The sequence below is a fragment of the Anguilla anguilla genome, chromosome 11 (assembly GCF_013347855.1).
Source record: "Anguilla anguilla isolate fAngAng1 chromosome 11, fAngAng1.pri, whole genome shotgun sequence".
NCBI classification, from domain to species: Eukaryota; Metazoa; Chordata; class Actinopteri; order Anguilliformes; family Anguillidae; genus Anguilla; species Anguilla anguilla.
In genome coordinates this window covers 37699909-37821804 of record NC_049211.1, presented here as the reverse complement: position 1 = coordinate 37821804, position 121896 = coordinate 37699909, and the positions used below count along the sequence as shown (strand labels likewise).

At 45.9% G+C, this 121896-nt stretch overlaps 5 protein-coding genes across 9 annotated transcripts; 3 read left to right on the top strand and 2 right to left on the bottom strand.

Moving 5' to 3' along the window:
• Nucleotides 1-798: 798 nt before the first annotated feature.
• gpr173 (G protein-coupled receptor 173) lies at nt 799-20208 on the bottom strand. 2 transcript variants are annotated; one of them, XM_035380716.1, is made up of 3 exons: nt 19515-20208; nt 19068-19158; nt 799-4748 (listed from the first exon to the last, which is right to left on the bottom strand). In XM_035380716.1, exon 3 carries the CDS (start codon nt 4522-4524, stop codon nt 3361-3363), a length of 1164 nt encoding a protein of 387 aa, XP_035236607.1. In that variant the 5' UTR covers nt 4525-4748; nt 19068-19158; nt 19515-20208; the 3' UTR covers nt 799-3360. The 2 variants fall into 2 exon arrangements, with proteins under 2 accessions (XP_035236607.1, XP_035236608.1); XM_035380717.1 differs by having other exon boundaries at nt 19068-19132.
• A 3047-nt stretch (nt 20209-23255) lies between these two features.
• Nucleotides 23256-49551, top strand: foxp3b (forkhead box P3b). Of its 4 annotated transcripts, none has more exons than XM_035380915.1 (13): nt 23256-23274; nt 32835-32897; nt 40311-40480; nt 41496-41573; nt 42915-43165; nt 43245-43337; nt 43909-43996; nt 44813-44890; nt 45528-45660; nt 46188-46264; nt 46805-46906; nt 48168-48289; nt 49324-49551. In XM_035380915.1, exons 3-13 carry the CDS (start codon nt 40319-40321, stop codon nt 49403-49405), a joined length of 1266 nt encoding a protein of 421 aa, XP_035236806.1. In that variant the 5' UTR covers nt 23256-23274; nt 32835-32897; nt 40311-40318; the 3' UTR covers nt 49406-49551. The 4 variants fall into 4 exon arrangements, with proteins under 4 accessions (XP_035236806.1, XP_035236802.1, XP_035236807.1 ...); XM_035380911.1 differs by lacking the exon at nt 23256-23274 and adding an exon at nt 27340-27445; XM_035380916.1 differs by lacking the exon at nt 23256-23274 and adding an exon at nt 27355-27445 and having other exon boundaries at nt 43083-43165.
• Nucleotides 49552-52129: 2578 nt separating this feature from the next.
• On the top strand, nt 52130-61904 carry LOC118207281 (putative testis-specific Y-encoded-like protein 3). Its single transcript, XM_035380679.1, has 7 exons — nt 52130-53508; nt 55211-55288; nt 57006-57117; nt 57692-57834; nt 58580-58656; nt 59531-59646; nt 61320-61904. Exons 1-7 carry the CDS (start codon nt 52507-52509, stop codon nt 61517-61519), a joined length of 1728 nt encoding a protein of 575 aa, XP_035236570.1. The 5' UTR covers nt 52130-52506; the 3' UTR covers nt 61520-61904.
• A 12533-nt stretch (nt 61905-74437) lies between these two features.
• On the top strand, nt 74438-102213 carry sema3gb (sema domain, immunoglobulin domain (Ig), short basic domain, secreted, (semaphorin) 3Gb). Its single transcript, XM_035380902.1, has 18 exons — nt 74438-74865; nt 86098-86226; nt 92243-92403; nt 93739-93801; nt 95018-95137; nt 95232-95325; nt 95748-95867; nt 95970-96115; nt 96529-96646; nt 96941-97010; nt 97362-97506; nt 98349-98571; nt 98675-98763; nt 98879-98920; nt 99703-99860; nt 100603-100670; nt 101395-101522; nt 101782-102213. Exons 2-18 carry the CDS (start codon nt 86118-86120, stop codon nt 102142-102144), a joined length of 2217 nt encoding a protein of 738 aa, XP_035236793.1. The 5' UTR covers nt 74438-74865; nt 86098-86117; the 3' UTR covers nt 102145-102213.
• A 5351-nt stretch (nt 102214-107564) lies between these two features.
• wasb (WASP actin nucleation promoting factor b) lies at nt 107565-120438 on the bottom strand. The gene is made up of 11 exons (XM_035382743.1): nt 120145-120438; nt 116531-116671; nt 115965-116051; nt 114778-114874; nt 112999-113040; nt 112297-112498; nt 111965-112007; nt 111223-111376; nt 110619-110920; nt 109396-109504; nt 107565-108559 (listed from the first exon to the last, which is right to left on the bottom strand). The coding sequence occupies exons 1-11, from the start codon at nt 120247-120249 to the stop codon at nt 108507-108509; spliced, it is 1335 nt and encodes a 444-aa protein (XP_035238634.1). The 5' UTR covers nt 120250-120438; the 3' UTR covers nt 107565-108506.
• Nucleotides 120439-121896: the final 1458 nt, after the last annotated feature.

The following is a 121896-nucleotide window of genomic DNA, read 5'->3' as shown; positions in this document are numbered from 1 at the left end:
GGGTCTAGTCCAATCAGATGTAAGAGCTAACACCAGTCTCTGTGTCAGCTCTGACTCACACTCAATGAAATTAGCAGGAGCTACATTTTTCAAAATAAAAGCCTGTCCGGTTTATGGCCATTTACTCCTCAAAATTCCACTGGCTCACCCCCCCCTCCCTCCCCCCCCACATCCCAACCCACTTTTCAAGTCAATTAATAGTCACTCACACTCAGACTGACATACACAGACACCTCTCTCTCTTGCTCTTTCTCTCTCCTCTTGCACACACACACACACATGCGTGGTAAAAACGTGATGATCATTAGTCCACCCCTTTGAAGCTTGAATTCTGTTCCGTATGATACACATGAAATAATACAGAGGTCACAGTTCATTTACAAAAGATATTCTGCCTGAAGAGTTCAAACAGGCATTTTTGTTAATAAAAAACCAAACCCTGCCCCCCCCCCCCACCCCTCCCTCCGTCACGCTAGACCCACCCTCACACCAACCTCCCACCTCCCCAGCCTCTCTTATACAAGCCCCCCCCCCCAACTCTCTCATCTGTTCCTTACTGCCCCCTACCCCCCCTCCCCCCCCCATCACTTCACAAATCCAACTACACCCACCCCACCCCCCAACCGCCCACCCACAATAAGAGAGAGAGAAAAAAAGCATCTCGTAGAGCCGCAGATCCGGAGAGTTCCGCGGGTCACATCCCCCTGGACCACAGCTCCGTGCGGTCTTAAGCCTCTTTGTCGTGCAAACTTGTACGTTTCCCGCGTCGCGATTTTGGCAAAAATGTTTTACGGATTCCCGCCGTTTTTTTTTTCTTGACGCCGGCCGAGTTTCTCGGCGCTCGAAGGTCGAGAGAAGATTTCCGCCTCCCACGCCAGGAGAGCCGTGTCAGAGTTAGGCACCTCGCCGGTGCTCACTTGGCGCTCGACCGCGCCACGGAGACCCTCAGCTCAGCGGGCTCCTGTGTTGTGTGTACATACCCCTTCTTCCATAGGGGTGTAAGGCCATGACACAGAATCATCAACAATCCTCTCATATCTTGTGAAGATGTTATGAGTATTTTCTCTTTTTTTTTTGTTTTAGAAAAGTTCACGGGGCAAGGGGGGGGTTTAAACTGAAAGTCCCACGACAGATGTCCTGTTCCCCTCCCCTCTGCGACATTCACTTACATATTACAATCTCGGTGTCCCAGCATGCATCTGGCCAGCGTTTCATTCCAAGTCTCGTTACTCTCAAATCCCAACTAAGAAAACAATTTGATTGATCGACAGCTGATCAATTTGTGTGCAAAATAAGATCAAGCGAAACCGTCTCCCGTGTTCCCTTCTGTCTGTGGACAGAGATCAGCTGTTTAACTCATCTAAGACATGTAAACATTCTGGTTACTCTCTCGTGAGCTTTACATTGCGTTTCTCAGAATATCCATTTAAGTTCTAAAAAGACTTTAAAACCGAGGTCCCACATTTAAAACAGAATTAATCATCATCTGAAACATCCAGAAGCACAGAAAAACCATACAGCTGCTCCCCTAAAAAAAAGAACACCTGCAGAATTTTCCATCCTATCACTTTCTCCAGCACTGCACATAACTCCAGGAACACCTCCACTCGCTCCACACCTACACCGGCTCTGCACCTCCACCTGCTGTATCACCCACCCACTCTCTCTTACCCACCTCCACCTGCTCCACACCTCCACCGGCTCTACACCTCCACCTGCTCTGCACCTCCACCCACTCTCTCCTACGCACCTCCACCTGCTCCACACCTCCACCAGCTCTACACCTCCACCTGCTATATCACCCACCCACTCTCTCCTACGCACCTCCACCTGCTTCACACCTCCACCGGCTCTACACCTCCACCCACTCTCTCCTACCCACATCTACCTGCTCCACACCTCCACCAGCTCTACACCTCCACCTGCTATATCATCCACCCACTCTCTCCTACCCACATCCACCTGCTCCACACCTCCAGCAGCTCTACACCTCCACCTGCTCTGTCCTCCACCCACCGTATTCTACCCACCTCCACCTGCTCCACACCTCCACCGGCTCTACACCTCCACCCGCTCTCTCCTACCCACCTCCACCTGCTCCACACCTCCAGCAGCTCTACACCTCCACCTGCTCTGTCCTCCTCCCACTGTCTCCTACCCACCTCCACCTGCTCCACACTTCCACCGGCTGTACACCTCCACCTGCCACACACCTCCACCGGCTCTATACTGCCACCTGGTACCTCATGCACACCTCTACCTGTTCTTGTCCTCTCCTCAACACACTCTTTCCTCCACTTGCTTAATGCCCCCCCAGTAAAGGATTTATGTTAAGACTGCAGTATCTGCATAAGGACTTCTGCTGCTGGACTCCAGAAGTAGAACATGGCATTTTATGTTTGGCCCATTCTGTAAAGCAAATGCCTTATTTTTTCTTTTGACTTTATCTAATCATCTGTCTAATTAGAATAGAGACACTAAAAGATGAGTAATAGAACATCAAACAGAATAAAATTCTGGTTACTGCATCACAGACCCCCGCTTACATTAAACACGCTTGCCACTTACCATTTCCCATTTTAACACAACTACCATCTTCCTTTCCCTGTGATAACACCTTTTATCAGACAAAAACTGATTTCCTCCTCAGCAGCAGGTGGTAATGATGTCATTTTTCTACAACTCCAGTAGACAGCTCAACCAGTGCTAAAATAAAGGCCAGACTATAGTGTCAATAAAATAATGTTTAAATCTCAGACGTAACTCAGAAACTGGTGTGTAATTTGAACAACTTCATCTAATAATAATAATAATAATAATAATAATAATAACCTGTTCGAGCTGACACTCAGTTGTCATAGAGAAGGCGAAGCTCTGAGTAGGAGTGGAGTTTATTTTTGAACCTTTGTTTGATTTCACACTTGATTCAAAGGGAATTTCTCCATAAAACATTAAATGTATGTCATACGGTAAGTAATTTAGGGGATATCGCAGCATGTGGCTAGTCCTCCTGTTTGGGAGAATGGTATTTGGCACCCCTAAAAGGGACTAATCATATTAGCATCTCTGAATGATCACCTACACATTAAGCCCAATTCAAGTAAGAGTTTATCCAACACTGCGCTCTCTGAAAACATTCTGTGTTCCCTTTCGACAGCACACAGGCAGAGCCCTGGCCTTCTCCTTCGGCCGGGAGAAAATATGGGAACGAACGAGACGCCAGGTGGATACAGACATCCTACACCCCTACCCCACCCCTCACAACCCCCCGTTAAAGCATCTCACACTGGATCGCTGAAAGGCAACACAACTCTACACGCCCTGCCTTGCCCCGCCCCAGCCCCGCCCCCGCCCCGCCCCTCACATGACACAGTAAGGCTCTCGGGGCCGTTGAGGTTTAGTCCTGCAGCAGGGCGGGAGGCGGGCCATCAGGCCCTTCTTCAGGTCCTTGTTGAGGACGAAGCAGATGATGGGGTTGACCCCGGCCTGGGCGAAGCTCATCCACACGGTGGTGGAGAGGTAGCGGTGCGGGATGGTGCAGGCCTTGACGAACACCCGCCAGTAGCAGGCCACGATGTAGGGCGACCAGAGCAGCAGGAAGAAGAGCGTGATGACGTAGAACATCCGGCCCAGGCGCTTCTCCGCCTTCAGCTCCTCCATGCCCAGCAGCCGCCGGTTCTGGGTGTGTAAGTTCTGCCGGATCCCCAGCAGGGTGGGGGGCATGGGCCCCCGGCCGAAGCCTGCGATCCAGTTGGCCGCCGCCTGGCCCGTGGCGCCGGGCCCGTGGAAGGTCCAGTTCTGGCTGATGGCCGGGACCATCTGCACGGGCTTCATCTTGCGGTGCTTGTACTCGAAGAGCAGCAGCTTCATGTAGACCACGTGGGTGGCCAGGATGAGCACGGCCAGCATCAGCATGAAGCCCAGCGTGTCGTTGGCCTTGAAGTAGCGGTGCTCGAAGATGCACTGGTCCTCCTCCCGGATGAACTTGTAGGTGCCCACGTCGAAGACGGGCGGGAAGGCCATGGCGACGGACAGCGTCCACACCATGCAGACCACGGCCACGCAGGTCCAGAAGGTCATGCGCTTGGAGTAGAAGCGGTGGTGGGCGATGGCCATGTAGCGCGTGACGCTGATGCAGAAGAGCATGAAGGCGGCGTGGAAGCAGAAGAGCACGGCCATGAAGGCCACCACCTTGCAGCTGAGCACGCTGTAGGTCCAGGCCGAGCCGCTGCGGATGGACACCAGGACGAAGGGGAAGCAGACGGCCGAGCGGATGGTGTCGGCCAGGCACAGGTCCAGCAGGAAGTAGTACGGGGCCTTGTGTAGGGCGCGGTCCCGCAGCACCAGCAGGGAGACCAGCAGGTTGCCCACCAGGCTGATGCAGATGATCAGGCCCAGCAGGACCAGCTTAATGTAGGTGGACACTCCCCCTGTTGAGTCCCCGCCCACCACCATCCCTCCCGTGGCGACCACCGCCGCCAGCGGCCCGCCTGGCCCCTCGCTGCTCTCATTCCCATTGGCCATCCCTCCCGCTCCGTAGTCTCTCTCTCCCGTCTCCTGCTCGCCCCGCCTCCTCCTCCTCCTCTGGAGGCACGCTCCTCCGTCCTCGTGGCTGCTCCTCCCCCTAGACTCAGCAGGAACTGGGGGACCTCATTTTGCATCTCCCCATTTTTCACACACGCGCCCCTCTCTCCCGAACCCCGTCCGGTCCTCTTCACCACCTCCTCCTCCTCACTTTGCCTCAGGACCTGCCAACACAGAAACACACACTGTGACTACAGACAGCAGCAACAATCACTATGACTACAGACAGCTGGAACACACACCATGACTACAGTCAGCAGGAACACACACTGTGACTACAGACAGCAGAAACACACACCATGACTACTGACAGCAATAACACACACCAAGACTACAGACAGCAGAAACATACCATGACTACAGAGAGCAGCAACACACACTAGGCTACAGACAACAGGAATACACACTGTGACTACAGACAGCAGAAACACACACCATGACTGCAGTCAGCAGGAACACGCACTGTGACTACAGACAGCAGCAACACACACCTTGACTACAGACAGCAGAAATGCACACCATGACTACAGACAGCAGGAACACACACCATGATTACAGACAGCAGGAACACACATTGTGACTACAGACAGCAGCAACACACAACCTGACTACAGACAGCAGGAACACACACCCTGACTACAGACAGCAGCAACACACACCTTGACTACAGACAGCAGAAATGCACACCATGACTACTGACAGCAATAACACACACCAAGACTACAGAGAGCAGAAACATACCATGACTACAAACAGCAGGAACACACACCATGACTACAAACAGCAGCAACACACACTAGGCTACAGACAGCAGGAACACACACTGTGGCTACAGACAGCAGAAACACACACCATGACTGCAGTCAGCAGGAACACACACTGTGACAACAGACAGCAGAAACACACACCATGACTACTGACAGCAATAACACACACCAAGACTACAGACAGCAGAAACATACCATGACTACAGACAGCAGGAACACACACCATGACTACAGATAGCAGCAACACACACCAGGACTACAGACAGCAGGAACACACACCGTGACTACAGACAGCAGAAACACACACCGTGACTACAGACAGCAATAACACACACCAAGACTACAGACAGCAGAAACATACCATGACTACAGACAGCAGAAACACACACTATGACTACAGACAGCAGAAACATACCGTGACTACAGACAGCAGAAACACACACCAAGACTACAGACAGCAGAAACACACACCATGACTACAGACAGCAATAACACACACCAAGACTACAGACAGCAGAAACACACACCATGACTAGAGACAGCAATAACACACACCAAGACTACAGACAGCAGGAACACACACCGTGACTACAGACAGCAGAAACACACACCATGACTACAGACAGCAATAACACACACCAAGACTACAGACAGCAGAAACATACCATGACTACAGACAGCAGAAACACACACCATGACTACAGACAGCAGAAACATACCGTGACTACAGACAGCAGAAACACACACCAAGACTACAGACAGCAGAAACACACACCGTGACTACAGACAGCAGAAACACACACCGTGACTACAGACAGAAATAACACACACCAAGACTACAGACAGCAGAAACATACCATGACTACAGACAGCAATAACACACACCAAGACTACAGACAGCAGAAACACACACCATGACTACAGACAGCAGGAACACACACCCTGACTACAGACAGCAGGAACACACACCAGGACTACAGACAGCAGAGACACACACCATGACTACAGACAGCAATAACGCACACCAGGACTACAGACAGCAGAAACACACACCAGGACTACAGACAGCAGAAACACACACTCTGACTACAGACAGCAGGAACACACACCATGACTACAGACAGCAGAAACACACACCCTGACTACAGACAGCAGAAACACACACCCTGACTACAGACAGCAGAAACGCACACCCTGACTACAGACAGCAGGAACACACACCCTGACTACAGACAGCAGAAATGCACACCATGACTACAGACAGCAGGAACACACATCGTGACTACAGACAGCAGCAACACACACCCTGACTACAGACAGCAGGAACACACACCCTGACTACAGACAGCAGGAACATACACCAGTACTACAGACAGCAGAAACACACACCATGATTACACACAGCAGGAACACACACCGTGACTACAGACAGCAGGAACACACACCAGGACTACAGACAGGTGAAACAAACACCATGACTACCGACAGCAGAAACACATTGTGATTACAGACAGCGGAAATATTCTCTGTGACTACAGACATCAGAAAGCTACACTGTAGTTTTCTGACAATCTCACACTAACAGCAAACATCATACAGCGAGTAACAGGCAATGATTATGCATTTTTAATGCTTATTTTGTTTCTACATGTAAACATGAACAAGGGAAATTGGGCTTATAACTCCAATGTTCACAGATCTTAACCAAATGGCAGATTTCTTTATTTGCATAACATCAGTGATCAAAGCTGTGCTTGTTTCTAACATCAAATTTAATTAAATCCAGTACATATAGTGTGGAACACTGAAACTCTTTTTTTTTCAGGAATGAGAATTCTAGCACACATTCAACAATGCAATGCTGCATCTGAATTGTCTAAATCATTCCGACACACAATGGTATAGCTACAGTTACACAGAAACTGCGTGGAGCCTTTTTATTGAGACCGCCATTGTTCAGAATGAAACTTCACGCCGCTGAATTTCCGGCTCGTTCCGTACGTGTGGGCAAAAACACGCTGCAGCCGAATAAAATTTGGAAATGTAAACGAGCCATTTCGTTCACACTATTGTGTGATTGGGCAGCAGTCACAATGTTTGGCTGCTCTTTGTTCAACCTGTTTAGTGTTAAAGGTAATTCTTTCACATTTTTGATGTGCTCAATTTCGGCTTTCCGTTTTGAATTGTTTCCATGCATGATTTTGCTCCTGTCTGGAAAGTTGAGAGAATCTAGATCTAAATCTAAACCTTTCAGACACCCACCGGCCTTGCTTTTCATTTTTATTCTCAGGCTGTCATTGTATCCACACGGTCTGTTTGTCATCGGCAGAAAGAACTTTTGTCTTCGCTGCCTTGTTGAGATCACAGACACTTATGTCATGTGATCTTGTTCAATTAAACGTTTTGTGTGAGGCTGTGAGATGTTGGGCAGACTACGCAAGGGACAACACGTACTGCATTTGAAGCGAAAATGGCAGTTAGCTCATTCAAGACGCTGAAAAAAAGAAATAAATGATTGCATGACTTCAATGCGCTATGTGAATATTTCATGGTTTAACTCAGGACAAATTTATTCTTAGAAAGTGAATGGTATTTATTGCTATACTGAGAATTTAAACAGCATTTGAATAGGAACTATTCTGTCCTAAGGAGTTGCATCTCTACAGTATATCCAATTTTTACATCAAATATGCTTCCACACAGATTACATTAGCACTTTACTACTGGTGACAATACTTCACTAGTATATCCAGCTCTTGTCATGTTGTCAGATGGATAAATGTTATACAAATACTGCATCCCTACCAAGCTGTAATGTTTACTGCACTGCCTGTTTGTGTTCTACATTTTTTTTATTAATACATATATTGTGGGCTGTGGCAATGTTGCCAGGAATGGGGGAGATTCAATGCATATATTTGAACAACCATTATAATTCAGTGTTTCCCAAAATGGTTGGTGCACACATTTAAGATGTGTCGTGAGACCAGGAAACAAATTAAGGTACAGAGAATATTCGACACTACCCAGAATACACTGCAGATTCCGCCATGCCACCGGTAATGTAATTGATATATATTTATTTGTATCGCCCTCACAAATGCAGTTAATCACAGATCGGTAAATCATGCTCAGTGAAAAGCAGCCAGGCCCCAGAAGCCTGGCTGTGACACAGTGAAGCAAGCCTTTCCCCTGTTTGGTCCAATCAGATCAGCTGTTTTCTCCACACGCTACATGCCATGCCAGCTCCTCTCTGTCCCGGTAATTACCTCGCCTGTTGCTAGGCTACAACACCTTCCATCCCTTTTTTTAGTGTGTGAGTGTGGGTGCCTGTGTCGGTGTGTGTGCATATATGAGTGTGTGTGAGTGTGTGTTTGAGTGTGTGTGTGTGTGTGTGTGTATGTGCGTATGTGGATGCATGTGTGTGTGTGCACGCATATGCATGTAGGCGTGTGTGTCTGTGTGGACATGTGTGTACGTGTATGTGGGTGTATGTGCGTGTGTGTGTGCGCATATATGTGCATGTGTGTCTGTATGCGTGTGTGGGTGCCTGTGTCAGTGTGCGTGTTTGTATGTATGTGGGTGTGTGTGTGTGCACGTGTAGGCGTGTCTGTGTGGACATCTGTGTGTACGTGTGTGTGTGCATATATGTGTGCCTGTGTATGTGTGTCTGTGTACGTGTGTGTGAGTGTGCATGTGTGTATATGCGTGTGTGTGAGTGTGTGTGTGTATGCATGCTGGTGTGTGTGTGAGTGTGCATGTGTGAGCATGTGTGTTTGTGTGCACGTCTGTGAGTGTGTGTGCGTGTGTGAGAGAGGTTCAGTACCCTTTTGTAAGGGTATGGCAGCCCCATAGCAGGGCTGGCTGCCAGACTTGTTGTTGATATTAGATGTTAGCTGGAACGCTAATGTATGTCTGTCATTGATATTACAGCAGTCTGTTGCTAAGCTACAAAGATCTTCTGTCTGGGTGCTGGACGCTGAGCGTGCAGCTGTTTGCGAGTTAGCAAGCTAGAATGCAGAGGACACGTTTGTGATGTAATCACAAATAAAAGAGACTTGCACCTGCACATAAGAGTGTAGTGTGTGTGACACAGCCGTTTTAGGCTGTGTGTGTCCACAAATCAGAGACTTCTGGAACACTGTGATTTGTGCTGTGATTGGCCAGCTGTGTTCTGATGCGCTGTGATTGGCCAGCTGTGTTCTGATGCACAGGCTAGCTGCGCTACAGTGACTGGACAGTTCCACTGAATACTCCTCTCTCTGGGGCCTGGGATGCGAAGTGGGAAAGAACAGTGAGGGACTGCGCAGTCCGCACAGCTGTGACAGAGAACAGCGAGGGACTGCACAGTCCGTGCAGCTGTGACAGAGAACAGCGAGGGACTGCGCAGTCCGCACAGCTGTGACAGAGAACAGCAAGGGACTGCGCAGTCCGCACAGCTGTGACAGAGAACAGCGAGGGACTGCGCAGTCCGCACAGCTGTGACAGAGAACAGCGAGGGACTGCGCAGTCCGCACAGCTGTGACAGAGAACAGCGAGGGACTGCGCAGTCCGCACAGCTGTGACAGAGAACAGCAAGGGACTGCGCAGTCCGCACAGCTGTGACAGAGAACAGCGAGGGACTGTGCAGTCCTCACAGCTGTGACAGAGAACAGCAAGGGACTGCGCAGACGGGGGGAAAGATGCACACATCTGCAGATGAAACAGAGGTGCCCCAATGGGTAATTACAACAGAAAATACACCTGGATCCAACTGTTAAATGTACAGTAAGTCTCCACTGTATATTAAACCAGTGAGGACCAAAAGTCTGAGGACACTCAACAAAAACTGATTGTTTTCATTATTTATCAAGAACTAATACAGTATCATACTCTGTGTATACTTCTTGAAGAATATATTTTTTTAATAATATCAGTTTAAAAAGCATGTAGGTATCTATAACATAAGAGCACTAGCTCTAGCAACATTAACTGCTAGAACGGCAGATTCATTAAATTAATACATGGTTTTAGTTGTTAAGAGCCCAGACATCTACCTGTTGAGCTTTAGGAACACACCTCCGTTAGCATTTCAATGGAACAAAGGGTGAGACAGGGAATGCAGAATCGCTTACCTTACGGTGAACAAACCAGATGTTCACACAGCTTCCCATTTCATACGAGCGTTTCAGAAACGCGTCGTGTAATGGAGTATCGTAATTGCATTCTTCCTTGATAAATAATGAAAACCACCAGAACTTGGTGGTGTGCTCAGACTTTTGGTTCCCACTGTAATAATGGTAAATGGACTGCATTTATATAGCGCTTTTATCCAAAGCGCTTTACAATTGATGCCTCTCATTCGCCAGAGCAGTTAGGGGTTAGGGGTTAGGTGTCTTGCTCAAGGACACTTCGACATGCCCAGGGCGGGGTTTGAACCGGCAACCGTCCGACTGCCAGACAATCGGTCTTACCTCCTGAGATATGTCGCCCCTTTAATGATAATGATAAGTCATCATGGTAGTAAGGGCAAAAATATGATACGACATGTAATCCACGTCTCAATGCTCTGAGCCAAACTCTGACATTAAACATGAAACTAGCGGATGTTACAAGTTTTCAAATCAATGGGCCGTACACCTTGCCAAGCTCCAGGGAATCAACAGGAGGTCACGTAATGATGTGTTTGATTCATGCTCTGTTGACCTGTTCTAACACGCTCCTGTTGCACAATGAGTGTGGGCGTGGGTCACATTAGAAACACAGCCCTTCACTGTGATTGGGCATGGTGTGTGTAGCGTGCACCGGTGAACCAAGGAGAACGATTTCCCTTTAATAATCGATGACTCATCATAATTTCCCCTTAATAATCAACGAATCGTCATATTTTCCCATTAATAAGTGATGACTTGTCAAATTTTCACATTAATAAGCAATGGCCCCTTTTCCCTCTGTCCCTGCTTTCCTGTGATTCATCACACGTACAGGAGCGTGGCTGGAGGTGTGAATGACCGGGTCAGGTGATAACCTCCTTCATAATGCATTCACAGAGAGTACGGAGGAAGTGACCCAGCCTCCCCCACACGGGCCGGGAGAAACTCCCATAATTCCACTGCGCGCCCATGAGTCAATGTCACGAGTTTCTGCACCCCACAGGCCCCCCCACAGGCCCCCCCGAGTGTGACTACAGTTGCCAGGCAACACAGAACGTTCTGTTATGATCGCCACGTTCTGTGTTATGACTTGCTGATGACAATTCCGAAAATGAACGAGATGATTCTGACTCCTGATCAAAGAAGCGCCGCCGTGAATTCTGGGTGTTTCAGCGACGGCAATAATTCCGTTCACATGGGCCCTGAGCTTCACAGCGACGTTCAGACATTTCTCCCATTTTAGTCTTTATACCAATTCCCTGTGCGTACCGTGGTCCTGGTCGCTGCGCTATCCTCTGTCGGTCTGGGGAGAGTGTAGACTACCACATGCCAGCCTCCGACATGTATGGAGTCGCCAGCCGCTTCTTTTCACCCGACAGCGAGGAGTTTCACTGGGAGAGCGTAACGCACGCGGAGGTTCACGCTATCTCCCCCAGATCCCCTCCCTGCTGAACGGGCGCCCCCAACCAGTAGGAGTCGCTAATGCAATGATCGGGCTTCCCACCCGCGAACACTGCCAATTGTGTGTTTGTAGAAACGTACCGGAAGTACCGGGGATTGAACCCGGGTCTCTGCGGTGGTAGGCGAGTGCTTATAGCTTATATACCTCTACACTATCCAGACAGCCCCTATGTTCAGACATTTCTAACTAAGCCTGTATTGCCACTTCCCTCCTGGGAAAACACAAATCTTAACACTTCATAATCCTTACACCTGAGAACCAATAATTGCTAAAGCATCTTAATCCAGCCGCACAAGAGGCCCAAATGAATTAATTACACAGCTGGGCCAGTTTTCATGGAGAAGAGGCCTTGCAGTTACTTTGAACTGTTCAACAAATAGTCACTGCATTAAGGGTAAGGCTTTGCGATCGGTTTCTCATAAATTTACCCCGGAGGACAGACGTAAGGACGGACTTCTTACTTCTTTCAGTTCTTGCACTCACATTTCTGCCATCTTGTTTTTTGGCCTGTCGGGGCTCCTATTCCTAACAGGTAAACGCGCGAACATTCAAGAGAAATGGATCGTGCAGGTTTCTGGGCTTTGTCACACAGATAGCAACATTTTATAGCAGCATTTATATAGGAAAAATAGAATAGAAATGTATATAGGCATAAAAGAATAAAAATGTGCCTCACAGCATGAGGGGCTTACCGAAATTGTAAATATTGCTGCTCTGTTTAATGGCATTCTGGGTCACAACTTTGGGCCGCATTTATCAAGCGTTTGCATATTCACACTTGATCGCACATTGCGCACATTTTCCTCACAAGGTCCTGGATGTATCATTATGACTGCGAACTTACTAAAGAGTGAATACCATTACAGCAACTCCTGCCCTCTGCGCTCCCTCTGGCTAGCGCACCCCAGTGGTCGGAAAGCAGCATTGCAGGACCGTTGGTATTTTGACTACCTGACCCCGAAATTTTAGCAATGGAGCTGGTGAGGTCGAAATGAGAATAATCGGGGTTTCTGCCGCCTAATACTGGCACATTTGAGCTACTGTGGAAAAGCCTTAAACACAGCAGACAAAGCCATTGAAGCATGTTCACATTAGTAGTACTCACTATACAATCCTGAGTTCACAGTCTAAGCGTGACATTAAAAAAAAATTATATCATTCATAACACCCATGTTTCCAAGCCCACACATGATGTGCTAAATATTTCACACCGTGACACATATAATAGACTCCTCTCTGCTAAAAAGAAATGACCTCACTTTACCGTAGACGTATAACCCTCTGTATGGGGTGATCCCCACGAAACCTCCCCAGATCGTCACCCCTTCCCGCATACCAGCACGGAGCATTCTGGAACCCCCCGATCTTATCTGGGCATTTATTTCATTAACGCTTTGAAGAGTAGATGTTTTTTTGGAATGTTTCATTCAAAATTTTAAGTCAGTGTTCTAGAACTCAATTGCTTTCAATTACCAGTAGTGACTGTCGCATCAGCATTAGAATGTTCAGTTAAGAACATTCTAATCACACGTTTGTGATGTCACGCCGTAAGGGGTCAGTGTGTGCCAGTGATTTTTGCATACAACTCCAGGGTGGAACAGCCTGGTCTGGGGGCTGAGGATCATGCCCTGGTGAAAATAAAAGTGCTTTTGTTGCCAAGCAGTTTCTTTTTTGGCACGACCTAGCATCCCACTGCATCACACGATCAAGCAAAATATGTTTTTCAGCAGGAGCTTATTTTTGCACCAAATAATTGTTTAACAACTTCTGCAACTTTTAAAATGCAATTTTGTACTTGCACAGTAAAGGTGTACCTGTAGTGTGTGTAATTTCTAAGCAGGTGTTCTTTGCTCTAAATCATTGTTTTTAGGATGTACGGTTATGGATTATGGTCTGTGACACAGCACAGCCTGTAACACAGCTAAACTAAACCTTGTGTTTTATGCTAATTGATTTAAGAGGGGCTTATGGAAATAGATTGTTGTTATCGTGGTTCAACAGTGGTTTAGAGGAGTTTAGTTTGATTTCAGAGGACTGTAAACACTGTTAGATTATCCTCTCTATGACCTGATTTCCCCTGAAAAGTCGGGTTAGAGAGCAGTGTGCAGGTGCGTAAATGGAGCATCTACAGGTGAGGAGAGGTTGCCATGGCAGCCGGTCATGAGGACAGAACCCTGCACAATCAGGAGGGCAGTCCACCTGTATCCACCTGCTGGTCACGTACATGGGCAGGCCATCAGTAAACATGAGCAACACTGCAAGCCTTGGTGGCAGGCATTTTGAGATGACCGAAACTGTGGTCCTCCGGCCAGGAGGTGTCGCTCAAGCACATCTGACCTGCAACTCAACAACAGAATCTGAGCAAGGGATGTGAGGCAATACGCACTTCCAGGGATAAACGGCAGCCCTGATTTACTGCAAGGTGCACAGCTGAAACTGCTTGAGCAAAAGGACAGATTTAATTAAAGCTAGATTCAAATAGTCTAAAATGTTCTCGTCCATAGTACCAGAAACAGAAACCGTGAGGTTGCTACAGTGAATCAAAAAAAATGAATAACTAGGAGAAAAGTACAACATAACAAGATTTAATTAAAGCTAGATTCAAATAGTCTAAAATGTTCTCATCCATAGTACCAGAAACAGAAACCGTGAGGTTGCTACAGTGAATTTAAAAAAAAAGAATAACTAGGAGAAAAGTACAACATAACATGGGTGACCTGGAGCTGTCAATTCTTCCTGTACGATATCTGAAATATCCATCTGTTCCTCACTGTGACTCCAAGCTCAAAGGGGGCCCCCCCCATTAAAACCAGGTTTGCATTTTAAAGGCAAAACAGGCTTTTCCTAAATCATGTTCTGGTCCTCAGTGCACAACTGAAATCTTTCTTTAAAATAGCAGAATGGGAACACTGTTCATTCATTCATTCATTCATTCATTCATTCAGGGGCAGTGAGGTTAGCTCTGTTGCCTCACGGCAAGAAGGTGGTTCTGAGCTCGAGTCCTAGCCCACCCGGATCCTCTCTGTGTGGGGTTTACATGTTCTCCCTGTGTTCATGTGGGTTTCCTCCAGGTGCTCTGATTTCCACCCACTGACAAAACATGTAGCCCAGGGACTAAAGATGAAAATTAGCCTCCCTGGCTAACTCTGGCACAATGACAGAAATCTTATTAATGTGCACTGCCCCGTCAGATAAAGTATTGAATTAAGCTCACTGAGAGAGTGATGCATGTCCAGAGATTTGGTGTGTGGCTGTCCCTGCCCTCACTTTCAACTGCCCCCATCCGACACTCTCCTATGTTAGACCCCAAACCTCACTCTCCCATGGCCGCCACAGTCCAGATCCCCCCAACCTTCTACACCTTCTCTTCCTACTGTCGCCCAGGCTGCACTACTACACCAGTCTGCAAACCACACGTGCCATTTTTAAACAGCACGCTCTTAAAGGTGACTAAACACTAAATCACCTTTTTGGAGTTCTAAAGCCAAGTACCTCATCTGCATTTGGTAAATCACTTAAGTCCAGTAGTAAAAAAAAAAAACAATTAAAATCTAATTAAGCCTTGCTATTGCATTTTGTGCAAAAGAAGAGCTATTCAAACTGCACTAATTAGCTAAGCTCATTTCAAACCGCCTGTGGTTGAGCTGACAACCTGGACAGTGACCGTTTTCTCTTTTGATTAGCTTAGCTAATCATTGTTTTCAGTCTTTCTTCGTTGCGTTCTAGTCTCTTTTTTCTATATCATTATCTCTATATTATGTATTTTAGTACTTTGCTAGTCATAGTTAACATAGTTAACGTAGAAGCAATATTTAATAGTTTGTATGTTAAGATTTAGGTATTAAATGTTAGGCTAGCTTTTTCAATTATAATGTTGGCGTTTTCTAGTTTCTACTCAATTTGCTTCAAAACTACAGCTATGCTATTGCATAAATCACTGTGAAACTGTCTTCAGTCTATGTGGTGAGACAGGAGCCAAAACAACCTAACAATTGGTGTTAATATGTGCAATATTTATTCAAACTGCTTAGCTAGCTCAGTACTAATGTAACTAAGATATTCAATGTAAAACAAGGGTTATTTACCATACATTTCAGCTTATGCAATCACAAGCTGATATTGCATCAATGGTAGCCAATTTTCTAGAATCACCACTGCAGAACAATGACAGATTTGGGATTTTTTTCCCCTCTTGCTGACTCCACCCATGTGTCTATGACGCCTAATCGAACCGAATCTCCCCTCCCCTTAACTGTAACCCATCCCTCCTCTCTGTGCTCTCACTCTTGAGCCCAGTTCACATCGTTTAAAACTGTGAGGTGGATGGAGACAGGGCACTAGCTGGTGTTGCTGTATACTATAAGAGTGCAGGTGAAGTAAGGCTGAATCCTTCACATGCCCCGCCCATTTGACTCCACCTACATACATACAGTAATAGCCCCACCCCCTACCGCCTTCATCCCCCTCAGGGCCAATTGGCAGACAGGTTAATGATTGCTTCGCAAATAGCTGCCACAACTCAGCCAATCACGGGGTAACAGGGGTGGTCCTAGCAGGTGGAGAGGGGGCGGAGCCCTGCAGCACACCAGGTGCACCATGGCGTCTCTCAGACGTCCGGACCAGCTCCTCCGATCACGTTTCAAGAAATTTCCAGGCTAATGACAAGGTGGATGTCATTTATGGTGGAGTTGCACCCTCTGATTATCAGTCATACTAGAGTTTTTGTGGCTCTATTCCAAAGGAAATTGGTGTTGTTAATATAACACAAATTTATAAGGAAAACATCCATGCGCTGGGATAGAGTTGTTTGACGAAAGAGAACCAAACTCTGCTCATTGCAGCTGTTACTGCCACATCTGAATTGTGTAGTCTTGTATGCAAGTCTAAATTTGCTTTTGCATTTTTAATGTTTTACATAAAATGTAAGTAGCAATTAAAAAGACGCATGAATATTTATAATCGCTCACAATGGAACTACCTTCAGATACTAGCATCAGCTACTAGCATTGGCAGGCTGACACAAACAAAGCATCCACAGAACATGATTTACCAGATTCCACAGGTTTGCATCTACTTGCATGCTAGGAACTGTAATTTAATGGTTTATATATTCATGTTGGGTATTGGGGAACTATAGTTTAATGGTTTATGTTTGCATGTTGGATTCCGTACTTCAACAAGTAGTAGTGAACTGTAGTAGTACAGTTCCCAACTGTAGTTGTGTAGTTGATACATATGTATGGGAATGAGGGAAAGGAGAGTGGATATGTGTGTATGTTTATGTGTCCGTATGTACGTGTATACATACACTACATGGCCAAAAGTATGTGGACACCTGACATCCAACATCTCATCTAAAATTATGGGCACTAGAATATGGATATCCATCCTTTGATGCTATAACAACCTCCACTCTTTTGGGAAGGCTTTGTTCTAGATGTTGGAGCATTGCTGCCGGGATGTGCTTCCATTCAGCCAGAAGAGCATTAGTGAGGTTGGGCACTGATTGGGTGATTATGTCTGGCAAGTTGGCTTTCCATTTGAACCCATAGGTGTTGAATGGGGTTGAGGTCAGGGCTCTGTGCAGGCCAGTCAAGTTCTTTCACACCATTCTTGACAAAACCATTTCTATAGGGACCTCGCTGAGTGCCAGGGGGCATTGTCATGCTGAAACAGGAAAGGGATTTTCCCAAACTGTTGGGGATGCACAGAATTGTCTAGAATGTGATTGAATGCTGTAGCATTAAGATTTGCCTTCACTGGTACTAAGGGGCCCTAGCCCAAACCATGAAAAACAGCCCCAGACCAAGCGGTGTCCAGATACTTTTGGTCACATGTATACATGCTGACACATAAACATACACAGATATCTACATATCCATATGTGTGTGTGTGTGTGTGTGTGTGTTTGGGGGGGGGGGGGGTGTATGTAGGCTACTGTATGTGTGGGAGTGGATATATGTAGATACCTGTGTACGTATGTGTGAGGGCTATATGTGAGTGCCTGTATAGGTATGTTTGTACGTGTACCTGTATGTGTGTGGGTTGGTGCCTATATGATTACGTGAATGGAGCTGTGTTGGTACGTGAGTACTATAATTTGACTACCAGATGCATTCATAACACCCACACACTGCATGACATTTACTGCAGCCTTGACTGAAATTTACCACAGCCTGACGGCACATTCTGACAAGTAGGCCGGAAAGCGTGTCTTCTGAACTGGATCGCTTTAAAACACGAGCGTGTGCGCGGGGCGGAGGGGGACGACTGGAGGTGGAGGGCTGGCCCATTGTTAAGAACTGGGTAGCAACAGCAGGCGAGGCCCGCTGCCGTGGATTCCGTGGGAGGGGGCGGCGAGCAATTCACCAACCAAAAGATTCTGAATAATTCCTGCTCACTCTCTCGCACTGAATCGTTCGAATAATTACAACTAACAAGATTAAATGAATTTGTCTTTGAATGTCTTAATTTACGTCCGCTTTCGAGAGTGAGCGAAAGAAGATAAAAAATTATTGGCTTGTAAAGTCTCGGATTTCGCCTTCACAAATAAATGGTCTCGCGAGTGGACTGTGCGGCGACCTGTGGGCGCATTACTGTGAATGCCTTCATATACAAAACACACGAAACTCACCCTCTCCGCTAAACCACTGCTCTGACCCCCGAATCCTCTACCATCGTGTGCATTATACGCAAGGTCCACAATCACTAACAGGTACAGCGATGTAAAAAAAAAAAATACGAACCTTCTCAAAATGGAACAACGCAAATCTACATGGAGCTGCACAATGCCGCTTGCATTTAGGTCTCCTGCCCCCGACTGTACATTTCCAAATATTGTCAATAACGAATTTTCAAAGAGATGTGTGTGTATGTGTACGTAAAATTGTGAAGTTGGCCACATACAGGCCTACATATATAGTTCAGCTTTGGTATGCGGTTGCCGTTACAGGAATACTCTAAATATATATACATATATATATATATCCTTTTTCCACATTAAACCCCAGAGTGTAATCGTCTCTACAGTTGTAAGATAAAAACAAGGACATAACTCGGTTTCAGATGAATAGATCCATGCAAATTAAGAATCAGAATGAAAAATGTTAAATAACACAATACCTGCGGGTTTTTGCACTTGTCGTCGAGACAAAGGCTGCGATTCCGGATCCAGGCCGGTTCAGAGCCTTGTTGCAGTTAATAAAAAAAATATCTCAAGATCAAAAAAAAAAAAAGAATAACTCTTCTTAATGAATCATCGGTATCAGCACAACATATTGGAATTTACAAGTATAACATAGGACGTATCCTGACGCTGAATAATAGCAATAAAAAACAAAATAAATTAATTAATTTAAAAAATAACAAGGGAAAAAGCAAGGCTGTAGAATGAACCAAATCCAGAGGGGGAAATGTTTATTATCTGTCGCCTGTTTTCTTAAACCGTATCGGCTGTAAACCTCTTCGTCGAATTACTTATTAAATAAACACAGGTTTTAAAAAACAAAAAATACCGTTTCCTTTTTTTTCGTGTGCATGTCATGTCTTCGGATTTTCCATAAAGCTCACCGAGGTTCAGCGTTTGATTCCCATCCGACAGTGGTGGAATTAAATAAATAAATAAAACGCGACTAATTTAAGATCACTTATAAATTCTTTTTTTTCCCAAAATAAGAAAGAATGTTATCTATATACGTATATTATTGGGCTTCTCCTTCAGCCTGAATGTTAACAACATAGGTACATTCAAACCCATCCGTATCTGTAAAATACAGGTAAAATCATAACAGAAAGCGCATTAGCACCAGGATCGCCAGAGCCTGTTGTTCTTGGTAGATTTTCGCTTAAATCTTCTAAGCATTTTCCATTCTTCCACACCATTCGTCTTGAAAAATAAGTCGTTGTCTTTTAGAATATCAGGCTAGTCTACATCTTGGAGCGAATCCGGCTGTATTTGCAATCCTAATGCATACAGTGCAGTCATCCTGTGTAAGGATATGTACACAGCCTGTGGGCGCCCTATATATTTAAATTGCCTCCGCCTGATTGTGTCTCAGAAAAAGGACTGGAATCTGGTCCATCCGTTGCGGCATGTGGCAAAGCGCTCCGATTCCTGCGCGATTGTTTTGAATAAATAATGAAAAACGAAAAATAAGTGGCCAAAACGTAATGGCTGTTTGCGATGGTGTATTGGAAACAGCGGCTCTCGTCTCTGCGTTGAACATCGGTTGTCCTCGGCGTAGTTCGGAAACGGAAAGGCACGACTCGGGATTTTTCGTGAGGGGATAATATAAGTATGTGCGTGTCGAGTCCTGGGTAGGAAAAAAAAAACGCCGACTTTGGTTTCATTAAAATCAACCCACAACAAAACACATCAGGCTACCTTGCATTTCTGTGAGGCTTTAAAGGACCTATGTGTACTGCTACACTTCCCTGAAGTCTAAAGTTCGATTACTTGTGATAGGATAATGAACACACGAATAAATGAAATAAAAACACTCAGCCTTTGCAGCATGATTTGATAAGAACGGAATGAAGTACTGGAAACGGTTTACACATTGGGGAGATGATGCTTAAAAGCTGTTTTTTAAGTAGTCCTACGAGGGAATATACGGGCTCTTCAATCCCGAACATGATAAATTAAAGCAGAGTAGCAGGCTTAAAATGAGTCGCAAGAAACTATACGTTCATTAGCATATTAAATCGGCGAGTACTGCTGGATTCAAGACACTTATTCTAATACTGTGTGGCACTTTTCCAGGGTGGGATAAATAGCAAAACATTCTTTTCGTATAGGATTTTGAATAAACCCGACTAAACCGCGGGCAGCGTTTCCTAGTGGTCGATTGCCACACTGCACCTTAAAACGAGAAGGTAGACTACTGGCCTCCGCCGCTGTTGACAGGCTTTCATAGATGCCTGTCTCAACTTTAGCCAACGGAGTGAGAAGCGTAATTAGCCCGGTGCTGAAATACGGCTTATCTGCTTGCATCCCTCATAAGAAGCACGTTAAAGCCATAAAGTGCCAGTTCAAGGAATCACTTGGCTGTAGCTTTCGCCCCCCGACGAGGTAGGCTGCAAACAGGCACATTTCTCTGCGATAATATTGTCTTGAGGGAATGCCGTCGCCCACATTTAATTATGTTGTTTTGCATGTGATTTTAACCATGAATATTGTATGCAGTGGTTTAGGAGTTATGGTATATTTAACAAAAGTCAGTACTATTATTATTATTATCATCATTGTTGTTGTTGTTGTTAATATTATTGCTATTATTACTATTATTATTATTGTTGTTATTATTATAACCTGCTTCTGGTTTCTCACTACTGCTTAGCACATGTGTGCCAAATAATTAGACCTTGGCACCTCTACGTGATGTTTTCTGCTGTAAGTAAGCTGTAATTTGCCTCTCCCGCCAGGCGCGGTCCGGGAGCGTTTAGTCTCTCTCTGCATTCCCGGGAAAAAGACGTTTTGTCTCGGCTTGATGTGACACTTCGCCGGGTGGCCTCATGCCTGCGGTAACAGCTGCCCGAACCGCTGGAGGCCGTTGAACAGATGGCTGCACCTGAATATCCGCGCACGTGGTCGGGGGGCGAAACGGTCATGCTACAGCTCTGCACAGGAACGCGCAAAAGCGCGAGCATGTCAGCACAGTCAAGAGAAAAAACATCAAATGTAGTTTCTGTGATAAATAATAATTGTAATCATACCATAAATGTCATTGTGCCCTGCCAGCTTTTGAATTTGACTACTGTTGTTCATTTAAACAGAACAACTGCAGAACTCTTGACGGGGCACTTTGGGTTAGGACCTCAACCCATTTCTAAAAAGCAAATTATTTGGGCCTTTTTTTTCATTTTTCTGCTGTTTATATGGAAATATGATAGTCTGTTATGCAATCATTATGTCACTATGTCAGCTGACAGGTGTCATAGGTTGGCATGATTTGGATTTTGTCTGTAAATAACAAAGCTGTTGTAAAAAAAAGAAAGAAAAGCAAAAAGTATTCTATTAAGGTAAAACATTTTGCCATGATAATACTGACATAATATAATAAGGAATGACTGATTGAATTTGCAAAATATAAATCTGATATCCTTTTGTGAATATTTAATAATATCAGGTACTTATTTTTAGGACTTTGAATTAAACATGTACTCAGTAGGACACCAATCAACTTAGCAGGAAATGAAAGATGATCTCAGAACTTCATGCTCAGAAAGTTGAGAAATTTGTAGGTATGAAGCACTACCACAGGATGGGGCTATTGTCTCATTAAATTTACTGTAGCAGCTGATTATTAGAAGTTGCTGGTTTGCTCCAATGGCAACGTTTCCTAATGAATCTTGTCCATGAATGTGATATCTTGTGACCTGGCCAGTCCACAGATTTAGTTTTAAGGATGTTGCCTCTTCACGCAGGAAGGGGTTAAGTCAGGCTAGCGTGTACGGTGTCGGCGATGTAGTGTTTTTAGCCAGGGTAGCTAGGATGAGGCTAGCTGTATCTGTCTACAGTCAGAGTTTTCTCATTGCCCCGCCTTTAACATGCAACATCCTCCTCAAGTTGTTATCTCGTCATTAAAAACATACACACTGGACAGTGTCAGTGTTGGACCAGAAAAATGTGTCTCTTTTAAATGAAGCTAAATTTGAGATATTATGTAAATAGAAAGGAGACTGGACATGTGTTTGGTGGTTGGGGGGTTGGGTGGTGGTGGGGGTGGGGGGGCGAGTGGAGGTGGTGCCCATACTCTGTAGCCACTATGGGAGCGTTCTGTCGTGTCCCTTCAGGCCCATGGGCCTCGACCGCTTCACCTGCGCCTCGGGCTGAGGATGACTGCCGACCATCCCGGGTCTGGCGCATTCCCTTCTTCACTATAAGGGCCAAGTCTGCTGTGCTTTCTGGAGAGGAAGTAGTTGAATGGTCCTCCTCCAGCCTTCCTTCCTTCTTTCACCAAACTTCCGTTGTGTTTCTGCTTCAGTTTTTTTTTTCACAGAGCCCTCTCTTGGGGTGATGTCTGGAGAATGGCTGTAGCCGTGGGCCTGACGCGAAGCTGCCGGTCTCCAGGACTGCTGTGCTCTACTGGCCTTCTGTGTGGCCTGGTGGGCCAGTCCAACCTGCTCTTTTGAGCCAAAATGGCTGCTCCTCCATTTCTGCTGCTGCCAGGGCTTCCTGCTCTCTCTCAAAGTCTGGAAAACTTCAGGACCTTGGACAGCTGTAACCTCTCTTACAGGCAGGCACAGCTAAAGATGATTTGGTAAAATTTGGTAATATAATGTCAATATTTATTTGCCTTTGGGAGCGACTGAGCGACTAAGGCGCTAGGTGAGCTTTCTTTCTCTCCCTCTGTCCTCTGTTGGGTGCTTCATTTTGTTTGAAAATTTTCAGATAATTTCTTAGTGTGCACCTCATATCTAATCACCACTTGACATGGCGACCACCTCTGGTATTTTGCACTGTTGGAATGTTATATTTAATAGCGCTCGGTTTGCTTTACATTCCATTCACCATCTCTTTCCCAATGCTAATAACTAGCAGCCTTCCCTCACTCTGTATCAAGAAGCGCTGGTGCAGTTTGCCCAGAGAGAGAGAGGTAGTGAGAGAAGGGAAGAGAGAGAGAGGGAGGTAGTGAGAGAAGGGAGGAGAGAGAGAGTGATAGTAAAAGAAGGGAATAGAGAGGTAGTAGTGAGAGAAGGAAAGAGAGAGAGAGAGAGCAGAAGTGAGAGAAGGGAAGAGAGAGAGGCAGAGAGATAATGAGAGGTGAGAGATTTTCGAGCTGTATATACACTCCTGGGCAAAAAAAATGGGCCAAGCACAAAATGGCAAAATATTAAGCTTTTAATGGTCTTAACAACAAATCATTGGTCAGAAAATTAGCAAGAATTAAACAAATGCATTCCTGGGACCTCCTGTGCCACCATTTGCTTGTTTACTTTTGCTGCAGTGAACTGTTTGGGGAAAAGCTAGAAACAGGGAAATTCACTTATATAGTATTCTTGTATGCAAAGGTAAAATCATGATAATGATTAAAATGTTTGATGTAAAATTCAAATTAACACATGTCTGGGTGTAAAAAAGTTTCCAAAAATATCTTTTGGGATGTTTTTTTTTCTTAAAAGATTAGTCATTATTTGGTTATCTGCCACACCTGATGCAGCCCATCAAGGGCCTGATAACAAGCTCATAAATGGAACCAGGATTGATAGAGCATGGACAGATCTACAGTATGCAGCGTTGTGAGTCCCGCGGTAAAGGAAAAGCAAGAAAATCTGCTCCAAAAAAAGCAAAATATCATGCAGGGGTTGCTGTCAGAAACCGCATAGTTGGTCTTTGTCAGGCCAACTGTAGCTATTCTGAAATTTACAAGACCCTAAAGGCAGAGGAAATCCCTATTTCTCTATCAGCTATTAAGAGAATAGGTCAACGCTTTGAAACAACAGGTTATGTTGCCAGAAAGAAAGGACCTGGAAGGCCCAAAGCCTCATCATGCAGGGACGACCACCTGCTGATATTTACAGTTCTCAAAGACTGGAAAAAAAGCCTACAAAAACAGTCAGCAGAATTTAAGACCTCAGAAAACACGACTCTTTCGAGAAGAGCAATAACCAGAAGGTTATCTAATGCAGGTTTTGTGTCTACAAGATGTGTTAAAAAGCCATTGCTGTCTCAGAAAAACATCCTGTAAGACCACAGTCTTGTGTTACTGCAGTAGTGTCTTGTAAGACAAATTATCTGTAAGACTGCAGTGGAGTCCTGCAAGATCACAGTCTTGTGTGACTACAGTAGTCTCTTGTAAGACAAATTACCTATAAGACTGCAGTAGAGTCTTGTAAGACTGCAGTCTTGTGTGACTACAGTAGTGTCTTGTAAGACAAATTACCTATAAGACTGCAGTAGAGTCCTGTAAGACTACAGTCTTGTGTGACTACAGTACTGTCTTGTAAAACAAATGAGCTGTATGACTGCAGTAGAGTCCTGTAAAACTAGTCTTTTGTGACTACAGTAGTGTCTTGTAAAACAAATGAGCTGTAAGACCGCAGTAGAGTCCTGTTAGACAACAATCTTGTGTGACTACAGTAGTGTCTTGTAGGAGAAATGAGCTGTTAGACTGCAGTAGAGTCCTGTAAGACTACAGTCTTGTGTGACTACAGTAGCATTTTGTAAGACAAATGAGCTGTAAGACTGCAGTAGAGTCCTGTAAGGCCACTCAGAGAGCTACAGTGTGTGGTGCTAGTCATGCAGTAATGTTTCTGTCCTGCAGCATGCAATTGTATTTATGCGGCCAGACAGCACAGATGCATATTTTGAGTGTGAAGATGTACTTGGTATGAGAGGCTTACTTTGTTATGTTTCTTTTAGCGGTGCCTGTTAAATGTGTTACAACAGCAGTATGAGCTCAATGGCAGGAGGGTGGAGCCCAATGAAGTATTCTGTGAGATACCGACCTGTAGACACGCCAACATACTAATATGAATCATTTACCGGTGGCGAACAAGCACACAGCAGAATCTCCACCGAGCAGATATTTAATTTTTTCCTTCAGGTATCTTTTAAAAATTTCAAATGTCTCCTGCCTTTCAACTGGTGACTTCAACCACTGAAGGATTGTTGGCTGTTTTTGCATTCCAAATGCAAACTAAACTCTAGACAATAAAGGGTAAATAAAAGCGTAGAGTGAACTTACTGACGCAAATAAAAAAGGAAAGCACAGTCACTCAGGTGTGACAGAAATCGAAACACTTCCTGGGGCCGTGTGTCCTTTGACAATAGCGAAAAATAAACTGCCTTTGCTGAGAATAACAGCGTCGCGTCCTGCTTTCAATTATTTTTTTTCTGGTGAATACAGAACATAAACAACGTATCTCTCGGAAGCAAACAGATGTCAGAACGCAGACGGGGCGGACTTTCCCTGCGCGTAACGTCTTTGTCTTGTCGTATTAGAACTTCCTGTGAAGACCCGGGGGATTACTGGCCTTCACCACACGATCATTAACAGTACTGTTATGCAAGAAACACGGTTCACCCGCATAATGTACCTGCACAGGTTTCACTTATGTGGCATGTGATTTCGTCGCGACACACAGCATTCATTGCTCTTTGGAGCAGACCACCTGTGGCAGTTATCGCCGTCTCCAGCAGCAAGGCGAGGGCCTAAGCCCAGCAGGTGCTTCAGCACGGCTGGCTGATCGGTGGCTGTTCTCGGACCAGCTGCGGATCCACAGTGTTTGACGGGTTGTTGGGACGTGCGTTTTACGACCCAAGGCCTTCCCAGAATGGCTCAGTCTGAGACGCTGCAGCCCGCTCGACTCAAAGGGAACCGCTGAATCAGAGAATTAAAAAAAAAAATACATTCGCATATGCACTGTTAGTGATCACACGGTCGTCAGCAGATTTGGCACGCGAACGTGACAAACGTTAAGTTTGTCTTTTCACCATCAAATGTACCGACACTCAAAGACTGGCACATTGTGGGCAAAAACATGATTTACTTCACCGCCCTGCCGTCAGCCCATCTGCCCCCTCACCCGCCCCTGCGTGCCCACGCCCACACCCTGTATTGGAGTGCTGATTTCATTTTGTAGAATTTCTGAATTACTGATTTTTATGGATTTGTACTTTGTCATTTCTAGGTTTTTTTTTTGTAATTGTATGTTGAATGTGATGAATGTTGCTGTAGGTATAAACAGTTTTTCAGCACGTAACAGTATTTAAGTGTGGTTTTAATGACAAACTGAGACTCTGTTTATGGACTACCGCTCTACTACTTTACTTTTCTTTGGGAAAAAAAAGGAACTATTTGAGGGCAGGAGTGAGCCGGTGTGAGAATTCTGGGAGAGCACAGGAGTGAAAGGTGTGGGGATTCTTGGAGAGGACAGGAGTGAGCAGGTGTGGGGTTTCTGGGAGAGGACAGGAGTGAGCAGGTGTGGGGTTTCTGGGAGAGGACAGGAGTGAGCAGGTGTGGGGATTCTGGGAGAGAACAGGAATGAGCAGGTGTGGGGATTCTTGGAGAGGACAGGAGTGAGCAGGTGTGGGGTTTCTGGGAGAGGACAGGAGTGAGAGGAGTGGGGATTCTGGGTAATGGAGTATTGATGTCCTTATAACCTGACTTCAACTGTGAAGGAGACAAAAATCAGCCCAAATTGTCAGGAGAAGGGAAACGCTGAAATGTTAACTGAAATCGTTACCTTCAGTCATCGCTTGTAAGAGTCATCTGTAGCTCTAATCTATAATCATTGCCCGTAGCTGAAACTGTTGCTACGGTTGTGTCATATTCATATGATAATTCAGCCCGCCTACTCACTATTCACCACATAGATTCTGGCATAATTTGTGCGGAACTTTTATTTGCCATGGGTGCGATTTCCGCTTTGGTGTCAAAACGTACCTTTTTTTTTCAGTAGAGGCTACACGCACTTTCGTGCTATAAATACCAAGGTAATACTATGATCATACGCATTCCGTGTGTCCTGCATCACCCATTCGCCGAGGGCAATAGGTGAGTCTTAAATTAGCTCATCGATAACAATTCCGCATAAGGTGACTTCATGGTTTATCTTTCATTATAATCTGTTCACTCCTATATTCACATTGAATTTGTCGATTTATATTTCAGCTATGCTTGTGTGTGTTATTCTATCAAAACACAGCTGGTGGACATGGCAAAAATGTAAAAAAAAAAAAAAAAGTGTAACAGTTAAATATCAAATCACTATTTTTTACAAAAAAACAACAACATCCAGTTTGTGGTTTAATTCATTGGTGATTGGCACATTGGAACAGAACCTAGAGACCCGTTAAGCTCTCCCGGGACCACTGGCTCTCTTTCTTCTTCACTAATTAGAGCCAGCACTCCACACGAATGCGGAATGCTGGTGATGATGTCACAGTTGGCTCGCGGTTGCTTCTATGACTTCATCCCTCGGGCTAGTAGGAGCCTTCTCTGACAGCATCTTCCCCAAGCCGGATCCAGTAAGCTGGTGGACGCCGATAAATAGAATGTGATAAGGCCATCAGCAGTGCTGTGCATGCACTAAATGCACTTTTTAAATCGTTTTACTTTATACTGTAGGTGTAGAAAAATGAGTTAAGTGTTAAAAAAACACTTGGAAGTAGCAGATGACCGAAGTCTATCAGGATCTTTGGCAATGTGCTGCAGCAGTAAGAAAGGGCAACAGGATGCTGGGATATACAGCAAAACCTACTGAGTAAAAATCAAAGGTTATATTGTGTTATAAGATGCCTTTGTCAGAGCACATCTAGGGCTCTATCTTACACCAGGCGCAAAGTGGCGCCAAGTGCAACGTGCAAGTGTCTTTGCTAGTTTCAGACTGACGCAGTTGTCATTTTCCCATCCAACGCCCACGTTGTTTAAATAGCAAATGTACATGTACCCTTCTGAGTGCCCATGGGTGTGTTGGTCTTAAAACGAGGTGTGGTCAGGCGCATTGTTGGTGCATTGCTATCTTGAGGCAGCGGAAAGCGATCGCGTGATTTACCAAAACCTGGTCTTAAGTCAATGGCGCAGTATTTTACTGTTATTTTAAGGGCGCATTATTAAGATAGTAATATGCGCCTACATAGGCAGGTGCACAACGTGCAATATTTTAAAAAAAATTTTAAACGTCATCATGGTTAGTCATAATATTTATCAGAATTATCCGCCAAATCCGCCATTATAATAGCAATCCTCCAAGGTGCAAGCGCACCTGGGTTTTAAAGGGAATGGGAGATGACACTCTGATTGGTTTATTTCATGTTATGTCCAAAACACACCAATGAATATTTAAGAGACTAAGTACAGCACCTTTGAACCATGCGCCTTACTTTGCGCTCAGATTATCCGCCGTTAAACTAGCAAAAGTGGATTTGGACACACCCTAAATGCACTTGCGCCATGCGCTTTAGACCGTGCGCTTAGATCATTAAAATATAGCCCCTAGAGTGTTGTGTGGCACCACACAGTAAGAAATGTGTAGATACTCCTGTAAAAGCACAAAGAAGGGCAACTAAATTGGTTCCAGGTATGAAATATAGAAGTTTCATGGAAAGACCTAAGACTTAATTATTCCTGCTCAGCAAAAGCACGCTCAGAGTTTGAATGACTTTAATTTAAGAATTAAGAATGATTTCTGAGGTTCTCCTGGCTGAACAAGGGAACATAGGTGGAAATTCTTTGCATATGTTTTTGCATATATATTAGAAAGCATTTCCTTCATGGAGTTGTGCATTTGTGGAGTAGCTTAACAGGCCCGAGGCGTTTGGTGAGCTCAAGTCCAGGCTTGAAGCAGAGTTACTTTTTAGACTGCTGCTAAATGATGTGCCCAGGCGGATACTTTGTTGCCCGTGGAGTGTAAAACAGTCACCAGCCCGTACGCTAGTTTATTGCTGGAGCACAAGGCTTTCAGCTGCAGTGCCCCCTGTGTTCTCGTACCTGTGACAACTCCTGTGGCTCGACTGGCAAGAAAAGAAAAAAAAAGACAAAAACTATGGGGAAGGAAAGAGAAAGGCAGTTTCTGAAACGTTATTTTCTACATGAAAGATCCGATTGTTCTGCGGATTGTTCTGCGGGCAACGCTTTTGCTCAAATAACACACTGCAGAAGTGGGCTTCTGTAGTCGGAGCGCTGGGATTGTGCTCCAGATAAACATGGATGTCAAGATTTTGTCAAACTTTCGGACACGTTATTACTTTATTTCCTGTCTATAATGGTATTCAGGAAAAACGATGGTATTAATAATTGATATGCCTGCAAAACTCTAGTACCATTTGTATCTAGTACCAATATGTGTTCATATTTGCTGTGTTGTTCACAGTACATGCAGTCCACAGCAGGTTTTGTAAATATGTTTTCAGCTTGTGTAAAGGCATTTTGCATTGCAGAGAGGGCTTTATCTGTGCTGAAAACTGTGTATGGCTATGCACACATTGTAATTTAATTCACAAACTGCCTAGATACAATAGACTTTATTCACCATTTACATGGAATGATTCTTAGGTTAGTGTGGTGTACCTTGCAGGCAACTAATTGATTGATAGATAGATTGATTGATTGTTTGGAATGTTGTTCTGATGAGGCCTGTTGTGCTATACTGACCAAAGGGGTCAGCCATCTCTTTGCAGCTTGGTTTAGGCAGGATGGTAGGGAAGTGGTTGCTTACTTTTGTCCTAAATTACCCAAACTGTTTTCAGCTGGACATGTCCTGGTAATATGTAGAGTATATGCAGCATCTGCACCTCGAGATTGTGTAGGAATAAATCGTTTTTGACAGGGATTTTTAACCCTTCAGTTGCCCGAAGGATCAGCTGGCTTTGTAATGGCTTCCATCATGCATGTATTTTACTGATGGTGTGAGAAGTAAACAACATGAGAGACTTCCAGGCCCAGCTGACAGGTACATGAATGAGTTTATTTACGCTGATTAATGACACTGCTAGATTGACTGTGAGGGAAGTGAGCTGTCGGTTGAATTTCTGAACGAAAAGTTATTTTTAAGAACCTGTTTTAGGTGGATAGTTTGTGCATGACATAAACAGGAATAAAATGGAATATTTATCAGAGTTGGCACGCATAATGTAAATTATGATGTGCAAAACTCAAATAACACTGACGTAATGTTTGTGCACTCTCAAAACGAAAAGAAACACATTATAATTGTTGTGATTAGGATGACGATAACGATTCTTGTTAGTTTTGTCTTTGCTGTTCGTTGCTGTTGATCCGGCCTGCACAGCAGCTGGTTTCTTACTGCGGTTATCTTGCTGCATGCTGGATAGTGCAGGTATTTTACATGCAACTGAGCAGCAGGCTTTCAGATTTCAGGCCAAAGTGCAGCTTAGAATCAAATCTTCATTTTGGTGAGATAAGTTTCGATAAAAGAGCAACAATTACCACTGCAACTAATGTGATTTGGGAACAGAGCTATCTAGCTAAAATATTTTTAAAAAAACGCAGATTACCACAAGGGACAAGAGCACGAAACGGGGAGCACAGGACAGAAGAATCTGCCGTTTTTATGAAACTCCATAAATAACGAGGCCGAAACCGAGCATAGCACCCCGTCCGACCGCAGCGGCCTGGATTTATTCTCCACAACCGACGGCACCGTGTCTGAAACAGAAATGTTTCTGAGACGTCCAGAAGTGATAATACTGGGGACATTTCCCTAAATCAAAACTGGGGATAGTCCCTCGATTTTTAATGTTTGACATCCCAGGTCTGAAAAACATCAGGACTGCATGTGCACATCTATTGATTGAGCAGCGATATGGTTTTTGTTTTGTTGAACATGACTGTTTTTTAAAAAATAGATCTTTATAGAAGTGTGGATTCATGGATGGATGTATGATTCTACGGACCCCAGATGTTGTAGTCTTTATTTGAAACCTGGTTAAATTAATTTTACCATTGATAACTTTATACATATTGAGAGATAATATGTACAGTGCTGGCTGATTTTAAAAAGGAGGGATAATTTCAGTGCGTGTGTAAAAACTGAACTGGTGCTCCTGTGCAACTGTCAATGATTATGGCAAAACAATTTGAGGTACCCTATCAATTTGTTACATTTTTTATTTATTTATTTTTTGTTTACTTTTTATATTTATTAGGATCCCCATTAGCTGTCACCTTGGCAACTGCTAGTCCTGAGGTCTTCACACATGAAAACCATTCACCCCCAAATAAAAGCAAAATAGACATAAAAACATAAACACTAAACGGATTAGACCCTAAAAGCGTAAGCATTACTCTATTTGAGTTGATTAACAATGAACATATTTCTGTGTGATAATAATTGTCAGTTTGATTTCAATCTTTTAACTCGAAGTTTGTGGTGCTCTAAAGATACTTAAATCAAGGAAGATTCCTGGAACCGATGATCCTTGTCTTGAAGTTTGCCATATACAATTTCTGAACCCGTGAGTTATATTTCAAATACAAAACTTTCAACAATCTCCAATCTTCAAGCTCTCTGTCCTTGCCACAATTGTAGAGTTTTGAGTGATTCAGAGGGAACCTGAGGCTGAAATGAATAGTTCCAGGGAAATCAATAAACTGGGAGGACGGAGTGCAGCCTGAGGAAAAAGAGGTACCAGGTGTCCTCAGGCAGTAGTTCAAAGTCATCATTCAGCATGAAGAGACTGAATATTCCTGCTGGTCCAAAGGGGGGAAAACTAAATGTTTGGAAACCATCAACATATCGCAATAGTGCCCAACGGGGAGGAACCCGGTTGAAACGTTTAAACCTGTCTGCTCATTTTTGCTACCCTGTTTTTCATGAATTTATGATGATGAACTTCATATGAAGAGCTGATTCCTTTTTGGCTTAAGACATAGAAAGGATAGCTTATTTTTTTTACTAGGACTTCCTCTGTGGAACGCCAGGCAACCTGAGAAGATGACTCAAGTCATCGTCTCCGAGACCTCAGCTGAAAGAAAGAAAGAAAACAAAAAAGAAAAAAAAAGAGAAAAATAAAATGAAGTCTGCTGAACCTGACAATTCAGCTTACTGTAGAGCTGCAAAATCAATTTGCAAAAAAAAAGCATTCGCTATTAGTTTTTGCATTGCATTTTAAGTCAAATATTAAAAGAATAATGAATCTTAAGTTTCATTTACATAATGAAACCATTTAAATATACAGTATATCATTAATATGTCCAAAAATAAAAGGGTGAAAGAAATAATATTAATAATTTATTATTATTATTATTATTATTATTATTATTATTATTGATGGGCCCGATGGAGAGGGTGAAGTGGGAATGTGGTGGGTGGCTTGATTCATCAGTGGGGCGCCCCACTCCCCACCCTCCATTTTATGGCTTTTTATCTGCGACTGAAGACTGAAGTCATTTCTTTTTGTTGTTTTATTGTGTTTTGTCTCAGCGCCGAACTTCCTCATCCCCATTTGATGTCAGAAGTGGAGGCGTGAAGTGAAGACAGACAGAGGTAAAGATGACATACTTTTTCCCTGCCGAGCCCTGCGTGTGCGTCTGTCTCTCCCTCTCTCTCTGAACGTGTCTCCGCGCTGCTGTTTGTATGGTTATCGCGAGCTGATGGCGAATGCCTGGTCGTGGTTCACGGTGTCCTGAAGGAGATGCAGGTTTGCTGTGGGAATTTTTTTTTTTTTAAACTTGACTTGTAGACTGTGATGCATTTCAGTAACATCCAGAGTACAAACCACCCTGTATTAAAAAAAAACAAAGACTGAGACTGAGACGGCGCCTGTGATTTCTGACAGATCTTTGAACAGCATTGTGTGTGCCTTGGCTTTGCCTTTGTGTTTCTATGATTTGTTGTCCCAATTCCCGGTTACTGTAGATTGAACCTGACTTGTTCTCGGCTACATTAGACACTGACAAAATCTCAAAAGCAGTGAAAATGCATTATTTATTTATTTTTTAAGTTTTTTTTTTTTTTAATACTTTTTTTGGACATATAAGATGACCCTTAAATTCATTTCGTCTGCCAGGTTTCAGTAAGACACTGAAATTCACCACATTAAATACATTTACATTTATATTATACATTTATAAATGAAAATGTGGTGCAGCAGAGGGACAGCTAGTGTTACTATATCTTCTGCTGAAACACTTTATTAAAAGATGAGGCAGTTTCACAGCAAGCAAGTTTTATTCTTGTGAAAAAAATAAAAGAAAAGCTTTCTAAAAGCTATCCTCCAAAGGTCATAAATATCTAAATAGAATGACAATTTTGATACATTCTGACTGCATAACCTGGTCTTTACTGATTCACTCTTTGAGTTTATTTAGTCTATATCTGTATTAATCGCTTACTAAATCAATCGTTTACAGAAACAATAATCAAGTTAAACAAAAATATGGAATAAGCACAGGATTTCTTCTATGAAAAGTTTCAGTGTACTGTAAATGTGAAACCATATTTTTCAATGAACCATATAGTAAGTAAATACAGAATTTATTCATAATTCATGTAGAATTTCAGGATTTGCCTCACCACATAAAATGTTGGCTATTACAAACAGTATTACTGATTTAACAGGGTTCTGTGAATTCAGAAATTGTTGGAATTTACATAAGAGCTGTAAAGTCAGGAATGACTGCAGAAACCTTATGTGGTGAAGTAAATGCCTTCAAATCAAACCTGTGCTCAAGCCATTAAGTCAGACAGCTAATGAGAATTTAATGAGAATTTAGTAGGAAATATTAATTCACATCTCCACAGAGTATAACGTCAACTCAAAAAGAGAGTTTGTGAGTCTAATAGGCACTAAATGTACCCAGTGTTAAAAGTACTCTATGAGAGTTAATTTTGCACTGAACATTTTACTGTGTGTGGATTCCACCCTTTACACAGACATAACTGACACATGGATCCACAGTGTGTGTGTGTGTGTGTGTGTGTGTGTGTGTGTGTGTGTGTGTGTGCATGTGTGTGTGTGTGTGTGTGTGTGTGTGTGTGTGTGTGTGTGTTTGTGTGTGCATGTGTGTGTGTGTGTGTGTGCATGTGTGTGTTTGTGTGTCTTTGTGTGTGCGTGTGTGTGTGTGTATGTGTGCACATGTGTGTGTGCATGTGTGTGTATGTGTGCACGTGTGTGTGTGTGTGTGTGTCTTTGTGTGTGCATGTGTGTGTGTGTGTGTGTGTGTGTGTTTGTGTGTGCATGTGTGTGTGTGTGTGTGTGTGTTTGTGTGTGCATGTGTGTGTGTGCGTGTGTGTGTGTCTCTTTGTGTGTGCATGTGTGTGTGTGTGTGTGTGTGTGTGCGTCTTTGTGTGTGCATGTGTGTGTGTGTGTCTGTGTGTGTGTGTGTCTTTGTGTGTGCATGTGTGTGTGTATGTGTGCATGTGTGACTCAGGCCACTATGGGCAGAAACATGGCAGAAATCTTTTCCTCCGTCGTTTCCATCGACAAAACGCCACGACTCACGCGACTGACCTAGATCGCGCAATCGGTTTTTCGCGCTCTCACCCTTGTGAAAGTTACAAGGGTTCGCGGAATTAACCGGTGAGGTTGTTTACTGTTAAAGTGTTGAATTTTCCTATTTAAGCTGTAAACTGTGTCTGCCACTCTCCCTCCCTTGGTTTGAACGTTTTTGTGCTGAGTCTTATTATGAGCGCGTTAGCCAGCCTCAGGGCTACAATGCCCTGCCTGTCCTGAGTATTTGGAGCAAATAGTATCTGTGTGGGTTCATGCAGACAGGACAGGAGTGAAAACCATGAGAAGTGATATTAGCAGATTTGCTGATGGAGTGGATATGGAGATTTTTCAGTCAGTGAAAAGCAGTGACAGTGGGCCATAACTACATAGGTGGCCATTTCCACTTACATGGAAAGTGTGGGCAGGGGCAATGCGGTAACAGGGTAAAACTGACAAGTTACGAAAGCCGCCTTTTCATGTGCGATCAGTGAACTGCAGATTTGCTAAGATTGCCATATTATATATGAGACAATGAAGGATAAGGTTTTCAAATTTGAGACTATTTTAAAATTCTTCTTATGTTTACTTGACTGTTACTTATTATGCTTTTTTCCTTGTTATTCAGTACATATCAAAACAATGTATTTTAAACAGGACTAATTTAATAAATGCATGCATCCCTTCAAAAATGTCATTTGGTGTAACCATAAATGTTTTTGAAATATCTGTTTTCTAGTTTCTACTTTCATTACAAATAAAGACAATTGGTGGCTATTTAGACTAGTTGAACTATATGCCACCACTTTAGAACTTTTAAAGTACAGAATGAAGGATAATATAGGATGAAAACAAATTGAAATGTAGAAAAATAATATATAATTGTTACATCATTCATCCATGATTGGTATCGTACGTCATGGTATCATACACCATGGAATGTAAGCACGTTTAATAATACAGCACTGAAAAAGCAGCAATAATTATCACACTAGAAAGTATGATTGCACTTCTACTGATATGGAGAATAGTAAGTGAAGGTACTGTAGATTGGGAGTGATGGTGCATAAACAGGTTTTTTATGAAGCTTAACAGTTTTTTTTTAATGCAGTGTTTTGTCAACAAGCTGAGCTGTTAGTGTAGTGCAATGTTTTCATTTTTAATTTTCCCAGATGAGATGTATTCTATTCTCAGGAATGGCAACAGTTAGGCAACAGAAGTTAGGCTTCATTGAAAATATTGGTTTATTATTACATTACATTACATTACATTACAGGCATTTAGCAGACGCTCTTATCCAGAGCGACTTACACAACTTTTACATAGCATTTTACATTGTATCCATTTATACAGCTGGATATATACTGAAGCAATTTCGGTTAAGTACCTTGCTCAAGGGTACAACGGCAGTGTCCTACCCGGGAATCGAACCTGCGACCTTTCGGTTACAAGCCCAGTTCCTTACCCACTGTGCTACACTCTGTCCGTTATTCATTTGCAAGTTTTCAAATTTTAAAAAAAATTGTCAAATTAGTGTGTAACTAAACTATTTTCTGTTTTCAGCTAAGGCCTTAAGTGTTGACATGTTTTCATAAATTCTGGTGTCACATTTAGTTGATGTTTTCTAGTGACAATTCTGCACAGTAGAATAGATGTCTAGTTTGACTCAAATGAAAGAGCTTGTATTTGTTTGCACGTACTGAAGTTGTCGGTTGAGTGAACATTGAAAAACAAAACATGTTTTCACAACACAAAATCCTCCATCAAGATCTTTCAGGACTGATATTGCAGACGGGTGGTGGGGTGGGGGGGGGGGGGGGGGGGGGGGGGGACTCATGAGTAATATTAAGTATTACCCAGACAAACTGAAATTACTTTCACAGTAAGGAAACCATAGGTGTCACCATGCTGCATTGAATTAATCCTGTATGTGAGATACATACAGCTTATTATGACTATTATATTATTATGAGTTTATTTTTTATTGTCATTGTTGTTATTATTATTATTATTATTATTATTATTATTATTATTATTATTATAAATTGGAACAAACTGTTACTAATTTTGTTTTCATTATTTTATGCTACTGCATGATTATTATAACAAAGTTTCAGACCTCTGTGACCTTAAAGTAATATGAATGAATATACTTGGATAATTGGTTGATAGATTAATAAGAATAAATAATATATCAATAATATGACAAGGACTTTCATAGATAGACTGTGTGCCTCATTCCACATTAAGTGACAATGCTTGTACAATTGCCTCAACTCTCTTTCCAAGGGAATGCGATTGCAACGAAACTACAAAGCGAGACAAAGATTCATAAAAATGTCTTTTTCATGAATAGGTTTATTAAGCGGGAAACATAGTAAAGATAAGCGGTTGTGATGGGCCTGTTCTCCGAGTGGCAGGGGGGAGGGGTGGAGGTGGAGGTGGAGAGGGTGCGTGCTATGCGTTAAATGTCAGTGATGTTAAGTGACATAATTTCCAGGTAAAAACGTGAAATACTGATGAAACGCGTAGCTTCTCTCTGCTCTGGTTCCAACTGCAGTGAGGGAAAATATTCCTATTAATAATTACATTTACGTTTAAGTTCAGGCATTAGGTGCTTCAGTTATGAGTACACAGTATCCTGATACAGATGCACAAAGTCATCTTCAAACATTAGTGGTTAATGAGAACAATCTTGTTTTGACACAGTGTCTGTTTTACTGTGTGTGTGTGTGTGTGTGTGTAGTGATAATATTATTCATCATAGAGTGGTGTCCTGGAGTTTCTACATAATGATATTCTACATAATGCTCAACTCAATTCCAATTAAATTCAGTTCAAATTCTGTATTGGTGAATATAAATATGTTTATATTTAATTTAGAAAAAATATTTTATGTAGCATTAAATTTCTTTGCATCTCATAATGTATTAATATATTATGAAGAATAATATGGCATGATGCTGTACTTCTAATTGTTAGTTTACAATCACTTCAGTATTCATTCCTGCTATTGAAATCCTAACATCTTTACCTTTCTGAGCACTTCAAAATCTACTTCCAGGTAACCATCAGCTAAATTACTTTTTTTTTGTAGTATTTATTAGTTTTTTAATTCTTTATTTATGTTAAATCCCATTATTTATCTTCAGTTGCTGTCATCTAAAAAAATTAGTTAATTATGAGTTACAATTAGAGTTTAAGATTAAAAATGCAATACATTTTATTCATACATGCACAGTAGGCACAGTACACTATGAAATCTCTTCCCTGTTTTGGAACACATCAGAATGACTCGTTGGGCAGCAGTGTAGTACTGCATAATGGGTAACAGGTCTCGTAACCTAAAGGTCACGGGTTTGATTCCCGGGTTGGACACCGCCGTTGTACCCTTGAGCAAGGTACTTGACCTGCATTGCTTCAGTATATATTGTTTATTGTTTATTTTGGATCCCCATTAGCTGTCGCTGGAAAGACTGCTACTCTTCCTGGGGTCCACATAAAACAAGTATATATCCAGCTGTATAAATGGATGCAGTGTAAATGCTATGTAAAACGTTGTGTAAGTCACTCTGGATAAGAGCGTCTGCTAAATGCCTGTAATGTAATGTAATGTAATGTAATGCCTTGTAAATGTAATGTAATGCCTTGTAATGTAATGTAATGCCTTGTAAATGTAGCGGAGTATATTCACGGCTTTGTGTGCTTGAGCGAAGCACAGAGGCTTTGTCTCAGCGGTGGCTCTCTCTCTGTGGAAGTGAGGAGGTTGTTTTCTCAGGAAGTCAGCTGACTGAAAACCACAGAGCGCTGTTGTACTTTCTTCTTCTTAATTCCTGTTTCCTGGGTGCTCTGTGTGTGTGTGTGTGTGTGTGGGTGTGTGTGCACGTGTGCACGTGTGTGTGTGTTTGAGTATGTGCGTATTTTCAAAAACAAAATGTTCTCATGTGAAACTTTTGTCCTATTAATGTAAAGTTACTTGCATAGCATGTGATCCTACTAAACATTCAGTTTCATAATAATAATGATAATGCTTCCTCTTCTTAACAATAATAATAATAATAATAATAATAATAATAATAATAATAATAATAATTGGGACAAATTAAGTTACCATTGCTGCATTTAAGTTTTCTCAGCAGGGTGAAATTCAAAGCAGCTTCTCGTAGGAAGGATTGCACCGAAAGTCATAAGGCAGTTTAGTTTTAAAGCACTGTGTGTATAAGGTAGGGAGATTACAGGATTTAGACGCGTGTAAGAAACTCTGTGCATAAGAAAGAGAAATAATTAATCAAATTATCTATATTACTCCCTCACACACAAATATGCACACACAGAACGGACATGAAAATGCACACATATTCACACAAGCACACTTCAACACACACACACACATGCACACATAGACATACACACATACATACACATTAACACACACATACATACAGACCCATGCACATATACCTTTTTATAAATGCAGTCCCATTGTGGGTAGACTGCACTGCGTGAAAACTGATTCAGTATCTGGTAGCGCTGGAAAGATCAGGCGATTGCAGGCTCTGCAGCTACAGTATGTTTGTAGTGAAGTGTGCGGGTTCGTAACAGCAGATAGAGGCTGAGTTCACACAGCACCCCCCCCCCCCCCCCCCCCCCTTGTGAGATTGCCAGCTTTCTCCACATCTGTAACCCACCACAGCTCTGAGAACACAAACACACAAAATACGCAGAAAAAATGCTTCATTGTTTAAACCAAAAAATTTTTACTTTGAATTTTTATACCTGTATTTTTTTTCAGGTATTCTCAGTTGAGAACTTTGAGGTATATGTGAATGAACCCAAAAACATTTCACTTGAGAAACCTAAAAAACTTTTTTTTTTTTAAATAAGTAAAAAAATAGGTGTAACAAACTGAAGTAAAACTTCATGTTTATCCAGTGAAGCATTTTGTTCAGCTCGTGCTTCAGTGAACCCCTTTCCTGCTTCAGCAGCATGCTCTCTGTGCTGGTGTATATCCCTCCCTCTGTAATCTAATGTCCCGCTCCAGCTTCACAGAAACCCAGAACTTGCGACCTCACAGGCCTTGACCTTTGACCTTTGACCTTTGACTAAGATTGTCATCACTGCCTGACCAGGGCGGCATCCTAAATGACTCACTTGTTCACTCATTCACTATTCCCTATATGGTGGAAAATATGTAGCACACTACATAGGGAGTGAGCGGCAGAACGAACGCATGCTTTGGGACACTGTTGTCATCACCCTGCGGTGGTGCTAGTATCTTTTGAATATCTGTCGCACAATAACGGAAATTGCGTTTGTTATTGATGTGGCAAGAAAGCGACGTTGCATGTGTTTTGTCCAAACCGGGTGTGTCACATGCAGAGAGCCTGTGCTATTATGCCATGTGCCTAATGCATTCGTTGCAGTGACGCAGAGCAGCTATGCTAACAAGGTGCTTTTTCGATTTCCAGAAGCGGGAATGCCAGGAAATGAGCAGGCGGCCACGGGCAGCGGAGAAGGCGGGATAGGGCGGCAGCAGGAGAGGCGGCAGCAGCCGAGAGAGCAGAGAGCAGAGGGAGGCGGGACTCCAAGCGATGGCCACGCCTCCCCGCCAACCCCCATCCGCTGCACCAGCCCTCAGGTACGGCAGAAGGCTAAGGGGACAACTGGGATGGTAAATGGTAAATGGACTGCATTTATATAGCGCTTTTATCCAAAGCGCTTTACAATTGATGCCTCTCATTCGCCAGAGCAGTTAGGGGTTAGGTGTCTTGCTCAAGGACACTTCGACACACCCAGGGCGGGGTTTGAACCGGCAATCCTCCGACTGCCAGACAATCGGTCTTACCTCCTGAGCTATGTCGCCCCGGATGGACTGAGATGAATAGTGCTGAAGTCAAAGGCATCCGCAGTGTGACATCATGCACAGTATGACATCATGCACAAATCTAAATAAGCTTCTGGATGAACTCCCGTGTATATTACGTTCACATGTGCTTATTCAGCTTGTTCAGAGCAACATATTACACACAAGAAGATATGTAAAAGTGGTTTATAACTAAATAAAAATTTAAAAACAGTTCTGTGAAAAACTTATAAATCATATTCAGTGAGAGAGCCCTGTTTTGGTGACAACAGTAACCCCAATTTGATACTTTTGTGGACTCCAATAATGCCATTTGATGGAACCCCATCCTTGCATTAGAAGAGTGCCTTAACAGGGAGAGCCACCCAAGAGACCCAAGGAAGCTTGTTTATTGGTGCCTCCTCACCTTGTTCCCAATGGCCTTGGTGAGCAGGTATTACTAGCAAAGAAAATGGCAGATCTGATTGGCCACGTGGAAACCGAACCCCACACAACACCCACATGTCGCGGAGTTAGACAATTCTACCTTGTGTGGGAAAATAGGGCCAGGTGTGTTCCTTTAACATCCTCTTCATATTTTGTGGTATGTTCCCTTTAAGCCTTTTTTGTTGAGTGAAAAAAACAATAATCCAACAACAGTAAGAACAGAATTTGGAAATGAATGAAAATAAGTGTGAGTGGGAGCCTCCTTATTACTTCAACTGCTTCGATATTTAGTAAATAAATAACTAGTGAAGTAGCTGTTTAATAATAGAGTGTGGAATTTAATTACAGTATAGTTTCTCCACAGGTTACATTTCCATTCAGCCTGGGAGCTCTTAGCCCCCTTGCCAGGACATCCCAGCTTCAAGCTCTACTCCTGCAGCAGGTGAGAGTGAAACTGTACTCTCCCAAAGTGCACACTCTCCAAGGTGTTCACTCCCAAAGTGCACACTCCCAAAGTGTACACTCTCCAAAGCACGCTCTCCCAAAATGTACACTCTCCTAAAGTGCGCTCTCCCAATTTGTGTACTCTCCCAAAGTGTACACTATCCAAAGTGTACACTCTCCAAAGTGCACACTCTCTAAAGTGCACACTCCCAAAGTGTACACTATCCAAAGTGTACTCTCCCAAAGTGTACACTCTCCAAAGTGCTCACTCCCAAAGTGCACACTCTCCCAAAGTGTACACTCTCCAAAGTGCGCTCTCCCAAAGTGTACACTCTCCACAGTGCAGTCTCCCAAAGTGCACAATCCCAAAGTGTACACTCTCCAAAGCGCTCACTCCCAAAGTGTACACTCTGCAAAGTGCACACTCTCAAAGTGTGCACTCTGCAAAGTGCACTCTCCAAAGTGTACACTCTGCAAAGTGGACACTCCCAAAGTGCACACTCCCAAATTATACACTCTGCAAAGTTACTGCCTTCATTGTTCAGAGAGCAGGCTATGGGGTGATATTCAGTGTGGAGGTGATGAGTGATGTTCAGTGTGCAGGTGATGAGTGGTGTTGTTCAGTGTTCAGGTGATCAGTGGTGTTCAGTGTGCAGGTGATGAGTGATGTTGTGTGCAGATGATGAGTGATGTTCAGTGTGCAGGTGATGAGTGGTGTTCAGTGTGCAGGTGATGAGTGATGTTCAGTGTGCAGGTGATGAGTGGTGTTCAGTGTGCAGGTGATGAGTGATGTTCAGTGTGCAGGTGATGAGTGGTGTTCAGTGTGCAGATGATGAGTGATGTTCAGTGTGCAGGTGATGAGTGTTGTTCAGTGTGCAGATTATGAGTGATGTTCAGTGTGCAGGTGATGAGTGGTGTTCAGTGTGCAGATGATGAGTGATGTTCAGTGTGCAGGTGATGAGTGGTGTTGTTCAGTGTGCAGGTGATGAGTGATGTTGTTCAGTGTGGAGGTGATGAGTGGTGTTGTTCAGTGTGGACGTGATGAGTGGTGTTGTTATTCAGTGTGCAGATGATGAGTGATGTTGTTCAGTGTGCAGGTGATGAGTGACGTTGTTCAGTGTGGAGGTGATGAGAGATGTTGTTATTTAGTGTGCAGGTGATGAGTGATGTTGTTCAGTGTGGAGGTGATGAGTGATGTTCTGTGTGCAGGTGATGAGTGATGTTGTTCAGTGTGGAGGTGATGAGTGGTGTTCACTGTGCAGGTGATGAGTGATGTTCAGTGTGGAGGTGATGAGTGATGTTGTTATTCAGTGTGCAGATGATAAGTGATGTTGTTCAGTGTGCAGGTGATGAGTTTAGCAACCAGCTCCTGCAGCTGATGACCGTACGGCTTGAGGAAAGCCAGCATAGACCCACTGTTCTGCGCAGAGGGATTCCACATGCCAGCCAGCCCAGTGACTCCAGCTCCATATGCAATCCCAATGACAGCCTGATAGCTTCTGTTCAGCAGGCGGAACAACACTCCCGGGCCAGGAGCCACTCCCCCAAGCCCAAAACTCCTCCCTCTGGCCCTGTGGAGCCCAGGAAGAGGTGAGCCTCCTATCTCCAGTGTTGGGTGAGGGCTGAAAGATCCACTCCCACGCCACTGAGGAAACGTCTTATCTTACAGCGTCATCGCTCAGTTCAGAGCTTTGTTTGTGAACGGAGTCTGCCGGTGGCCGGGGTGCGAAGAGGTGTTTGAAGAATATCCCCATTTTCTGAGGTAAGTGCGAGAGCGAGAGAGAGAGAGAGAGAGAGAGAGTCACTACCTTAAACAGGCAAGAGTATGTCTGAAAGTCAGGATCTGGGGCCTGTATCATGAAGCATGATTACCGAGTTAGCTGGATAACCGCACTGAGGCCTGGGGCCTGTATCACAAACAGGATTACTGAGTTAGCTGGATAACTGCACTGAATAAAACCATAAAGCAGGATTACCGAGTTAGCTGGATAACCGCACTGAGGCCTGGGGCCTGTATCACAAACAGGATTACTGAGTTAGCTGGATAACTGCACTGAATAAAACCATAAAGCAGGATTACTGAGTTAACTGGATAACTGCACTGAGTAAAAACCTGAATCTTCCAAAATCTGGAACATGGACTGAAGTAAAAAGAGCTGTTCTCGGTTGTACTCATTGCAGTTACCCAGCTAACTCAGTAATCCTGCTTCATGATACAGCGCCCTGGCCTTGTTGAGTAGTTCTGCAAAGGCGATATGTGAACCTGGAAAGCTCTGCTCTCCCTCCGGTCAGACCCCAGCTTCCAGCAGTTTCCCTTTGCTGTGCGTCCACAGGCACCTGCACAGCGAGCACAGCCCAGGGGAACGCAGCCTAGCACAGTGCCGTGTGCAGCAGGACATGGTGCGGCACATGGAGAACCAGGTGCGTCGTTTTTAAGTGTCAAGACGCGTTAAGCAACGAGAGATGAGGCAGCGCCACCACGTGTTCTGTTTCAAAATGCACCGTCTTTACACTAAATAAGGCTTACCTCATGAGGCTGGATCAAGGTGTTTGACATGGATCCAGCTTCTGGTACAGGTCTGGGATCTGTATCAGAAAGCAGGATTACTGAGTTAGCCAGATAACTGCTACGAGGCCTGGGGCCTGGGGCCTGGGGCCTGGGACCTGTGTCACAAAGCAGGATTACTGAGTTAGCCAGATAACTGTCAGGAGTAAAGCCCAAAACCCTCCCAAATTTGTTACATGGACTGATGTGAAAAGAGCAGTTTCCGGTTTTGCTCAGTGCAGTTATCCAGCTAACTCAGTAATCCTGCTGCACGGTGCAGGACCCTGGTGAGCAAATGTTAAAGGTGCCGGACGTCATAAAGATCTTAGTAAAGAGGGATGATAGTGAAAAGGACGATGGAATGTGCAACCTGCAACCCTTAAAAGACTTAAGGAGAGGATGCCAAGGTGTGCAAAAGAAATGATGAGAAAAGACAGGAGGGAAGAAGGCCCTCTCAGTTAGTGGCCAAGTTTTTCAGGAAGTGAAAAAAACAGTTTTGCTTTAGTTGCCAGGTATTTAAAAATCATCTGTAATAAATTTTTTAATATACCTGTGCTGATGTTGACATTTTAGCTGCATAAAAAATTAGACTTATGCTCATATTAAATCTGATCAACAACAATAATAACAATAACAACAATAACAGCAACAACAATAATGTCTTAACTGTTCTGTGTGGCTTGATTTTCTAGCTCACTTTGGAGAAACAGAAACTTCTGGCCATGCAGCTTCACCTGTCTGCACCTGCAATACCCATCTTGTCTTCACCTGTGAGTGTATACATCACACACCCCATCCTGTCTTCACCTGTGTGTATATACATCACACACACCCCATCCTGTCTTCACCTGTGAGTATATACATCACACACACCCCATCCTGTCTTCACCTGTGTGTATATACATCACCCACACTCCATTCTGCATCTACCTGTGAGTGTATACATCACACACACCCCATCCTGTCTTCACCTGTGTGTATATACATCACACACACCCCATCCTGTCTTCACCTGTGTGTATATACATCACACACACCCCATTCTGTCTTCACCTGTGAATGTATACATCACATGCACCCCATCCCGTCTTCACCTGTGTGTGTATACATCACACACACCCCATCCTGTCTTTGCCTGTGAGTGCATACATCACATGCACCCCATCCCATTTTCACCTGTGTGTATACATCACACACCCCCCATCCTACCATCTACCTGAAAGTACCTCTCAAAGAAATTGTCCCCACAGAAGTAACTGAAACTAGTCACTTTCTCTCTCTCTCTCTCTCACTCACACACTCTCTCTTTGTCTTTCTCTCTCTCTCCCTACTTTCTCTCTCACTCTTTCTTTCTCTCTCTCTCTGCCCCTCTCTCTCTCTCTCTTTCACTCTCTCCCACACACACAGGAAGAGGATCCAGAAGGGCCACACAGCTTGTTGATGGACTCGCCCCAATCTCAGGTGGCAGATGGCGCCCCCTACTGTTCCAGTAATGAAGCAGCAGAAGTGGTGAAACACGGCTATGGCCACCTCATGCCAGGTAACTACCATCCCTTCTGTCCCATGAGCCTTTGCAACAGGAAGGTAACATTCATACCTCAGTCACAGCTCTGTCAATGCCAGCCTTCTTTCTGTAGTAGAGCTCACAGAAAACATATGATGGGTCTGGATCAGTGGAGGGTGATTTTATCCCAAGAGCCTAGACTAGAATGCAGTTATCTTTATTTCGGCTAGCTAACTGTATCACTCGTGTTCCTGTGCACATAACTGGGGCCACCGCAGAATGCCAGCTGCGGAGTATTTGTAAAACAATTCTGTGTGATTACAGGAAAATTTAGCGACTAAATTAGTGCTGTATTTCATTTTTTGTAGTCAAGAGTGTCTAAGTGACCTTTTGTTTTTCAGATTTTTCTCATTTGTTTTGGCAATATGTCCCTTACTTATTATGCCAGTACAGGGCTTGAATTTGAATTGATTTGAATTGTGAATTCTGTGTTTTAGAGATCAATGTGGCTTTATTAAACGTAGTCTGAATCTCAGTGCAGTGTTTCTCTGTGTGTTCCGCAGAAATCATTCCCAGCATTGAATGCTATAAATACAACAACATCAGACCACCGTTTACCTACGCCTCTCTAATCCGATGGGTAAGACATGGTTTGTGAGTCCCAGGCACTGCACACACACACACACACACACACACACACATATATATATATATACCTTTCTGTGTGGAGTGTGCATGTTCTTCCCGTGTCCGCGTGGGCTTCCTCCATGTACTCAGATTTCGCCATAATCTCTGTCCCAAACATTATGGAGCTCATTGCATATAAAACTAATGCAATATTACTCTCCCTATCTCCTGCCCTCCCTCTCTCTCTCTCTCTCTCTTTCTCACTGTGTGTGTGCGTGTTTGCACGTGTGTGTGTGCGTGTGTGTATATGTGTGTGTGCATGTGTATATGTGTGTGTGCGTGTGTGTGCATGTGTGTGTGTGTGCGTGTGTGTGTGTGTGTGTGTGTGTGTGCGTGTGCGTGTGTCCATGTGTGTGTGTGTGTGTGTGTGTGTGCGTGTGTATGTGTGTGTGCATGTGTGTGTGTGTGTGCATGTGTGTGTGCGTGTGTGTGTATATGTGTGTGTGTTTTACTCTCCCTATCTCCTGCCCTCTCTCTCCCCCTTCATCTGCAGGCCATTCTGGAGTCTCCTGAGAAGCAGATGAGCCTGAATCAGATCTATCACTGGTTCACCAGGATGTTCTTCTACTTCCGCCACAACACCTCCACCTGGAAGGTAAAAACTTGTGGGCGAGATGAAGACCAGAGAAACTGAAATCCTCACTGCAGTCGATTTCGATAACGCAGCCGATTCCAGACGCCACAAACCATACTCAGCACTGTCAGTATTCCCTCTGGCCTACAGGAACAGCCTGGGCATCATGAATATGCTGATGCCCCCTAACCTACCTTATACCTGCACTGTCGTCACCTGCTAATCTACACAGAGTGTGACAGAACTTACCTGCTAGGCCACACAGAGTGTGACAGAATTTACCTGCTAATCTACACAGAGGGTGACAGAACTTACCTGCTAAACCACACAGAGTGTGACAGAACTTACCTGCTAATCTACACAGAGGGTGACAGAATTTACCTGCTAAACTACACAGAGCATGACAGAACTTACCTGCTAAGCCACACAGAGTGTGACAGAACTTACCTGCTAATCTACACAGAGTGTGACAGAACTTACCTGCTAAGCCACACAGAGCATGACAGAACTTACCTGCTAAGCCACACAGAGTGTGACAGAACTTACCTGCTAATCTACACAGAGTGTGACAGAACTTACCTGCTAATCTACACAGAGGGTGACAGAATTTACCTGCTAAGCTACACAGAGCATGACAGAACTTACCTGCTAAGCCACACAGAGTGTGACAGAACTTACCTGCTAATCTACACAGAGGGTGACAGAATTTACCTGCTAAGCCACACAGAGCATGACTTAACTTACCTGCTAATCTACACAGAGCATGACAGAACTTACCTGCTAAGCCACACAGAGCATGACTTAACTTACCTGCTAAGCTACACAGAGCATGACAGAACTTACCTGCTAAGCTGCACAGAATGTGACAGAACTTACCTGCTGAGCCATTTGGAGTGTGACAGGACTTACCTGCTAAGCCACAGAGAGAGAGAGTTTGCATGTTCTCCCCGTGTTCGCGTGGGTTTACTCCAGGTACTCCGGTTTCCTCCCACACTCAAAGACATGCATGTTAGGTGCGCTCCTGCAGGTGCCCTTGACCACGGCACTTGCCTCAGAACTGGAGTTGGCCCCCGGGCACAGCACAAGAGCGACAGCTGCCCACTGCTCCTAAGTAACTAGGATGGGTCAAATGCAGAGGACAAACTACCCCACGGGTTCAATAAAGTATATCTAACTATTACAGAATATGACAGAACTTACCTGCTGAGCCATTTGGAGTGTGACAGGACTTACCTGCTAAGGCACACAGAGTGTGACTTACCTTTATCCCCCGCTCCCGCAGAATGCTGTCCGTCACAATCTCAGCCTCCATAGGTGTTTTGTGCGTGTGGAGAAGGGAAAGGGGGCTGTGTGGACCGTGGATGAAGCAGAGTTCCAGAAACGCAAAGGACAGAAGTTTACCCGGTGAGTTTTCTGCTCTCCCTGAGGCAGTATTATTGCTTCACCACCAGGGGGTGTTGCTGAGCACTTGACGTACAGCGATGTCAGGGATTTATGTGGTTTCTTTCTATGGGCTTTGGCCACACTTTTTTTGGCTTGACTTATTTCAAACCTATTTCAAACTTATATTTGAATTTTCAAATGGATGTCATCACCTAAATTAAATTGGCCTGTGCCCTTAAAGACTTAAAGCTATTTGGGTGGAGAACTGACTGTGTAAATAAAAAAACATTTGGCACTGTCATAACACCCAAAGAGACAGAGAGTAGAGTTTCTTTTCAGCAATGTTGTGCACAATTTTGTAAGTCTGTAGAGTGGGTGATAGGTGGATGTGTGTACATCAAGACTTCTATGGGATGGAATCTTTGTTTCTGTGCATGCCACAACATGATGGACAGTACATATTTTATGGATTATTATTTAAAAAAAACACCCTTTGGCTGTAAAATGATTAGAAATAATTAGCTGTAAATCAAACAAATTTGTCATTTATTTTACCATGCATGTGTTCTGTGTGTGTGTGTGTGTGTGCGCGCGCGCGCATGCATGTGTGCTGCGTGTGTGTGTGTGTATGCAAATGCATGTGTTGTGTGTGTGTGTGTGTGTGTGTGTGCACATACATGTGTACTGCATGTGTGTGTCTGTGTGTCTGTGTGTGCACATGCATGTGTGCTGTGTGTTGTGTGTGTATGCACATGCATGTGTTGTGTGTGTGTGTGCACATACATGTGTACTACGTGTGTGTGTGTGTGTGTGTGTGTGTGTGTGTGCATGTGTACTGTGTGTGTCTGTATGTGTGTGTCTGTGTGTGCACATGCATGTGTGCTGCGTGTGTTCTGTGTGTTGTGTGCTGTGTGTGTGTGTGTGTGTGTGTGTGTGTGTGTATGCATGTGTGCTGTGTGCTGTGTGTTGTGTGTTGTGTGCGTGTGTGTGTGTGTTGTGTGTTGTGTTGTGTGTGTGTTGTGTGTTGTGTGTTGTGTGTGTGTATCTGTCTGCAGGGACCATGGCGTGGGATACCTCACTCCCTACACCTTCTGCCCCCCTCAGTCCTGGACCGGCGGCCTGCCAGAGGCCCACTGAGCGGATTGCCTCACACCCTTGCGCTCCCACCACTGTGCCCATCTCACATCGTGGGACACCGTCATGCGCCGAGTCCTTTAACACTTTCCATCGTCACGTCCTTGTCATACCTTCTTATCAAATAAAAGAAAGGCGTGAAGCTCTGACTCTTTTCTGATTTAAATTATTATACACTGCAGGTGTATGATTATACACACATACACACATGTTCCAGCGCACTGCAGTGTGTTATTATACACACATGCATGTTCAAGTGCACCGCAGTGTGTTGTTATACACACACATATGTTCCAGCACACTGAAGTGTGTTATTGTACACACACAGGCATGTTCCAGTGCACTGCAGTGTGTTATTACACACACACACGCATGTTCCAGTGCACCACAGTGTGTTATTACACACACACGCATGTTCCAGCACACTGCAGGTGTGTTATTATACACACACATTCCAGCACACTGAAGTGTGTTATTATACACACACACACATGTTCCAGCACACTGCAGTGTATTATTATACATACACACACGTTCCAGCACACTGAAGTGTGTTATTATACACACATACACACATGTTCCAGCGCACTGCAGTGTGTTATTATACACACATGCATGTTCAAGTGCACCGCAGTGTGTTGTTATACACACACATATGTTCCAGCACACTGAAGTGTGTTATTGTACACACACAGGCATGTTCCAGTGCACTGCAGTGTGTTATTACACACACACACGCATGTTCCAGTGCACCACAGTGTGTTATTACACACACACGCATGTTCCAGCACACTGCAGGTGTGTTATTATACACACATTCCAGCACACTGAAGTGTGTTATTATACACACACACACATGTTCCAGCACACTGCAGTGTGTTATTATACATACACACACGTTCCAGCACACTGAAGTGTGTTATTATACACACACACGCATTTTCCAGCACACTGAAGTGTGTTATTATACACACACACGCATGTTCCAATGCACTGCAGTGTGTTATTATACACACGCGTGTTCTAGTGCACTGCATGTGTATTCATAAAACACTGCATACTAATAAGTGTGCACAGAGAGTGATATTAAATGTTATGTGTAAAAGAGGTAACTTTTTGAAAAGTGAAGCGGAATCACACGTTATCCTTTAAGGAATGAATTGGGATCTTGTGATATTGAGTTATTTTCATGTTTCAATTGTGTGGAGTGCATTGCAGTGTTGGCTGTTTTGCTATAATACATTTTAAAAGCAGAATTTCTCCCGTTGAGGGCAATGCTATTGACGGCTGTGATTAGATTTGTATAGCACAAAATGTGCATGCACTGAAAATGGCTTTAAGTGGTGCATTATGATTATGAATAAACAGTAAGATTGTTTACCTGTGCGTCGTGCAGCAAGCGCTTAAGTGACGTATGGTGGCTTTATTGTGCCAAACGCTGGTCGCACATCATCTGAGGTAGAGAGGGAGGGATTTTTAAATGGATGATGTTATGTGGCGAGACTGGGAAGGCTTGGAATCGGACTCTCTACTCTTGCAGAAATAGAGTGTCACAGCATATTTAATTACCATACTGAGTCAGGACCTCGGTTTTAACCTAACCCAAAAGATCCATCCTGAACTACAATAAAGAGAGCCAAATTAGGGTCGTATTAAACTGTCCATAAATTTCACACGATGTGCATTTTTCCTTCAGAAGTCACACAATCACCTTCTGGTTCCATTTCACTCTCATGGGTGAGTTTCAAACTCTGTCAGCACAGAAATCACCCAATGAAAACGAATGCTTGCAGAGGGAGACATATGAAAATAAAAATGCACTTCTTCAGACAACTGATCCATCGTGCCTGGTTTTGCAAATCTGCACGCAATTATACAAATTAAAAGAGGAACCCCAATATTAAGGTTGGGCTTTATGAAAATTCAAATTTACATTAGCTAGCTTGAGGTGTGTGTGTGTGTGTGTGTGTGTGTGCATGCGCGCGCTTGTATGAACTGTAGTTCCAATGAAACTGTACAGGAGACAATAGCTCAAATAAAAAACTAATTGTCCAGGAGAAAATGTTACACCCCGTGGGCGTCTCAAATAAATTTTTACATTAAACATATACATAAACAGTTATAAAATGACATTCATTAACTAATATGTTGTAAATATTGTTAATAGAGATGTTAAACAGCAACATCAGAACAGAAGTACAAAGAAGAAGAAACAAACAACATAAAAACCTTAAATAGCCTAGGTCTACAACCAGGAAAATAAAAGGAAAACGAATTATTTTAATGTACGTGCAGAATGAGGGATAGTTTTGTTGCCTTTCTGTTTGGATTTAGGCTACACCCTTCAAGGAACTTGAATATATTTTTTTTAATTACGCCATATATTTTCCAGGGACGCGTTACTATGGCCATACAGCCCACTGGTAACATAAAATATTAAAAATATAACACTAACGCAGCCGTATTCTGAAATTGCCACACAACCGTTTTGCGAACTTCACAAAAACAAGTGCGTCATTGCACGTTTAATGACAAATTCCGGTCCTCCCCACCGATTGGCAAGTCTCCACGTCCATCAGTATATGTTCCAGTCTGATTGAGCACACCTACTTTCATCTACCAACCAGATAATAGTCACATGAGGTAAACAAGGCCATTTTCGTTGTTGTCCTAACTGTAATTGGAGGAGAGGTTTCGGCGCGGCGTCGGGCAGCCAATGACGTGAACCATTTTGTCTATCAAGTAAAAACGACGCAGAGGGAACTAAAGATAGGAGGGGGAATGTAAAGGTACGGGAACAGGGATGAATCGAAACAAGATTGTAAGAAACTTTATTTCCTCCACCGTTTGCTTTCGTTGCTGTAGCGACACCTGGCTCAAAGAGCAATAAAAAGTAACGTTTTCCACAATGCCGTGGAAAGACTAGCTGCCTAAGAGTTATTCCTCAAAGGCCGCCTAAATTCTAGCTTGGATGTGCAGAGTGGCGAGAAAAGTGACGAACGGAGAAAGCTAGAATTAAAACATATTTTAGCGAGGTTGTCTGGCTGTAAATAAACCGCTAATTCAGTTGTTTAAACCAATTTATTAAACATTTTAATATAATTATGAGCGAGCTCTCGGACTCCACGCAGCAGTCTGTAGCGGGAAAGAGAAGCGCATCCCCTGATCCAGGTCGCGCGTCCCCGCCGTCCAAGGCTGCGAGAGCGGCCGGGGGTTCCGGGGCCCTAGTGCCTGGCCGTCATGATGTGAAGAACAGTGACACTGCAGGGAGAACAGAGACGAAGGAATCAGGGAAAAGCCCAACACACGGCGAGAATGGAAGTGCGCCCATTACAACAAGGAACACTACAGCACTCCCGGAAAGCGGGGACGCGTATCCAAGCACGAGTAGCAGTAGTGGCGTCGGGCCCTGCACTAGTAGCAGCAGCAGCGGGGACGCGCACCCGCAAACGTTAAGTGAAGCAGGAAACGGGAGTGCAGGAGTCAGGGCGCCCTGCCACTCTCCTCCGCCGGAGCAATCTGATTGGGCAGCGATTGCAGCCGCTGAGGCGCTTGCTAGTCTGACTCGAGTAGGTGAAGATGAGCGTACGGAACAGGCCCATACCTCCAGACAAGCCGGGTTTAGAAAGAAAAACCTTAGAAAGAGCAGTAAAAGAGGCTCTCCTGTGGCCAGGGAGCAGAGCCCAACTGCTGGGAAGAGCCTGCTTGCACAGGCAGCAGCTGCAGACAGTTCTACCTCCTCCCCTGAGGGTGGCGCTGTGGACAGTGCTGACAGGCAGAGACTTGGGCTGCTGCTGGGCAGAGAGGAGGAGGAGGAGGAGGGAGATGGATTCTTGTCTGGCTTCTCCTCCTCCCAGTCCTCATCATTTCCATCAGAGGAGGAAGCGGAGGACGCGGAGTGCGCCATCGTGTCGGTGAAAATGGCGGCAGAGACTCGGCAGTCGGTGGCTTCGCTGGCTCAGGTGCAGGTGCGGCTGGAGGCGCTGGAGAGGAAATCTGCCCGCCTACACCAGCGCCTGGAACTCAAGTTGTCACAGCAACGGCGCCCCCATCTGGAGCAGCGCAGCGCGATCATCCGTACCATCCCTGGGTTCTGGGTCACCGCTGTATCCACCCTGTCGGACCCGGCCCGGTTCTGCCCAGGCCTCAGATCAGTTGGTGACTGGCGTCAGGCCCAGCCTGGCTTTTTTCAAAGTTAAAGTATGCTTTAATCTTTAACTGTGAGTAACCAAATTAAACAAGTGTTATGTTTTATTATGATACACAGAGAAGGCAGTGGTGCTTCTTGTGAGGCCAGCGGGTCATCTAAGAGTGCTAGAGCAGCCAGGGGGTTGGCTAAGAGTGCTAGAGCGGTTAGGGGGTTGGCTACGTGTGCTAGAGCGGTTAGGGGGTTGGCTACGTGTGCTAGAGCGGTTGACAGGTTGGCTAAGAGTGCTAGAGCAGCCAGGGGGTTGGCTAAGAGTGCTAGAGCGGCCAGTGAGTCAGCTAAGAGTGCTGGAGCAACCAGGGGGTCGGCTAAGAGTGCTAGAGCAGTCAGGGGGTCGGCTAAGAGTGCTAGAGCAGCCAGAGGGTTGGCTAAGAGTGCTAGAGCAACCAGGGGGTCGGCTAAGAGTGCTAGAGCAGTCAGGGGGTCGGCTAAGAGTGCTAGAGCAGCCAGAGGGTTGGCTAAGAGTGCTAGAGCAACCAGGGGGTCGGCTAAGAGTGCTAGAGCAGCCAGAGGGTCGGCTAAGAGTGCTAGAGCAGTCAGGGGGTCGGCTAAGAGTGCTAGAGTGGCCAGAGGGTTGGCTAAGAGTGCTAGAGCAACCAGGGGGTCGGCTAAGAGTGCTAGAGCAGTCAGGGGGTCGGCTAAGAGTGCTAGAGCAGCCAGAGGGTCAGCTAAGAGTGCTAGAGCGGCCAGAGGGTTGGCTAAGAGTGCTAGAGCAGCCAGAGGGCCAGCTAAGAGTGCTAGAGCGGTCAGGGGATTGGCTAAGAGTGCTAGAGCGGTCAGGGAGTCGGCTAAGAGTGCTAGAGCAGCCAGGGGGTTGGCTAAGAGTGCTAGAGCCACCAGGGGGTCAGATAAGAGTGCTAGAGTGGTCAGGGGATTGGCTAAGAGTGCTAGAGCGGTCAGGGAGTTGGCTAAGAGTGCTAGAGCAGCCAGAGGGTCGGCTAAGAGTGCTAGAGCGGTCAGGGGATTGGCTAAGAGTGCTAGAGCGGTCAGGGAGTCGGCTAAGAGTGCTAGAGCAGCCAGGGGGTTGGCTAAGAGTGCTAGAGCCACCAGGGGGTCAGATAAGAGTGCTAGAGTGGTCAGGGGATTGGCTAAGAGTGCTAGAGCGGTCAGGGAGTTGGCTAAGAGTGCTAGAGCAGCCAGAGGGTCGGCTAAGAGTGCTAGAGCAGCCAGAGGGTCGGCTAAGAGTGCTAGAGCGATCAGGGGGTTGGCTAAGAGTGCTAGAGTGGTCAGGGGGTTGGCTAAGAGTGCTAGAGCGATCAGGGGATTGGCTAAGAGTGCTAGAGCGGTCAGGGGATCAGGGGCCCTCGTGCTTGGTGGTCACTGAAGAACAGTGGCACTGCATGGAGAAAAGAGCTGAAAGAATCAGGAAAAAGTGGTTTTTATCAACTTGATTCAAAGCCTGAGGTTTGTTAGCTGCCCATAATCATTGCAAGCTGACCTCAGCTCACTGCTAACTCACAGTGCAGTGGGACTCATGGCTGTGGCAGGTTTATTCTCATCGTCTCTGTCTGTCTGGGGAGAGCTGGGGGGATCAGTCCCAGAGAGAATCTGTGTTTGTGTATGTGTGTTTGTGTCTGTTTCCTTAACTTAAAGCTACTCAGCTGTTGAATCATCCCCTGCTTTCTGCACACATCGATGAGAGCGATGAAGAGGCTCTCAGCTCCATGAGCCATCTAGAGGTGAGAGTGCGGTACTACAGCTACGCATGGCCGTTCCTGCTTTTGATTAGTTTAGCCTTTTCTTTTTATACTGCCAATATAATACTGAGACCCAAAGTTGCTGATGGGCAAGGGTTGTATATAAAGGGGATTGCACAAATCAAAAATTTTAAATACTGAACGTACCCATTTGCTTGTTCATCTTTTGTGAATATTGTAATTGGCTTAAGACGCTCCAAAACTGTTGTTAACTTTTTGAATGTAGCTAACTAGCTAATATTCTAGCTAAGTGATGTTTGCTGGGCCTACAATTAGATTAGTGGAATATTAACCACCCTGTAAACACATTGTCCAAACCGTAGTGGTTCTAAAAAGTGGTAATTCCTGATATTTACAAGGTTCTGGCTATCAGCTGAAGAGCCCTACCTGAGATATAGTAAGCTGCTCAGCTAGTACGTCTACCCCATTGTCCGACACATCAGTTGTCTTGTCCAGCGTTTCCATTTTACAGATTACAGCTAAGTTAAGATAAGATAACATAATATTTTATTATCCATTAACACAGTCATTGTGACTGGTGAAGCAGTTGGGGAAATGGCAGGTTCGTTTATACATTTATTCTGCTCATCAGGCAGGTGGATGGGGGACAAGGGGGGGGGTGGTGGTACACAGAGCTAAAGTATAGCTGTTAGAAACAGTTGAGGGCTCTTATTAAGGGTGGCAGTATTGCGGGGGGTGGGGGGTGGAGGGTAGTGGAGCGCTGAATATTTAGGCAATAATACACGAGGGGGAGTACTGCATATCAGCATGGCGGTGATTATCTTCCATGATTATCTGTGATTGGCCCCGAGGTTTCATGCCTACGACCGAATCACAGCCGCACTGATATACAGCAGAACCGCATGACCTCGAGTGCGGTGTCGCTTTTATACTACAGTTCTGTAAACAAGGCTATTTCTCAAGTAATGGTGATTTGTGGCAATTTTAGACAATGGATTATTATTTTATTGTTTATTCGGCTCTGCCAACAGAAATAGTTCCTTTACAATTCTATTAGCCACTCTAACAACTGTTATTGTTGCCGGGCAATGGTATAAATAAATGCAAAGACTGACTAGCTTAGCTGGCTAACAAACTAAGTCACAAATCTTTCGGCAGTGTTAACACAACTGCGAGAGTCACTGTTGGTTGTCGTGTACATTGAGGAACTACACTTCCCTTGATTGTACAGTTTTTAAAGTAGGAGTCCAGGGCAGGAGTGGTATAAAGTGCAGATTAGCTTGTTGGGTTTGACTGGCGGTGTGCTAGACTCTCTGCAGATTGTTAAGATGCTGCTGTGTCTCTTCCTGGATTCCAGTTATGGCTCAGATAGAACAGGCATCGGAACTGCTGGTACCATAATCACTGTCCAAATATTCTTCTGTTGTCATCGGGTAGAAGAGATCAAATGCGATGCTATCAAGTGTATCCACTTTGTTGAAGGTGAAGTGAAGCTAGATAACGAAGTAGCCTTTTTGCCGATTCGGGTGACGTATCAGTCCCACGTAAACAATGCGGATTGATCCTGGCCGGTGATGAGGTTCGAGAGCTCTCATACTGCATGTCAGCCCTCGGGGAATCCGTCTCGGCCTATCACAACGTCCGGTCGGAACTAACCGTCGCATAACAACGCATACACAATTTCTGTCAAATAGGCCGTTGCTGTTTTCAAGGCTTGTGTTCAATGACGCCTCTTCAGGTGGAGTCCCTGAAGAACACGAGGATGGGCTACAGGATCTCCTTCCATTTCAACTGTAACTCGTACTTCCAGAACACCACCATCTTCAAGGAGTTCCACCTCGGTCTCGGGGGTGAGCACGGACTGCGGGGGGGAGGACTTGTACCTCGGTTGACATTAGGCTGAGCAGTGGGGGGGTGTAGTCTGAAAACGTTTTTCTGACCACACTGCAATGTTGCTGTAATTCTCAAGCTGTGTATCATCAATATTTCTTTACTGAGGTGTTTTCACATAATAGAACATATTTATTATTATGTTTTGCGGCCTTGGCAACTCAGTGTGTTTTGTGAGTAAAGTACACTTGAATTGCACTGATTATTTGGTAAAATGCTAGCTTGCTTTCTCTGTCCTGCCTCTCGCTCTCTCTCTCTCCCATTTCCTCTCTTTCATCCCATCTCTTTCCTCTGTCTTCCTCCACCCTTTGCATTAGCAACAGAGCAGTTTCACCTCAGACGCTCTGCTGTAAAGTACGTACTTTCAGTGTCAGAAGTTCAGTAGGGTGGAGGGTATAGCTTTATCTTCAGTGACACAGCGGCAGCACATGTGCATTTTGCGCGGGTAACGCGGGAGTAAACTGAATGCTTTGAGCTTCGGTTAGTCAGCAGTCCGGCGTGTTCCTGAACGTGTTTCTCTGTCCTCCCTGGCAGGGTCCATGGCTTCCTTCTCCAGCCCCATCCTGTGGCATCGGGGGCAGGACCTCACCTCCCAGGGGGCTTCTGGGAAGGAGAGTGGCAGCTTCTTCTGCTGGTTCAGTGACCACAGCGAGCCAGGGCACGACCAGATAGCCCAGGTACTGCTGCAGCAGTCTGCCTCTCTGTTAGCGTCTGTCTTTCAGTTCATTCATGGCAAATTCAGGCTTCCTGTTGAGCTACTTTTCAAACCTAAGTAGGTATCGGATGTGCTGTTCACCAGTGTTTTACTGCCAGGGCCCAGATCTGACAATATTGCTCCAGCATATCCAGGGTTTGTTCAGTGGCTAACAGTAGAACTCAACCAAGTGTGTTGAACGGTTATTTGATTTCTTTGACATGCAGAGGTGAGCCCTGTTCTACCATGTCTATTACCAAACCATTTATGTTGAACTTAATATCCATTCTAAATCCTTTCCCCTGATACAACCGTACACTGAAACGTTTAAACGTATGTTATGCCATGCATTTTGCATTTACAATTTTATGTTTACACATTTTCCCACCTATATCAACTTCAAGAATTTAGTAAAACAACACACCACGTTAAACTGAACCCAAATCTTAATTTTGCGTGGGTCAACCTATTTGCTGAGTTAAAAAAGCAATTTTACTGTTGCAGTTAATTTCTGTTGAAGTGTAGATAGCTTTTTCACTCGTTCCCTCTCACAGCTTTTCTTTCTCTCTCCCTCCCTCCTTCTCTCTCTCTGTCTCCCTCTCTCCCTCTCTTTTTCTCTCCCTCCCTCCCTCTATTTCTCCCTTGCTCTCTCTCTCTCTCTCTCTCCCTCTCTCTCCATCCCTCTCTCCCTCTGTCTCTCTCCCTCCCTCCATCTCTCCTGGCTGTAGATTCTAAAGGAGGACTTGTACAGAAATCCTCTGAGGTATTACCTCACACCACTGTGGGAGCCACGCGAGAACGGCAGGTCTGTGTCCACCACCGAACCGCACAGTTTCCCTGCGTAGAGACTGCAGCACAGCTCACCGTTTCCCTGTGTAGAGACTGCAGCACAGCTCAGTGTTTCCCTGCGTAGAGACTGCAGCACAGCTCACCGTTTCCCTGCGTGGACACTGCAGCGCAGCTCACTGTTTCCCTGCGTAGAGACCGCAGTTTCCCTGCGTAGAGACTGCAGCACAGCTCAGTGTTTCCCTGCGTAGAGACCGCAGCACAGCTCAGCATTTCCCTGCGTAGAGACCGCAGCACAGCTCAGCGTTTCCCTGCGTAGAGACCGCAGCACAGCTCAGTGTTTCCCTGTGCAGAGACTGCAGCACAGCTCAGTGTTTCCCTGCGTAGAGACCGCAGCACAGCTCACTGTTTCCCTGCGTAGAGACCGCAGCACAGCTCACAGTTTCCCTGCGTAGAGACCGCAGCACAGCTCACCGTTTCCCTGCGTAGAGACTGCAGCACAGCTCAGTGTTTCCCTGCGTAGAAACTGCAGCACAGCTCAGTGTTTCCCTGCGTAGAGACCGCAGCACAGCTCAGTGTTTCCCTGCGTAGAGACCGCAGCACAGCTCACTGTTTCCCTGCGTAGAGACCGCAGCACAGCTCACAGTTTCCCTGCGTAGAGACCGCAGCACAGCTCACCGTTTCCCTGCGTAGAGACCGCAGCACAGCTCAGTGTTTCCCTGCGTAGAGACCACAGCACAGCTCAGTGTTTCCCTGCGTAGAGACTGCAGCACAGCTCAGTGTTTCCCTGCGTAGAGACCGCAGCACAGCTCAGTGTTTCCCTGTGTAGAGACTGCAGCATATGTTGATGGTGTGTATGCAGATGTGTGTGTGTGACACGTTGCTTGTCTCAGTGGACACAGGGGAATGGATCACAGCTCGGGAAACGAGTGTGTGGTGATCTCGGACTCTGAGGAAGATGAGGATGAGGGCGGGGCCCGCAGGGACGAGGAAGAAGACGCAGACACAGGTGAGGTTACGCAAGTGAAGATACACCTGTACTGATACAGAGAGTTATGAAAAAAAACATTACTTAAGTAATTACTGTAGCAGTCTATTCAAAACACAGCTTTCTTGTAATGGTTTTCTGTGCAGTTACATATGCCCTGTCTTCTAGGAGCCATTTAGCCCGCTAACTGCTCGACATTTGAACAGTCACTATCACCCTCAGCATTATTTATTAAGCTCCTTCTTAAGCTTACGCTTCCACTGTTTCATAAAGAAACAGCCTCTCTTATTGAATATAAAACACTGGCTAAAACCTCTGTAAAGTAAATGAATTAAGGCGACTCCATTCGTATAAAACAGATTAGGCCTATAGGCCTAAACATTAAGCAAAAAGAAAAACGTGCTTGAGGCTCTGTGGAAGGAAAGATCTCTCTCCTTTCAGGCAATTCCAGACAGGGGTGACTTAATTTCCTGTCGTACTGCCTGTGTGCTCTTCTTGTGTATATCTTCCTGCTTTTTTTCCCTTGAGGATTCTGCCGACCGCAATATCTAAACAACTCCACTTGGAAGTGTTTTGGGTTGTCGTAGGACAAAAAGCTTACTGTCCGTTCGCTGAATCGGTCTTTGTCTTTTTACATCAACGTTAGCTGTCAGTACCACCACAGAATAAAAGATTAATGAACTGCATTCAGTTTCTAACCTACTAGCTGGCATTCGGGACTCTTCCCTTAGCGCCAACCAGTCGGCTAAGTTCAAAACGTAGGCTCCAAGTCCTGTGAAGAAAGAGAGGCGTATGCATAAGAGAGAGAGAGAGAGAGAGCTCTTTTTAGATGATGCGTAAATAGAAGCTGACATTACCGTTGTTCGTCATTCTGTAATTGGGAATACGCAGGTGACCGGTTTTTACAAACATTTACAAAAAAGTGATTCATTTTAAATGAAACTTAAAAAATGGCGTAAACATTTTTTTTTTTTAAATACCCATCGTCGCTGTGATGGAAATTTAACCACCTGGAAATTTCTTAGCGGTCATACGGTCATCGTGTCATCCCTGCCTCTTATATGTGCTTTCGCGGGCAGCACGCGAAATAATACACATTGCTTAAGTTGCAATGAATGCACAACTTTAAGATGTCGTATGCAGAATGAATCATAATCATTGCTGTCTTTTTCCTCAGTCTGTCACATATTCCATTATTTCCCGACTGTGCTGGGAACAGGGCTGGGGTCAGTTCTGTTTCAGTGGATTGAACTGGCAAAATGGCCGTAGTCTTGCATGGGGATTTTTCATGTAGCAAATTGAATAGTAGTTCTCCTGGAGTGCCCTCAGTATTTAACTTGCTGACATCACATTGAGGGCCACTCACAAAGAACTCTGGGATACCCCCTTCAGCATGAAGCCTACATTGTTGCTGGCTCCGTCATTTCTGTCGTCTATCACAGAAATATTTCAAAATATTTTAAAATTGTGTTTGTATTTTAAAGTATTTTTAAAAGGCTCTAGATAGTATTTGAAAAAGTATTTGGTTTCCCCGGAAAGTATTTTTTTTAAAGGTCAGTAAAGCGTAGAAATCCAAAACCAATACGTATTTGATCCAGGTCTGCTTGTGAGTAACATGCGTGTGCAACAGTTTGCTCGTTCGCGTCGGATTGGAGAAATGCAGATCTCCATGGTGACATCTCCACGTTCTTCAGGGTCAGGTGACAGCGAGGACGGCGAGCAGCACGACGATGACTCCTCTGACAGAGAGGAGGAGGAGGAGGAAGAGGAGGAAGAGCTGGACGTGGAGGAGCTGGACGAAGAGCAAGAGTCCAGCAGCCCCGAGGTCAAAGGGCAAGAGGAGGAGGAGGAGGAGGAGGAGGAGGGCGGGGCCGGGGGCGGAGCCCGGCACTGAACATCTGAATATGTTAATGAGGATCGCCAATAAGCCATTTTAAGCACTCGTGCTCTCAGAGCCCTCCTCCTTCCCCCTGCTCCCCCCCCCCCCCCCGAGAGATGGGTCTTCCTCCGCCCCTCCGACTGTAAAACCATTCCAGCAGTACCCAGAATGCTGTGCATTAAACAGCGCTGTAACGACAAGCCATTCAGCCCTTCCCCGCGAAACACGCCTGTTCATAAAGAACAGTAGCGCTGACGATATCCTAAAGCAGCCCTCTGCTCTCCTCTGTAAGGTCCCGTGTTTGCCCTGGTCACGTGGGGACTCTGCTACTCTGCTGGCCAATTAGGTGCTTTTCATGTTTTAGGGTAGGGGTCCCCAGTCTTATCCAGAAAGGCCCAGTGTGGGTGCACACACTTGATTCTACTAATCATTCACTAGAGTCATTGCTAAGCACCTTGATTAGTAGAATCAGGATCAGGTGTGTGCACCCACACTGGCCCTTTCTGGCTAAGGTGAGGAACCCCAGCTCTAAAACATGAAAAGCGCCTAATTAAGAAAAATGAACAGCTTGTTAAAATTCTGGGATTGCGGTTGAGGTTGAAATGAAAACCAGCACACAGTGGTCCCCCAGGACCGAGTTTGAGAACCTCTGGTCTAAAGCGTGCATACTGGCTGACAGCACTGGCATTCAGTTATATGTAAATATATTTTTGAATATATTTGAAGGGTTGTTTTTAGGAAAGGCATTTTTGGTGACAGTCGATAGTGGTAATGCACATATGTGCCCAACCACTCGTTATATTCACTTGCATACGCACACACACACACACACACACACACACCTCACACTGCAAAAAACCAACTGTCTGTCTTAACAAGCGTGTCTCGTAATCAGACTTAAAATGTTTCTCTCAAGTAGAAAATAACAGCCCGCTTTAAGTTACTGTTTGCTGTAAGTTAATGTTCTTACCCCTTTGGCAAATCTTGAAATGAGTCAAACTGTGTCACCTGATTGGCAATGTTTTTTGTCTAATTTAGCCAAAGAAGTAATAGAATTAAGATTTTAAGTCTAAATTCTAAGGTCTCAAATACTTAATTAGATTGAATTTTGGTTTTTGCTGTGTGCTCTCACCCGTGTATGTCTACACCACTCACACTCGTGAAGGTAGGATGGTGCTTTCAGGTTTCAATTTCTGGCTATCGGTCTTATTCAGGCATGTTTGTTCTGGTATCCTATTGGTTGCGGGCTTGTCTGAGGTCACATGATCAGTGCGTTGAGGTCAGGTCCGTGCAGGTCAGCAGTGAAGGCGGGAGGCTCTTATCTTGGTTCAGTGTTAAGAGGACACTGCTGTCTGTACAACTGTACCATGTCTGTGATCCACATAAACAAGGCAAATAGAAGCTGAGAGCAGTGCTTTAAACCTCCATCTGTAAATACTTCCTTTATTACGGCTCCTATATTCAGGGTTATTTGTAAAACTCGTGTAGTCCTTATTTAATCCAACCTACTCACTTCGGACCAGCCCAGTTCAGGAGTAATTAAAATGGCCGACCCCAGTCGTGGTCGAGTAGTGAAAGTATTCAGTGCGTTGGACAGTACATCTATCGCTTGTTTACTGGAGCCCGTTTAGTACAGAAGTCTGGAAGACGTTGTGGTTCAGTCCTGACGTGAACTTGTGGCTTAGTCCAGACGTGTTGCCGTTTTTTTAAGTTTTAGTTTCAGTCTTTCGTTTTGGAGAGGTAAAGAAAAGGAATTTTTTTTTTTTATTGCTTATGTAACAGGTTGTACGTTTGCCGATATTAGTGAAAGTGGAGTTATGGTGATGTTTAAGGTGATTAAGGTTATTTATTGTGGGAAACGGGCCTCGGTGTTTGTGGTTACTGCCCCTCTAACATCCTGCTGTTTCAATGACATCACACTTTTTTAGATTGTAAATATTGATTTTCATGGTTTTCTCACTTGGAAAACAGTTGGGCTTTGTAATCTTTGCATTTACAATAATAATAATAATAATAATAATAATACCATTCCTTTCCATAGTTTGGAGTTTGAAATTGGTAAAAGCAAAAAAGGTATTTTGTGTGCTGAATTTACTTTGAATGGACAGTTTTATAACATAGATAGTTTTTAGTAACAGATGGAAATAATGTACAACAGCTACTGTTCTGTATTTTTTTCTAATAAAGACAGATTTGGAACCTAGTTGCTTGTGAATGGAATTTATTCTCATCAGAAGCCTGTGCCTTGTACAGTCAGAAACCTTCTAACCAGTCAGAAATCTGCATTGCATTTGGTGTGTGTGTGTGTGTGTGTGTGTTTGTGTGCGCGCGCCCATGTGTGTGTGTGGTGTGTTTGTGTGCACGTGTGTGTGTGTGTGTGTACTTGTGGTGTGTTTGCGCATGTGTGTGTTTGTGCACGTTTGTGTGTGTGTGTGTGTGTGTGTGCACGTGTGTGTGTACGTGTGTGAAGAGATGTCCCATGATGCTTTTCTTCATGCACGGCCCGTGTAGGTGGGTTCAGAAGAGGGAGGGTCGCGAGGCCTGAAATGTGCGGTGGCAGTGGCGCCTGCGTGCGCGTCCTCCCCCGCACTCGCGCGCGGCATCAGAGGGTACCGCACCGCGAGCCCGCGGGACCGCCTGTGCGTCTCAGAACCTCAGCTCGGTTCCGTCCGTCACACGCTGGGCCGAGAGCTCGCTCCAGGGTCACGGGGAAACTCACTTTCACGTTTTATCAAAGAAGGTCGTTCCACGCACCGCCTTCGCCGTGCTCCTGATGCCGAGACAATGTGATGAGTGCCAGCCCTTCAAACGGCTGGGTTCCAGGGGAGGGATTAGGGACCGGTTTAGTACCCAATGGAAGACTAGCGCTGGCGAGATCCAGGTTGTGGAGGTCAACAGCCAGGAGGTTGGTGCACTGTGAAAATGTTCAGTGTTAAATCAAGTGTTAAATCTTACGCTGTTAATATGAGTTCATAATGGCCGGAAGGGACTCCTGTAGACTCTGTTAGGCTTGTCACTGAACGTTTTACTGTGGGTGGACGTGTTAAGTGCATGCACGCTGGAAATAAAGGGAGGGAGAGTTTGTATCTTTGGGAAGTCGCCCTAGTTTTCCTGCTCGACTAAAGAAAAAACTCAGCTGGCGGCGTCTGCTACTGCCACATGCTGAGCATGTACGTGTAGTGGCGGTAGGTGTCCAGAGGAGGCAGTGTGTTTGAATTTATCTGCCTGCACAAAGGTGTGTGTGGCTGGGGTTCCTGTTACCACCAGCAGGTGGCATAATTGCTTAAAGAAGTTTTTTTTTTCTGAGAAAGGTCCACTATGCATCAGATGAAAATTTGACATTACACTGTTACATACTCACAGTCAAAAATATTACAATAAAATACTTTGTATCAAAATGTTAAAACGTCAAAGACAAATTTGGAAAGTCTAAAGAATTTGTAACTACTGTATATGATTCAAATATAATTCAATATAAATATAATGTAATTCTAGAGACCAGCCTGAATTCTGTTCAAGAGTTAATGTTCTCTAGCAAGTATGCAGTAAACTGTGTGGTTAAACAGAAAGAAACCTTTAATGACATAAAGTCTTTAAGAGTTGGAAAAGAGCTTAAGGTGGCTTTGTGAATGGAAAATGAGAAACAATTCAGCTGGATAACTAAGTCACCTTAAGCCTCCTTAGGCCCTTTTCCCATTATGGCTAATAAGAAACAGCCAAAACACATTTGGGGGTATTTGCCCTCTAAAAATATACTTAATGTTTGGGATATAGTTACAGCAAGAGAAGATATAATTGTGTGGAGGATTTCAGATGGTTATAATTATAGGCTTTTTAGATTCCCCCCCCCCCCCCCCCCCCCATGCCCCTCCCACTCCTGCTCAGAGTTCTCCCCCCAGGCTACTCCCACTCCCTGCTCAGAGTCCGCCCCCCCCCTCCCCCAGACTCCTCCCACTCCTGCTCAGAGTCCCCCCCCCCCCAGGCTCCTCCCACTCCCTGCTCGGAGTCCCCCCCCCCCCCCCCCCAGGCTCCTCCCTCTGCCTGATCAACCCCCCACAGTTTGTGTTTTGTTTGCCGTAGCGGGTGAGATGGCTCCATTCCGCGCTGGCCTGCCCTGGGCAGCGGTATATTCTCCTGGTCATTGTGCGCGCTCCAGTCTGGACGTAATTCTCCCACGTCACTCCTCTGCTGCGATCACTTCACTGGCTACCGGTCGCTGCCAGGATCCGATTCAAAGCCCTGACCCTTGCCTACACTGCCGCCAACAGGACAGCCCCCATCTACTTGCAGGACATGACTCAATTCTATGTGCCTGCTCGACCACTCCGCTCTGCAGCAGCAGGGCGTCTTGTAACCCCTCCCACCCGCCCAAAGGGATCACAGAGCTTCTCCACCCTAGCTCCCCAGTGGTGGAACGAACTCCCCGTCCCTCTCCGAACCTCCCCCTCACTATCCATCTTCCGCCGTGGCCTGAAGACTCATCTCTTCAGACTATACCTAGAATAACCACCACCATGCTGTGTATATATATTAAAAAAAAAAAAAAAAAAAAAAAAAAAAAAAAAAAATACCCTTTTTTCCTTGTCACTTGTTACATGTTGCCCCATCCCTGCACTTCTTGGTAAATTGTATTTGTCCTAATACTCTAGCTTAATCTTCTGCCTAGTTTGGCTTTGCAGATGTTAGACCAGGATAGTGTTCATTGTTCTCAGCTAGAAATAGCTGTACAAAATAAGTAATTGTACCTTACTGAACCCGTGTTCAGCAGTTGTCTACGATCATGAAAATGCACCTCTTGTACGTCGCTTTGGATAAAAGCGTCTGCCAAATGAATGTAATGTAATGTAATGGACGTTTTTACGGTCACTGTGAACTTTCCTCCCGCCACTTTCCCACACGTTTCGGCCATTTTGTTTCTGCCTCTTTGAAAGCGGTGGAGCTCCTTTCCACCTTCATCTGATAACCGACCCCGACTGCGCTGCTGACTAAAAATCAGCAGGGACACAGAGACGCCCCCTCCTAGCCACACAGACCCACACATGCACACACACATGCACACACACACACACACACACACTCACACTCACATTGCACACACACCACCCACACACGCACACACACACACACACATTGCACACACACCACCCACACATGCACACACACACACGCACACCTCACACACACATCACACACACCACACAAACACGCGCACACATGCACACGCACACACACACACCTCACACACACAGACACACTGCACAGTGCAGTATGTGCTGATATACTGTGCGGCAGAATGAGACATTCGCAGGCAGGCAGGTAGGTGGATAATCTGTATGTTTAGCTGTGATGTATCATTAGCTGAGGGTGAATGGAAGGTTGACGGGGAGAGGCTAAGTGATGGCTTTCAGTGTGGGCGCTGTGGAGGTCTGGCAGCACGGTGTTTCTGTGCAGAAGCCCGGTTTGGGGATAATGTCTGTCTGCAGAAGCAGATTTCCTGCAGACGTTCAGGACGCAGATGCTGTTTGAACTGTGAAATAAAGGCCGTCCTGTCAATGGGAACCATAGCTTAGCTCTAGGTAACACCGCCCTGGAGCACACTCTGAATTATACTTACCTTGGTCTGACAATCACTGCATCAGGAAGTTTCTGCATGGCCGTAAGTGCATTAAAAGAACAAGACCAGGTTAAAACCTAGTATATGGCTGGACCTAACACACGTGATCCGGCCGACCAATGGTGTAACTTCATAACTCAGCCAACCTATGGTGTAACTTCATCACTCAGTCATTCAGTCAGTCACAGACATTCGCGTTTGTAGGGCTGGCCCCGCTGGTGCGGTCCAGCCAAAAAGTTCAAAGAGCAATATATGCAATAAAGAGACAACTAAATATCCCAATTAGAATCTGGTCCAAATTGTTTGACAGTGTAATTCAACCTATTGCGCTTTATGGAAGTGAGGTCTGGGGTCCACTCAGTCAGCAAGACTACATTGCATGGGACAAGAATCCAACTGAAACCCTACATACTGAATTCTGCAGAAATATCTTACAAATACAAAGGAAAACACCAAATAATGAATGTAGGGCAGAATTAGGCCGGTTCTCATTGGTAATAAATATACAAAAAAAAGTTAGAAGTCATTTAGATAGATAAACTGAAGCTGTGCTAACATGCTAACGTGATCTCGCAGGGAGAAAGCACGGATTCATTTTATGAAATGGATTCCGCAAGGACTAATCACAGAGCGCACCTTTATCTGCAATTCTTCAATTGATTAGAATGTCCTTAACTGAACATTCTAATGCTGATGTAACAATTACAACTGGTAATTGAAAGCAATGACGTTCTGGAACACTGACTCACAATTTTGAAAAAAAACATTCTAATTAAAACATTAAAAACAATAGCTAAAGTGTGTTGAGCGTACTGGTGCAAAATGGCTGCCGTGCATCACCCAGGTGTGTCCTATGCGTTGGTGGTGCGTGAGGTGAGTTCCCACCCATCACTGTAAAGCAGTTTGAGCATTCAGAAAAGTGCTATATAAATGCAATCATTCATTCGTTCATTCCATAAACCTACTCTTCAAAGGGTTAAAGTCACTCTAATTGGTGTAACCTTTCCCAGTGCTTGGCTTAATTCTTCGGCCATACGTTTAGGCGGAGGCAATGCTGTTTGGCTCCAAGTTGCCACACATATACATCATTAAAATTAAATGTATTCCTTCATTACAGTTGATCCTGAGCAGTGTCTGAGCGATTGCACACATTAACTCAGTGGTCACTATATCTTACACTCGCGCCAATATTGCTGAGGACGGAGTGTAGCACAGTGGGTAAGGAACTGGGCTTGTAACCAAAAGGTCGCAGATTCGATTCCCGGGTAGGACACTTCCGTTGTACCCTTGAGCAAGGTACTTAACCGAAATTGCTTCAGTATATATCCAGCTGTATTAATGGATACAATGTAAAATGCTATGTAAAAGTTGTGTAAGTCGCTCTGGATAAGAGCGTCTGCTAAATGCCTGTAATGTAATGTAATAATGAAAAACAGAGTTGTCATGTCCGTGAATGCTGCTGAAATGCTGATGCGTGTCTTTGTGATGTCTGGGCTGTGTGACCGTCGCACTGTTCTTTTGGTTTGTCGCGTTCAGCATTGAAGCGGCTCCATGTGGCACATGAATTCAGACCGCTTACCCATAAACACCCCCCTGTCCTGGGATCACTGGCTCCGGCGTCTAGCTGAGGACTGAGATTAAGGTGTTGCTCGCTTCCTGTAGACATGGTTTGGGGACTGTTACATATGCAGGGGCTGATTAAGCCGTGCCCTCCTGGACGCACACTGCATTCAGAAACTGCTGGGCCATGTGTGAAACAGTGCACTTGCCTACTATTGAGTAAATAAGTTACGTATATTGTGTATATATATATAGTATACTTATTTCCGGGGTTTTGCTGAGTGCATTAGGGAGCACACTTTTCAGGAAGTAAACCACACAAGAAGAGGCGGAGCCACCTTTGGGTCCCACAAATCAGAGAGGAAGAGGCGGGGCCGTCTTTGGGTCCCACAAATCAGAGAGGAAAAGGGGTGGGACGTCTTACGACACTTTCACGGCACCATCGGAAAATAGTATGGAGGATGGTTTCCGCATCCTGGCTATCGTGTGTTCAGTAGACAGTAGGCCTACGTAGTTTGAGGACATGGTAGTTAGGAGGCTGTTTCGGACAGGGTCCTGTTTTCATGTGAAAACTGCTGGGCACGATTTTGGTTGCCTTGCACATTGGCTTCTTTAAATCAGGCCTGAAGGCACACCTGTTCCTGTTTGCCTGTTCCTCTAACTTTGGAACGCTATCTGACTTCCTCCATGTTTTTCTTGTTCTTGTTTCACATTTTTTTTATAAACGGGATGTTTGTGTGAAGGCCCTCCATTGCAGCTTGTCGTTTTGTATATAGTGTATTGTAATTGAATCGCATACTGAACTACAACATCCAGGTGTTCCTATATTGTACCGTCTCTGTTAACTAGCACACACATCACACATACACACACATAATACACACACTGCAGACCACACAACATACACAACTAGTTGCCACACATGTAATATATGTGATACACACACACATGCACATGCAAACACGCACACACACAAGCATACTTACATGCAAGCACACACACATACACACGCAAACCACTCACATGCACACAAACATACGCACAGGCACACACACATGTTAATGGTCTCTGTAATTCCCTTCCGTTTAATCCATCAGAGTTCAGAGTGAGTTCAGGCATGATTGCTGGTGTAAAATGCAAATTTACATTGACAGGTCTGTGTTATTCGACCCTCAGTAACACCAAGTAATGGTGTTACTCTTGTGTCTCTCCAGTGGGGTAGAGGGGTACTGATTGCACACATTCAAAAATACTCCATGTTAGTGGTTTCCTTCCCACCACCAATCCAGATTAGAAATCCCAGACCAGGTTAGCATCTCTATGGTGTTCACTGAGGTTACCATCTCTATGGTGTTCACGGAGGTTAGCATCTCTATGGTGTGCACTGAGGTTACCGTCTCTATGGTGTTCACTGCGGTTAGTGTCTTTATGGTGTTCAATGAGGTTACCGTCACTATGGTGTTCACTGAGGTTGGCATCTCTATGGTGTTCACTGAGGTTAGCATCTCTATGGTGTTCACAGAGGTTGGCATCTCTATGGTATTCACAGAGGTTAGCATCTCTATGGTGTTCACTGAGGTTAGCGTCTCTATGGTGTTCAATGAGGTTACCGTCACTATGGTGTTCACTGAGGTTGGCATCTCTATGGTGTTCACAGAGGTTGGCATCTTTATGGTATTCACAGAGGTTAGCGTCTCTATGATGCTCACTGAGGTTAGCATCTCTATGGTGTTCACTGAGGTTAGCATCTCTATGGTGTTCACAGAGGTTGGCATCTTTATGGTATTCACAGAGGTTAGCGTCTCTATGATGCTCACTGAGGTTAGCATCTCTATGGTGTTCAATGAGGTTACCGTCACTATGGTGTTCACTGAGGTTGGCATCTCTATGGTGTTCACTGAGGTTAGCATCTCTATGGTGTTCACAGAGGTTGGCATCTTTATGGTATTCACAGAGGTTGGCGTCTCTATGATGCTCACTGAGGTTGGCATCTCTATGGTGTTCACTGAGGTTAGCATCTCTATGGTGTTCACAGAGGTTGGCATCTCTATGGTATTCACAGAGGTTAGCATCTCTATGGTGTTCACTGAGGTTAGCGTCTCTATGGTGTTCAATGAGGTTACCGTCACTATGGTGTTCACTGAGGTTGGCATCTCTATGGTGTTCACTGAGGTTAGCATCTCTATGGTGTTCACAGAGGTTGGCATCTTTATGGTATTCACAGAGGTTGGCGTCTCTATGATGCTCACTGAGGTTAGCATCTCTATGGTGTTCACTGAGGTTAGGCTCTTGCCTAACTCTCTCTTTTTGTGACTTGTTTCCCTATTCCACTGTTGCCCCCCCCACCCCCCCACCCACCCCCACCCCACCCCTGGGACCACAGCTTCCAGATGGAGGCATGTTGGTGTGGTGGACAACACTGTCTCCTCATGGCAAGAAGGCCCCAGGTCTAAATTCTCTCTGTGTGGAGAACCCAGAGTTTCCCCCGCGCCCAACCATTTCCTCCCGTCTACTCCTGTCTCCTCCCACAACCCAAAGACAAGCAGGTTAGGCTTCTTGGGGGGCTTTCACCGGGCGTTGCTGTAAAAAATGCATGCATGCTCAGTCAACCTACCCTGTATAAAATAAAGGTCAATAAATAAATGGTTCATACGACCTTTCCTGACATGATCCGATGGATTAAAAATTGGCTGGACCGCGTCTTGTCCCTCAGAACGCCCACCCTGAGCCTGCAGAGGAGGACTGACTCCTCCTCTGTCGTCCGGTTCCTCCTCAGGCGTCCTCCTGCACTCCATCACGGGGCGCTTCCTCACCACAGTCGCTTTGCATGTGTGGGTTTAAGCCATGGCATTCTGGGATAAATTGTGATAAATTCTTCATAAAATGCATTACATGAATAAAATTTCATTTGATATTCAAATTTCTTTTTAGGGCTTTTTCATTTTTATGGGAGAGGACTGTGTAGAGAGAAAGACCTTAAAAAAGAAAACATTTTAAATAATTTAAACTGATGTCTGTTCTGTGCGTCATCCTTCTCATGAGCTCCACTGGTGCATCATGGTCCACGTGGAGGCTGTGACATCGGCAGTCTGCGTGTCGAGTTGAGCGCTTTGGAAATCTGTTCCCTGTGTTTCCTGGAACAGGACATTCCAGTCCATCTCCGGAATGTTCCCTGCTAGCCCCATGCTGATCCAACTCCCCTGTCCCATGGAGGGATAGTAGAACCCCAGCAGCACCCCAAATACTCCCCACAACTCCCCAACAGCACCTCAAATACTCCCCAACAGCACCCAAAATACTCCCTAACAGCACCCCAAAACTCCCCAACAGCACCCCAAGTACTCCCCAGAACTCCCCAACAGCACCCCAAATACTCCCCACAACTCCCCAACTTGTGTGGCAGGTGTGTTGCGCTCAGGTGTGCGCATGTGTGATCATGTGCATTCGTGTACAGAGCAGGTCAGTGTTTCAGTAGAGTGGTGTGGGGTACAGAGTGGGTTAGTGTTTCAGTGGAGTGGTGTGGGGTACAGAGCAGGTCAGTGTTTCAGTAGAGTGGTGTGGGGTACAGAGCAGGTCAGTGTTTCAGTAGAGTGGTGTGGGGTACAGAGTGGGGCAGTGTTGTAGTAGAGTGGTGTGGGGTACAGAGTGGGGCAGTGTTGTAGTAGAGCGCTGTGGGGTACAGAGCGGGTCAGTGTTGCAGTGGAGCGGTGTGGGGTACAGAGCGGGTCAGTGTTGCAATAGAACAGTGTGGGGTACAGAGCGGGTCAGTGTTGCAATAGAACAGTGTGGGCGTACAGAGCGGGTCAGTGTTGCAGTAGAGCGGTGTGGGCGTACAGAGCGGGTCAGTGTTGCAATAGAACAGTGTGGGCGTACAGAGCGGGTCAGTGTTGCAGTAGAGCGGTGTGGGGTACAGAGCGGGTCAGTGTTGCAGTAGAGCGGTGTGGGGTACAGAGCGGGTCAGTGTTGTAGTAGAGTGGTGTTGGGGTACAGAATGGGTCAGTATTGCAGTAGAGTGGTGTGGGGTACAGAATGGGTCAGTGTTTTAGTGGAGTGGTGTGGGGTACAGAGCGGGTCAGTGTTTCAGTAGAGTGGTGTGGGGTACAGAGCGGGTCAGTGTTGCAATAGAACAGTGTGGGGTACAGAGTGGGGCAGTGTTTCAGTAGAGCGGTGTTGGGTACAGATCATGTCAGTGTTTCAGTAGAGCGGTGTGGGGTACTGAGTGGGTTAGTGTTTCAGTGGAGTGGTGTGGGGTACAGAGCGGGTCAGTGTTGCAATAGAACAGTGTGGGGTACACAACAGGCCAGCGTGGTGTCTATAGAGCTGTTTGGGGCCCAGCGGGAGCTCGATAGGGCCTTTATGAGTGACCTCTTCCCCACAAAGGCCAGGCCGAGGGTGGGGGTGCTCTGGGGAGACACATGGGGGGATGGCGGGGTGTGAAAGCTCACCCTAATCCCCCCGGTTACCCTGTTTCCCTTTTTGTTAGCTGGAGCACCAAGCTGCCAGGAATCCCAGGAATTCTAACCCCCCCCCAGTCCTGCTCAGGACAATGACATCAACATCTCTTACAGCGGCCATTACTCATACAGACTGGGGGGGCTGTCTATTTGTGTTTCTGCTGTTTCTGTCTAATTCAGCCAGATGCCTATTCCGTTCATTTGCATAAACACACCTCCTGTCTGCCCTCTACCCTCTGACGGGCACAGTGACGGACGGCTTGTCTCAGCGGATGACCGGGTCCTTCTCTCCACCTAGGGACCGTGTGCAGACAGAGCCGTGTGGGCGTGGCCTGCGGTGGGGCATCTGGCTTTTATCATGGCAGCGCTGGCTCCAGTATAAACCCCCTTAAGCTACTGTTTTATTTTAATATGGATCTCAAATCGACAGATAAGCGGAAAGCACATTGCGGATTGGATGTGGTGGGGTTCGGGTTGTGGGCCTGGGGGTGGGGGAGGGGGTGGTTACCAGGAAAACTAATGGATGGGGAAGCAATGAGCTCGGGGAAAAGGGAGAGAAGGGGAGAGAGGTGGAGGTACATGGGGCCCTGCAGTTTGACTTTATTTTCCAGGAATATGTCGATAGTAATGATATCAGGACATATAAGGGGTCCAGCATCATCAGCATATGTACCTGTTAAAGGGATTGTGTGTTCATCTTCTGCCAGCTTCTCAGCCTGCTGGTTACAATTTCACATGACAAAGAAAGGAAAGTGCCCTGAAATTTAAGATTTTACCATTTTTGTACGAAATAAATAAAATAATCATTTCATTTTGCATTTAAGTGTGCGATCAGCTTTCTGTCGAAAACCAGTAATTTAATGCCTGCACATGAGAGGCAGAAGTCTGCAGCTGTGATTCTCCCTGCCTGCCTAGACCTTCCACGTGTTTCCATATAACAGCATATTTTATTTTTCTGATGCTACTTGTGCGGAGCGCGAATTCAACACAAGCAATGCATTTTTTAATTGCACAAGCAGGTAATTATTTATAAGTGTCAAAGTACAGTGTGTCCAAAACGGTAATTAATTATATGAAATACCATTTCTTTAAACATGACTTGTTGACCACTTTCACGCGTGTCCTGACACCGGCATGGAATGGGTTAACGCGGCTAGATCAGACGGAAAGAAGAGAGAGAGAGAGAGAGAGAGAGAGAGAGAGAGAGAGAGAGAGAGAGAGAGAGAGAGAGAGAGAGAGAGAGAGAGAGAGAGAGAGAGAGAGAGAGAGAGAGAGAGAGAGAGAGAGAGAGAGAGAGAGAGAGAGAGAGAGAGACGCAACACCTGCCAGCACTTGACTGGAGGCTTAGTGCAGCGGACAGGCTTTGTATACTGGGATATGTTTCTTTTTCTCTTTCAAGAGTTTTGAGAAAGCGGGAGGCCGGAGACACGATTAATCAAACGCATCAAAGACTTTCTGACACATCACAATAGGCTTGGCTAAGATTGCGCACTTCGTTCCTTTCTACTAACTTTTTACAACTTCAGAAGCGAGGCGGACTTTCACAAGTGGATTGTTTGAGGGTGATTTAACTCGCGGAAGGGTTTCGGGTGGCTTTGTGTCGGACGGTGCGCTGAAACAGGGTTTGGTCGCCAGGCGCAATGTAGCGACCATTGGGGGAGACAGCATCTACCTGCACCTTGGCAAAGCGAGCCCATTGTAATCTGCAGTACTGCGAAAGAAAATATTACCAGGTATGTTCCGCGTTTTATTCTATTTCTTCATCTAATACACTGCAAAGCTTGAGCTTGAGAATCGGAATATTAAAACGTGCTGAAGCTGTTGAAGCAAACGAAGAAAACTTGATGAAATTACGGTCTGCTGAGTCTCAAATCTGGTGCATAAACCTGAGTGATAGTTGTGCTTGTTAAAATCACGTAAAATGTCGCACTTGTGCAGTGAACAATAGTCAGTATAGCAGCCTCAACCGTTTGACAGCAAAACCCTCTTGTACCACGGGGCTGTGGTACTTCGGTCACCGGTTGGAGCTCGTCACCGAACGGGAAATATTTTAGCGCATATGTAATGGTAATTGCTAAAATGAGAGAATTCGCACATTTGTTTCCATTTGAACGAAAGTGGAAAATCGAATTGCCTTTTTAATTTTTTTTTTTTTTTTTACGTTGTTTGCCATTCGCAAAGTTCTTTGCATTTGTTTGGCAACTTTACTCGCGCAAACAAGATGCGCTGAATTTATTTGCTCAACGAACCTGCAACTTTCTTACAGGGTAGATGGGATTCTGTGGCGCATTATGTATTCTGGTTTTAGTGAACTTATTCATAATTCATCTAGGCGGGTCCTGGCTGAAGTGCCTGGTCTATACATAATGTATTTGAAGTTAAAAGCAGAACCGTTTTGGTGACCTATTATAAATGCCAGAAATGTTCATCACCCATCTGTTAAGGTCCAGGCTAATATAATTTAGTTTGCCTTGGTCCTTGGTTATTTAAGCCTAATCTGTTTTTAAATTAACTTAAAATGGTGTGGACCATGTATAAACACTCATAAAAGGTTGCATAAAGTGTAATCTACCACATTTGGAAATACATTGAACTTTATGTATGCCGTATATAAGAAAGTGAGGTGTGCAATGTGCAAAAACAGCAGGCTGCATGAAGATGCTGGGGCGGACATGAAAAAGCTTTCAGCCATTTTACAAGTTCAGTGGTCCCAGTTCGGTCCACTCCTGTTGGTTTGGACAGACTGGCTAATGGCGTTTCTTCCCTGGCCGAACGTGGTAGGCGTCCATGGCAGTGATGGAAAATTGTGGTTTTTGTTGACACGCTCTGTCAAGGATGAAATGGTCGGACGGTACAGTCATACTTCAGGAAGTGCTGTGCTGTGTGTGTGTGCGTGTGTGTGCGTGCGCGTGTGTGTGTGTGTGTGTTACGCATCTGTCCAGGACCGCCCTCATACTTACATGTGTATGTGTGTGTGTATCAGTGGGTATGCATGTATCTGTGCATGTATGCAGGCTTGTGTGAGTGTGTGTGTCTGGATGTGTGTGTACGTGTGTTTGTCTGTGTGTATGCGTGTGTGTGGGTGTGTGTGTGGGTGTGTTTGTGTTTGTGTCTAGGCCTGGCCTTTGTGTGCTTCTGTGTCTCTTTTCACGGTCCTGTTCTGTACCTTATTCAGTCTTTTATGTGAAACCGGCCTCCAGCAAAGCGAGCAGAAATATTTGGGCTTCTTGGTTTTGCTCCGTGTCACATTCCTGTGTGATGTCCCTTTTCATGTTTCGAACACAAAAAGCCTCTGAAGCTCTGCGGTCGGTTAGGCACAAAGAGAGAGATGAGAGACACCCCTACCCCTTACCAGCCCCCCCCCCTTAACTTCCAGAATCTTCAGAGTGTGCTCCTTGCACCAAATTGTCCTTAAGGATTTGGTGCATTCTGGTAGTTGCTAGGCAACTCCTCACCACAAAATACAGCCAGCCTACTGAGACTGTTGCTGTGACAACCTCAATGAGGTGTCAGAGGTCAAATGGGGGTCAAGCAAGGCTCCTGGGGTCAGGAGGGGGGGGGAACTGGTGAGGGTGGAGTGATCTCTGCAATATCTTTTGCTTTTTTTTCTCACCATACTTGCCTGCAGTTAGAAAGCAGTGACAGTGACAATGTCGCTATATTTTAAATTACATTGAAAATATAACGGAAGAGGAAGGAACACTTTCCCATCAGGCAGTGTCTCCTCCCCACGTCAGGAAGAGGAACACAGATGTTCTGAAGCTGACAGACCAGGAAAGCCAACTTAGCCGAGCCAGTTGGCCTTTGTCCAGCTCGGAAGAAGCATTTATTTATTTATTTATTTTTTTAATTACCATCGTTCTCTCCATTATTCAAACTTTTCTCCCGGTTTGGAGCGCCGGATTGTACGCCAAAGCCGACGCCAGGACTGCCACGTCCTCCCTGAGGGCTCCCTGTGCACGCGCTCAGTAGCGTGTCCAGTCAAACGTCGCTCGGTCCCGCCCACCCGCGACATTATGCCCAATCACGTGCTTAGTGCAGAATGACATCGCATGAGTGACGCGCTCATTGTTCTTCATGGTTGGTATCACCTGGGTAATGACACAACTTGATGCGTGACTTTAAAAGAGAGCGTTGTACTGGTGAGGCGTGTGGCGCGGTCCTTGGGTTGGCGGTATGTGACCCCCCTAGCGCCCCCCCCCCCCCCCCCCCCCCCCCCCCCCCCACCATGCCCCTTTCTCAGCTGCGGACTCTTCTCTATCTGTTGCCCTCTCAGATTTTTCCCTGTCTGAATAAAGCAGACAATATGAAAGGAGAGTGGGGTCTGTCCTGCTCTCTTTTTAGGAAATGTCTCTCTTTTTTTGGGATTATACTAATAATAAATAATAAAACATTATTTATATGAATAGTCTGTAAATGCTGCTTGTTGAATATAGATGGAATTATGAATGCTTTATGACTGCTGTGTTTTGTGGGGTCAGGGCACTTGTGCGTGTCACTGGGGCTTCAAACGCGACAGCACTTGACGTGACTGAGGTATGTTAAACCCTCTGATCCTCTTCCTACAGCAATGGACACAATGCAGCGGGCAAAAGGGTAGCTAATCCAGCCAGCTGCCCCTGCCAGGGGCATTAATCCTCCATTCTGCACATTCCTGGGCTGCGGCCAGTGGGTGAGCCGGTGCCTGGCAGTGCGCAGGGTCATTACTGTAAGCGCAACATCACAACATGGCAGCCAAAACAGGCCCTTCTCCTAGCAACAGCAGATCAGAGCAGATCTGCTCTGTGTGAGTGTAGATCTGCTCTGTGTGAGCGTAGATCTGCTCTGTGTGAGTGTAGATCTGCTATGTGTGATTGTAGATCTACTCTGAGAATAGATCTGTTCTTTGTGAGTGTAGATCTGCTGTTTGAGTGTATATCTGCTCTGTGCGAGTGTAGATCTGCTCTGTGTGTGCGTAGATCTGCTCTGTGTGAGTGTTGATCTGCTCTGTGTGAGTGTTGATCTACTCTGAGAATATATCTGCTATATGTGAGTGTAGATCTGTTCTTTGTGAGTGTAGATCTGCTCTGTGTGAGTGTAGATGTGTGAGCGTAGATCTGCTCTGTGTGAGTGTAGATCTGCTCTGTGTGAGCGTAGATGTGTGAGTGTAGATCTGTTCTGTGTGAGGATAGATTTGCTCTATGTGAGCGTAGATCTGCTCTGTGTGAGCGTAGATCTGCTCTGTTTGAGCGTTGATCTGCTCTGTGTGAATGTAGATTTGCTCTGTGTGAGCATATATCTGCTCCGCCTGAGTGTAGATCTGCTATGTGTGAGTGTAGATTTGCTCTGTGTGAGTGTAGATGTGTGAGCGTAGATCTGCTCTATGTGAGCGTAGATCTGCTCTGTGTGAGCATAGATGTTCTCTCTGTGAATGTGCTGTGGCATCCCGTGGTGTACAGCTCTTCAGAAGAGGGATGGCAGAGGGACTCCACCCAGGTGTAGATCAGGTCTAATCCCACGTCTGGCAGTCGCAGGCAGGTGAGCAAAGCAACCGCAGGTTAATGTTTGTGCGGAAACTGTGGCTTTAATGAATGAAACCGCCCTAAGCTCCCGGGGTTAATGTTCTGGGCTCTATTTTAATATTTTAAACACAGAGGAGAATACTGTCTGACTGCGGCTTAGCACGGCTTTGTAATTACGACATAGCTGCAGAGGGAGAGGTCCAGGTAGCTTCAGTGTAGCCGTCTGCCTAAAGTCTGACTAATAACGTGTTTGAGTTCATGAATCTTTAATCACGCTTAGGGCAGCCGGTTCGGCATTAAACAGGTTAGTCGTGTCTCTTGAAATTGCAGGTCTTTGTATTTATCCGTCTTTATTTGGTGCACTTGTTGATTACTCAGAGGTGCGTGTTTTCATTATTTTTAACCGAAATCTCAGTGGCTCTAAAATGCTAGTATGAATTGGCATGTCAGCTAGTCGCTTCTCCAGAGCACAGTTGAGTGCGCTTGCCTCCCTCTGAAATCTGTCCAAAGCACACATTTTAGTGCTCTGCTTTCAGAAATCTGTCCAGTGAGGTGCCCAGTGTTTTCTAACAAAGTTTGGCTCACTGTTATAGTGATATTACCGTTTAAGAATTGTATTCTCTACCTGTGCTTAGAGCAAACGTTTAGAACATAATGTTTCCTTTAAACAGCCTGAAGGCAAATATGTTGAGAATTAACTGATATTTCAAACCAGATGTGGTACTTTGCGATAAAATCACTCCCTGTTTAAAGAGAGAAGTGAATAGGCCAGCTCTCATTTTACCTTCAGAGCCGTGTAACTGATCGACTGTCCTGGCACCAATAGTACCTGACCGACTGACCTGGGATTTCTGGTGCTGTGCCAGCCACTGACCTTGGATTTGTAGTCCTGTGTGAGCCACTGACCTGGGATTTGTAGTCCTGTGCCAGCCACTGACCTGGGATTTGTAGTCCAGTGCCAGCCACTGACCTGAGATTTGTAGTCCAGTGCCAGCCACTGACCTGGGATTTGTAGTGATGTGCCAGTGACCGACCTGGTGTCAGTAGGAGGGACGTGGGATGTGTTTACCTGATGAGTCATACCAGCTCTGTGCACGACTCAGCTGCCTTATACGTGACAAATAATAAAGAGCTTCATACGTCCCACCAGGCACTTGCCCGGGGTTTCTTATTCTTTATCAGAGCTTCCTTCCTCTGGCACTGTCTCGTACAGGCCACACAAGTTCAGTCACGTGGCGCCACGTGAAACGTGAACAGGAACATTCTCCAAAGCATGAAGATTAGATATGAAGGGTCGGGAACCCTCCAGAGAGAATGGTGAAGGTCCAGCATCCGCGGGGTTTCTGAGGAACACCGTTTCAGTTCCAGCTGGCTCTGAGCACAGTTTTGGATCTCGACCTCTCCAGAGGAAACGCGCCTGCCCTTCTGTCAGTTCTTTTGGAGTCAAAATAAAAATAACCACCTGGTTCTGGAAAGGTGGATTAAAGCAAATCCGAGATATTCACTCAGAATACACGGGAGCCTTCCGATAGAAGCTTCCAGAACAAAGAACACTTAATGTAATATAAGCAGCATAGAAGCGGTGATGTTTGTTATGTGTGATGTGATGCGCACTAAAAGTGGCATTAGCGTGAACAGTAGAAACAATATGCCGCCGGTATTAAAAGCCATATAAACATAGATGCAGAAGAATCTGTGCAGCTGCATGTGGCCCAGTGTGATGCTGCCCAGCAGCTGTGTGGTATAAATAGGAGGGCTGGTAGTTCAACAGGAATCCGGTGTTTATTGTGTGAATGAGAAGCTACACTGTGCTACAGCTACACTGAGACAGGTGGTGGAATGTGTGTGGGGGGGGAGTATTTAGACATCCCCCCCCCCCCTACAGACATACGCACACACACATACATACACCGCACGCACACACACACTCTCACACACACACACAGACACAGACACACCACACGCACACACACACACACACGTACTCACACACACTCACACACACACACTCTTACACACACTCGCACACACACACACACACACAGACACACCACACACATACATACACCGCACGCACACACACTCACACACGCACTCACTCACATACACACTCTTACACATACACACACACACATGAGCAAACACGCACACCGTGACAGAGCTCACTAAAGCGTGTGAGTCTTTCCCCAGTCCCCGTCAGGCTCACCTGTCCTCTCTCTGAGGTGTGTGTCCTCACCGTCGTCCTGGTGATTTCAGCGTCCGGGTCAAATCTTGAGCGGAGGTTTTCTGAAGCTGAACCGTCGCGTGTGGTGATGACAGGGTGTGAGGGTGTGTGTGCGGGTGGTGGGGGGGAGGGGGGGGGGGGCTAAGGAGGGGCACGAGGGACGGACTGCTTCAAAGCGGAGCAGATAAGAACGCAGGAGCTTAGCGCCGTTTGAAGGGAGGTGCTGAATCCGGTCTTTAGCAGAGCTGAGGTTTACTGGGCCATTCCAGAGATCACCACGCACGGCAAAGGTGAAATGCTGATCCCAGATCAGCCTATGCTGGCCAGGATTACAGACCGGACCCAGATCAGGCTGTCAGAGGACTTGAACTAAAGATCTCAGTCAGTTCATAACTATCTGACCAATGATAATGTTCTCTCATTACCATAATGTCATACAGACACTGTTCTCTCATTATCATAATGTCATATAGGCACTGTTCTCTCATTATAATAATGTCATACAGACACTGTTCTCTCATTACCATAATGTCATATAGGCACTGTTCTCTCATTATCATAATGTCATACAGACACTGTTCTCTCATTACCATAATGTCATATAGGCACTGTTCTCTCATTACCATAATGTCATACAGTGTTCTCTCATTATCATAATGTCATATATTCAAATTCACTGCTCTTTCTTTATCATAATGTAACACAGACACTGTTCTCTCATTATCATAAATGTAACACAGACACTGTTCTATCGTTATCATAAATGTAACACAGACACTGTTCTATCATTATCGTAAATGTAACACAGACAATGTCAATGCAATAATAATGCCACATCTTGTTCTCATTATCATAATTCCACACCTTGTTCTCATTATCATAATTCCACACCTTGTTCTCATTACCATAATGTCATACAGTGTTCTCTCATTATCATAATGTCATATATTCAAATTCACTGCTCTTTCTTTATCATAATGTAACACAGACACTGTTCTCTCATTATCATAAATGTAACACAGACACTGTTCTATCGTTATCATAAATGTAACACAGACACTGTTCTATCATTATCGTAAATGTAACACAGACAATGTCAATGCAATAATAATGCCACATCTTGTTCTCATTATCATAATTCCACACCTTGTTCTCATTATCATAATTCCACACCTTGTTCTCATTACCATAATGTCATACAGTGTTCTCTCATTATCATAATGTCATATATTCAAATTCACTGCTCTTTCTTTATCATAATGTAACACAGACACTGTTCTCTCATTATCATAAATGTAACACAGACACTGTTCTATCGTTATCATAAATGTAACACAGACACTGTTCTATCATTATCGTAAATGTAACACAGACAATGTCAATGCAATAATAATGCCACATCTTGTTCTCATTATCATAATTCCACACCTTGTTCTCATTATCATAATTCCACACCTTGTTCTCATTATCATAATGGCATAGTGTTCTCTCATTACCGTAATGTCATACAGATGCTGCTCCGTCATTATCACGTCACACAGACACTAACACTAACATACACCAGTGCTGTACACTTACTGTATCATATCATCACATCAGTGTCGTATGAGCATACCACATTGACACTTAACCTATTAGCCAATGATGTCAGACCATACTTTGCACTTCAATTACTGTAATCAGTATGTATTAACTAAAATAATCAGTATGCAATAGTTAATAATCAATGTGATTTAGTTACAGCAGTCAATGTGCATTAATTACTATTCAGTAATGTGAGTAATTAGTTCATAACAGTAATTAGGGAGCAGTAAAGTAATGTCAGATTACAGCCGTCAGTATTCAGTAATGATAGTAATTAGTGAGAGTAACTAGTGCTCACTAATCACCATAATTAGTGTGCAGTAATGACGGCAATCAGTTTTATTTATTCAGTGTGATTAGTGCACATTAATTTAAATGTCTGTGCCATAATGAGATTACTTGAAAGTAATGTGTGGTAATTACTGTAATTATTGAACAGTAATGAGAGTAATCTGTCTGCATCAGTCAGGCTAATCGGTGAGCAATAATGCGAGTAATCAGGGGTTCGAGTCGGAGCCCGCCGGTCCTCTACGGAGATGCACCACTCTTAAATACTGTGGTTTTGGAGAAACTCCAGAACCGATCCAAAGAGGGACGGAAAGGGAGGAAAGAATACGGGGACATGCCATTTATGGTCCTCAGATCGCTGCTGATATTTCTGTTCCTGCCGAGTGTCAGAAATGCGCATAACTGCCGTGTGATGTCAGGGTATTACGCACGTGCGTCTGGCTGTGCTTTATCAGTGAGGAACATGAGACTGTTTTTACAAATGCGGATTGCTAAATAAGGATGTTTTCTGCTGTTAGTGATGTGGTATATTGTGTGTGTGTGTGAGCATGCGTGTGTGTGTGTGCGTGTGTGTTTGTGTGTGTGTGTGTGAGCATGCGTGTGTGTGTGTGTGCGTGTGTGTGTGTGAGCATGTGTGTGTGTGTGTGTGTGTGTGTGTGTGCGTGTGTGTGCATGCATGCATGCATGTCTGTGTGTGCGTGTGTGTGTGCGTGTGCGTGTGCGTGTGTGTGTGTGTGTGTGTGTGTGTGTGTATGTGTGTGCATGTTTGTGTGTGTGTATGTCTGTGCATGTTTGTGTGCGTGTGCATCTTTGTGTGTGTGTGTGTTTGTGTGTGCGTGTGCATTTGTATATTTAACTGTTGTGCCCCAACTGTACTTCAGTGCTCAAAAATAAACTGATAGCAGCAACAGGTCTAATGAAAGAACATTTGTCTATGTGTATAAACATAGACTCTCAGATAGCCTTTGAGGGGGGATTTAGAGGAGGGTTTCAGGGAAGCTTTCAGAAAGTCTTTTGGGGAAAGTTTCACAGTGATAGCAGGGGCGTGGGACGGTGCCCCTGTTCTACATTTAGCGCGGACAGCAATGGGAACATTTCAGGTTTGTTGCGAAGCCAGCCGCAGTTGATTAACTGTGAGCAAACGTTCCCTCCGGAGCCTGAACAGAAATCCCTGCCTGGTCGGAACTGGCATGTCTGACAGAACCGGTCCGTTTATCCGACTGACCTTCCTCTTCTCAGAATCTTTTACCTTTCCGTTCTGTACCCTCCTGTTCGTGAGACCCCCACGCTCCTCACACACTGTCCCGTACACTACAGACCCACACTGTCTTATTCTGGACTATTATTCCATCTTGTTTTCCAATTGACAATTATTTATTACGTGTCACCACAACAAAATAACAAACCCTTTCTTTCAAGCACTATGATTGGCCCAATGCATCATGTTAAAGCATTATGATTGGCCTGATGCATTGTGACATTAAAGTGTTGTGAAACCACAGATTTGTTACAGCCGATGCATTGACACAGTTTACGTGCGCGCACGCACGCGTGTGTGTGTGTGTGTGTGTATGTGTGAGCATGCGTGTGTGTGTTACAGTTGCAAGTGTCACAAAGGGCATTCCAATGCCAGTACAGTCAACATGTGCTTGTCACATGCAACTCTTCCCTCCAATAGCCTGTCTCCTTTTCAGGAGGATTGATCCAGTTTATTAATGGGGGTGATTTCTGTGGAGTTCACACCTGTGATGTCATCGTGCTAATTTTAGACCCTGGGAATTTTAATGGGGGTTAACCGCTTTGTTTTGGTCGTCCCGGTTACCGTGTTGGTTTTGGCCCCCTGTCACCGGTGGTTTCTTCCAGTCTCCCGATTATCCTCTTCCTCACAGCGAAGCAGCAGTTCCATCCCTCCTTCTGTCATTTCCCCAGGGTGGGCTACTTCAAAAACGTAACTCAGCGGTGATGTTTGAGTCGGAAAGAGACCAAGAAAAAGCAGGCACTAGTCATGTGTGACTGCAGTAATGGTGTCAGCAAGATCTTTCCAGTGTAAAATATCAGAAGTTTTTGGGCAAATTATGTGACGGACGTCAACTTTTTTTTCTCTGTGTGCCACACTCAAACTTTGCTTTTTATGTCAAAACATGGAGATGGAAACGTGACTTTCTGTTTTCAGCCACAAATTAATAGAAAAGAGAAAATGCATGAAGGATCCAATCAGCTCTGGTTATTTCTACGGTTACTGTGTTTGTGGACGTTCTGGTTCTCCGTATATTAGCGCTGATTTTGATTGGCTCTTGGGGGCCCGAGGGGCAGGCCAAGCTCTCATTCTTGTACACCAGTAATGTCTCAGGCTGCCTCAGGGCTCAGTCTCCAGCAGGTCTTAGTATTACTGTAGCTGCCTGATTTAACCCTGTAAATCACTGCTTAAAGAGCCGTTAGAAACGTGTATGCGCTGCCATGTTCACCAGTACATATGAACGGCCTGACACTGTCATCATTACCTGTGATCTTTGAGTTTCTGCACACACTGCAGCACAGACACCATATCACCACAGACACCCTTACTATATCAGCACATTATCACAGACACTATCACCACAGACACCCTTACTATATCAGCACATTATCACAGACACTATCACCACAGACACCCTTACTATATCAGCACATTATCACAGACACTATCACCACAGACACCCTTACTATATCAGCACATTATCACAGACACTATCACCACAGACACCCTTACTATATCAGCACATTATCACAGACACCCTTACTACATCAACACATTATCACAGACACCCTTACTACATCAACACATTACCACAGACAGTTAAAGTGCATTTAAAAATACTGGCAACAAGCACTCGGGTTCTACAAAGAAAATCATGTTTTTAAACTCAAAGGTTATGATCAAAGTCTAAACGCATCATCCTTGTATTACATTGGTGCAGTCTTGTTCCAAATGTTCTCTGACCGTGAATGTCATGGAAGCATTCCACAAATTCCAATGGTTTTATGTTTTATTTTCTAAAAACAGATTTCAAATGGAATCAAAGGGTTTAAGGTCTAGGTCATGACTTAGACCTTGGTCCCTGGTAAGACCACTGGGGGGGGGGGGTCAGCACTGCCTAATAACTTCTTAAAAGCATTATTTAAAATATAAATATCTTTATACAACCATCTTTAGAAATGAACATTTTTAAACCGCCATCTTTAGAAATGAGCCTTTTTAAACAGCTGTCTTTATAAAGAGCAAAGCACAGTTCCTCTCCTGAGCCATCTCAGCAGAGCTCAGAACTACTGGGGCTGGTCCTCCATCTTCCTGTTTTAACCCTTCTCTCCCTCCTCTCTTCTCTCTGCAGGTGACCGTGGCAACATCACCATGGTGACGGCGCCGCCCCTCCTCTTCCTCCTCCTCTTCCTGAGTTTGCACGTCTCTGGTCTCCGGGGCAACCCCCGCCCTGCTCCCAGAGTACACCTCTCTTTCAAAGGTAAGCCCTCTGAAAAATCGGCTTTAGCACGTTAGCGCGTTTTGTCGATAAACTGAGAAGCGGGCTTCTGTGAAAGCGCGAACGAATGAGCTGAAAAAATAACAGCCAGTCCGTGGGGATTATTCTCTGTAAAAAGCTTAATGGAGACTATTTTTATACTTTATTACATTATTCAGATCTCTCCTTTATCACAATAAGGGGAGAAACCACGGACGGAGGCGCTTGTGCTACTAGAATGCAGTCATCAGAAGTGCTCTGTTTTGACTCTTTCATTTGAATAAAGATCCACTCGTTTCAGAGAGCACTTAGAGGGAAGCCTTCATAATAGTTTTTTCCGTCATACCTGTATATAGCAGTCTGCTGCAGCGTATTTACCCGGTATGGCGCGGGCCTAGTTCTGTTTCTAGGAATGAGCAATCCCCCCCCGTAGCCCCCCGTCCCCCGTCCCCCCGCGGCGAGCACCTGTCTGTGGGACGGGTGAGGGGCGCGCGGTGGGTCACGCGGGGCGGGGTGGTGTGGGGCGCCGGCCCATGGGCCCGTTTCTGCGTAGGTGAGGGAGAACTGGCCTGCGGTTCTGGGAAGCGGGGTCGGCCGCCATGGCGGGGCTGGCGGAGCGGGGGGGGGCGGGAGGGTATAAATAGGTCCGACGCTGGATTTACCTCAGAGAGAGAGAGAGAGAGAGAGAGAGAGAGAGAGAGAGAGAGAGAGAGAGAGAGAGAGAGAGAGAGAGAGAGAGAGAGAGAGAGAGAGAGAGAGAGAGAGAGAGAGAGAGAGAGAGACAGAGAGAGAGAGAGAGAGAGAGAGGGAGAGAGAGAGAGAGAGGGAGAGGGAGAGAGAGAGAGAGGGGGAGAGAGAGAGAGAGAGAGAGAGAGAGAGAGAGAGAGAGAGAGAGGGAAGCCCCTAAGGTGACCCGCCGCTCCCTGCCAACAACCTGCTACCACAAAGCAGCTCACACATGCCTGAAACAAGAGAGGGGTCCCCCCCCCCCCCCCCCCCCACCCCCGTCTCTCTCTTTCTTTTCTTTCCATACCGCCTCTCGCTCTCCCACTGTCTCTCTCTCTCTCTCTTCCTCCTGAGGGACAGTACACTCATAACAGACGTGTTAATATCCAACACTGTTTGTTTTATCACTTCTGCGTTGCTTTAAACACATTTTGTGTCAAGGTTTTTTTTTTTAGTGTTAAAATTTTATATTTTTTGTATAGTTTATTTATTTATATTTAACAGTGTAGAGGCAGAGTAACAGTGGAGAGGCAGAGTAACAGTGAAGAGGCAGAGTAACATCAGAGAGGTAGAGTAACAGTGAAGAGGTAGAGTAACAGCGAAGAGGCAGAGTAACAGTGAAGAGGGAGAGTAACAGTGAAGAGGCAGAGTAACAGTGAAGAGGCAGAGTAACAGTGAAGAGGCAGAGTAACAGTGAAGAGGGAGAGTAACAGTGAAGAGGCAGAGTAACATCAGAGAGGTAGAGTAACAGTGAAGAGGTAGAGCAACAGTGGAGAGGTAGAGCAACAGTGTAGAGGCAGAGTAACAGTGAAGAGGGAGAGTAACAGTGAAGAGGCAGAGTAACAGTGAAGAGGTAGAGTAACAGTGAAGAGGTAGAGCAACAGTGGAGAGGTAGAGCAACAGTGGAGAGGCAGAGTAACAGTGAAGAGGCAGAGTAACAACAAAGAGGGAGAGTAACAGTGAAAAGGCAGAGTAACAGCGGAGAGGGAGAGTAACAGCAGAGAGGCAGAGTAACAGCAGAGAGGCAGAGTAACAGTGAAGAGGCTGTGTAACAGAGAGTGTGTGTAAAAGCAGGAAAGCTGTGCTGTGCTATAACGCTTGCTAACTGTGTGAGAGGCATTTCTCCATTTCCTGGTGTGAATGTGACAAAGGTCTCTGGGGAAATTCCTGTTTAATAAAAGGACGTTCCGTGGAGAGGTTTTTCCCTCCCTTCCTCCCCCCTCTCCTTTTTCCCCTCTCTCTCTCTCTCTCTCTCTCTATCTCTATCTCCCTCTGTCTGTCTCTTGCAATGCTACAGTCAACTGCATAATGCAACACTGTCAGGTAACCCGTGTAGGCAACCCATTCAGTGGAAGCAAGCGAAGTAGAAGTGTCAGGTAATAAAGCATATCGCTTTACTGACAGTTTGATGCTCGGCCGTGTTGCTGATTGGTTGAGGGTCTCAATGTCTTTTCTCCAATCACAATCTGTGAAATTCGGTGGTCCCACCCCATGGCCCTCACATGTACTGTGTCATCCTGTGGCCATAGTGTTCTGTTCCTCCTGTTCTGACCTCTCTTCTTGTGTTTAGATCTCTTCTTGTGTTTAGGGGGCTACAGGGGGGATTAGTTTAGGTTATTTGACGGGGGCAGTGCACATTAATAAGATTTCTGTCAATGTGCCACAGTTAGCCAGGGAGGCTCATTTTCACCTGTAGTCCCTGGACTGCATGTTTTTTCTTGTGGGAGGAAACACAGGAACATGGACTCGAACCCAGAGCCTCCTTCCTGCGAGGCAGCTGTGCCACCCACTGCGTCACCGTGCCCCCAAAATAAATGGGGGGGGAGCAAGGAGGGGGCTGATTTTCCATAAAGATTCCACATGGAATTAATTTATATGCCGCTGGCAGTCAGTACCAGTACTAATGCAAACCTTATTTATGCCATTATAGCGTGATATTTATGATTTCATATAGATTAATGATCGTATTTTCCATGCAAGCACTCACAGCATTGCCTCACAGTCTGCTGTGCGTTTGTGGTGATTTGATTGGTTCATCGATTTAACGCTGAGGAAAAGGGTTTGTCTTCGTTTCCCAGGTAACCCTGTGACCCTGAGGTTTGACCACAGCCCCACTGGCTTCCATGATGAGCGTTAGCAAGGCCCTACATTTGACAGGACACTAGCAGCTTACAGTGGAACAGCAGTGGAAAATATATATATCTACCATATATATCTAGACATATATTTCTGCCATATGTTTCTGGCTTTAATTTGATCTGAAATCATTCCTGGTCTTTCCAGAGGCTGCTGCTGTCATAGCGGTCTGTGTGGTCTGTGGGCCACACAATTCAGGTTTAAATGCCTTTGTTTTGTTTGTTTTTGAAGACATTTTAATACTGCAGTATTCAGAAGGCCCAAGTAGCTTCTTCAGTGTGATTGTTCTTAATTGTGCCAGGTCCCCAGTCCACGATAGCCGACAATTAAAATCCCCCTCCCCCGGTCCGCGATCGGTTGCCCCTGGTTAAGTCTCATTTAGGGCTACCAAAATCCTAGAGACCGCCCTGAGTCCAGCAGATCAGCAGCAGTTCTAGGACCCCCCCCCCCCCCCCCCCCATTACCACTCCTTGGCATGCAGTCGCTGGTGTTGGAATGCTGGTAGAACGAATTTGTAGAATCTATAGGGTGCCTTTCAGGATGAGTGTAGGGTTCTTGTACAATTAGAGTGAAACTTTCACTCCCTCCCTGATTTCCTCCATTCAGGTATGGTATGTGAGGTCTGTGGACATGGCCTGTGCCGTTGTCTTGTCTTCTTGCTTCGCTGTATCTAGGCTTCTTAGCATCTGCCGTTCCAGCAGCTGACTGGCAACATACACTTCGCTGGAATTTGATCAGAAAGCACAGGCTCTGTAGCCATGCCCACCCGTCACCCGCACAGAAAAGAACGCCACGCCCAGAAACGTACAGAACACATTTTAGAATTACAAATACAGTTGAAAGGTGTACGAGTTTAGTTAAAGAGTGTAAAGGCTTTTGCCAGTGCATCATAGATACGCCTTAGCATAGCTATTTTATGCATAGTATGCCTGCGTAGTATGCCTTTAAAGGTCCGGTCTGCAACTTTCCAAATCAGATATTGCTGCATGACCATGATAAACCTGTAGCTGAGGATGAACATGATTTGGTGAGAGAAATTCAGCGTCACCGATTGTGTTTAGGTCCTCTAAATTACTCTGTTGGGGCTGAATCCGTTTATAAATAAAATTACATCACATTTAGGGGTGTGTCTGAAGTCTCACAGGCCACCCTATGTTTGTATAAAACAATATGGCCGCCGTGAATCCATCAGTTTGCTGGACTATATCTCTTCCTTCAGCTGCCTTTGAAAAATGGCAGTAAAATCTGGATGGATTCGCAAACATGTACAAGCCTTAGCTTGGTTTATAGGTGGCTTTGACCACATGATGGCGCTGTGGTGGCGCACCGCGGCACGGTTGTTTCATCTTTAACATTTTGGACATTACAGAATACCCGAGAACCACGCCCGCACGCACATAGTCTCTCTCTCTCTCTCTCTCTCTCTCTCTCTCTCTCTGTCTCTCTCCCTCTCTCTCTCTCTCTCCCTCTCTCTCTCCCTCTCTCTCTCTCTCTCTCTCTCTCTCGCCCTCTCCCTCTCTCTCTCTCCCTCCCTCCCTCTCTCTCTCTCTCTCCCTCTCTCTCTCTCTCTTTCTCTCTCTCCCCCCCCCCCTCTCTCTCTCTCTCTCTCTCTCTCCCTCTCTCTCTCTCTCTGTCTCTCTCCCTCCCTCTCCCTCTCTCCCTCTCTCTCTCTCTCTCTCTCTCCCTCTCTCTCTCTCTCTCTCGCGCGCGCGGGATAATGAAAAGGCCCATGGTAACCGTGCCGGTCGTAATGAGGATAACGAGGCTAGCTGTGATTGCTGCCCTGGCTGGCGTTGCGAGCGGCGCGTGCGTCCCCCGTGACCTCTCCCTTCTCCTCTGCGCCGGGGTAATTTATGCCCCGCATTTCCCCCCCCGGCTGGCAGCGATGCCTCGGAGATCAGGGCCCCGGCGGTATGGGGTTAGCGGGAGCCATTTTTAGCCGCGCCACGCCGCGCACCCGCCGCCTCCCCGGCTCCCTGTTAGTGTCTGTCAGGAGACCCGCCAGCCGCGTCCGCACGTCCTCGCTCCCCGCGCGATTTACGACTGGAGTCGGCCGCCGGCTCCCCCCCCCCCCTTCCTCTCCGTCTCGTTAGCTCTCCGTTTGTCTCGCCTGATTTCGGCTTTCGGTTCGGCTTTGCCCGCCGTTTGGTGTGACAAAACAGCATTTGGGTTTCCGAAACAACGCCCATAGCACTTTAGCCCATAGTAAACGGTGCTAAAATTTGATTGTAATGTAAAAGAGTAGAACATACGTGCGTACCTATATACAGTACTGGACATACATTCATAGGCTGGTGTACATACAAGATATACAGTTAAAATAACATGAATAACTGATTATTAGTATGTATAGATTGTATGTATAACGTGGGTACAAGATAAATGTATCCTGTGGGGTTACGTATAATTTCAGGGAACCTGCGTTTCTTGTCCAGACGGTAGTCCGGCTGGTGGTTTGGTTCTCGTCCAAGTCTGGTGTGTGATACTGTTGATTGTATCCAGATGTAATGAGATGTGAAACGTGGGTTCCTGACCTTGCGCGGGTATTCAGTTGGCCAGACTCTCGGATTAGGAGCGTGCGGAGAGGCAGGCGAATAGGGTGCTGTCAGTTACCCTCTGTGCACTCCCTGTCACCCAGAAAACATCTGCACCTGCTGCACAGTGGGTGGTGGGTGGGGGGGGTGTTGGGGGGGGGGGGGGGGCGGGGGTGGCAGTGCCCCCGAATGTCTCTGACAGCTGGATCACATTGGGATGGATTCAGTGTCCCATACGTTACCCGTTATACAGCTAGAATTATACCCCATTATAGCCCTTTCCCACCTTAGAGCTGGACCAGGCTGGCTCATTATAGCCCTTTCCCACTGTAGAGCTGAACCAGGCTGGCTCATTATAGCCCTTTCCCACTGTAGAGCTGAACCAGGCTGGCTCATTATACCCTTTCCCACTGTAGAGCTGAACCAGGCTGGCTCATTATAGCCCTTTCCCACTGTAGAGCTGAACCAGGCTGGCTCATTATACCCTTTCCCACTGTAGAGCTGGACCAGGCTGGCTCATTATACCCTTTCCCACTGTAGAGCTGAACCAGGCTGGCTCATTATACCCTTTCCCACTGTAGAGCTGAACCAGGCTGGCTCATTATATCCCTTTCCCCCTGCAGAGCTGTTGGACACCAGGACAATCCGACCCTTCAGTTTTTCCTTCAACACCAGTGATTATCGGATCCTGCTGATGGACCAGGACCAGGGCCGGCTGTACCTGGGCAGCCGGGAATACTTGGTTGCCCTTGACATGCAGAACATCAACAAGGAGCCCCTGATCGTAAGAGCCGTGTGCCACGCCCCACTGCTACATGCCCCGCCCCACTGCTAAATGCCCCGCCCCACTGATACATGCCCCGCCCCACTGCTAAATGCCCCGCCCCACTGATACATGCCCCGCCCCACTGCTAAATGCCCTGCCCCACTGATACATGCCCCGCCCCACTGCTAAATGCCCTGCCCCACTGATACATGCCCCGCCCCACTGCTACATGCCCCGTCCCACTGCTACATGCCCTGCCCCACTGCTACATGCCCCGCCCCACTGCTACATGCCCCGCCCCACTGCTACATGCCCCACCCCACTGCTACATGCCCCACCCCACTGCTATATGCCCCGTCCCACTGCTACATGCCCCGCCCCACTGCTACATGCCCCGCCCCGCTGCTACATGCCCCGCCCCAATGCTACATGCCCCGCCCCACTACTACATACAAACACTCCACTGCTACATGCCCCGCCCCACTACTACATACAAACACTCCACTGCTACATACCCTGCCCCACTGATACATACAAACACTCCACTGCTACATGCCCCACCCCACTGCTACATACAAACACTCCACTGCTACATACCCCGCCCCACTGCTACATACAAACACTCCACTGCTACATGCCCTGCCCCACTGATACATACAAACACTCCACTGCTACATGCCCCACCCCACTACTACATACAAACACTCCACTGCTACATACCCTGCCCCACTGATACATGCAAACACTCCACTGCTACATGCCCTGCCCCACTGATACATACAAACACTCCACTGCTACATGCCCCGCCCCACTACTACATACAAACACTCCACTGCTACATACCCTGCCCCACTGATACATGCCACACCCCACTGCTACATACAAGCACTCTACTGATACTCACTATCTCACTATGCTGCAGCATGGACTCCACTGGAGTGCTTCTGTCTGCACAAACTACAAATGAAATGCAGTCGCTGCAGAGGCAGAAGATAGCTGGTCATGCCAAATGTTGAGACGGCGAACACATTCAGAATAAAATTAATCCGAAAATTCAAAAAAATCTTCTCTAGCCCATGGGGCTTTCCTAACATCAGGAAATGCTGTTGTATCAGCCCCCTCCCAAACTGCGGAAGGTGAAAGAAGGTGCGTGCGTGCGTGAGTGTGTGTGTGTGTTTGTGTGTGTGTGTGTGCGTACGCGCATGCATGTGTGTGTGTTTGTGTGTGTGAATGACATGAATATGATATACAAATATTTTGTTGGGAAAAACATGTCTCACCGTCTCTTTCTCTGCCTCCTTCCTCTCTTTTCCTCTCTCCCCTCCCTCTTTTCTCCCTCTCTCTCACTCCCAGATCCATTGGCCAATCAGCTCCCAGAGGAAAGCCGAATGTAGACTGACGGGTAAAGGAGGGCAGGTGGGAGGTCTCTTCTTCCTCTCGCGGTGATGACACCTTCCTGTTTAGAGTCAAGGCCCATTGTTCGACTCTGCCCTGAGGCTTCATGCAAGTTGCGATCCCGTGATCCGGCACAGTGTAGCTGGATTTAGACCACCTGATCCTGTAATCTGCTGGCTGTTAAGTACAGCGGACCCTGAGACGGTCTATGCCTTAATGTGTGCGGTGACCATGTAGGTCAGTTCAGACAGTGAATTGGAATTTAACAGGCAGTTAAACAGATCTAGACAACGTGCTGGGGGTTAAAATAAAGCAAAAAGAGAATTCAGGCAAATAGATAAAGAAATAGACAAAGTTGACAGCAGTCATTTGGTGCATTTACACGCACGCTAATACTCTGATCCTACCCCAGTTATGACAGTGATCCAATTATTGAAATGATCATGTAAACGCCTTGATCCTGGTTGTCTTTATCGATGTTATTTTTGCCAAATCTTTTGAATTTTGGCGTATGTCGATGTCACGCTGGTTTTTTTTTGGCTTTTTGAAGCGGAAGTCAGAGGTCCTGGATGAAAACAAGCTTGGGTGCCACTGAGTTGAGCTTAGGCCGATTATGTGAAGAACCATGCAAACACGGCTATGGGTGTAATGGCATTATGCGTTAATCTAAATACTGGCAGAAACTGTTCGCTCCCAATCATCAGGGTATTGGGGCAGCAGTGTAGCACAGTGGGTCAGGAACTGGGCTTGTAACCGAAAGGTCATGGGTTCGGTTCCTGGGTAGGACACTGCCGTTATACCCTTGAGCACGGTACTTAACCTGCATTGCTTTAGTATATATCCAGCTGTATAAATGGATGCAATGTAAATGCTACGTAAAAAAAAAAAAAGGTTGTGTAAGTCGCACTGGATAAAAGCACCTGCTAAATGCCTGTAATGTAATGTGCATGAGTGACCTGCCCCTTCCTGTGAGTGACTGAGAGAGCGATCCACAGTGACCTGCCCCTTCCTGTGAGTGACTGAGAGAGCGATCCATAGTGACGTGCCCCTTCCTGTGCGTGACTGAGAGAGTGATCCGCAGTGACCTTCCTCTTCCTGTGTGTGACTGAGAGAGTGATCTGCAGTGACCTTCCTCTTCCTGTGAGTGGCTGAGTGAGTGATCTGCAGTGACGTGCCCCTTCCTGTGTGTGACTGAGAGAGTGATCTGCAGTGACGTGCCCCTTCCTGTGTGTGCCAGGGCGAGTGCGCCAACTTTGTGCGTCTGATCGAGCCCTGGAACCGGACTCACCTGTACACCTGCGGCACGGGGGCCTACAAGCCCATCTGCACCTTTATCAACCGCGGCTGGAGAGCGGAGGTGCGTGCCCCTCCCCTCCCCCCCCCCCCCCAAACAGCGTTCAGACCCTCTGCCTTACAGCAGTGACCCCATCTCACCCTCTCTGCCCCTTTAGGAGTATCTGTTCCGCCTGGTCCCGGGGTATGTGGACTCAGGGAAGGGGAAGTGTTCTTATGACCCTCACCAGGAGACTGCGGCCGCCCTCATCAGTAAGATGGCAACCACTTCCTCATTACCCCATTCACTTCCTGTTAAACAGCCACTTACTCCCGACCACATCCACTTCCTCATTACCACACTCACTTCCTGTTAAACAGCCACTTACTCCTGGCCACATCCACTTCCTCATTACCACAGTCACTTCCTGTTAAACAGCCACTTACTCCTGACCACATCCACTTCCTCATTACCACATTCACTTCCTGTTAAACAGCCACTTCCTCCTGACCACATCCACTTCCTCATTATCACATCTACTTCCTCCTGATCACAACTACTTCTTCACTTCACAATCCACTTCCTCAAAAAAATACAGTTTCTCATAAAAATGTCAAAATGCTCATGGCATACATTATTATTTAATTCCCATATTTCTATCTACAATTCCCACTTCCTGCTCCCTCTCCCCAAGATGGAAATCTGTACGCAGGGGTCCATGTGGACTTCATGGGCACAGACTCGGCCATCTTTCGAACCCTTGGTGACAAACCAGCCGTCAGAACTGAGCAGTATGATTCCAGGTGGCTCAATGGTGAGTTTAACACTGCCGCTGTATCTCAAAAGCACTACATTTATAATGCATGGCTCAGCTCAACCTTCGGCTCAACCTTTTCCCGCCGTCTCCCTCTGGCAGAGCCGGTGTTCGTTAAAATCCAGCGTATTCCCGACAGCACGGAGAGGAACGATGACAAGCTGTACTTCTTCTTCCGGGAGAAGAGCCTAGACGCTGGGGGAGGGGCCAGCCCCACGGTGCTGGCCAGGGTGGGGCGAGTCTGCCTGGTGAGGCACACCCGTCCCTTCAGTCAGCTCCACCCGCCGATTCGTATCACACTATTTGTTGACCCATGGGACAATAAGGATCTATCTACCCCACCCCTTATACTTAGACCCACCCCTTACAAAGCTCCACCCCCCACACACAGGTCCAGGGTCCCTCCTGCTTGGGGCGCCACCCTTTCGGGTTTCTCTCCAGCTCGTTCATTAATTCACTCATTACATTAATCTGTTCATCACTTTCAGAGGTCTAGTTCCAGATTCTGAACATAGTCTGGAGTGAAGCAACAGTAATATGCACCAGGAACTACGCTGTAATACGACTCTATTCAAGCTAACAATATGACTCTCCAGCAGTGCCTATGTACCTTCAGCTCTGGAATGATGAAAGAATAATTAACCCTTTCCTGTCTCCTCAGAATGACGACGGAGGTCAGCGGTCGCTGGTGAATAAATGGACGACCTTCCTGAAGGCCCATTTGGTGTGCTCTGTGATTGGTGGGGATGACGGTGTGGAGACCTACTTCCATGAGCTGAGTGAGTCAGCTGATTAATCCCTTGGCTTTCTGAATGGCCAGTAACATTTCTGGAGGGAATAAAAAATGTGAAAGAAAGCATCTTTGTCAACATGGAGAATCCCTGAAATCGTCTAGTCATATAATCATTCTGGTGATCGGCTTATCCAGCCAGTCACTGATTGGCTTTCTCAATTGGTGTCTAAATAGCTCATTCAGCTAGCCACTGTTTGGCCCACTAAACAGGTCACTGATTGGCTCGCTCAGCCGACTGGTTAGTGCTCTATTGTCACGCTTTCTTCCGTTCTGTTTCCAGGAGACGTTTTTATTCAGTCAACTCAGGATGAGCGTAATCCAGTCGTCTATGCAGTCTTCTCCTCCGCTGGGTAATTTCTCTCTCCCTCTCCAGACTGTATGATTCTCTTCGTTCATAGACCTCTGTCTGTCTGGAATGTACCATCTCCCTTGTTTATGGGTGTGTTGTTCGTAGACCTCTGCCTGTCTGGACTGTACCATCTTGCTTGTTTATGGGTGTGTTGTTCATAGACCTCTGCCTGTCTGGAATGTACCATCTCCCTTGTTTATGGGCTTGTTGTTCATAGACCTCTGCCTGTCTGGACTGTACCATCTCCCTTGTTTCTGGGTGTGTTGTTCATAGACCTCTGCCTGTCTGGACTGTACTATCTCCCTTGTTTATGAGTGTGTCCCTCTGCACTTCCTCTCTCTCTCCCCCCCAGGTCAGTGTTTAAAGGCTCGGCTGTGTGTGTGTACTCCATGGCCGACATCCGCAATGTCTTCAACGGCCCCTTCTCTCACAAACAAGGCCATAGCTACCAGTGGACCCCGTACACTGGCAAGATCCCCTACCCTCGTCCAGGCACAGTGCGTCTCTCTCTGTCTGTGAATGGGTTTGCGTGACTGTAGATGGGTCTAGGGGATTGTCAGCAGGTGTAATATGTAATGGGTGGCAGTGTAAGTTTAGGGAACTGGCCCTGTTCCTCAAAGGTTTTGAGTTCCCAGCTTGCGGTGCTGGCTTGAGCAAGGTATTTAACCTGAATTGTATGTAAAAATGTCATTTCTGGTAGTCGCTTCAAATAATTTAATGAAATGGAATATGTAGAATGTGTGTGTGTGTTTATTTATGTTGTTGGGTGTGGCTGGCTATAAGAGAGAAAGATGCTTGTTAGTGACGATGGATCTGGACTAATATGTGGGTATTAGGTGTAGATGGGTGTAGGTGAGTATATGTGGGTGTGGATGGCTGTCTGACAGTAGGTGGGTATAGAACGGTGCAGAGTAGTGTTTATGGGTGTCAGTGGGTATAGACAGCTATAAGTAGATATAGATTGGTGTAGTGCGTGGGTGGGTGTGTGGGTGTAGTTGAGTAGTATGTGTGGGTGTACGGGTTTAGATGGGTATGTGTAGGTGTAAATGGGTGTAGTATATTGTGTGTATGGGTGTAGATGGGTGGATGTGGACATGTGTAGTGTATGGGTGTATGGGTGTAGGTGGGGGTGGTGTATGGTGGAGGTGTAGTGTATGGGTGTAGGTGGGGGTGGTGTATGGTGGAGGTGTAGTGTATGGGTGTAGGTGGGGGGTGGTGTATGGTGGAGGTGTAGTGTATGTGTGTAGGTGGGGGTGGTGTATGGTGTAGGTGTGGGTGTGTGGGTGTAGGTGGGGGGTGGTTTATGGTGGAGGTGTTATAATCCCTTTTCTGTCTTTAGTGTCCAGGTGGCACCTTCACCCCAGGCTTTCGTTCTACCAAGGAGTTCTCAGACCAGGCGGTGAACTTTGTGCGAGCCCATCCCCTCATGTACCACCCGGTGTACCCCATACACAGGCGCCCCCTTGTGGTGCGCACGGGTGTGGACTACCGCTTCACCACTATTGCGGTGGACCAAGTGGAAGCGGTGGATGGGCGTTATGAGGTCCTCTTCCTGGGGACAGGTTAGTCCCCCCCCCACCTTGTTACCCCCACAGTCGCTGCCTCCATCACCATATGTAAATATCTTTATCTCTGATCTTAACAAGGTGACCAACCCTATTTTAGATCGCGGAACAGTCCAAAAGGTCATAGTCCTTCCAAAGGACCCCAGCACCACAGAAGAACTCATTCTGGAGGAGGTGGAAGTTTTTAGGGTAATGGAAGTCTACATTATATCTCTCTTTGTATTTAATCCTATCTAAACAAAATAAACGCATCTACAGTATTCCAGGAGTAAAGAAAACAATGAATATGTATGTTTTTTTCCAGATTCCAGCTCCCGTTAAAACCATGAAGATATCTTCCAAAAGGGTAAAACTGTTGGTGCTTTTCATGTATTCAGACAATGTGATTTAGGTCTGTATTTGCCATTGTGATGCCACAGTAGCTTTATGATTCATGAATTAAATTGTGTATGAGTGAGATGCATTTAGACTGCGTAGCATTGCTGGTTGCCCTGTAGCATTGCTAATTGATGGTGGAACGATCTTCCAGTGGAGGTCAGAACAGCAGAGTGTCTGAGCACCTTCAAACGGAAACTCAAGACGCACCTCTTCTCTGTGTACCTCTCTCCTCTTCCCTAAACCCCCTCCCATAACTATTAAAAAAAAAAAAAAAAAAAAAAAAAAAAATTTTTGGTTCAGACTATCTTGTTTCTCCTTAATGTATGCTATCATAGTAAAGGCTTTTTATCTGCATTTTGTTCAATGGACTTAAGTGGACTTGATCCTGAGTTTGGTTACACTGTTGTAAGTCGCTCTGGATAAGAGCGTCAGCTAAATGCCTATAATGTAATGTAATGTAATGTAATTGCCCTGTAGCTTTTCTGGTTGCCCTGTGGCATTGCTGGTTGCCCTGTAGCATTTCTGGTTGCCCTGCAGCATTGTTGGTTGCCCTGTAGCATTTCTGGTTGCCCTGTGGCATTGCTGGTTGCCCTGTGGCATTGCTGGTTGCCCTGTAGCATTGCTGGTTGCCCTGTAGCATTGTTGGTTGCCCTGTAGCATTTCTGGTTGCCTTGTGGCATTTCTGGTTGCCCTGTGGCATTGCTGGTTGGGGCCTCCTCGCTGACACTCTTCTTTCTCTTTGTCCCACAGCAACAGCTGTACGTGTCATCAGAGAGAGGCCTGACCCAGGTGTCGCTGCACAGGTGTGCCGTGTACGGGAAGGCCTGCTCCGATTGCTGCCTGGCCCGCGACCCCTACTGCGCCTGGGACGGCGAGAACTGCGCCCCTTTCACCACCGCCACCAAAAGGTGACCCCTGCAGTTCAGAGCCAATCCCCTCTCTTCATACTGAGCAAATAACCAATCCTCTCTCTTTATACTGAGCAAAGAGCCAATCCCCTCTCTTCATACTGAGCAAAGAACCAATCCTCTCTCTTTATACTGAGCAAAGAGCCAATCCCCTCTCTTCATACTGAGCAAAGAGCCAATCCACTCTCTTCATACTGAGCAAAGAACCAATCCTCTCTCTTCATTCTGAGCAAAGAGCCAATCCCCTCTCTTTATACTGAGCAAAGAGCCAACCGCCTCTCTTCATACTGAGCAAAGAGCCAATCCTCTCTTTTCATACCATAGCAAAGAGCCAATCGCCTCTCTTCATACTGAGCAAAGAGCCAATCCACCCTCTTCATACTAAGCAAAGAGCCAATCCCCTCTCTTCATACTGAGCAAAGAGCCAATCTTCTCTCTTTATACTGAGCAAAGAGCCAATCCTCTCTCATCATACCATAGCAAAGAGCCAATCCTCTCTGTTTATACTGAGTAAAGAGCCAATCCTCTGTCTTCACACTGAGCAAAGAGCCAATCCTCTCTCATCATACCATAGCAAAGAGCCAATCCTCTCTGTTTATACTGAGTAAAGAGCCAATCCTCTGTCTTCACACTGAGCAAAGAGCCAATCCCCTCTCTTCATACTGAGCAAAGAGCCAACCCCCTCTCTTCATGCTGAGCAAAGACTCACCACTCACTCTCTCTCCATACTGTCTATCGCTAGGCGGAGTCGAAGGCAGGATATTAAACATGGGGACCCCCTGCGCCAGTGTAGAGGATTCAATGCCAAAGGTATGTTCAAATGAATTATGGTTTATTGACAGAATTGAGTGTCAGTGATACTGTGTGTCTGTAACTCTGCAGTGTCAGTGATACTGTGTGTCTGTAACTCCACAGTGTCAGTAATACTATGTGTCTGTAACTCTGCAGTGTCAGTGATACTGTATTTGTAACTCTACAGTGTCAGTGATACTGTGTGTCTGTAACTCTACAATGTCAGTGATACTGTATCTGTAACTCTGCAGTGTCAGTGATACTGTGTGTCGGTAACACTGCAGTGTCAGTGATACTGTGTGTCTGTAACTCCGTCATGTCAGTGATACTGTGTCTGTAACTCTGCAGTGTCAGTGATACTGTGTGTCTGTATCTTGGCAGTGTCAGTGATACTGTGTGTCTGTAACTCTGCAGTGCCAGTGATACTGGGTGTCTGTAACTCAGCAGTGTCAGTGATACTGTGTCTGTAACTCTGCAATATCAGTGATACTATATCTGTAACTCTGCAGTGTCAGTGATACTGTGTGTCTGTAACTGTGCAGTGTCAGTGATACTGTGTGTCTGTATCTTGGCAGTGTCAGTGAAACTGTGTGTCTGTATCTCGGCGGTGTCAGTGATACTGTGCGTCTGTAATTCTGCAGTGTCAGTGATACTGTGTGTCTGTAACTCTGCAGTGTCAGTGATACTGTGTGTCTGTATCTCGGCGGTGTCAGTGATACTGTGTATCTCTGTCTCCCTCTAGTGGAGACACGGTTGCGGGAGACGGTGCAGTTTGGAGTGGAGGGGAGCAGCACGTTTCTGGAATGTCAGCCCCGTTCCCCCCAGGCCTCAGTCAAGTGGCTGCTGCAGAAGGAGGGACGCAGGAAAGGGGTGTGGCTTGGACATCCTGTCTCTTCGGATCCTATCACTTCATTTTAATAATTTCAATTGCAAATATTTTTTTAATATATTTTCTTTACATTTCAACTTCAGGCAGAATGTGCAGTGGAATAACATGTACATGGGTATGTCACTGCTGTTCACTGCATTGTTCATTAATTTCCCCCCTTTCTTTCTTTCTTTCTTTTCTTTCTTCTTTCTCTCTCCCTCTCTCTCTCTCCCTCCCCTGCCTCCACCCCTCTCTCTGCAGTTGAATCGGGACAGGGAGATAGTGAAGACAGCTCAGGGCATCTTGCTGAAGTCGCTGTCTCAGTCAGACTCCGGTCTGTACCACTGCCTGGCCACGGAGAACAAGTTTAAGCACACGATCGCGCGTATATCCCTCCGCGTCCTGGACCGCGAGATCGTGGAGGCGCTGACTGCCCCCGACGCCCCGCCTGAACACCACCACCACGCCCATCCCCCGCCGCCCCCACCCCCTCCTCAAACTCTGCCCCCCCAGCCTGAGGTCAGGCTGATACAGCAGTACTGCCAGTCCTACTGGGACCAAACCGACAGCCAGCAGCCCAAACGCACAAACAGGAGACACACTGACTCACACACACCTGAGTGACTCACTCACTCTGACTCACACACACCTGAGTGACTCACTCTCTCTGACTCACACACACGATTGACTCACTCACTCTGACTCACACACACCTAAGTGACTCACTCACGCCACACTGACTCACACACACCTGAGTGACTCACTCACTCTGACTCACACACACCTGAGTGACTCAATCACTCTGACTCACACACACCTGAATGACTCACTCACTCTGACTCACACACACGAGTGACTCACTCACTCTGACTCACACACAACTGAGTGACACACTTACTCTGACTCACACACACCTGAGTGACTCACTCACTCTGACTCACACACAACTGAGTGACTCACTTACTCTGACTCACACACACCTGAGTGACTCACTCAGTCTAACTCAAACACACCTGAGTGACTCACTCTGGCCACGCTGACTCACACACACCTGAGTGATTCACACACTCTGGCTCACACATGCCACGCTGACTCACACACACCTGAGTGACTCACAGACTCTGACTCACACACACCTGAGTGACTCACACACGCCACACTGACTCACACTGACTCACACATGCCTCAGTGACTTTCACACATTGATCGGCACACCACACTGACTCACAATCCCTGACTGACACACGCCACACAGACTCATGCACACTGACTCACATTCACTGACACAAGCCACAGTGACACACATGCACAGAGTTAACCACTACAGTGACACATTCACTCCTGACACCAGCTTCTGTGCAGAGGTCAGACAGAGTCACTGTCTCCATGTCCCTCATCCAAGTCCTAGTCCTAGTCCAAGTCCTTCCTAGCCTGTCGAGTGGATCCGGGGACCGGATCATGGAATGAGCAGCCCCAGGGAACAGATCACGGAATGAGCAGCCCCAGGGAACAGATCATGGAATGAGCAGCCCCAGGGAACAGATCATGGAATGAGCAGCCCCAGGGAACAGATCATGGAATGAGCAGCCCCAGGGAACAGAGCACGGAATGACCAGCCCCAGGGAACAGAGCACGGAATGAGCAGCCCCAGGGAACAGAGCACGGAATGAGCAGCCCCAGGGAACAGATCACGGAATGAGCAGCCCCAGGGAACAGATCACGGAATGACCAGCCCCAGGGAACAGTGCACGGAATGAGCAGCCCCAGGGACCGGATGAATCACAGACGGACCGCCCTGGTCACGGTTCACACCTTCAGGACCACAGATTTACCCCTCCAGTCTGAACCTGGATTCAGCCCCTACACCAGACCACCTTTCGATGAGCAATAAAAGGTCTACAAAAAGGCTCTTCCTAAAAGTTGACCCCCGCCAGGACCTCGAAAAGAGCGTATGAGGGTGGATTGGGTCATTCTGGGCCTAGCGGAGATCGTAGGTGTGTTTAAATGCGTCTCTGGCACATAGCACACAGCCAGCAGGGGCGCCACTAGGGATTTTGGTCCCCATGGAAGGATCTCAAATTGCGCCCCACCAGCCCAGGAAATCCTGTGTTCTAATATTTTCTGAGGGCCCCCTGTCAGTCAAGGCCCTTGGAATCGTCCTAACCCCCCACACCCATCTCCTCTTTCACGGCATCCCTGCTGTCGGCACAGTAAATCAGGCCTGCAGGATCATTGCTAGTTTAAAAGGTGTCCACGTGACCGTCAGTCTGATAATGGACAGAGGGGCGGGGCAGTGACCCTGCCAGCAGCAGAGAGATGTGCAGTGTGACCTGTTTGGGCCGTGGAATTTACAGGTGGCTGCTGAGCAACACTCAACAAAAGAACAAAAACAGGCCAAAGAAGTCTATCCCTGATAAATTGATCTTTTACACTCATGGGTAAAGTGACTTACCCATGAGTCACAGCGTAAACTTTGTCAGTGAAATGCACATGGGCTAAGCCCTGAGGTCAAGCCTCCTCGAAGACAGCATCCATCAATCAGCAGCCACACCTCTGCTAAGGCCACACCCCCTATAATTTGGGTATGAAGCCGGTCAGAGGGCTGTCTGCGTCACGCTCACTATACCAGTGTGTTGATCTGCACGGCTACATTGTGTTCTAAATGGCCGCAGTGTATTCTACACGACTACAGTGCGTTTTACATGGCCATAGTGTGTTCTACACGGCCACAGAGCGTTCTAAACGGCTACAGTGCGTTTTACATGGTCATAGTGTGTTCTACACGGCCACAGAGCGTTCTAAACGGCTACAGTGCGTTCTACACGGCCACAGTGCATTCTACACCGCTACAGTGCGCTCTGCATTCTACACGGGCACAGTGCGTTCTACCCGGCTACAGTGCGTTCTGCGTTCTACACGGGCACAGTGCGTTCTACCCGGCTACAGTGCGTTCTGCATTCTACACGGCAACAGTGCGTTCTACACGGCCACACTGTGTTCTACACCGCTACAGTGCGTTCTACACGGCCACAGTGTGTTCTACACGGCAACAGTGCGTTCTAAATGGCCCAGTGCATTCTACACGTCTACAGTGTGTGCTACACTGCTACATTGCGTTCTACACGGCTACAGTGCATTTTACACGGCCCCAGTGCGTTCTACAAGGCCACTGAGTGTTCTACACCGCTACAGTGCGTACTACATTGCTACAGTGCGTTCTTCAAGGCCACAGTGCGTTCTACACGACCACACTGCATTCTACACGGTTACAGTGCGTTCTACACCACTACAGTGGGTACTACATGGCTACATTGCGTTCTACACCACTACAGTGTGTGCTACATTGCTACAGTGCGTTCTACACGACCACAGTGCGTTCTGCACCGCTACATTGCATTTTACACGGTGCGTTCTCTATTCGCAGTGCATTCCCAGTACACTGCCACAGCGTTCACTATGTGTTCACAGTACATGCCTGGTGCGTTCATGGCAAGTTCACAGAGCATTTTCAGTGTTCTCTGGTGATACAGAACAGATTTTGGACCAAAAATGATCTCCATCATCTCAATTGCCAAAATCAAGAGAATAAAAAATAAAAAAGAATTGTAAATAAGTTGTGATAAGAATTTGTATTGTTTTTAAATGTTTTAAACTAAAAACCTTGACAATAGCGTTCTTGTATAAAACAACGGAATTTGTTTTTTGTTTTTTTTGTTATTTGCAATGAATGGCTACATTTTAAAGTGCATGTGTATTTATCAGGTATATTGTCACCATTTAGGTAGACTTTTTTTTTTTTTTTTTTACACCGGTGTTGGCTCTAGTTTTTCTACATTACGGGAAATACATGGTGAATGTTCTGGTGACAGACGTCATATCACATAAACTACGACCTTTAAAGTTGAACTACAACTGTCAATTAATTTCCCGTTAGTCCTGTAAAGCACAGAATCACCACAATCCCATCCCACAATGCACCACTCAATATTACATTTTTATTGCTGAAAAGTTTTTTTTTTCTCCTACTCGAAACTGGACATTACGGGGGTAATTTGCTCCCCCTGTCTGCCAGGGTGGGGTGTTGCAGGAGTTTCATAAATGACCTGCAGTTTGCGGTGCACGTGCATTAGAACATTTTAAATGGTACTAAAACCATGTTATTATTATTATCGCACCATGATGAATGTGTTTCGACAGTGTATGTATTCCCGTAGGTTATGAGCTATTGAGATGGGGGTGTGCAGGCATTAATGTGTGTATTAATTAACAGGACCAGTATTCATAGAAATGGGCTTTGAGGGAAGAGGTCGGCTATTTTGGAACACAGTTATGCATGAAAATGTTGCCACGCTGTACTGACTTGGCTGTTCATGCTTGTATACTGTAGAAGTGTTATTGGGTTATAAATCATTTAAATACCCCTTGGTGCAGCCACATAATGCTTGTATCCATTCTGCTTGTCCAGATGCTCAAATATTTTCAGTTCTGTTCCTACCTGTGATTTTTATCTATTTCAGACCATTCCAGCATACAATGTAAATTCTTATTTTTGTTTAATGTTGTTTTGATAATGATTATCCAGTATAGAGACCAGACCAGAGTTCTCCACAGGAATCTGCCTCTCTGCCCTTTCTGTAGAATATAATTTTTACCAAAATATTAATCAGATGTGTGGGTTGCCATATTTCCTCCTGCTGGTAGAAAGTCCCCTTACAGGGGGAGCGAGATGGTCCTGAGATTTTACAGTGTGTTGAGGACTTTCTGTGCACAAAGCTGTATAGGCAATAATGTAGCTATGATTGGAAGATGTTTGCCAGAACCCCCACCCCTCCAATCAGCTTAAATTATGTTTTCCTGAAAAAAACCCAAGCAAAACCTTCACCCTCCCACAGCAGTGGTGAGTACATGGCCTGTATCCTCTCCTAGACCCTCTGACTGCACCCCCCCCCCCGAGCACACATACACACACACACGCATGCACCCGCACACACACACACACACACACACAGCGCTGCCTTTCTGGGAAATACATTTCTGTCCTGGACCAGCACCAACCTATCAACCTGGAGTGGCAGCACTCCACCCATGAGAAACACGCACTCTCTGTCTCTCTCTCTCCCTCCCTCTGTCTTTTTCTGTAGCTCTCCCTCCCCCTTTCTCTCTCCTTCCCATTCTTTCTCTCTGGACTAAATTAACTGTGTCCGCTTCACTTTCCTTTCGTGTTCGTAGTCGTATTTTTGCTAGCTTCGATTTCATAAGATTTGATTGTAATTAATATTATTTTATTATAAAAATGTTTCGTTTTGGGAGTTTGTATAGAGATAATAAATATGTTTTATAAACTTGGGGAATTGGCATCCTTTGTGGTTTTTAAAAAGAAAAACAGTTTTCCTCATTTTTCTACCAATCTGAAATTCCTGTCACCTCAAAAACGCACAAAGTCACGCCGAATTCTTTGCACTCCACGGGTCCAGAAGTTGTGCTTGCTGAGCCGAGTCAGAGAAAGCTCTAAGCTCGGCTTCAGGTAGGCTGGTGGGGCTCGACTGGCCAGCAGGGGTCGCTGGGGAGCGGTGTGACAGAGTCGTCCCCACGGACTGTATCCCTCCCTCCTGTGCAAAGCTGCGTTCAGTTGCGATGCCCAGCCACAGCCAGCAGTGGCACGGTCCAGATTTGATACCAGACAACGGAGTGCTGGCTCAACATGCTGAGCCATCCAGCAGCCATTTATGTAGTTTCATGTCTGTGTAGTTTAATAAATTTGTAGTCACCCTCAGATTTTGTCAGTATGATTATTATTTATTATTTATAACAGGGCTGCTCATATACATTGCTGATCTGTGATTGAAGTCTTGTACAGATCACAGTGCCCTGAAAAAGTATTTGCCCCCTTCTTGATTTCCTTTATTATTGCATATTTGTCAAACTGATCTATAGACAAAATGTAATATTAGACAAAGGGAAGCTGAGTAAACAAAAATGACAAATGAATGTAATGTAAACACAAGACTGAGTAAAAACAAAACACATTTAAACACACACATAAGTTAAAATGATAAATAAAGATTTATCATTTAACTTAACTGGTTGGACTGCCTTTAGCAGCAACAACTGCAATCAGACACTTTCTATAATTTGATATCGGTCTTCCACATTTCTGTGGAGTAATTTTAGCCCACTCTTCTTTGCAGAACTGCTTTAATTCAGACAAATTAGCAGTTTTCAGGCATGACGTGCTCATTTCAGCTACAGCATCTCTATTGAGTTCAAGTCAGGACTTTGACTAGGCCTCTGCAAAACTTTAATTTTGTTTCAGCCATTCAGATGTGGACTTGCTTTTGTGCTTTGGATCATTGTTTTGCTGTGTAACCCAGTTACACTATAACTTTAGCTCACAGACAGATGACCGGACATTCTCCTTAAGAAGTTTCTGGTACAGAATCAAATTCATTCTTACTTCGGTAATGACAAATCGTCCAGGTCCCTAGGCAGCAAAGTATCCCCAAACCATCATACTACCACCACCCTGTTTGACTGTTGGTATGATGTTCTTACTGTAAAATGCTGTATTTGCTTTATGTCAGATACAATGAGACCCATGTCATCCAAAAAAAAGGTTCCACTTTTGACTGCTCTGTCCATAGAACATTATCCCAAGAGCATCCAGGTGCTTTTTTTTTTTTTTTTTTTTTTTTTTTTTTTAAATGTAAAATGAGCATTGTTGTTTATCCTGGTTAGCAGTGGTAAAATACGTGTTCTAATTCAACAGGTCTGGCTGCATTCTAATTATCTGTAAAATGTAGTTAATTGGTTTAGAAGACATTACCTTTTCACATGGATAATATGGGTGCTTGATCATTTTTTTCATAAAATAAATGAAATAATAATTTTTAAAATGCAGTTTGTCACACATACACACATACGCTAGTGAGGCACAGCAGATTTCAGGAGGACTTGGCATTACAGGAGGAAGAATAAAAACAGATTTATCAGTCATCCCAATCATCGTCTTCATCATCATCACCTTCGTCATCCTCCCCCTCTGAAAAGAAAAGAAAGAGGGGTAAAGAGAGGAACGGAGAGGTTGTGATTCGCTGCAGTGTGAGGTATTCCCGCCTCCTCCCTTGCTCTTGTTTTTCCAGTACAGTAGCCATTTGCATGTGAAGCAAAGCACACAGCCCTGCATGGTTTTCACTGGTCTGATTGGCTTATGGTTGCCCAGGATGGAGATTACTACAGTGGTGACTGAGGAGGGGGTGGTAGTATAATGGGTAAGGAGCTGGTCTTGTAACCTAAAGGTCGCAGGTCCCGGGTAGGACACTGCCATTTAACACTTGAGCAAGATACTTAAACTGCACTGCTTCAGTGTCTATCCAGCTGTATAAATGGATGCAATGTAAATGCTATGTAAAAAGTTGTGTATGTCACCCTGGATAAAGCCTGATTTATACTTTGTCGCACGACCCTTGCGACAAGTGTCGTGCGTCAAAAATGAAAGCGTCGCACAACGTTTTGCATTTATACTTCTGCAAAGGTCTCTGTTGTCTCTATGGTAACAAAACACCGAACTCGTGTGAGTTTGTTTGACAGTTTAACGTTACATTTCTGAAAATATGGCAGCGCTCAGTGAAATAACACGTATCCATGACAATAAATTTCAGTGTCCCATCTGGCTGTCCAATCAGCACTGCGCGACAAAGTATGAAGTTCTGCGACATAACAAAATTCTAGAGGTGCGCGACACCATTTTCTGTTGAAAATACATCATTTTTGTCATGTGACACTTGTCACAAGGGTCATGTGACGAGGTATAAATCAGGCTTAAGAGCGTCGGCTAAGTGCCTGTGATGTAATGTGATGTAATGGGTGATTTTTTACCGGAGGAGTGGATGACTTTGCTCCTCTTCTGCATGACCATCATCAGAGCTCCCACGATGCCCTCGCTGCTCTCGTCCTCAGGGGGGTGGGACTCAGGGCTGTCTGGGACCTGGGGGGGCGCAGACGCACAGTTACTGAGGGCATGGGGCAGGGGCGTCCAGTCTCATCCGAAAAAGGGCCGGTGTCGGTACACCTGAGACACCTGTGTCTATTCAAGGTTGTGAGCCCTGGGGCTCAGGCCATTTTCAGATTCCACATGTACATCTTCCGTTACATCTTCCTTTTTTATTTTGGCATGGTCTGAAGGAGGTAAGACCCAGTGGGGTGGTTCCTCCCTTCTTTTGGCACAGGCTCAAAAGGGGGGTGGGGTCAGGGATGGGAGAGGAAGTAGGGTTGCCAGATTTGCACTTTTTCCCACCCAGTTTGGCTTACTTTAAGAGGAAATCATGGGTGCAAAAATAAAATACCCGTTTTTTTTGGGGGGGATAGTTTTTCTTTGGCACCGTGAGTGCATGGCACAAATGTACCCGTAAAACCGAACCTCCAGTTCGGAGTCCGCAAATTCCTCCCCCCCTCGGTCAGCATTGTCCCCATATCATACATATCATACGTCTGGCGTATGTATTTGTTTTGCTTTTGCCCCGAATGCTCAGACTATCATCTTCACCCATCTGCTTTACCCAAGTTCATTCCTTTTTATTTTTTTTCTACCTTTTTTCATCCACCACATTTTACTTGAGTAAAAATCAGTCAAATCCTGACACTGTAGGACTCTGAGGCCTGAGGACTGGGCTGGAAAGGGGGGGAGGGGTTGCCCTACTTAAAACTGTGCCTACCCCCCTTTATTTCTCCTTTTGGATTGCACCCTCAGCGTCCCCACCACACAATGCACCATTAGATTAGGATCCTGTCCCGAGCGCTTTAGCGGCTGGCTGTAGTGCGTGGGCTGACTGGGGTTCAGCTGGGCTAGTGAGAGCATTAGGGAGCTGTAGGAAGGCTGAGCTGGGGGAGGGGACACGCTTGGGGAACGGGTTCAAAACAAGGGGCGCAGGTGCACTGCTACGGAGGAACAGACACACAATTACTGAAGAACGCAGACGCACAATTCCCATAGAAGCATAGGTAAGCAGTAATTATTCAGGTACACAGTTACTGAGAAACAGGCACAGAGTTACTACACAGGTACGCAGTTACTGAGGTGCACAGTTGAATGCTCTGCTCACATTTTTCAGCTTGGTCCCCATGCGGATCTGGTCTAGCAGGGTCCCTCGCCCGCCCCCGCCCCCGACCCCGCATTGGGTTGGGGGGGGTGGGGGAGCACAGCCACCCCCAGGTGGAGGGGGGAGGCCCGCAGCACAGGGGGGTGGAGGAGGGGGTGGGGGCGGTGGAGGGGGAGGGGGGGCACTCCCAGAGCGAGGCTGACCGGGAGGAGGGGGGGGAGGGAGTCCACGATTCGAAGAGGAGCTCGGACCGCGGGGCGACTGTCCCCGAGCAGGGGGGGCAGCGGGACGACCTGGAGGGGGTCCTGGAGGGAAAGAGAGAGAGAGAGGGCAAGGGAGGGAGAATGAGAGAGAGAGAGAGAGAGAGAGGGAGAGGGAGGGGGAGAGAGAAGAGAAGAGAGTGAGAGAGGCTCATTTGTGGCATGTGGTTGTCATTTGTTATTTTTACTTACTAGCAATGCCATGCTAATAAGTCACTTTGAACTGAAATTGTTAGGATTTGTTGGTGATATTTGATAGGTTCGCTGACTGACGCAATTGAAGGTATGAAACAGCACAGACAGACAGACAGACAGACAGACAGATGGACGGACGCGGACGGAAGAACCTTGTTTCCTCATCTCCTCTTTGACGGCCTCCAGCCCCCCGGAGCTCTCGATGAACTCGTAGATGAGCTTGGAGGTCTCCGCGTCGGTGAGCTGATCGTCGCTGATCCCGGCACAGGAGAACAGCTTCTTCAGGTCCGGGTCCAGGTTGTTGGTCTGGTGACCGACAGCGGGCGGGACAAGGTTAGAGCACCGCGGTCACCATGACAACGCGCGCACATCCAGCACGGCGGGTTTAAAACCGGCTGTAAGGGGCGAGGAGCGCGGTCCTGCGGCTCCACGCTGAAGATCTCCCGCTCTACGGCCGTGTCCAGAATGGCCTACTTGCCTACTATTGAGTATACAAGCTGTATAATATGCTGCTATAACGACCTCCACTCTTCTGGGAAGGCTTTATGCTGGATGCATAGTATACTAGGAGCATTGCTGCAGGGATTTGCTCCCATACAGCCAGAACAGAATTACTGAGGTCGGGTGCTGATTGGGCGATTAAGCCTGGCTCGCTGCAGGCTTACTTGCGTACTATTGAGTATACAAGCTGTAGACAATTTGTATACTCAATAGGAGGCAAGTAGGCTGTTCCGGACACAGCCTAGGTCGGTGAGGACACCATGGTTGTCACAGAGCTGTGAAACCACATCCCCCTCGTGAAAAACACACACTTCTTATATTAAGACAAAGACGTACGTCTGTGTGAATCTTTGCACAATGCAGTCCTGCACAGACTTATAAAAATAATCTTACATCAAATCCTGAGTTTGGGTCCCACCCAACATGAGTGATGTGCCTGGAGACAGGAAAAGAACAGAGACTGTGAACCTCGACCAATCACAGCATCACCTGAAACACACTGCAGGTATCAACCAATCATAGTACACTGTAAATGACACCAAAGCGCAGCAATACCAGGAAGTGCCTTTGCAACGGTCAAAAAACTTGTATGTCGCAGCTGTCAGGACTATATCACGATCATGTCATGACTGTAGCATAACTATATTAGGACTACATTCACAGCTACATCACATCTATCAGCAGTACATGTAACTCTAACCCTCTCTCCACTCTGCAGTACCCACTTAAAGCCACTGGGGGCGCCGATGTCAGCCTTGGTCAGTTTGGGCCGGCCCTTATCCTTCTTCTTCTTCTTGTCATTTTTACCCATGCTGATGCAGGCGGGTGCGGGTGTTGGGATGGACGTCGACCGGTAGCGCGACGCCTGGATGTCCGGGTTCGGGATGTCAACTGTTCGCGGGCTCCCAGAATTCCCTGGGGATGGTCCTGATGGAACAGAGTGAATGTGTAAGCACTGGAGTCATACAGGGAAGACATGAGATCATGTGGTTATACAGCAGAAATGCAGCATTTTGTTGTAAAATCAGATTCAGATTCAAATTCAAAATGCTTTATTGGTAGGATAATTACACGTTGCACACTGCAACACATCCGAACACACAGATGGGCAATCAGTGAATTCTAACAAAATAATAATAATAATAATAATAATAATGGCAAATTATTGTGAAATTATGGGACACAAAAAAGGTAAATAATAATAATCATCAGTTCATCTACATTTGAGGTAGCGATTTTTATTTATTTATTTATTTATTTATTTATTTTTGTTAGAGGCCCCACTGTGAGGTCAGTGTACGAGAGGAGTCTGTCTGTCTGTGAGATGAATGGAGGTCTGACGTTGCTCCCGGTCTGCGACCGTTGTCTGTGACACGACTCTGTGAGTTGTCTCTGTGCGACGGGTCTGTCTGCGGGGCTGAACTCACCGTTAGGGTGGGGTGGCGGGGGCGGTGGCGGCCCTCTGTTATCTGAAGAGAGAACACAGGATTGGGAGGGTTGGGACGAGCTTCTGACAAGCAGAGCAACGAGACTGTGAGAGATACTGTCCCCTACACACTCGACCCATTGCACAGTCTGTGAGAGATACTGTCCCCTACACACTCGACCCATTGCACAGTCTGTGAGAGATACTGTCCGCTACACACTCGACCCACTGCACAGTCTGTGAGAGACACTGTCCCCTACACACTCGACCCACTGCACAGTCTGTGAGAGACACTGTCCTCTACACACTCGACCCATTGCACAGTCTGTGAGAGATACTGTCCGCTACACACTCGACCCATTGCACAGTCTGTGAGAGATACTGTCCCCTACACACTCGACCCACTGCGCAGTCTGTGAGAGATACTGTCCACAACACACTCGACCCACTGCACAGTCTGTGAGAGATACTGTCCCCTACACACTCGACCCATTGTCATCCACGTCCGCCATTTTCTACACAGTCTAATTAATCCACTATCAACCATTTCCACAGTACTAGTGGCCTAGTACTGCACGTGAGGAGGTGAGTAAGGAGGTGAATAAAATTAAAGTTGTACACACTGCAGTTTAGCGCCCAGCCAACGTACATGAAACACCGTTCAGAAATAATAGTTTACTAATAGGCTGTCGGCCGCCGTCATTCTGCTTTCCTGCTGTGGATAGTTTCACGTGCAGTGTTCTGCCAGAACGAAATAACGTTGGCGCATGTGCGGTCTCTGTTCACTTCCTGTTATGAGGTCAGATGAGGAAATGTAGGACAGGAAAGCACCAAAGAGATGGAGGTGCATAAGGTTCACTGCAAGGAGGAAGCTGTCTTTTCTGTGAGGGAGGAGGGACAGAAACAGAGGACCCAGAGAGAGGAAGAGAGAGAGAGAGAGACGTCTCTGCGTCAGGAGCCAGTTTCTGTTCCACGAAACAGACAGACAGACAGCAGCTTCCTGTGAGTCACAAAATCATTCCTGTCACAACACTCGCAGCACATTGGCACCAGTGACCTGTATCTGTTCATGTGTCCTACCTGTGGGTGTGCCGATTATCTACCTGTATGTGTGGTTATGACCCACCTGTGTGTGTGAGATTATGATGGGTCATAACCACACATACAGGTAGATAATCGCCACACCCACAGGTAGGTTATGATGTACCTGTAGATGTGGATGTGAGCTACTGTGGGTGTGGTCATGATGTACCTGTAGGTGTGGATGTGAGCTACTGTGGGTGCGGTTATGATGTGCCTGTGGGAGTGGGTGTGGATGTGACTTACTGTGGGTGTGGTTATAATGTACCTGTAGGTGTGGATGTGAGCTACTTTGGGTGTGCTTATGATGTACCTGTTGGTGTGGATGTGACTTACTGTGGGTGTGGTTATGATGTACCTGTAGGTGTGGATGTGAGCAACTGTGGGTGTGGTTATGATGTACCTGTGGGTGTGGATGTGACTTACTGTGGGTGTGGTTATGATTTACCTGTGGGTGTGGATGTGACTTACTGTGGGTGTGGTTATGATGTACCTGTAGGTGTGGATATGACCCAACAGTGGGCGTGGTTATGATGTACCTGTGGGTATGGATGTAACCGACCTGTGGGTGTGGTTATGATGTACCTGTAGGTGTGGATATGACCCAACAGTGGGCGTGGTTATGATGTACCTGTGGGTATGGATGTAACCTACCTGTGGGTGTGGTTATGATGTACCTGTAGGTGTGGATGTGGCCTACCTTGACGATTGGCTCTCTGCTGGATCTTCTCCTCCACTGTTTCTCTGAAAGCTTCTGCTTCCTGTTCACATGTGAAGTTCAGGCCCACCTGGCAGTCCTGCGGCAGGAAATAGAGCAGCAATTAGTCCCGCCCCTTCCGTATAGAGACGGAACTGAACCATAGTCAAAATACGTAGATAAATAAATCAGATCCACACATCGATTCAGTTTCTGAAGTTTTTAGCATTACTGAAGTTTCATGTACAAACGTGTGGCAAATTAAAGGAAAAACCAACATAAAGTGTCTTAGTAAGGTGTTGGGCCACCATGAGCTGCCAGAACAGCTTCAATGCACCACGGCATAGATTCTGCAAGTCTCTGGATCTCTACTGGAGGGACGGAACACCGTTCTTCCAAGATATTCCCTCATTTGGTGTATTGATGATGGTGGTGGAGAGCGCTGTCTAAACAATCTCCAAAATCTCCCATAGGCGTTCAACTGGGTTGAGATCTGGTGACTGTGAAGGCTACAGCATATGATTCACATCATATTGCACAACTACACAAGCATCACGGTCATCACATGTGCGCTTTCCACCACAATTTCTGATCCTATTTACTGATGTCTTTTCCATAAATATAAATGCAGATGTCACTTTAGTCTGTTCAGTAGCCAGCTGAGCAGTCTTTGTGACTGAGTGAATGCCATCATTGCCCCAATAATGGACCTTCTTTCAAAGTCACTTAGATGTTTTCCTCTTGCCATCTTGATCCAAAAACGAGATCAACTGGGCCTGCTCAGTGTTTCCTTACATGCCATAGAGCCAGATCGGGTGTTGATTGCTTAATTATATCATGCAGTACACCTTTATGAAAGCATCTGCATTCATCATGTTTCTCCACAGATTTATTCAGGTTATTTGTTTAATTTGTCACCCATCTGTATGTCTCCAGTTGATTTCTTGGGTTTGTGGTCAAAATCACTGTCCTCAACCAAAGAAGCACAAACTGTTCGGAGCCACTTTTAGTTCATGTTCTTGCTCAAGACCACATTGTAAAAGTAAGCATTTCATAAGCATACTAGACTTACATCATCAGCAGCATATGAGCACAGGATGCATGAGCCGCATGAGAGTGGATGACCTGTAACCCTTGACCCTTTACCCTTGAACCTGCATTAACAGCGTGTACCGTAGTTCTGTACTCACGTCTGCACTGAAAGTGTGGAAGAACGGCCGAGGACTATAGTACTCCATCTGGTTATACAACTCCTGCTCCCACACCTGCTTTCCTTCCTGAAAACACATGCACACACACATATACACACATGCACACACACACATGCACACACGTACACACACATGCACACGCACACACACATGCACACATACACGCACACACATGCACACACACACACGCGCGCGCACACACACACGTACACACACACGTTATGAAGATACATTCCTGTTTTCCTTTTTACTGCTTTCTTTTTCTGAAGCCCAGTCTTGTATATTGACAGACGAGCAGAAGATCAGATGACTGTGAATTCAATATGTGCATTCTGGGCCAATCAATCAATAATTGGGGACATCTTGGGAAAATTGTCTTTGCTGTCGAGGGGAGTAGTGGATTGCATGTGCTTGTATTGTGTACAGTGTGGTCCATTTGCCGGTTTGCCGGTTTGCCGGTTTTCAGGGTGAGAGAGACCGTGGGGAGCGGCCGTGTACAAGCAGGGGGGCGGAGATTGAGGGGTGTCGGCCGGGTGTCGGGGTACCTTGACGTCGAAGAGGCGGATGAAGTAGCCGCGGCGGGGGTTGTCCTTGATGAAGCACACCACCCCGATGTGCTGCAGGCTCCAGAGGGCGGGGCTGTGGGGCAGGGCCATGTACAGCTGCACCACCGCAGTAGCGACCGCCTGCAGGCAGAGGGCAACACTCCTGTCAGCCGTGTGACTTGACCACGCCTGCATTTTTCTGCACCGTTCTGCTGCAAGCCCGTATTGCATCAGCACAGCGCTTTGCATAACTGCAGATTTGGTATGTACCTCAAACAATTTCTGTTTTTTAAACACTTAACATTTTGTCTACTTAGTTTCAGTTCTTCTGGTGGCAGTTTTTTAGCTGTACAAACTGAAGGAACACTGAGACACAGAGACACCTTCCTGTTTCTGTGTCCCTGATCCCAACAGACACACCATTGTTTCAGATTAACACACATACATAAACACAAGCACACACTCACACAGGGAGTGAGTGTGTTTTGGGGTGGGTAATGTCAGCAGCAGTTTTTGAGTCTCACAGTGATGTCTGCATGTGGAAACACTGCCTTCAGAGAAAAGACTGCTTCACACAAACACACACACACACACACACACACACACACACACACACAAACACACATGCACACACACTGCCTTCAGAGAAAAGAGTGCTTTGCTGTGTTTGTCCATGGCTGGACCAATCACATGCTCTGCTTTTAGTGGTCAGGAAGTGTCCTCAGTTTCGTTTGCTGTAGCTATGTTTGGATGCTGGAAACGTCTTGTTGACCCAGCAGTTAAATTACTGGTATGTAAATTAATACTAAATTTAATTAACCAGAACTCATGCCTCGCACAGAGACTTAGTGACCATGCAGTTCACCCCATTCTCCTGAAGATAAACTGCATCTTGCAGTCACATATGCTCGCATACATGGGTTTCAGCTACACTACAATAGGCTCCTCTTCATAAACCCAGGACTATGTTAATCATATAAATCACTTTCTTATGTTCCTACATTTCCCAGCATTCAAATCGTGCAGTGACATCACCATGCCAGTTCCACCCCAGGATTCTCAATCGTGTGAGCAGAAACTGTGCTGCTTTCTGTGCAGCCAAACAAGCTGCCTTGGAGCGGCCTATGGAACTACAGTGCCACACAGTATTAGCCCCCCTTCCTGATTTTGCATACTTGGTTTTTTTTTTCCATATCTTCAGACAAAATGGCATATTAGAAAAAGGAAACCTAAGTAAACACAAAATATATATTTTAAATTATTATTTCATTTATTTAATGAAAAAAGTTATCAAACACCCATATTACCCATGTGAAAAAAGTAATTGCCCCCTTAGTTACTCTACCAACCAATTAACCAAATTTAGTTGATAATTAGATTCTGTTCTGTACATGCCATTTGTAGGGAGTACAGGGATCGCCTGCATTACAGGGCATTCAGACGGCTGTATGAACCTGCTGTCTGAGACTGCTGCAGCTGATTGCATCTTAATCTGTGGTGCAGCCGCTGACAATGCACGTAAATGGGAAGTACTGGTTGCTAAGGAAATAGGAAATCTTTTTTTGAACGTTGTGATTGACGCAGCAGCCCGTTTTTAGAAATGCATAGGCAGGGGTTAAATTGGGGGTGGACGCAGGTGGACGGCATCAACCCACCTTTGGTAAATAAATAAATAATTTTGACCAGCAGTTTTACAAATAACTATGACAATCCAGTCCATTTGTCGTATGCTCCAGTCCATGTGTTCCCTCTAGCCAGTTATTCGCTCAATCAAAAATCCGAAGAAAAAAAACTTAGGAGGAACAGTCGTTTATACAGACAGGAACAAAGAAAAATATTGTTTATTGTCTTGATTGTTTGGAAGCGGACGCGGTAGGTAATTTCATTAACATGTAATTTCATCTATGCAACATTTTAAAGAGAGATGAATAAACAGCCCCCACGAACACCGGCTATTATTAACTGCAACTTTGATTGCTTGAGCAAAATCAGGTTGCTGGTCAGCAGCTAAGCTAGGATTTAATATTTCCCACATACATAACGTTTTAGAAGCGGTGACTGGTGAGCTGAAAATTGGTGGGCGCAAAACTTTCCTTTAAACTAATCATTGATCTCAACCTGTTTTCATTAGTAATAAATTAGTAAAGTAGTAATAAAAAATAAATTCAATTTATCTGTAAAAAATCTGTTTTAATCACCAAGTAGTCTACACTTAACAAACAAGATACACCAGTCTGTTATCTACCATGTTAGCTTTCAGAATAACCAGCAAAAACAAAACCTGCACTTCAATTTTGTTTACAATTTACGCATTGCAGATATTTGCCATGAATACGAGTGCGGAGAAAGAAAGTGCATGTATCTGCAAATAATGTTGATTAAAAATGTGCATAATTTCGTACTGCAGATAAATAAATGTAGGCTATAATGCCTAGACTACTCGCTAAAACTGCCTATTTGGGGAGAGCTGGCTATATACAGTATGACAGTATTGAGTAGCCTATTTTGTGGATTAATTGTATTGATACTCAAGGAAAATCAGGGGAAGATTCCGCACTTCTTAGCGATTAAAACAGATTTTTCTAAATCGCATTTATCATTTAATCTCCCTAACACAATGCGAAGAAGCTGTGTGTCCCTTTCCAATTGCTTAGTCAGATCGTTTGCATGCTTGTTAATCACTGAAAATTAATTAAAACAGTTTGAGATCGATGATTAGTTTAAAGGAAAGTTTTGCGCCCCACTGATTTTCAGCTCACCAATCGCCACTGAGGAGGAAGGAAGGGAGGACAAAAGAGGAGGATGACCGATTATTTCCGTGGGTAAAAAAAATTCTCAGCATTAGTGACACTCAATAAACTTGAAATATTTTATGTGACAGCTTGCGTCAATAGCATACATTCTTTTTAGCACATTGTTTTCCTTAATTACAATTATGTGCACAATACATTAAAGATACAACTATTTTGAGCTGAGACATTCATTGGTTTGTACCTTTTTTCACCCACCTCCCAGCGGATCTCAGGGTCCACCCACCTCCCAAATCCCAATTTAACCCCTATGTATAGGTTACCCACAGCACTCACGTGATGCAAACCGAGCTGACTCATCAGTTCACATCACTGCAAGAATAAAACCATCTCAGTACAGTAATGCAGAAGCATTGTGGTTAAACAACTCTAAGCCTCTTTAGCATAATCACTGATGGGGACTGTGGCTTTGTCTCGCACAGTAATCTAATGAATTCCATAAGAGTCTAATTGCACTAATTCCCCTTCCACTGGCTAACATGCACACACACACGCACACACGCACACACACACACACACTACATGCACACACACTGCACATGATCACAGACACTAAGAGAAGAGTCGGTGTATTTTCACCTGTACATTCTTCTGGTCTTCATACTCATGTGACAAAAACTTAAAACAGAGCTACTGCTAAAGAGTGTTGCATGAATAGGAGCATGTCTCCAGACATTTATAATGACTAGAAAATGCACCAGCCTGGATTCAGCCTTTACTGTTGAATAGGAAGAACTTTCCCAAGTTGATACGTGCAGTATGTCGCACATTGTACCTGAGCCCTCCACCTCCACCTGCACTTACCACACACCTGTGGCCCAGCTGCTCCTCCAGCTGCTCCCTCTCCTGGGTGTTGAGGAGGGCACTCAGGCTGTTCTTCTGGGCCTTGGCCTTCGAACCCGGGCTCATGGTGCCGCTGATACCAGCTCTCTCTCTCTGACAGGTGTAATCCCGAAGGTTTGCCCTTCTCTCGCTCTCTCTGACGGGTGTAATCCCAAAGGTTCGGCCCTCTCTCTCTCTCTGGCTGGCTGGGGTGGGGAGCGGCAGGCAGACTGCAGAAGCTCTTCCGCTCTCCCTGAGCTTGTGCGATCAGTCAGCTCTGACACAAAACAGGAAGTGGAACACCGCAGAGCGAAGTTTAGAATCTTCTGCTTATGGGAGGGCGGGGTGGGGGTGGGGGTGGGACACTCATGTGAAGTCATACCGGCGAGGGGGGGAGGAGAGCAGAGTTTCGGGTAACTGCACTGGGGAGGATATGCGGGGGCCTCAACAGGAGTGTCTCTGGGTGCCACAAGTCTCTGCGTTTCCAGGGAAACCAATATTCACTCTTTCCTCGATATGTGTTCACAGTTTGCTTAATTTCCTTCTTCATGGCCATTCTCCTCTTTTCTTCTGTGTGCTGCACTCACTCCATCCCGGAGTGTGTACTGAGCCATCGTTCACATAGTCTGTCACAACGCATGAAAGACACTTCGACACAGACGGCCTCACCTCAAACGCCACCAAAGTTTTCCGCCCACTCGGAGGAGAGACGGCAGCCATTTTGTGCTGGAGCGCTCGCTGCACAGCTGCGGGGTTGGAGAGAGGGAACCATAAAGCTCATGTATCGTGGGGGGCGATTATACGGCCGAACAGACGGGGCGGGGTCGGAAATTAGGCCGGGACTGCAGGGGTAAGGGCCCTAGATGGAAAGCGGCGTTCCCTGCAGCACAGCGTCCATGCCACTGCGCAGCGGAACTGCTTTTTATCCTTGGTCCAAAAGGAACAGCGCCCCCTGCTGGCCCACCAGCAACATTTCTAACAGCAGGGTTACCCTTGCTTTACCTGGAGGTCTCCAAGCCCAAGAGCTAGCCTAGCCCAGCCCTGATGCAGACTCAACCCTCCAAGCAGCAGATGTTCACGGGTCGGTCCGGGTGGCCCCCTCCTGGAAGGGAGGGAGGGCTTCAGGGAGGGGGGAAGGGCCACCGGACCGATTGCAGTTCCCTTCGAGGTTCCTTCCCATGTTCTCCTCTGTGAGCTTTTCCCTGCCACTGCTGCCCCTGCCTGGCTCTGTGGGGGCTTAGGCCAGGGCTAACCGTGAAGCGTGTCGGGACAGATCCTACGTGAAATGGGCAACGTAAATTAAATCTGATTCATAGATTGAGGGTTTCCTCCAACCCCGTTATTCTGCAGGGGCTCCTCTGGTGGGCTGGGCGCCTCCTGTCTCCATGGGGCAGCTATGCCGGGTGGCATGGTGGCACAGTGGTTGGCACTGCCTCGCAACGAGGAGGAGGTTTTGGGTTCGAGTCCCGGCTGGCCTGGATACTCTCTGCCGTGGGGTTTGCATGTTCTCCCCGTGTTCACGTGGGTTTCCTCCTGGTGCTCCGATTTCCTCCCACAGAAAAAACGAGCAGCCCAGGGACTACAGGTGGAAAATTAGCCTCCCTGGCTAACTCTGGCACGTTTACAGCAATGTTATTAAAGTGCATCGCCTCTGTCAGATATAACAAACATATAATAATATAATAAATAAATATAATAAATTACAGCACCTCAGGAACTGCAGAGCAAAAAGCA

Excerpts from the sequence above, each read along its gene's own strand:
- gpr173 (XM_035380716.1), bottom strand. The coding sequence starts at position 4,524 with ATGGCCAATGGGAATGAGAGCAGCGAGGGGCCAGGCGGGCCGCTGGCG.
- foxp3b (XM_035380915.1), top strand. The coding sequence starts at position 40,319 with ATGCCAGGAAATGAGCAGGCGGCCACGGGCAGCGGAGAAGGCGGGATA. Across the intron at positions 44,891-45,527 it reads TACCCATCTTGTCTTCACCT|GAAGAGGATCCAGAAGGGCC; the intron begins GTGAGTGTATAC and ends CCACACACACAG. Across the intron at positions 46,907-48,167 it reads ACAACACCTCCACCTGGAAG|AATGCTGTCCGTCACAATCT; the intron begins GTAAAAACTTGT and ends CCGCTCCCGCAG.
- LOC118207281 (XM_035380679.1), top strand. The coding sequence starts at position 52,507 with ATGAGCGAGCTCTCGGACTCCACGCAGCAGTCTGTAGCGGGAAAGAGA. Across the intron at positions 55,289-57,005 it reads GCTCCATGAGCCATCTAGAG|GTGGAGTCCCTGAAGAACAC; the intron begins GTGAGAGTGCGG and ends ACGCCTCTTCAG. Across the intron at positions 57,835-58,579 it reads GGCACGACCAGATAGCCCAG|ATTCTAAAGGAGGACTTGTA; the intron begins GTACTGCTGCAG and ends TCCTGGCTGTAG.
- sema3gb (XM_035380902.1), top strand. The coding sequence starts at position 86,118 with ATGGTGACGGCGCCGCCCCTCCTCTTCCTCCTCCTCTTCCTGAGTTTG. Across the intron at positions 95,868-95,969 it reads TGATTCCAGGTGGCTCAATG|AGCCGGTGTTCGTTAAAATC; the intron begins GTGAGTTTAACA and ends TCCCTCTGGCAG. Across the intron at positions 99,861-100,602 it reads TTCACCACCGCCACCAAAAG|GCGGAGTCGAAGGCAGGATA; the intron begins GTGACCCCTGCA and ends GTCTATCGCTAG.
- wasb (XM_035382743.1), bottom strand. The coding sequence starts at position 120,249 with ATGAGCCCGGGTTCGAAGGCCAAGGCCCAGAAGAACAGCCTGAGTGCC. Across the intron at positions 113,041-114,777 it reads GCAGAGAGCCAATCGTCAAG|ATAACAGAGGGCCGCCACCG; the intron begins GTAGGCCACATC and ends TTCTCTCTTCAG. Across the intron at positions 109,505-110,618 it reads TGGGGACCAAGCTGAAAAAT|GTCCCAGACAGCCCTGAGTC; the intron begins GTGAGCAGAGCA and ends GCGCCCCCCCAG.